Source organism: Myodes glareolus, chromosome 6 (genome assembly GCF_982192425.1).
Source record: "Myodes glareolus chromosome 6, mMyoGla1.1, whole genome shotgun sequence".
NCBI lineage: Eukaryota > Metazoa > Chordata > Mammalia > Rodentia > Cricetidae > Myodes > Myodes glareolus.
In genome coordinates this window covers 14,929,976-15,072,433 of record NC_142031.1, presented here as the reverse complement: position 1 = coordinate 15,072,433, position 142,458 = coordinate 14,929,976, and the positions used below count along the sequence as shown (strand labels likewise).

General features: G+C 50.9%; 2 protein-coding genes and 1 non-coding gene across 3 annotated transcripts; 1 reads left to right on the top strand and 2 right to left on the bottom strand.

Annotated features, from left to right (window-relative positions):
• Nucleotides 1-24,353: 24,353 nt before the first annotated feature.
• Nucleotides 24,354-24,460, top strand: LOC148121650 (U6 spliceosomal RNA). Its single transcript, XR_015738217.1, has one exon. It is a non-coding gene; the product is annotated as a U6 spliceosomal RNA (small nuclear RNA).
• A 9,266-nt stretch (nucleotides 24,461-33,726) lies between these two features.
• Nucleotides 33,727-49,199, bottom strand: LOC148121649 (paired box protein Pax-7-like). The gene is made up of 3 exons (XM_087907539.1): nucleotides 49,123-49,199; nucleotides 45,718-46,100; nucleotides 33,727-37,432 (listed from the first exon to the last, which is right to left on the bottom strand). The coding sequence occupies exons 1-3, from the start codon at nucleotides 49,197-49,199 to the stop codon at nucleotides 37,317-37,319; spliced, it is 576 nt and encodes a 191-aa protein (XP_087763665.1). The 3' UTR covers nucleotides 33,727-37,316.
• An 18,340-nt stretch (nucleotides 49,200-67,539) lies between these two features.
• LOC125395353 (paired box protein Pax-7) lies at nucleotides 67,540-127,982 on the bottom strand. The gene is made up of 9 exons (XM_087907538.1): nucleotides 127,916-127,982; nucleotides 127,577-127,651; nucleotides 126,508-126,743; nucleotides 125,859-125,985; nucleotides 124,953-125,081; nucleotides 78,337-78,536; nucleotides 74,797-74,962; nucleotides 73,390-73,592; nucleotides 67,540-67,713 (listed from the first exon to the last, which is right to left on the bottom strand). Exons 1-9 carry the CDS (start codon nucleotides 127,980-127,982, stop codon nucleotides 67,540-67,542), a joined length of 1,377 nt encoding a protein of 458 aa, XP_087763664.1.
• Nucleotides 127,983-142,458: the final 14,476 nt, after the last annotated feature.

Here is a 142,458-nt window from a genome sequence, read left to right as displayed (position 1 = left end):
TAGAAAGTTCAAAGCCACCTTGAGCTACTTAAGACTGATTAAAAATACAGATAAAATGCACTTAATCTCAATGCTTGGGAGGCAGGGACAGATGGACGGCCGTGAGTTCGAGGCTAGCCTAGTCTACATAGTGAGTTCAAGAACAGCCAGAGCTACATCGTGAGACCCTGTCTGGCGGGCAGGGCAGGACACCAGAAAGAAAGCAAAAAGAGAGGAATATCTGTAAATGACTGGAAGTGTAAACACTTTAAAAATAACCCAACATGCCTTGAACCGATGTTTACAATGGCAGCAATCGATTCTCCCACTGTGGGTGGCTTGCTCACTCAGCTGTCCAACAAGGTATTTATTGCAGATCGTCTTGGCAACGCACGATGGTATTGATGCAGGGAGGCCAAGTCCTAGCTTCTGAGAGGCTGGTGATGGGTAAATGTCCTAGTCAAGGTACAGCCTGAGCTACTGGAATGAGCAACCCCAACAGCACCTTGGCTTACCCGAACTGGAAGGTTTAACTGATTCGTTTCTGTTATCCCCAATTAACCCTTCAGAGATCCAGACCTACTGGAGACAGCTACACGTTTCTGTGTGTGCTTTCTCCCAAGATGGCTGCAGCCGCTCCTGCCATCCCATCTGCAACCAAGCCAACATGACATAATTTCTTTCTGCAGCATTGCTTACAAGAGTTTTGTACGCTTCTGCTCACATTCCACTGACGGGTACTTAGTCATATGAGCACATCTGGCCCCAAGAAGAGCTGAAGCCAAGAAGTGCTAGGTAAGTTACTAAGGGCTTTGGAACTCTTGGTCTGGAGCGCCAGACCCTTTCACCCTGGGTGAGTCAGCCCCACCGTGGGGTGTCTTGGACATTCACAAAGCCCAGACTGGCAAAGTCAGCAGCTACAAAGAACATCTGATTGGCCTGACAAGACTGACTTTGGAGCCATATTTAGACTGAAAAAATTGCCGTTGAAACACGGTAGAGGCAGCTAAGGAGGCCGTCGGGAGGCCCCTGGCCTGTGCCTGTTACCACACCTCACCCAGGCTAGAAAGACCTCAGATCACTGCAGGTCTAGGTCAAGTCCAGTTCTGCAGTTAGCCTTGGGCAGGTCTCTCCGATCCTGAGTCTTTCCCTCTGCAGAAGAAGTTATCTGGGTCAACCTGCTAGTGAGAGGTAGAGACCATATTTTCAAATGCACCTGCGTGCACTCGGGCTCACAAACTAAGACAGGTAGGTGTTGCTCCTTACACAGTTGCCAACATTCCCACTGAGCTCTGAAGGGAACAAAGGACCCAAATTGTTCCTCAGGAGGGCGGATGCTCCTGCAGGGGGAAGGATGGACTTGGTGAAGCAGGTGACCCATCTCGGGGTGGACAGTGGCCCTCCTCCTCCGGTCCCCATGCTCTTCCTTCGCTTGCACTTGTGTACCTCCGGGTTCCCGTTCCCCACGGTGTCCCCGGCCCTCCATGGCCACAGCCACGCTGTAGAATTTCCAATTTTCAGCTAATATGCAGGTCGTGACAGAGGCTCAGAGGCCCTGGTCGGACATAATGGTAGGAGAATTGTAAATGTCGCCCCGGTGAATGGCAATGAGCAGGGCAGGGAGGGGACTGTGCAGCGGCGGTGCGCCTGGGCAGGAACGCATTTTCTCTCGGACTGTGTCGTATTGGATTTCCAGAGGTGCGAGGGCTCCAGGTACATGTCATTAGTAACAGTTTGGGCGGTAATGAATCCTTTTATTTCTTTTCCTCACAGCTCATGAATACATAATGAGGCCCTGCTCAGGCGCATCTGGCCTGGGCCCTGCGCCTCTGCCACCTAATCTAGGTCCCGCTCCAATATCCAGGCAGCCCAGCTGGGGCCTGCCTTAAAGGAACCGCTGCCCTTTCCTGCCCTGAGGCTGCTGGGCTGGCCAAGGGCTGGGCACTCTTGATGCCCAGGATGGTGAGGAAATAGTAACATCAGGGAAAGACAGAGTCGCCAGTTCCTGCCCTGGCATATGGAGTAAGCGCTCAGCAGTACATTCAGCAGGCACTCAACAATGTATCCAGTAAGCCTTTAGCTTGCATCCAGCAGGTACTCAACAGTGTACCCAGCACGAATTGCACAATGTGTCCAGTAGGCACTTACAATGTAGCTAGCACATGACAATGTATCCAGCAGGTACATCCAGGCCAGCCCTGCACACAGCAGGAGGTCAACCAAGAGGGTCTGTGCAAGGTTATACTAACATCTCCTTGAACTTGGCCAGCCACTCCATGTGGAACTCGGGACCGACTTTGCAGCAAGAAACTGAGGCTCGGAAGGGCAGGGCTGGTTACATGCCCACGTTTATGCATATGCATGCACGTGCATGCTCCTGTCCCTCCCTAGCTGGCAGCCATTTGTGGAAGGCTCTTGGAAGTGGCATGTGCCCAGTTACCAGCTCTACATCCTTCCAGTCCACAAATTCCTTCTTTGCCTCCTCAACTCTGTACAGCTCTGTTGCATGATGAACCATGCTTTCTGGAAGGCCACAGAGTTCAGTTTTTTATCGTTGTCTCCTCCCACTTCCCCGGGTGTCTATAATCTTTTAGGACTTTTTGTGGCCTTCACCATGTCCCCTCGCTGTGTTGGGACATCTCTCGTCTCATCCCTCCATGTCATTTCTCACTGGTCCCTGCCTTGGGTTGTGGTACCTTGAGCAGAGACTTTGCAGGTGAATCTCCCATGGCGTGGGCAATGCCTGGTACATAGCAGGTGCTCCACACACACCCAGAGGATACCTATGCCTGATCACAGACTCGCAATGGGAGTGAAGGTGCCTGGAAAGTCACAGCGATGTCTGGAGCTGGAGTGAGCCCGCAGCCTGGCTCCTGGGTTCACTAAGGCTGTTTGGTGGTCTCTGGGCCTGAGGGTGAAGCATTTGGGGCAGTGAAGCTGCTCACTGGTGGGGCATATGAAACTCCTAGAAAGACCACAGGCCCTCACTGGGGCCTGTGTTGTGTGACTCTGACATTGCTACCCTAGCTGGAAGCCTTCACCTATCAGAACCTTATGGTTCTCAGCATGGAAGTCTACTCTGAGGCCAGAGACACAGAGAAACTGAGCCACCTGCCCAGGGACACACAGCAGGAAGCAACAAAAGCAGGCTTTGAACTCGGTCTGTAGGGTTTTGGAGCCAGGTTCTCAAAGTTCAGACCTCTGTTTCCTGGACTATACTGAGATAGAGATGTCCTGGGGTCCTCTGCCCAAAATGTTTCAGCCTGTCTTTCTAGAAATCCATAGAATACAGGGAATTTACCTCAATCGGTACACCACTGAATCGGCAGAGGGATCTGGGAGGTAACTTTAGGGGACAGGCAGGTGGCCCAGAGTCAGGCAGGAACTGCCTGGCGCTGGGTGTGCTTCTGATAGCCATGGGTTCTCAGTGAAGCCACCGGGTGCCTCTGGGTCTCATTACCCTTGTCTGTCATCCAGGGGCACATGGTAGCAAACAGAGCAACTCCTCTGAGATTCAGAACAGTGTACAACAGGGTGTGAGGAAGGGTGTGAGCATAGGTCGTGGGTACAGAGGACACACAAATTGTCAACATTTTTTCCCACAGTTTCTTGTAGCTCAGGTTGGCCTCCAGCTCACTAGTTAGCTGAGGATGGCCTTGGATTTCTGCTTCCACCCTCATGTGTGCACTACCACGCGAGGTTAGTTTATTTTCTGTACTTACTGACCACCCCCGTGGCTCCCATCTCCGCTGGCCTCCTGGCCGCTGTCCCAGCACTGCCTCTATCATTTTGATGCTCATCTCAGCCTGAAAAGCACTGATTGAGAGTCAGACATGAGGACCTGGAGCATCTGGAGCCGTCGGGAGAAGCGAAGAAGCACAGCCGAGGGCCCCACCCCACCACGGGAGGAACACCGACACCACCCCAATCCGCCGGGACACTTCTTCCAGGGAGCTCAGGCCCGACTGGGTCCTCATGGTGCCACCTGGTCACCCAGACTCTGACCTAAGGATCGTGTACTGAATACCTACTATGTGCCAGTCTTGGGACTAAGACCTTTATGACTTCATACAGTGCTCACAGATTCCGGCGAAGACGTCATTTCTGTGTTGTAGACAAAGAAAGTGAGGCTCAGGGAGGGTAAGTTATACGCTTAAGGCCACACAACAGTACCAATGCAGAGCCTGGGTCTCTCCGACTCCAAAGCCTCTGAGCATTCTTTTTAATAGTTTGTTTATAGACATGTCTAGTGTAATATGGGTTCAAAATGTGAGCCATTTTTTTTTTCAGAGAGAGAGAGAGAGTGTTTCTTTGTAACCGTCTTTCTAGCCAGGTGTGCTGGTTTACAGCAGCAATTCGGGCATTCGGGTGGCTGAAGAGGAGGAATCACCACAAGTCTGAGGTCAGCCTGGGCTACATAATGAATTCCAGTCCGACGCAGGCTACAGGGTGAAGCCTTGTCTCAAACAAGCAAAGGGACAAACAAACTGTTGCTTACTTGAGGTTAATTATACCATGCCCTTGCAATACTGCACATGCTCAGAGGGGCCATGGTGCCTTGTAAGCATCAAGACCTGAGGTGCATCCCCAGCACCTACATAAAAAAGCCAGGCGTGATAGCACATACTTGTTAATCCTAGCCCTGGGGAGACTGAGCCTGGAAAATCCTGGGGCTAGCTGACTGGCCTAGTTGGTGAGCTGCAGGTTCCATGAGAGGTCCTGCCTCAAAACATAAGGTGAAGAAGTGATTGAGGAAGACACTAGAGGTTTTCCTCTGTCCTCAGACACAGGAGCACACAGGCGTACCCCCCCACACACACACGCAATCTTGAATATGCAGCATACATGTGAACACATACACATGGCGAGAAAGAGAGAGACACAGAGATAGGGAACACACACACACAGGAGAGAGACAGAGACAGAGAGACACACAGAGAGGACACAGAGAGAGAGAGAGAGAGAGAGAGAGAGAGAGAGAGAGAGAGAGAGAGAAAGAAAGAGAGAGAGAGAGATGGGTGGGTGTGGGGAAGAGCACAAGGCTGGGTCTTTGGAAGTTTCCAACAATAAATACTGTCTGTAATTACAGAACTTAGTCTTCCTTTTCCTTCCCTTCTTACGGCCCTCTCCGTCCAGGGTTCTGTTAGGCTGGCGTCACCACACCGTTTCTGTCTCCATCTCATCTTCAGCCCCTTTTGTGAGGGTCACCTTGGCCATCTTCAGACACCCAATCTGGTCACACCAATGCTGCTCATAAGTCTTAGATGGCTTCAGACTGTCTGTGAGGTGAAGTGGGAGCCATTTATCCTGACATTCAAAGATTATTTCTTCTGAATCCAGACACCACCCAACGAAATCTCCCCTTCCTTGGTGCCCACCCAAGGTATGGGCTGTCTGCCTCATTGGTGCCTCTGCTCCTCTGGGTCCTCAGCTCAGACAGCTCCCTATCCTTTCTCAGCCTGTATGCCAGTCTCCAACAAGCCTCCTCAGCCCCTCCCCCAGACTCCCCGTGCCCGCTTTGTGTAGTATGTATGCTCACAGATATTTTCTGAGCACAGGAGACTGGTCTAATCCCCAAACTCTGTGACTGTCCCCCTCTTTTACCCAGTGTCCTCACAGAGTAAAGACAGAGCCTAGCTGGGTCATGTGAGCTCCCCAATCCTTGCAGGACATTCTGGGTAGCAACCTGAACATGATGAAATCCCCAAATGCCCCCTTGATGAGGACCCCATATACCCTGGTATAGATCCTATCTGCCTACCCCAGAGACACTGGTCTTTGGCTCTCACCTAGCCTGCATGACTGGGTTGGAATGTCTAGCTGAATTTGATTTGTCCTGTTCTGTGGGGTCAGCCCCTAAACCGAACCATATTCCCACTAACCTGAGGTGTCCAATGTCCCCAGGGAGGTGGAGGCCAAGCCAGGCTGGGCCACAGCCTGCGGCCACCTTTACCAGTCCCTGCCCAGCGCGGCCACCTGAACTAATTTCCTAATCCTACTTCAGCCGTCCTGGCCCAGCAGCTCAGGAAGGCCCCATGCTTGCCCTATCCACCTTCCTGCCCGCCAGGATCTGAGGCCCTGGGCCCCTCACCCGCCAGCATCAGGCCGCAGCAGCCGAAGCTCTGAAACTGATTTAAGTCCGCTACTCTGCTGGCTTAGCAACCCCACCCCCCCGACCCCCAGCTAGGCCCCATAAGTGTATCCAGATGTCCTTTCCCCATCCCCAGGGTCCCCTGGATAATCCGTGACAGTCGGGGGGCATAGGGGGCAGGGGAAGTACAGGGGTTGCTGGGATGGGGGACAGACTCAGATGGGAGGAGGCACAGAGTCAGGAGCACTGCCTAAGAAGCCACTGCCTATGCCTCTGGGGGGACCAAGACCAGGTGTACTAGCATGAGGTTTACCTCACCTGCTGAACCAGCTAAGACTTCACACTGTTAATTCTGGTCTAACTGTGAAGGTCTCCTTTGTCATGGGGGCACATAGTAAGTCTTCATTAGGCAGGCTTGGGTGGGTCACCTCAGCCTACTCACCTGTAAAATTTGGGTGCTGAGAACTATTCTCAAGGACTCCAGGGGGAACTGGTCTGCATCCTTATGGGGGAAGGAAGGGCTCCCCCTCCCAGAACTTGCTCTGGCTGAGAGCCCCATCCCTACGGGGCTGTGGAGAGCAGAGACCCAGGTTTAGCCCCCAGACTGCTATTCCTTATCTGGGCCTCAGTTTCTCCACCTGAAAGTCTTTTGAGTCCCAAGTACTCAGAACACAGAAAATGTCACATAATGTTTATTGAGTGGTATTTAGTAAATTCTCCCTTTTACCTACTGCTCCCCATCCCTTCCCCGAACAATCTCCTGTGGCTATGACAGCCAGGATCACTTTCAACAGACAGGGAAGGGGGCCAGGGACTCAGGCTGCAGGCCCTACCTACAGCGAAGGTTTGGGGTTGAAGGAGAATGATCCCCCTGCCCACAGAACACAGGAGAGGGCAGGAGGCAGGGCGAGGGGCCGTTCTTGGGCACAACTCTCCCACCAGTCCATCCCTTTGGTTGTAGTTCTAATCAGACAAGGTGACCCTTTCCTCCCTTGAGGGTGTGTCCCCACGCCTAAGATCAGCTCTCGCATTACTGAGTGGGTCACCCTTGAGCTTGACACTCCGCTGACCCAGCCTCCAAAGCAGCTGGGAAGACAAGCTGGCATCCCCGGGCCCAACTTCTGGTGCATTTTGAAAAACTTACTCCTAAGTTTTTGTTCCATTTATGGAACACTCAGAGCCCAGTGGGGATATGGAGGTAAGTAAGATCCGGATGTTCTCAGGAGCCTGGGTGGCTGGGCTTGCAAGGGCTGGGGCTGAAGGCTGAGGCAGGGGGGTGGGTGCAGGGGTGGGGGTGGAAGGGAAGAATGGGCAGGTGGGAGTTTACAGGTGAAAGGAATCTCTAAACAGGACGGACTGTGGTGGAGGGAACCTGGATGGGTGGACCGAGGAGCCGGGAGTTTGGACCTGTGGCCTGGGCCAGTTCCAAAATAATGACTTATTAATTCTGAAAGCCTTGACCTTCAGCTTATATTTGTTCCCAAATAGCTCTTATAACTTAAATTAACCTGCTTTTTATTAATCTATGTTCTGTCCCGTGGCTTTTTACCTCTCATTCTGTATGTCCAACCGGTTCTGGGTCTCGCTGGGTGGCAAGGGCCCAGAATGCCGCCATTTCCAACATATATTGGGTGTCTGCTCCCAAGCAGTTGTCTTTCTGATAGCCTTGCTAGAAATGGATGCTATCTTAACTTTGTATGTGTATATGTTTATGTGTGTGTATGTGTATGTACAAATGTGTGCATGCCCATATGTGTCTACGTATGGAGGCCAGAGGAAGACCTCACTTGGTTTTCTGTTGTTTGTTTGTTTGTTTTTGCTATTATTATTGTTTTGTTTTTCTTGAGATAGGGTCGCATCATCTAACTCTGGCTGACCTGGAACTGATAGAGAGCCATCTGCCTCTGCTTCTCAAATGATGGGATTAAAGCTATGCTCCACCATGCCTGGCCTTGAATGTGCCTTGAGACAGGGTCGCTCACTGATCTGGAGTTTGCCGAGGAGGTTAGGCTGGCTGGCCAGCGAGCCCCAGGGGCCTGCCCCTCCCCACCTCTCTAGTGCTTGGATTGTAGGTGCCTACCACCACCCCTGGCTTTGTATCCTGACCCCAGAGAATCACATTTAGGTCCTCATGCTTGCAAAGCAAGCACTCACTGAGCTGGGAGTCCAGCACCAAGAAATAAGTATTAACTGTATTTCATTTTAATGATTAGAAACTGAGAAATCGCTTGAAAATTTTACCTGAGGGTCAACGAAATGGCTCAGTGGGTAAAAGGGCTTGCTGCCAAACCTGAGTTCGATTCCTGGAGCTCACATGGTGGAAGGAGAGAACTAACACATGGGCTGTAACACCCATGAACCTCCGATAAATAAATGTAAACACACAGGTATGTACATACAGATACACAGATACACACAGGTGCATGTGCATGCACATACACAGAAGAACACACGGACACCTGTAGTCGGACTTTCTTGTTGGCCGCCATTCCACAAATAAAGACACAGAAGCTTATTATTAATTATGGAAGCTTGGCCTTTAGCTTAGACTTGTCTCCAACTAGCTCTCATAACTTAAATTAACCTGCTTTTGTTAATCTCCGTTCTGCTTTGTGACTTTTGACCTCTCTTCATGCTGTATGTCTGCTTTCCTCCATGTTTTACTGGCATCTCTTGTGTGCCTAGATTCATGAGGTTCTCTCTCTTCCCGGAAGTCCCTCCTATTCTCTCCTACCTAGCTACTGGCCATTCAGCTCTTCATTAAACTAAGCAGAAAGTGCCTTAGGCAGAGACACATCTTCATAGTGTACAAAAAGATTATCTCACAACAGACGTGCACAGACACCCTCCCCCCACATACGTACACTCACGGACAGGCACATACACACACTTAATTGACACACAACTAGCAAATGGAAGAGCCAGGATTCAAACTCAGAAAGTCTGAGTTTTAAGTCACTGCATCTTACGGGTCCACAAAGGGGACATTCTTCTCTTGAAGAGGAGGTAGGTTGTAGCTAGAGTCACAAAGGTGGCCCTGAGGCCCTTGGTACATGCAGCTGGGGCACACAGAAAATAGATCAGGCGTCAACTGGGACTTTGCAGATATAACTGCTGAATTGGGGTGTTTAATGCTGGAGACATCGGGGCGTGTGATGAGACATCTTGGAGGCTCTGGGACCCGTTAAAGGAGTATTTCAGGAAGTGGGGGATAAGAAAGGCCTGGAGTGAGCAGGAGGAGGGAGACGGGGTATAGACTGATTCTTCTTCTTTTCTTCTTTTTTGACACGGTCTCATGTAGCCCAGGCTAGCCTCGAACCTGATGTGTAGCCAAGGGTGACTACAGATTCCTGACCCTCCTGCCTCCGGCCCCCGAGTGCTAGGATCACAGGTGTGTACTGCCACACCTGCTTTGTGTCGTGTTGGGAGTGGAACCCAGTGCATGCTAGGCAGCGCTCTACTGAGTGAGCTGCATCCTGATATATAATTCTTGCCTTTGAGTTGTGTCGAGAGTCACCAGGAGACCTGGAAAGGCAATAGGGGACCTCACAGTCAGAGGGGCATTCAGTAAGGCTGGGGGTGCTGATGATGTGCAATTGTAAGGTAATGCCATAACCACTAGTGGGGGCTGCTCTGAGGGTTGTTGATGGACTAACAGAGGAGCAGGCTCATCAGGAATCAACATGGTGTCTGACCTCCAGGAACCTCAGGATTTGGTAGCCACCATCGTTCTATCTCCGGGCTGAAATGTAAGGCCTGCAGAATCAAATGACTCACTGAGACCCTGTCTCTGTCAGTGTCCCCAAAGCTTTCATTCTCCCAGTCTGGGAGAGTCCCCCTCAGGGCCTTTGCATATGTGGTTACTTTGCCTGCAATGCCTTTCCCGGGCTTAGATAGTTGCTGCTTCTCCATCAATTTGACATGTTAGTTCAGGCTTCTTGGGAACACACAGGAGAACCTTGCTGTCCCTTCTCATGTCTTCTGTTCCTTTTCCTGACTGAGCACGGGCTGCAATGGTTATTTTCAATATGTACTGTTTGGTAGTTTGTTCTCTGAGATGGGGACTGACTGTGTTATTCAGCGTTGTGACTCTGGAATACACAGGACCTGTCACTGGTTTGTTGAGTGAGTACAATCCACATCAAGGCTCTCATCACCTCCTCTGCACCTTCACCACCTGCAATCACTACGTTTGATATTTGCTTTTCAGGGGTGAGTAAGATGGATCAGCAAGTTAAGGAGCTTGCTGCCAAGCCTGGCAGCCTGAGTTCAATCCCTGAACTCAGGATTCAGTCCCATATAGTGAAAGGAGAAAATGATCATTCACACTGTCTGTCTGTCTGCCTGTCTGTCTCTATCTCTTTCTCTCCTTATCTCCCCCCACCTCCCCTGTGGGCTCAGTACTATGCGCTGCATGCATGCTAAGCATGTTCTATCACTAAGTTGCACATCAGTTTCCCCTCAACTGTCCCTTATCTCTCTGTCATCTTGGCTTCCTAAATCAAATTTCGACTGTCAAATGCCCCCAGTATTCCAGGCTCCTCACTAACTTGGGCTTCCTGAAATGACTGTCTGATGGTGGAAATCATCCATTCTCTGACCCTGACAGAGCAGAACGCTGGATCTGAAGCCATGATACCTGAGAACCACGTAGGGAGACAGCTTGCAGCTTGCACAGCTGGCATGCTCCTAGAGGGTTATAGTTCAAAAACGGTTTTAAATGTGTTTTATTTTATGTGTCTGAATGTTTCATTTGCATATATGTGTGTTTGTCCATCCATGTATGCCTATGCCCGTGGAGGTCAGAAGCGGATGTCTGATCCCCTGGAACTGATCTTAGGGATGGTTGTGGGTCACCATGTGGGTGTTGGGGATCAAACCCAGGTCTTCTGCAAGAACAGCCAGTGCTCTAAACTACTGTGCCATCTCTCCAGGGCTGTACCTTCAATGGCTGTACATTGTCTGCCTTTCATAAATGTTTTAAATTTGTAAAATTTCATATATGTTCATGCTTCGAAACTCCCAAGGCCGAGGGCATCTCTAACTGCTGCTTTCATAGCATGGGTCCCAAAATTCTCCTTCCAACCGCTGCACGATGTGTGTGGTATATGTGATGTGGGATTCCCCTCTGTATGCTGTGAATACCATTGCTTAATAAAGAAACTGTCTTGGCCTGATAGGGTAGAACAGAGCTAGGTGGGGGAAACTAAACTGAATGCTGGGAGAAAGGAGAAGGAGAGAAAGAGAGGCCATGTAGCCCTGCCAGAGAGAGATGCCTAAACTTTAGCCAGTAAGTCACAACCACATAGCAATACATAGATTAATGGAGATGGGCTAAATTAAGATATAAGAGTTAGCCAATAAGATGCTAGAGCTAATTGGCCAAGCAGTGATTTCAATGATATAGTTTCTGTGTGATTATTTCGGGACTGAGCAGCTAGGAACAAACAAGCAGCTCCTTACAACAAATTGGCACCCAATATGAGTAACTAAAATCCACATAAAATCTGAGAGGACTTGGAAAGGAATTCTAGACACTAAAAAACAAAGTTTAGCCACATTTTTTTTCCTAAAGGGCTTTGCTTGCTGGCAGCATGCTGTGGCTCCTTTAAGAGAGGTTTTCCTGATTCAGCAATAGCAGAAAACAAGCCATGGTTTTGAAATTTTGAAATACTGGCTTTCTGGGCCATGTGACCAGCATGAACTCTAATTCTTTTGAGAGACCTGGCCAAGCATTTAAATAAGGTTTGTAGCGTTTTCCATCTCCCTCTCAAAGAGGCAGTTTCCGTCTCTCCCTTCTCTCTCTCTCTCTCTCTCTCTCTCTCTCTCTCTCTCTCCTCTCTGTTCTTCTCCTTCTCCTCATTCCCTTCCATAACCCACTAAATAAATATCCAACCTCACTCTGCAAAAAAAATAAAATTAAATTAAAAATAAATTAAAAAATGAAGTTCTAAGCAGCGTGTTACAAACTGCTTAATGGCTAGACATAGACCCACAGAATACTTGGAACTGAGGCAGTGTGAGCATCTCAGAAGCTCCGCCACGCTGGACTGGGTGGGGCAAGAAGGTAGGACCGTATTTCCCCCATCAATGGTGCCACTTAAGTTCATAAGAAGGGATTAGCATTTGAAGAAGCAGTCCTGGTCAGAAAATAATTATAAATACAAAATAAAGACAAATTTAGACAGAAAAGACCTCTAAATGAGTCGCAGTGTTGGATAAATTTATGTAGGCTTAGAAGAGAGAAGAAAATGAGTACAGACAGTCATAGATTAAAAGAGTAAAGATAATAAAATAAATATTAAAAAGTAATAGATTTAAAACCAATAAGCCACATAAAGATGGAGAATACACAGAGAGTCTGGATTATGTTTATTATTGTATTTTCATTGAAATTTTTTATTATAAAGGAGCTAAGTAACCAACATATATACTTGTATCTTGACTTCAGAATTTGAGTCTAAGGATATGTTGCTTTGGAAAAGAGGTTCTTCTTTTGTTTTCACAGAGGATGAAAACCTGTAGATTGCTTCCAGACTAATATGGTTTGATAGACCAAGAGCCCCTGAAAGGTCACCTTGAATACACCTCAAAAAATTACTTTGCCCAATAAACAGCAGAAAGCAGTTAGGAGAAGAATTATGTCCATATTCCCAAATATTGTTTATAGATATTTCTTTACATTTAAAAGGGATATGCTACAGAGATTTGTATTGATATGAATCTTGATTTATTGATACAAATTTAAGGTCAATTTTATACTATATATATATACATATGCTCTTGATTAATGTCTTTGTGCAGGTCATTTAAAAATGTAATGTATAATTAAGAAATATAGGTAAAGAGAGAGTCATCTATAATAGTCAAGCTTGTAGTCTTGTTAGTTAGATTTTCTAGATGGACAGATATGTATTTCAGATGAATAGGCATTCTTCAGACCTTTCAAAGACTACAGAATATGGCATTTAAAATGCCTTAAGAATTTAGGACTTATCATGACACATCTGCTTCTGGCTGCACCAATCTATTTCAAGAAGATGATGAGCATCGAAGAGGCTCCTTATGGAGTTTGCTAGCCATTTGGGCAAGAAACTGCTCTTGCCTGGACTGCTTGATGGTATGCTATGCAAACTGGACATGCAGGACCCACAGAGAAATGACTGCTGAACTTGTTTCATGGTGAGACGACCTTTCGGGGTTCCTACTTCATGAAAGAATCTGCTAGACATTCTGCATGGCACAGAAAAATGTGACTGACAAACTGCCAATATAAGCAAACTGTCTTTGAAGTTTCCTGCTTCATGGAAAAGCCTGCCAGATACTATGGGCCTGTAGACTGAAGATGGATGCCCAACAGTACAAAGAACTTTGGGTCCAGGCAGCAAGATGTCTCTGTCATTTCTAGAGTTTTGGAAGTTGCTTACAATGCACTTCCTGTTTATTTAGGTAATAGTATGTCCTTCTGGAGTCTTTGATGGTGTTGAAGAATAGATAGTAATAATATAGTTTTCCTTAGTTATGATAAAAGTTAAAATAGATATAAATATTGTAACTGTGATTCTTGCTTGATAACTGTTTTATGTAATTTTACTATTAAAGTTAAAACCTTCCTTTTTTATTTAAACAGAAAAGGGATGTGATATGGGATTCCCCTCTGTATGCTGTGAATACCATTGGTTAATAAAGAAACTGTCTTGGCCTGATAGGGTAGAACAGATCTAGGCAGGGATAACTAAACTGAATGCTGGGAGAAAGGAGAATGAGAAAAAGAGAAGCCATGTAGCTCTGCTGGAGACAGATGCCAAAACTTTAGCTAGTATGCCACAGCCACATGGCAATACACAGATTAATGGAGATGGGCTAAATTAAGATATAAGAGTTAGCTAATAAGCTGCTAGAGCTAATCGGCCAAGCAGTGATTTAAATGATATAGTTTCTGTGTGATTATTTTGGGGCTGAGCAGCCAGGAACAAACAACAGGTTGGGGGTGTCACGTGTGCGCAATGCACAGGCAGAAGTCAGAGGACAACCTCAGGCCCTGTCCTCAGCTTTCACATTGCTTGAGGGACAGTCTCTGTGTTGTTTACTCATTGCCTATGCCAGGCTAGCGGTCCACAGTCTCCTGTCTCTGCTTTCCATCTTACCACAGAAACACTAGGATTGCAGAAGGGTGGCATTATGTGGGCTTTGAGGTCCTCATAAAGGTCCTCAACTCATGCCCCCATGCTTGCCAGCCCAGTGCTTTACCCACTGAGCCATTCCTCCCCCCGTCCAGTGCCTAGCTTCTTGTGCTGCTTCCAAAGAGCTTTAAAATTGTATTTATTTATTTATTCATTCATTCATTCATTTTTGTTTTTCTGAGACAGTTTCTATATGTAGTCTTTGCTGTCTTGGAACTTGCTGTGTAGACCAGGATGGCCTTGAACTCACAGAGATCATGAGTACTGGGATTAAAGGAATATACACCACACCTGGGCCATATATATATATATATAGAGAGAGAGAGTTGTGGTCTTACTGTTTAGCACAAGTTGGCCTTGAACTCACAATCCTGCCCCATTGTCTCCAGTGCTGATTTAACAGATGTGTACCACCATGCCCAGTTCAGAGATGCTTCAAACACACACAGCAAGTCCTCAGATTTACTTTTTATGTATGTATGTATGTATATATATATATATATATATATATATATATATATATATATATATGCTTTACACTCATGGATTAACTAACTTGGCTATCTTGGAGGTCATTCAGTGTGTGTGTTTGTGTGTGTGTGTGTGTGTGTGTGTGTGTGTGTGCCACAGCATACGTGTGGAGGTCAGAAGACAACTTGCAGGAGTTGGTTCTCTCCTTTCACCATGTGGGCCCTGGGGATTGAACTCACTCTTGGTGGCAAGTTCCTTTACCTGCTGAGCCGTGTCTCTGGCCCCTTTTCTACATTTTAATATGTGACTCAGTAGATCTTGACTTTGTAGCAGACATGACTCTCACTCAAGAGACCCAAATTCAACATTTGTGCTTCCCAAATCATCCCCAGTACCCAAAGTCCTTTTATCCTTGACCTTCACAGTAGGGTAATGACCTTCTGGGTCATTTAAGCTGCCCAGCGAGGCTGGGCACCATCCCATGATAAAAAGAGAATTGTGCTTTTAGCAGCAGACTGCCCTGGGTTCCAGCCCCTCCCATCTGCTGCCCCATTCTTTACTCTGAGGTCTTGAGCCTGTCTGAGCAGCAGTTATGTTTAAAATGGGCAAGCTCTTCTCCCAGAAGAAGACTGACTTGGTCAGGCAGTGGTGGTGCACTGCCTTGGGAGGCAGAGGCAGGTGAATCTTTGTGAGTTCAACGCCAGATTGGTCTACAGCAACTAGCTCCACAACAGCTAGAACTGTTACACAGAGAAACCCTGCCTTAAAAACCAACAAACAAACAAAAAAGGGTGGTTCATGCTCATTGCCCACTCAGTTAACAGTCTCAGCAAAGGGTATAGGTGGCCTCCCTCAGTCCTGTTTGGGTTCATGTTCTTGATCCCACAGCCCCCTATGTACACACAGGCTCAACAGATGACCAAGCACCCAGCAACCAAAGGTTAAAAAATCCCGTCTCTCTTACCGACTTACTGTGTGACTCAGGCAAGTTGCTAACCCTCCCTAGGGCTTAGTTTTCCTGTCTGTACTTTAGGAACAATGATAGGATCCTGTAAAGATGTTGTGAGGCCTTGTCCCAGCTATATCCCGGCTCAAGTACCAGCAACTGTAGATATTATTAAAACTGTGTCCATTTGCATTGGGGGGCCTCGGGCTTCTGTGCTTCTCATTTTGCCTCTGTTTCAGACAAACCACTTAACTGCATCTAAGTCACAAGTCCAGAGAGTAGGGAGAGAGGTTGAGATGGTGTCTGGGGCTGACATAAAGTTTCTCCTGGTCCCTGGGCAAGGGGATAGCAAGGTGTAGTGCCTTCTTGTCTGTAGCTTTGACCAGGCCCTGGACACAGGGAGACTGAGGATGGAGCAATGAATGAGCCGAAAGGAGCCTATAATCAAATGTGGGAGCCATGTCAGCATCTGAAGGGATTGTGCTGAGTAAAAAGAGCTGTGTCATTTTCTGAGGGGACCATGGCATGGTCTCAGGACTCTAAAATGACTCCATGTGAGACCCCATGGATGTGTCCCCACAGGATGAGCCTGTGTGTGGGAGTGCACATGTATGTGTGTTTGGGTCCACATGTGAGGCCGAGTCTTTCCCTGAACCCAGAGCTCATGGATCCAGCTAGTCTAGCTAAGTCATCTTGCCCCTGGAAACTAGTTTTTGCTTCCTGAGTGCTGGGTTATAAATGACTGCCATGACTGCCTAGCATTTGTGTGGATTCTGGGGTCCAAACTTGAGTCCTTATACTTGGGTGGAAGGTGCTTTACCTGCTGAGCCACCTCCCCAGCCTCTATATACATTTTTAAGATTAAAATGTTTGGACTCTTTGGGCTGGTGTGATGGTTCAGTGGACAAGGCCCTTGTTATGAAACCTGATGTCCTGAGTTCAATCACGGGGCCCCGCATTGTGAAGGAGGGCAACAATGCCTGAGGGGGCTTTCCTCCTGCCTCCAAATGCACACTGTGGCCCATGCATGCCCTTCTCCACAAATAAATATAAACATTAAAAAAAAAAAAACCTGGGCCGTTTGGCTGGAATGGTGGTGATAGAGCTCTTGCCTTGCTTGTACAAGGCTCTGGATTTAGTCCCCAGCAACAAAAACAACTGCTCATTTAAGTAATGTTGGGGATTGCTTGTCTGTCTTTGGTACCTTGGGCATGGATACCCACAGTGACTTTCTCTCATGTTCCCATGGCACTCACGGGAACAGGTGAAAGCTTTGATCTCATTGGTTTAGTCCATGCATCCTGCACCTAGAGATGCAGACATACAACACTAAATGACCAAGCCGTGTCAGGGCTTTGCAGAAGCAGGATAGATGGAGCCTGGCCTCCTGATTATGCTGTTCTCTTCCTACCTCTGCTGCCTCTGCTGTGCCAGGGTTTAAGTCTGGCCAGAATGCCGTGGGCCTTCTGAAGCATGATTAATAAAAGCTCAGAGACAGAAATTGGGGTTCAACCTGAAGACCATAAAAGTAAAACAGCCAACCACTGGCTCTTACCTTAACTTCAGTCCGAAAATGGTAGTCCTGTCTCCAGTAATCTCAGAATGAGACTGAGATTGAGAGCTGTCTCCTCCCATTTTATACTCCCCTCTAGTTCTGGGATTAGGGTGTGCACCACTACCGCCTGGTTTCTATGGCAAACTAGTGTGGCTACTGGGATTAAAAATGTGTGTCATTGCTGCCTGGTCTTCAAGGCTGGTCAGTGTGGCTGTTTTACTTTTCTGATCTTCAGGCAAGCTTTAGTTATTAAAATACAAATGAAATATCACTACAATCTCCCTGTAGCTGACATCAATGAATTCCATTAGGAGGGAAACAGTGTGTGCACTCATTTCATTCCACCTGCTGGCTGCTGACATGTTTGGTCTCCAGGTTTTATCTTATATACCATATCACATCAGGAAGGCAGAGCCATCTGGTCGACCCAGAGTAATTGAATAGAACAGTGTTTTAAGAGTCTGGAAGTGTGAGTTCAAATCCCAGCTCTGCTACTTCCTGTGTGGCCATGAGATGATCACATGACCTCTCTCCGGAACTCCATTTTCCCACTTGTCAAGTGTTGTTGACATTAACTTCATAATGGTGTCTTGTGGCTTAGATGAGATGAAGTCCTTAGTGCAGTGACTGTGGCAGACAGTAGGGTGTGATCCACAGTGCAGTGACCATCTTCTCTTCTTCCTGCTTCCTCTTCCTCCCTTGCCCCTCTTGGGAGGCTCACACAATCATGTTGTTAAGGTTGGTGTCTATTTCAAGCACAAACTCATCCCACGGGTAAATCAGTCTCTAAATGATGACTGCTTGAACACTTCTGAGGAACTGGTAGGTGTGTGTGTGTGTGTGTGTGTGTGTGTGTGTGTGTGTGTGTGAGCATGTATGTGAGTATGTGTGCCTTGATATGTGCACAGTATGTGTTTTGTTTTGTTTTGAGCAGGGCCTCTCTACCCAGCTCTGGTTGTCCTGGAATGCACTCTATAGACCAGGCTGGCCTTGAACTCACAGAGATATGCTTGCCTCTGCCTCCCTAGTGCTAGGCACTACTACTGCCCAGCCCACAGGGATCTTTTTGTTTCTACCTCTGCAGTGCTAGGATCACAGGGGAGCACCATGGCACCTCTTTCTCTCTCTTTTTTTTTAACCACTGTGCTAGGGATTACTAGCACTTTGCCAGGTCCCATTCCTGATTTCTTAAATAGTATTTATTATTGATATCATATATGTGTGTCTGTGAATATGATATGTAAGTAAATATGGACATGTATTGCTACAATGCAGACATGGGCATCAGAGGAAAACTCTCGGCAATCAGCTCAGTTCTCCTTTTTTACTGTGGGTCTCAGGGGTTGAACTCTGGTCATCAGGCTTGCTCAGCAAGTTCTTTTACCTGTTGAGCCACCTGGCCGCGACCTGGATTGTTTAACCACCTCTAAATTCCTTAGCAAACTGGGAGCCAAAGAGCAGGGAGAACAGTGGACACTGCTGAGGACCTGCCTGGCATTGCGGAAATCCTTTCTCCAGCCCTGTGCAGAAGACTCATGACCCCATCTTACAGCTGAGGAAACTGAGGCACAGAGACCAGGAGATTTGGCCAAAGTCACAGGCAGAGAAAGCAACAGAGACTCAGCTCTGAAATTCAGGGGACTTTGGTTTTAAAATATGCTCTGCTCCACCAAGGTGTCTTGTTTTGCTCTCTGAGGCAGTGTGATCCGGGTGTCACTTGGGAAGGACAGGGTGTAGGGAAAGATGGGTCAGGGGATGAGGGTGGTTTAAGCTCACAAGTGCCCACAAAGCACCTTTTAAGCAAGCCACCGGAAGACCTGACGGCCGTGACAATTCTCTAACTCGCTCTAGGATACCTGCTCATTCTCCCCATGAGAGGTTGGATGCTTCTCATATGAGGGACGTCCTCCTTATGGGACACTTGGAAGATGCCGTCTCACTGAAGCAGGTGACAGTAAGCTAAGCTGACTGGAGGGTTTCTGGTGAAGCTGTGTCTCCATTTCCCAGGGAAGCTGGAGAGACCTCAAAGCTGAGGAAGAGGAAACATTGGCCTGTCTGCACCAGCTGAACAGGACCTCCAGGAAGAGCCAAAGGTGCTCTGCAGGCGACCAGGAGGAATGCCAGGGGACCAAGATGGAAACCAAGGCCAGAGGAGACTTATTGGGGAGCTAGGAGTCCTGAAACCCATCACAAAGGTGTGTGTGCTGGGGGCAGGGATGGGGCACCGAGCTCAGATGCAAGAAGCAAAGGAGAGGACTAAGGCCCTTATGTCCTCTGGCCCAAGAAACGTGGTCTAAGCTCAAACCAAGAAGCTGGCCCATTCAAGATGGTGGCCTTACAGACACAGGGATGAGGCAGAGGAGCATAGGGATGACCTTCATCAATGTCACAAGAAACTCCACTCAGGGACAGGGAGCCAAGACCCCTGACTGCCTCTCCCCATCTTTGCCTTCTGAACCCCAAAGATCCATCAGACAGATCAAGTCGTAGGCAACGGGTGTGCTCAATCCTTTCCTCTCTAGCCACAAAGAGACAACTGAGTGGGGAAATAATTAGAAAATAAGAGCGGAGGTGAGGGTGGGGGTGGGAGGAGATGCACGGGGGCCCGAGGAGGAGATTTCCAGAGGGGAGCGAGATGCCGCTCGGAGTGGTTGGCTGCAGATAACCAACAGATGCGATCCCGCAGATAAGCGTAGCAACTTAGATAAATCTCAGGCTTTGGAACTGGTCGCCTGCGTCCCCTCTCCTCCTGTCTGCCTTTTTTCAATTTTATCTCTGAGCCAAGGGAGGGGGAGGAGAGGGCAGGGGGCTCAGAGGGGTGAGGCAGCAGGAGGAGAGGAGGGCAGGGAGGGGGCCAACTTCATCTTCTGGGGGGGACCTCGGCTTTTCTTTTTAATGTGTTTTTCCCAGAAGGTGGGAAAATGCCAGCACACACCCGGAGAGCTAGAAGGCGGCCTATGTTTTTTAAAAAGCGGCGGACAAAAAAATCAAAATATTTGAAAATGTATTTCATGGTAATTATGTCATATTTCATGGGCTGGTGCCACTACTGAAAGAGAGGCTGAATGCCTTAATTTGTATAGAAATTGTAATCATTTGTTCATTTCAAGGTGAAAATTGCATTTTTTAATTTAAATTGTATCCTGCGTGATGGTCTATTATCTAGTAAAATTGTCCCCATGTATGAATGGCGCCTATGCAGCTGCAATGCTTGTCACAAATCCACTATATTCATAAAAAAGCAGGTGGACATCTCGGGGAAATGGAAGCCCTGTATGTGTGTGTGCATGTGGAAGTGTGTGCACGCCATGGCCTCTCTCACTCTTCTCCGGCTCCGGTCTCCTTCACCCTGCCCCCACCTCCACCTTGCACATCTGGAGGTGTTGGTGTGCCGAGCAGAAGACAATTGGTTGTCATAAAGGTCAGATTCCTGCCTTGTACCTGGGTCCAGTTAGAGGGTCTGGCACGTCTCTGGCTCTAGATCCCACTATGTGTTCAGATCTGAGCTTTCTGTACGTGGCTTTCTCTACTGGCCCGTTTGGTCAAGAGCCTGGCTCCAGAGCCTAAGGCTTCTGCTTGGTTTCCTTTGCCACTGGCTAGCTGTGGGATCACACACAATGCCTTTTCTCTGGCTATGTGCTCTGTGTGTACATGTGTGTGCCTGTGACGCACATGTGTACATATCTGTGAAGGACAAGTAGACATCAGTCATCTTTAGCTGCTCTGTACTGTAAGTTTTGATGAACTGTGTGTGTGCCCAAGCGTGTGTGAGCAGGTGTGTGTGTGTGTGTGTGTGTGTGTGTGTGTGTGTGTGTGTATAGGATGTATATGTGATGGGGAACCTTGTTAGCCAATCATCTTCAAGATGTGGATCTTAGTTAAAGTGTGGCTTCGCTGGGACCCAGGGAAAAACGTGTGCACCTCCATGTGTGTGCGCTCTCTCTCTGCCGTTTCCTGCAGGTCATTGCTGTGCTTGGATTTCTCATTTCCTGTTCCGTGAGTTTTCCCCTTATAATAAATAAAGTATAATTGTTTTATCCTTAGCTAAACTGGCTATTTCAACATGTATGTGCACAGGCACGGGTGTGCACGGTGATGTGTGAGTATGTACAGGTGTGTGTAAGTACGCTCATGCTCACACGTGGAACTCTTAGATGCATGTCCTCTTCTGCTGCCTTGTGGGATCTGGGAACTGAACTCAGGCCGTTAGGCATGTCTGCAAGCCTCTACCTGCTGAGCTAGCTCTCTAGCCCGGCATTTTACTTTTTGAGACACAGTCTCTCACTGAATCTGTGGGTAAGCAATTTGGCTGGACTCGTTAGCTAGTGAACTCAGGGATCCTTTACTCTCTGCTGCCCAGAACTGGGATCACAGATGTACACCACCGCATGCGACTGTCACATGGGTGCTGGAGGTCTGAGCTCAGGGTCTTGTGCTTGAGAGAGACTGGGCTGCCTCCCCAAACTTCTTAACTGCTTTATGACTCACTTTCTCTTTCTTTAAAAATGGCATGATAATAACATTTATATATATGCGTCCTCTTGCCACTGCTACACAGCCAGAGAGCATTTTTTTTAACCCCTGGAAAATGAATCACAGCCACATGGTGGCTCACAACTGTTTATCACTCCAGGTCCAGGGGATCCAATGCCCGCTTCTGGTCTCTACAGGCACTGCATTCGTGTGGTGCACAAACCTGCAGATAAAACACTTATACCCACAGAATAAAACAAACGATTAAAAGAAGAAGTATGGCTGGCACACAGCTCGCTCCCGGGCATTTGGCAGCTGCTCTTCTAGAGTGGTGAAGTTGATCATTAGCAACAAGATGGCCTCATCCACAAAACCTACCATATTTGCTCCCTGGCTCCAAGGGGAGAATTTGCCAGCCCTTGAAACAATGCAAGCAAAGGGCTTAGACAAGTACCAGCCCTTCATGTAAAAGGGTTGGGGTGTCAGGACTGAAACTAGCCATGCAGGGTGATGTGGCAGTGGCCACAGGTCAAGTTCATTCCCAGCTGTCCATCACTTATTCGTCAAAGGTACAGAAAATATCTTTAAGGAGTAGGAAGTTCGCTTGCCCCCAGAAGAACTCTACTCAGAATTTTCTCAAAAATTCTCAGACATTTGCTTATTCAAGGATGTCAGAAGGCATTCTGGACCAAGAGGGGCACTCATCTACTCCGGGCTTCAGCTCCCACCTGTAAAATGGGTCCTTTCCTCCAGCATTGAGCAAAAATGTCCCAGTGTGACCAGCGTGTTCTTGGTGGTGGTGAGGATGGAGGGGGTGATGGTGGTGGTGGTGACGGTGTCTTAGTCACTGTTCTGTCATTGTGAAGAGACACCATGACCAAGGCTACTTATAAAAGAAATCCTTTCATTGGGGTCTGGCTTACAGTTAGAGAGGGTGAGTCCATTATCATCATGGTGGGAAGCTTGGCAGAAGGCAGGCAGACATGGTGCTGGAGCAGTAGCTGAGAGCTCACAGCCTGGTTTGCAGGCAGAAGACAGAGAGAGACACTGGGCCTGGTATGGGTTTTTGAAACCTCAAAGACCACCCCCTGTGAGACACCTCCTCCAACAAGGCCACATCCCCTAATCCTCCCCAAACGGTTTCATCAACTGAGACTAAGCATTCAAAGATGAGCCTATGGGCCTGATCTCATCCAGTCCACCACAGGTGGTGGTGATGGTGGTGGATGGTGGTAGTCATAGTGATGATTTCGTGTAAACTTGAAATACTAGCTAAATCCATCACATCCCCTCCTCTCTTCCCGCAGGCTTGTCTCCACATGACAGCCACTCTTTCTCTAACATAAATCAGAGTGCATCCACCTCTGAAGACCTTTGGGACTGTCCCACATTCTTAGAACAAAGTCCACAGTCTCTTCCCAAGTCACCCTTCTAGTCTTTCACCACAAATGAGTGACTGATGGGCGGAGTGGGTGAGGTTGCAGGAAAGGGTCTAGCCTCGGAAGACCTGACTTCATCCCTGGCTAGTCTGAGATCCTGGATAAGTCCTTTATGCTGTTGGGGCCTTTGAACTCAGTATCTTTTGGATGGCCATCATGGTGTCCTGTGATACAGGTCATGGCACAGACATTTTTACAGATGAACAGAAGCCTGGGTGGAGTGAGTCCCAGGCCAGGGCTACCCAGAGTCAAATAAGATAGCCACAGCAGAGCAGTGGTCCAACCTGGGTCCCAAGTCACTCTATTTACTGCTCCTACCCCCAATCCCAGACCTCTTCATTGTCCCAAGATTGGCCCATAGTACATCCACTTGCCAGGACACACCACACCAGATGCCACATTTCCATCAGGCACTTGGACCCTTGCCTAGGTCGACTGCCCAGACTGGAAGAGGACCAGTGTAAGACAGAGCATGCCTGACTGGAACCAGCTATCCCACCACACCCAGCTGTCTCTAGGAAGAATCTGATCAACTCTGGGCATGTGGAGAAAATTCCACCATGTTGATGGGTCTTGACAGAGACATGGCTGATGAGCTCACAGGCCTACTGCCTATGTGATGGAGCAACTTCTTCCTGACCTCCCTCAAAACACAGTCTCAACCTTGGCACTCAGACCTTGGATCAGATAACCCTGGGTTGCAGGGACAATCCTGGATTTTGTAAGCCACTCGTCAATATCCCTGACTTTTATTTGCATTGTGTGTTTTATTTTTGATAGGCAAAATATTAATTCTAGGCAGACTGTAAAAAGTTGCATCTATATATGTAAATTGTACAGATGTAATTTTTCCTTACACTAATTCTTATTTTTTCTTTTCTTTTCTTTCTTTTTTTTCCTTTTTTCTTTTTGGTTTGTTTCTCTGTGTAATAGTTCTAGCTGTCCTGGAACTTGCCCTGAAGACTAGGCTGGTCTCAAACTCACAGAGATCTGCCTGCTTTGCCTCCCAAGTTCTAGAACTAACAGCGTGTGCCACCATGCTCAGCCCTTACACTCATTCTAAAAAATAATTTTAAAAGGGAACAAGTGAATATGAGCAAAGTACAATGAGATCAATGTATGAAACTTTCATAACAAACCTATTCATAATAATAAAAATATATTTTTAAAAATAAGGGTTTGGTGAGATGGCTCATGGTTAAAAGAATTTGTTGTGGTGCTCGCTTTGGCAGCACATATACTAAAATTGGAACGATACAGAGAAGATTAGCATGGCCCCTGCACAAGGATGACACGCAAATTCGTGAAGCGTTCCATATTTTTACTTGAACTTCCCACAGGGCAGGAAACCCTGACTGCTCTAAGGGATGGAGAGGGAGGAGGAGAGGGAGTGGGGGGAGTGGTAGGGTGTTGGGAGGAGGGGCTGAAATGGAAACTTTTATAATTTAATAAAAAAAATAAAGACACCATAGAGAAAAAAAAAAAGAATTTGTTGTGGAAGGCTGGAGACTGTGGTTCAGGCCCCAGAACCCATGCAAAGGTGGAAGCAGAGAATCACATCCACAAAGTTGTCCTCTGACCTCCAGGTGTGTGCTGTGGAGAACATGTTCCCTCAATAATAGTGAAAAACAATAATAACAGCAAAAAAATACTTAGAACTATTTTGCTGGGTGGTGGTGGTTCATGCCTTTATGCCTTTAATCCCAACACTCAGGAGGCAGAGACAGGTGGATCTTTGTGAGTTCAAAGCCAGCCTGGTCTAGATAGTGAGTTCCAAGACAGTCAAAGATGATACACAGAGGAAACCCCCATGAAAGAAAGAAAGAAAGAAAGAAAGAAAGGAAGAAAGAAAGAGAAAAGGTATATTTTAAAGGGTAAAATAAAGCAATAAATGAACTGAAATATATTGAAATATTGAAATAACTTGAAGGCTAGAGCTGTAGCTTAGTGGCTCTTACCTACCATGCATGAGGCCCTGCATTGGACTCCTAGCACCTAACAAAACAAACAAAAGCTATACAACACATAAAACATATAAAACATAAGAACAACCCAAAGTGAGGAAACAAAGATACAAACAAAAGCAAGTTACAGACAGAAAGTGACATGGTGATAGACCTAAATCCAATTCTGTTAGTTATTATATTAAATGTAAAAGGCCTAAACAGACCTTAGAAGGCAGAGATTGTCAGACCTTGACAAAAACTAACATAAGAAATATGTAGAGTTCCACACAATAAAAACAGTAGGACCATTGCCAAACTCTTTTTATGAGGCTAAAATTACCCTGTTACCCAAACCACATAAAGACTTTACTAAGAAAGAGAATTACAGGCAATATCACCCACAAACATTGATGCAAAAATACTAAATAAAAATACTGGCAAATCGAATCCAAGAACACATCAGAACCATCATCCACCATGACCAGGTTGGCTTCATTCTAGAGATGCAGGGATGGTTCAACATATGAAAATCTGTCGACGTAATCCACCATATGAACAAACTGAAAAATAAAAACCACATGATCATCTCATTAGATGCTGAAAAAGCTTTTGACAAAATATAATATCCCTTCATGATAAAGGTCTTGGAGAGAGCAGGGATACAAGGAACATACCTAAGCATAATAAAGGCAATATACAGCAAGCCAACAGCCAACATCAAACTAAATGGAGAGAAACTCCCAGAGACCCCACTAAAATCAGGAACAAGACAACGTTGTCCACTCTCTCCATATTTATTCAATATAGTTCTTGAGGTCCTAGCTAGAGAGATAAGACAACAAAAGGAGATCAAGGGGATACAAATTGGAAAAGAAGTCAAACTTTCACTATTTGCTGATGATATGATAGTTTACATAAGTGATCCCAAAAATTCTACCAAGGAACTTCTACAACTCATAAACACTTTCAGTAATGTAACAGGATATAAGATTAACTAAAAAAAAAAAATCAGTAGTCCTCCTGTACACAGATGATAAATGGGCTGAGAAAGAAATCAGAGAAACATCACCCTTCACAATAGCCACAAATAGCATAAAATATCTCAGAGTAGCTCTAACCAAACAAGTGGAAGACTAGTATTACAAGAACTTTAAATCTTTGAAGAAAGAAATTGAAGAAGACACCAGAAAGTGGAAAGATCTCCCATGCTCGTGGGTAGGTAGAATTAACATAGTAAAATTGGAAATCTTGCCAAAAGCAATCTACAGATTCAATGCAATGCCCAACAAAATCCCAGAAAAATTCTTCACAGACCTTCAAAGAACTCAACTTCATATGGAAAAGCAAACAAAACAAAACAAAACAAAACAGGATAGCCAAAACAATCCTATACAATAAAGGAACTTCTGGAGGCATCACAATCCCTGACTTCAAACTCTACTCAAAGTTACAGTACTGAAAAAAGCCTGGTATTAGCACAAAAACAGACAGGAGGACCAAGAGAACAGAACTGAAGACTCAGATATTAATCTACATGTCTTTGAATACCTGATTTTTGACAAAGAAGCAAGAAATATCAAATGGAAAAAAGAAAGCATATTTAATAAACGGTGCTGGTATAACTGTCTATCAACATGTAGAAGAATGAAAATAGACCCATATCTATCACCATGCACAAAACTCAAGCCCAAATGGATCAAAGACCTCAATATAAAGCCAAGCCACACTGAACCTCATAGAAGAGAAAGTGGGAAGTACACTTGAATGAACTGCACAGGAGACCACTTCCTAAATATAACCCCAGTAACACAGACACCGAGAGAAATAATTAATAAATGGGACCTCCTGAAGCTGAAGCTTGTGTAAAGCAAGGGACACGGTCAACAAGACAAAAATGACAGCCTACAGAATGGGAAAAGACCTTCATGAACCCCACATCAGACAGAGGTCTGATCTCCAAAATACACAAATAACTCAAGAAATTGGTCATCAAAAGAACAAATAATCCAATAAAAAAATGGAGTACAGACCTAAACAGAGAACTCTCAACAGAGGAATCTAAAATGGTTGAAAGACACTTAAGAAAATGTTCAACATCCTTAGTCATCAGAGAAATGCAAATCAAAACAACTCTGAGATTCCATCTTACATCTGTAAGAATGGCCAAGATCAAAAACACTGATGACAACTTATGCTGGAGAGGTTGTGGGGTAAAGGAAACACTCCTGCATTGCTGGTGGGAGTGCAAACTGGTACAGCCCCTGTGGATACCAGTGTGGTGATTTCTCAGAAAATTAGGAAACAGTCTTCCTCAAGACCCAGTAATACCACTTTTGGGTATATATCCAAAGGATGCTCAATCGTGCCACAAGGACATGTGCTCAACTATGTTCACAGCAGCATTGTTTGTCATAGTCAGAACCTGGAAACAACCTAAATGCCCCTTGATTGAAGAAAGGATAAGGGAAATGTGATACATTTACACAATGGAGTACTACACAGCAGAAAAAATAATGGCATCTTGAAATTTTCAGGAAAATGGATGGAGCTAGAAAACATCATATTGAGTGAGGTAACCCAGACCCAGAAAGACAATTATCACATGTACTCACTCATAAGTGGCTTTTAGACATAAAGCAAAGAAAACCAGTCTACAAATCACAATCCCAGAAAACTTAGACAACAATAAGGACTCTAAGAAAGACATACATGGATCTAATCTACATGGGAAGTAGAAAAAGACAAGATCTCCTGAGTAAATTGGGAGCATGGGGACCTTGGGAGAGGGTTGAAGGGGAGGGGAGAAGCAGGGAGGGAAGCAGAGCTTAATAAACATTTAAAAACAAAAGAAAACAAAAAAAAACAAAAAAGAAGAAATCTGTGGAGCAGCTATTTAATTACATTCTAGAAAGTTTCCTAGAGTGTGTACTGTTCAGCTCTTTGCCCTAAAATATCAATCCAGTTTTTAAAGGTTATTTTTTTTAATTTTATGTGTATGAATGTTTGCTTTCATGTATGTATGTGCACCATGTGCATGCATTGCCCACAGAAGCCAGAAGAGTGCACCAGATCTTCTGAAATTGACATACAGACAGTTACAAGCTGCTACATGGATGTTGGAGCTGAACCCTGGCTCCTTGGGGGAGCAGGCATTGCTCTTAAGAGCTGAGCCATCTCTCTAACACCCAATTTTTATGAATTTGTGTTCTGTGTGACTGTCTTGAATGTATTATTTTCCATCTCTGGTGATTCCTAAATAGCCCTCAAAACAAGGGAAACCCTTAAAGAATGCATCTACATCTTATTTTGTTTTCTCTTCTCACTTTCTACTTGGAGATCTTCATGATGAACAAACCCTCACAATACATCTTTAATGACTTCAAAGGTTTATTTTTGAGCTGTCATTTCTTATCATCAAGTAGTCTCTTTTGGAAGATACCGGGAAGAAATTACTTATAATATTGGACCTTTCCTTCACGTCTCGTCTTTTTCCATTGATATCAATAGGGATCTGATTTTTCTATTGGCTGCTGGGAAGTCCCTGGCTCATCCATATATAGTCAGTAAACGTTGCAGTAAAATGTCATGTGATCAGTAAGTCTGTGAAACGTGGCCACAAGGAAATTCTGTGACCTTGTTGAATCCTCCCAACCACCTCGGAGGCCGATGTCATCATTAATCATGTTGGATAGAGAAATAGAGTCCTCAGAGGAAGCTGAACACCTTGCACAAGATCAGTCAGCGGTACTCCCTAGGTTGGGATGTAGGCTGACTTCAGAGTGGCTGCCTGGAAACTTTAGGCAAATAGTGTGTCGAAGGTGCCTGGTACAGCAAGATGTGGTCTTCACAGCGTAGGCGGTTAATATAGGACGTCAGCCCAGCTTCCCAAAGTAGGGATTGTCTAAAGGGTAAGAAGGTGTGGCTCAGTCCAAGGCCTCAGGGAAGTCAGTCTCTCGACCAAGAGCCTTACCTGAGCCCCGTGCCTGGGATATTCCTGGCGACACACTCATGTCTCATGCTCTTCCTGACAATCCAGTAACTTATCCTGACTCAGGTGATCTGACCTTCGGTCCTCACTCCAGGGTTCCGAAGTCCTCCTGAGAGGCCTAGACACCTGCCATGAGCCAGTTTGACAGGACTGGGAAAAGGGGCACCCAGGGTTTCAACCCTCCTGAGAAGTAATTGCTGTCGATGGACTCTTTGTCCGTGGAGTGGAAGACGTCAGGTCAGACATGATGCAGTCTTGCTGTGTTTCCTGAACAATGCGCATCAATTCTTTACTCCTCTGGGATAAAATCAGATGGGCGGGAAGTATATCCCTCACTCTTTGATTTGAGATTGGCTATGAGACTTGCCTTGGTCATGAGATGTCTGGGGAGTGCGAAATGGGAGATAAATTGAATTAAGTGTACCCGCAGTTCCACCGGATTGTTGGTTCTAGGATGATGCTATGCTGCCTAGCTTCATGGCACCTTGACACAAGCTGGAATTATCTGAGGAGAGGAAACCACAGTTGAGAATATGCCTCCACAGAAGGGCCTTTAGGGACTGTCTCAGTGATTGATGTGGGAGGACCCATCCCACAGTGGGTGTGCTGCCCCTACGCAGGTGGTCTTGAGTTGTGTAAGAAAGCAGGCAGAGCAAGCCAGTAAGTAACACTCCTCCATGGCCTCTGTGTAAGTTCCTGCCTCCAGGATCTGTCTTTGAGTTCCTGCCATGACTTCCTTAAATGATGAACTACAAGCTGTAAGACGAAATAATGTCCCAGCACCACACAGACAAGTTGCTTGTGGTCAAGGTGTTTTATCAGAGCAGTAGAAACATTGACTAAGACATAGGCCTTCTTCGCAGACTCCAGAACAAATATAGTCAGACCTGCAGGTTCTAGCATCCCCTGCCTCTCTGTGGGAGTCTCTATCATTACACAAGTTAGGTACTCAGACAGCACTCACTGAACATCTCATAAGGTCTGAGCTCAGCAGAGCAGGGTCCTTGGCTGAGGATCTGGACTGTGGTGGTCAAGTATGGGCATGGGCGCTGGTCTCATATGAAGGTTCCAGAGAGAAGAACCAGTTTTACAAGCTCACTTGGGGGTTGGAGGGGTTCTGTCCCTGTCACTGTGGAGAGAGGTCTTCTTCTCCTTAGTGTTGTCCAAGGTGATTTCCAATTTGTAGAGATAACCATTTCTATCCATGTGACTTATCACTAATATTTCTTTAGAGCTGGTAAGGGACCCTCTCTCCAGCCCACCATGATGGAGAACTACAGGATCTTGAGAGTGACTTTCATTGTGTGTGTTCATGTGTATGCATGCTCTCGTATTTGAGTGTGCATACATGTGCAGTACACATGTGGAGGGCAGAGGCCCACTTTGGTGTCATACTTCAGGCACCATTCACTACTTTTTGAGACAGTCTATCACAAGGACTTGAGACTCACCAAATGTGTATTAATTACTTTTCTGTTACTGCAGTAAAATAGCCTGAGAAGAAACGAGGTGGGAAAGTAAGGGTTTGCTTTGGAGGACTGTTTCAGGTGCCCTCTGAACTGTGAGCCAAAGCTTTTTTACAGTCATTGGGTCACAGTGGCCAGAAGACCAACTGAAGAGCATCTATATCTTTGTAGTGCTTGGAATTGGTGCCAGGCCTTGGCACGTGCTAGACAAATGCTCTACCTTTGGGCACACCCACCTTGGTACACAGCCCATCTCACCATGTTGTTATGAGGCAGGAAGCCCTTTCCAGGCACTGAACAGATGTAGCCTGTATTCTTGGGCTCTCCAGCCTCCAGAGCCATGAGCCAAATCAATGTCCACTCTTTTAACAAATTACTTTTTTTAATTATTGAATGTGTGCATGATGTATGTGTGGGTGTTTATGCTACAGCACAAGTCTGGAGGTCAGAGAACACTTTTGTGGAGCCGGTTCACGCCTTCCTGGACTCTGGGGTCAAATTCAGGTCTCCAGGTGTGACCAGCAGTCACCTTTTCTCGTTAAGCTGTTACGATAGCCACACCCACTCTATAAGGTCCCCATCTTGAGTGTTTTGCTATAGCAACAAAAATAGGACTAAGATTGTAAATAGGGGTTGTGGGCAGTGGCAAGGGTCACCCCCTCACACATGCCCACTGCAAGCTGTTGGTGTTTGAATCCAGCAAACCACGGCATTGTTGCTGTAGTTCTGACAGAGGGACAGACTTTATTCCTGTTTGAAGGATGGGACGGCTAAGGAAAAGTGACTTCCCTCTGGTCACACAGAAGGGACTTGGGCCCGAGAGTGAGTCCTAATCAAAGGAACATAGTTCAATTCTTTGAGGGGAGGCAAGAGGGGTAGCAGAGATTTGAACCCACTCTCCGAAGCCTCCAGGGGAATAAGCCCCACTACCAGCAGCAGTTGTTCATGTGGCTGGGATTCTGAAAGTAAATCTCTGCTCAGAGTAGGTCACATGGCCTGAGAAGGGGACAGAATGGAATACTGGAAACTCTTAGGAAGACTGGGGTGGTAGTCTGAAAGAAAATGGCCCCCAAAGGAAGTGGCACTATTAGAAGGTGTGGTTTTGTTGGAGTAGGTATGACCTTGTTGGAAAAAGTGTGTCACTGTAGGGGTGGGCTTTGAAGTTTCCTATGCTCAAGCTACACCCAGTGCCTGTGGGTCAAGATGTAGGACTCTCAGCTCCTTCATCAGCATCATGGCTGCCTGCATGCCACCCAGTCACACCATGATGACAATGGACTAAACCTCTGCAAATGTAAGCCAACCCAATTAAATGTTTTTTTTTCCTTTATAAGAGTTGCCACGGTCATGGTATCTCTTCACAGCAATGGAAACCCTAAGACAACCAGATATGCAGCAATTGAGATTGGGCTAGTGACTGTCTAGGCATCCTTCCCACCTCAGAGGTTCCATGTGTCTTCTGTCTAAGCAATCTTTTGTCCCTTGTTAGTCAGTTTCAGTCAAGGAATGACTTGGGAATGGACTCACACTGGGGTGAGTGCAGTCAGATCACTATCTTATGTGGCATTATCACTGAAATAGCTGACAGATACAAGTATCTGTCCAATGGCTACCTCTTCCTTTGCTCCATACAAGGAAATCTGACTTTGTGCTGGATGGCAGTGTGTCCTCTTGAAGACCATTCAGTTCAGTTTCCATGGAACACAGACAAAAGTTGTCAGGGAAAGAATGACCACTAGGAAGGCTTCCCAGGAGTGTGTCAGGGAGTTCTCTGGGTCCATGGTTTGCTATCTTATATTTTGGTTCCTTTTCCCATCCCTGAAGATGAACAGCTCGGAACTGTACCAGCATCTTGGAAGCTGCCTTCAAGCCCAGTCTCTGCTCAGAGGATCCCCATGGTAACCTGGAAGGTCCTTAGAAGCCATCTAGTCTACTTTCTAGAACATATGAAGATCCAGTCCAAGGGGGAGGGGAGGGATGGCCTCGGGTCCTACAGTTAGTCTGATGGAGAGCTGAGGGTAGAACTTGGGGAGGCCTTGACTATCCCAAAATCTTCTTAACTGAGAGGTTAAGGGTGTCCATTGGCTGTGTTTGAGAGTACCAGTTACAACATTAAGGATGTGTATGGAACTCAGGACCTTCTCTGTGGAGAAGGTATTAGGCAGCTTCCGTCGGCCTCAGGCCCGGGGCATAGTCAGCTTCCTTCCAAATCCTGCTCTAGAGAGCTTGACCTTGGTTAGATAGATTCAGGTCAACAGGAGTGACTGACCCATGGGCCTTCCCCCATTTCTAACTTCCACACAACTCTTTTTCTGTTTAGAATTTCATCCAAGGAAATCAGTACCTTGGGGTGGCATGGATTTCCCAGTCACTCAGACAAGAGAGTATACTTGTGACATCTGGCATTGCTCTTAGGGAAGCTTCTGAGTTCTCTCCTAGGTGGAGTGAGAGCCACCAAAGGTTCTCAGCTCAGCGTTTGGGGGCTTCTCCCCCAAGCCTACAGAGATGCTTCAGTAGCTACCTCTGTTTATATGTATCCATTTGTGTTTATATTTATTAATACAAAAGAGGCACACACAGCATGCCAACAGCTGTTTGGTACTTGGAGAGGGTCATATGCAGTGGGGGTATGTACCCCACTCCTGGTACCAAAGGAGATATGATTGTATGTCGAGTTGACAAGGGGCAAACTTAAGATGGCTGTTCTTGGTTGTCCACTTGACTATATCTGGAATTAACTAAAACCCAAGTAACTGGGCACACTTCTGAGGGGTTGTTCTTGATTGATTGATTTGAAGCAGAAGGACCCACCTTTAATCTGGGCCATGCCATTTGGTGACAGCCTATATAAAGGACATGAAAACAGGAAGTGTCTGATCTTTGCCTTTTTGCCCTCACTCTCAAAAGCAAGTTCATTCCTTCAATGACAGTAGAGCCTACGTCTTCATGATTCTAGCATACACTGAAGACCAGCTGAGACATCCAGTCTCATGGACTGAAAAACAACTAGATTCTTGGACTTTCTATTGGGAAAGGACTATTAGAATAGTTGGACCACAACCTGTAAACCAGTCTAATAAATCCTCTCTCTCTCTCTCTCTCTCTCTCTCTCTCTGTGTGTGTGTGTGTGTGTGTGTGTGTGTGTATATTTATATTCTATCAGTTCTGTTTCTCTAACAAACCCACCAATACAGAGTACAAGAGAAACATTCTCACGCCAACTCATTGTGCACCCAGACATCCTGGTCCCCAGCCACAAGATGGCAGTCGGTTGAGAATACAGAACCTTCATGTTCTTTTTTTTTTAAATTTCTTTTAATGTATAACAGTTATGCCTGAGTTACAGAGGCAGCGCTTACAAGCAGCAGGTAGTTAAAGCGAATACCAGTTTGTCCTTCTAGTCTACTACTCCATATAGCTGAATAAATTATGGTGTGATTATATTTAGACACCCGCCCACACGCGCACGTCCCACTCACACCCCTCATGCACACACACTCACTTCGCATGGAGGAAAATGGCTGAGTCCAATGCTGAAGCAACAATGTTGGGGTTCCTAGAAGGAAGAAATGCTCTCCAGCAGTGTGGGTATTTTCCCAGTAGGGGACTGCCCGGCTCAGTGGAGACAGAGGCAACATTAAATACACAGGTGTCTCGAAGCATTTCAACATGGCAGCCTGAGTACCCCCATTTGGTCTTGGCTTGGTGCATCTGCAGAAGGTGAGGATGCTTCTGTACCCTAAAAAGTATCCAATAGGGAGAGATAGGTCCAGGAGGCTGGGGAGCACGCCAGCCTCATAGAGGATCTACACGAGGTCATATTGCTGCAAAACTACGCTTCTTTCTTGTCTCCCCAGCCTGTCTCTCCCCTCATTCTTGTCTCCTACTCTCTTGCTTCCCAACTTCTGTTTCCTCTGCTTCTTCCTGGTCCCCCAAAAGAAGGGTAAAGGTAAACTGAGTGCAAAACAAGATAACAGAAGCTTGGTTCTTACCACCATTGCTTTCATCTTCATAGCAAGAGAGAAATACCAAATTGAGGGGATGGTGGCAAAAAAAAAAAAATGAAGGAACCCAAGAAAGGCTTGGAATACATAATCCAAAACACAGGATGAGCGAATCCCTACAGATGGTCCCTGGCACTAGCACAACACACACTGTGGGGGTTTCTCTCCTTCCCCTTTTCTTTAAGTATATAGATTTATATATAAAAAGCCAATGTTCTATAAACGAACAGCACGACACGACGTTTCCAACTAACATACAATGAGTTCAGGGGGGCCTCCACAGAACCAGGAGCTACTGGAGGTGACATGGAGGGTGCCCCTCTTATCTTGCTATTGACTCTATATACAGGGATGAGGGGTGTTTCTGGTCTGGCCTACTAACTGGAAGTCCTAGGCTGCACTCAACCCCAAAGGGATAAAGGCCTGGTGCCTCTCATCTAAACAACATCACCTCTCTGGTGAAGCTGCAAGCTGCCCAAACAGGGCCGAGTTTTACAGACCAGAGTGAACAGATACACAAAAACATGTGACACTGGGGAAATTTGTTGGGGACCAAGGGCCCCTCAGAACACAAGTCCAGTTTTATACCAAAGCTTGGTATAATGTTATACCAAAACTTGGGGAATGTTCAGAGGCATTGAATGGAATGAGAAGTCATTTTGTTTTCTCCCAAGCAGGTCTTGGTTGCCTTTGCCCTAATGGGCGGATCATTGTGATTGGTCCAAGCGTTGGAATGTTGTCTCCTGGGCTGGGGCTGGGCCCTGGGGACGTCACCTGCTTGAGGTTCCTGCTTCTGAATCACAGTGAATGGAAGAAGATTCAGAGGCATCCAGAGTCAGGCCTCCAGGGTGCAAGGAATGTGGAGGAAAATGCATTTGGTCTTCTGTTGGGGGCACTTGCTGCTGTGTGAGCAGCAAACAGGGAAGTTGGGTTTCCAAGGGGCAATGTGGCTTTCCTCTTATCCAGACCTCTCTTGGAACCTGGACAGAGCTGGTGAGCCCCACTTGTTTGGTGCTTGATGCTACCAGAGAGTCCGTGTGTCCCCAGTTATAATAGATGTCTCTAAACCACAGATCCGAGCCACCCTAGTCACGGCCCAGAACAGGCTTCAGATGATGGTTCTCAAGATGAGAAATAGATGCACATCAGTCACGTGTTCGTGTAGACGAGGGTCCCAGTGTCTCGCTAGTCCAGCTCCCCAGGCAGAAGGAAGTCGGCAGCCCCTCTTTCTAGGAATGTCTTGCCGGCTAAGGGCAGGAGGCATGGATTGGGCCAGCAGGTGGCCTCACGTGTACAGGTGGGGACAAGCCATTAGACCCAGTGTCCATGGACTTGGTGCTGTGATATCCTAGCACTGGATGGAGGTGGTCCAAGTGTAGATTATAGTGAGGGATAGGGTAAAGATGGGCACAATTTTGATAAATAGGGGGTGATGAAGAGCTCCAGGGAGGAGAACTGGGGGGCCCGAGCAATCCACTCCCCCAAAGACCCAGCTCTAAAAGAGGGTGGAGTGCAAGGAAGCCCCTAGAGTGCTTAAGGAAGGTGCCTTGTCCTCTTTGCTGGGACTTTCAGCATCTTCCTCTGCCTAGGGTTGGTGACTTAAAAACAGTGCCCCAGGTGCACTGTGTCTGGTGAGGGGACAGAAGCCTCCTGACTGAGAGCAGCCAACACTGAAAAAGTATCACTCTGAAAAGGACATGGACATGGCCTTCCACTGAGATGCCAAGGAGACTGGAGCATCTTTTCAGGAGTGTGGGGGGGCGGGACCAGCAGTTTTGCCTGGTCCGAGAAGGGTCTCTGCATCCAGTGGCTTCAAGAGCCTTACAAGCTGGGAGAGGAGCCCCCCACCTTCTGAGGACCAGCATGTGTGAGGCAGGTTCCCAGTTGCCAGCAAGATGGTGTGCAGAACTCCAGTGGTGTGGACTTGAAGGCGATGGCCCTCAGACCCTCTGAGTCTGCCTTGTGCCTCCTGTCACCTCAAGATCTTCCCCTCTACTACCAATTGAGGAAACCGACAGGTTCTGTGGGCTTCCCTAGGCCCTGATGCAGCAGGCAAGCCTCTGGCAGACTGCAGCTGAGGAGTCCTGAACCTCCTGATGCTGGACCTGGGGCCTGGTGTTCTGGGATAGCCCATGGCTGGCCATCTCTGCTTCCGTGCCCCCTGCCCCCTAGTAGAAGTTCTTCGTGGCCTCCCGATGCCCAGCAGAGGTGTGTGGGGACAGTACCAAAGTCCTCTGGATTCCTGGGTAAAACTGGGATGTTGCCTGCCTTCTCCTGGGAACACCCTGGGGGGCTCATCTCAGTGTCCAGTGAAAGGGGATGCAGTTCTGATGCCAAGCAAGAGATTCACCCCAATGAGCTTCACCTGCCCCTGTGGCACCCAGGGCTCAGAGGCCAAAGATTCCAGGGCCTTGTCTTTGGCACCATTTTCCTCTGATGACTAGGTGCTTGGTTCAGGTTGACCCTCAGTCTCTGTGCCGAGACAGGACCAAGGCCACGACACTGAGAAATGGATGTGAGCTGGAGATCATTGCAGGATGGCTAGGAATCCCTCTGGAGATGGGGGTGGGGAGGGCAGACCCAAGGGACCACTCTAGGTCACTAACCATGGGCATATGACACACTGGTTGTCTCCAGGGGGGCGCCTGTGGGAAGAGAAAGGGTTTCTTCCCTGGCCTTCATTGACCCCAGGGAGGCGAAGAACGGAGGTGAGGAGCTCAGGGGTTGGGAAGGGCTAGGCTGGGCCATTGGCTGGGGCAAGTCGCCCCAGGGGCCCTAGTAGGCCTGGCCCGTTTCCACAGGGAGGAGTCCCAGCACGGCGGAGTGTTCCCCAAGCTTCATGCGGCGCTGTGTGGACAGGCTCACGTTTTTGGCCAGGTAATCAACAGCAGCTGGAAAGAGAGAGAAGCTTCTAGAAATTGAGGTTCTTTTTTCATTTCACCCTTTCTGTCCACCTGTACATCCATCCACCATCCATCTTTCTGTCCTCCCATCCATCTTCTGTCCATCCATTCATCTGTGTACCCATTCATCTTAACGATCTATCCATCCATTCTTATAGTCATTCATTCTTTTGTCTACATGTCTATTCATCCATCCCTCTTTCCAACCATCTATCGTCTGTCCTCCCGTCCGTCCGTCCGTCCGTCCATCCATCCATCCATCCATCCATTTTCTCTCTGTCTGTCTGGTTACCCATCCATTCATCCATTATTCTGTCCACTCATCTGGACACATACCCTTCCATCTATCCATCTCCCGACCTAGCCTTCTGTTCTTCCATCCATACTAGTTATGTATCCATTTTTCTATTTATCCCATCCTCTGGTCCATCTGTCCATCTTTCCCTTATCCTCTGTTGGCTAGTTTTTATTGTCAACTTGGCACAATGTAGAATTACCCGAGAAGCGAGCCTCAGTGGAAGAATTGTCTAGATCAGGTTGGCTTGTGGGCGTGTCTGTGGGGAACTGTCTGGATTGCCAATTGATTATTAATCAACCCAATCCATTGTGGGTGACACATTCCCGGGCAGGGGCCTCAAGCTGTATAAGAAAGAAGAGAGCTAGCCAAAGGCAAGGAAGAAGGTGGTGTGGGTGCCTTTGTTTCTCTCTGCTTTTGACTGTGGGTGTGATGTGACCGACTTCAAATTCATGCCTTAAGTTCCCCATTATCCTGGACTATCACATGTTATTGTAAGTAAAACGAACCCCTTCCTTCCCTAAGTTGCTTTTGGCCAGGGTATTCACCACAGCAACAGAACTAAACCTAAAACCCCTCCAGCCTTCCCCATCCCTCCTTCCTCCATTGATGTCTTCACAGATCTCTGTTCCTCACCTTCTTTCCAGTCGCTCTACAGGTCTTTACTCAAAGCTTATTGTTCTCCCAGCTCTTTCTGACTCTGTGGGCAAGTACAGACACACATCCCAGTGTTCAGTGGAGAATTAAGCTCACTTCCCACAAGCCCTCTGGATAGCCAGGCCACGGGGAGGCTAGTGAGCCCTGCTGAGTGAGTCCAGGTGGCACTGAGGATGAAGGTTCTTGACCTGTGCTGGACCCTGAGTGCAGCTCATGAACGAGGCCAAGCAGCCCCTTGAACAAGAGCCAAGGCGGCTTTGCAAGTGAGCCAAGGGTGCCGTGGGGAGAAAGAGTGGGGGCTGAGACCCACAGCCCATCAGCTCCAGTGAAGATGGGCTGGCATTGGTGGGGATGAGGTGGGAACATGAGTGGTGGTAGGGGAGGTGCCCTGAGACCAGTGGAATGAGAGGGTCTTCACAAGGTAATGCTGAGTATAGCATGATCGTTCATACAGAACAATGCCTATCCATGCCCATTTGAGACACATACACACACACAAGCAAGCATACACAGATGTGTGAACCATGTGCCCTTGTGAGCAGATGCACAAATGGGAACACCCATGCATACGCAGGTCCTATGAACGTTAAGAGGGAGACTTGTCATATGTAGGTGTCTTGTCATATGCAGCTACAACTGCCTGCCTGCATGGAGACCTGTCCTGACTGAAGCCCTAGAAGAAATCCGTCCTGACCAAGGCACTCAACAGGCATGTGGTTAAGCCTCCCAGGGTGCAGGATGCTGCCTTTTAGGCAGGGCCTTGAGACTGTAGCCAGTGTGCCCTATAGGACTGCCATGACCCAGAGGACTCAGGAAAGATGGGAAGCTGTGCATGAAGCATCACAAGGCTCCCTCTGTCACCTGACTTCTGGGCTCCCTGGAGACAGTATCTGTGTTTCCCTAAGCTTGGCACTTTGGGGTGGGGAGGGTAAAACTGAGAGGTGATGGACACAGCCTGATGGTTAGGCCGGGGAGGTCAGAGGGACAATCTCACTAGCTGAGCTATGTCATATGACCTAGATTTAGATTCCATGACTACCAACCTTGAGTGTGATCTGAGGCACACCACCTCAGCCTCAGTTTCCTTGCTGGCATCATGGGACATAGCATCTGGACAAAGAACTGCTGAGAGAGGTAACAGACTCCACACACCCAGCCTCCGAGGGTAGAGCGTGGCACTTGTGAGTGCGGGCCCAGAACAAATGTGGCCTTTAATGGTGGTATGGAGGAGGGGTGGTCAAGGGTGGCCACATTCCTGGCCATGTGACTGTGAGCAAACTGTCTTCCCTCTTAGATCTCTTTATCCATCTGCAAAGGGGTGGCGACAATGTTTGTAAACTGTCACAGAGGGCTCAGGACAAGATCCCAGACTCTAAAGGATGTTCTGGGCTCTCTTTGGATCTCGTCTGTGCCTCAGCTAGTCAGGCTCCTGGTGGGTAAATGGAGGAAGTCCTGTGATGAGTTCCTGGGCTTGAGGGTCTGTGCTGTTACTCACTCAGCCCCAGGCTCCCGGTTGGTAGAGCAGAGGCAGCCGTGAGCAGAGTAGGATTCCCAGCTCTAGCTTTGGGAAGACCCCACAGCTCTGCCCACACAGTCATTTCTCCTCGGGTTCCAGGGTGCAAGGACCAGTAAGCCACCCTCTCAGAGGGGTGACAGGCACAGAAGGGATAGAACCAGACGCTGCAAAGAGCTAACCCTGTGCTGTTCTGCCCCAGCCCTGTACTCGGGATGCTTTTGGGTCTCATTCCAGCTCTACAAACCAGGTAGCATGGCTGTCCCTTTTCCCAGTTTGACAGAGGTAGAGCCAAGGTCCTTGGGGACTGTCACTAAAATCAGATGCTTTCTCTCATATTTTCAAACCCAGGAAGCCTGGTGGCAGCTCCTTAGCCTTGGGCTTCACCAGCAGCCCCTGGAATCGACCCTGAGATAGGAGCATCCCTGGAAATGACCCTCTATGTGCATAGGGCCCTCAGGTCTGGGTACTTTGCTCCCCACTCACATTGTCTCATTTCCTTTTCAGTAAACATCATGAACTTACCAAGGGCACACATCACCTCCGGTGACCTTTCTTTTGTCACAGAAGGCGGTGGCCTACCTTGCCTCAGCCTCTGCCATGCTGGGCTCTGGCATGACCTCATTAGTTACCGCTGTGATGGGCTCTGGGGTCTGTCCCTGGGGAGGGACAGCAGCAAAGGCAGAGTCCACACCTAGTTGGCTCTTACTGTGTACTAGGGGACATGAGTTCTGTGCCTCGGGCAGGACAGTTCCCACTTCATGCACATGGAAACTGAAGCACAGACAGTTGCTAGTCCAGACTAACACTCCACAAGAGGCCTGGAGGAGCCTAAGTTGACAGCCATGGAACTGGGGAGATGGCTCCGTGGACAAAACTGTGCAGACGTGAAAACTGGATCCCTGGAACCCATGCAGAAAAGCTGGACCCCAATGCTGGGGAGACAGGCAACTGGATCCTCAGGGCTTGATGGACAGTCTGCCTGGTGGCCTGCTTGGTAAGTTCCAGGCCATTGAGAGTTGCTGTCTCAAAAACAAAACGGACAATGTCTGAGGATGATGCTTGAGCCTGACCTCTGACCTCTATGAGCACAACTCCACATGCGTGAGCACACACACACGCAAATGCAGGAAAAATAAAGAACTGTTCCTCTGGTACCTCTATCTACTCTACGCCTGCTCCCTGGTTGGCCTCCCCCAGCACACAGTAGGAGCTTTCTCAGCAACTTTCCTGCTGACCTTGGCAATTTCCAGAGCACCCAAGGGGCCAACTGTAGGACTTGCTTGCCTCTTCCTAGGGTAGAGCCAAGGGGCTGGCGAGAAGGCAGGAAGGTGACATTCCTCATTAGGGACTCTGTCAACAGCCTTCGCTGTCCCTCTGTCCCTCCGTGTTTCCCTTCTCCTGCCTCACACCCCGCCTGGGCTCTGAACATCTCCAATTACATTAATCAGGAGTTGGCAGGAGATGGGCCAGCAATGCCAACCCGTAAACAAATCTCAGCCATCAATGCCTCGTCAGCGAGCGGCCCCAGAGGAGGACCCTTCTAGACACAAATTCTTATTAGAGTTGTCAGATCTATTAAAATTCTTTTCACACTCCTGCGTTCTATCAGCGCCATCATTAGTGTGGCCCTGGCCTCTGGGAACACTGGGGCCATATTAATCTACCATGTGCCCCGTCCCTGGCCTCCTGCCCCCACCCACCCCAGGGACGGTGAGAGATGGGCAGATGGATGGACGTGGCCAGAGCTGGAAAAGAAGGTGTGAAGGTGTCCCTGGGAAGGTGAGAGGCCCGAGGAGACGGGGGAGGGTTCTGCTGCACAGGCATTGGGTCAGGTCCATGTTCCAAGGACGCCTGAAAGGGAGGGTTGGGATGCAGGCGAGGCTACCTCACCCACCAAAACCTTAGGCAGGTGATTTCTCTAGATGCCATTTCTGTAGCGAGCAGTGGGAATTACCACACATACAGCTCCGTGTGGCAGTGCAGCTAGGATGTCAACTCCATAGTAGATGCTCAACTAGCAGTCACTTCTCCTTCCTTCCTGCACACACACTTTGCACAGCTATGCCTTGCCTCTGTGCACATGCTTAGTGGCACTCACACAGAGTCTGCACACGGGAGAACAAGTGTGCACCAATCAATACCAAAGGTTTTGCACAAGACTACCTGTGGTGTGAAGCTGAAAAGCTGAGTCACAATCCCCCTGCTGTGGGACCTTGGGAACGCTACTTCCTTCTCTCATCCGACCAAGCTGAGGACCTAGGAACTGTGAATAAGCACACATTTCGCACAGCGCTGCGGGGGCTAAACTCAAGCATGGAGCAAGAGTCAGCAGGTGACAGGTGGGTCAGGACCAATACAGGGAAGTGTGTGCAGGATGCGTGACTTTCCAAGCTGATCAGGGAACCTGGCCTCGTGTGTGCTTGGGGATGTCAGCAGGTAGTTAATGGGAATGTGACATGCTCTTGGGCTGTTCCAGAATGTCAACAGAAAAGGAGATGGCATGACAGGAAACCTCTGAGATGATCTGTCTGCTCCCAGACCCAACCTGCAGATGAGAAAGCTGAGGCTGGATGTGTATCTTGTGCTGGGGCACATGGTGGAAGAGGGGCCTCAGTGAGTGGGGTCTAGGTGGGGCCAGAGAAGATGGCCCAAGAGGAGTCCTTAGGACGCCCTGCAGCAACAGAGGAGCAGGGAAAGGAGGGGAGGGGCAAGGAAGGAGAGGGAGGGCAACTACCTCTCCTTTCTGGCCTCCTGGGCCTCTTCTCTTTTGATCCCCCTCCCCTACCACTCCCATGCCGACTTTGGGGTTAATTTTATTTCCGAATTGGGCAGGCGCCCTGGAGCAGGGCAGGGGCTCCAGGCTCCGGGTGTGACTAACGCCTGCCTGGGGCCGGCCATGCTGCTGCTGTTGCCGCTCTCAAAAGTTTTATCAAGAGCATGTGTGTCACGTGTTGGGCTGGGAACATGTGCTAGGTCAGGAGGTCAACCCAGGACCCATTGGAAGGCTCTGTGCACATGGGTGCATCCTGTTCACAGATGGTCATGTAAATCTGTTTCCCACACGTGGATTCACACTCACATATCCACATATCCCACATATCCACAGTCACACATAAAACTGCATACACAGTCATACTCAGACACAGCATATACACATCCAGACACAAACAGCACAACCATGCAAGCACCCAAGCATGCCTAGTAATAGACACCTTTATGCACATGCACACACCAAAAATACACGACTGCACACAACAATGTTTATCTGCATACTCATTGTACACAAAGGATACAGACACATGTCAACACACACACACATATATAGACACACGAGCCCATAAGAACCCACCTATGAAAATTTAAATGTGTGCATATTGTCAAACACATGCTGTCTGTCATATGTATGTGTGCCCGTGTGTGCTCATACATGCAAAACCATATACAGGTACCAGTGGGTATACAGAATGGTCATTTGTATGTATTTGCATATAGTTAAAGAAAAATGTAAACACTATGTTCATCACAAATTTACACACTTATAGGCAACTCATTTATCTGTAAATATGTGGTCATATATATATTCATATTGCAGCTGCTGAATCATTTAAGTCACATCACTTGTTCATAGCTGTGTACAGACACTTGGACTGTAACATACCTGTGATGCATACACACATGCAAGCATGCACATAGGCACATGGGAGGTAGAGGTCCACACAGCTGGCCCTCATTTAACCGTGGAGGCCAAGGCCATGCGATTGGAGTGGGCTGGGGGCCTCAGGAAGCAGAGGTCAGTGTGGCAGGGCCAGGCGGCAGCTGGAGGAGAGGATGCCCTCTGGCTGGAGGCCTCGCTCTCTCCACACGCTCTCCTGATTAGTTTGACACCAGCAGGTGAGGCCTTTGCTGGGAGGTGGCAGGAGGGCAGCTCTGTGACCTTTGCTCCCCCATCCTATCTGGGCCTGCCCCGCTGCTGGCCCCATCAGGTGGCAGCCAGAGGTTGTGGCCAAGCCCATCTTGCCCAGTTGTTGGCCTGAGGGTCCGCAAGATGCCAAGGGAACAATGGCTGGAATGGGTATGTGAAACCTTGGAGCCTGGGGGATGGGGGAGTCATGCAGAAGACAGAGCTCTACACACAGCCGTTCCCCCATACGTATGGGGAAGAGGGAATCAGATCCCCCACTGTATGGTCCCCACTTCATGCCACCGCCACATGCAGCTAGCTGTCCCGCACTTGACCCTGGTGCAATGTGGAGCAGACTCTCAGATGTCAGTTTTATGTCATTCAAACTCAAAAACTAATCTTTAATTTCATTGTTTCATGGTTGAAAACTTACAAGCCTATTTAGAAGGACTTGGGTGTGCAGTACCACGTCCCCAACAGCCCCTTCATGAACTTTAAGATGAAGGACAGAAATTCAAGTCCCATCTGGGCTGCAGAGTGAGTTCAGGCCAGTGTGGCTGGACATCCTAGGGAGACCTTGTCTCAAAGTAAGAAGTAAATAGAGGACTGGGGATGTAGCCCAGTGGTGGCGCTCTTCTTTAGCTTGGGCAAGGTCCTAGGTTTGGGCCCCAGTGTCACTAACAGAGAACAACAAAGTTTCAAAGGCAGTCTGAACACAAGAAGATAGATTGCTTCCTGGGTGATCAGGTGTTGACTGTGTGAAACAGTGACCTGCTCTGGGTGTATCGGGTTAATTATATAATTAAAATATGTTAATAAAAATGATCCTGCCCCGTTCTACTTATATTTTAAAGTTTGGCCTTTAGAAAATGCAGGGATGTTTGTGGCTCTCGGGACGGAAGTGAGAGTCTCACTCAGAGGTGAGCCGGGTTGGACGGGCAGCTCAGAACATCTTAGGACACCTCTGCTTCCTTTAAGGACTTTGTTTTCCCCGTGAAAGGGACATCTGGGCTGGGCAATGACTCAAAGGGTGAAACACAGCCTTGAGCTTGAGTCCTAGAACCCATGTAAAGGTGGAAAGAGAGAAATAAATCCCCGAATTTGTTCTCTGACCTTCACTCAGGTCCAAGTCCATGCCTCCTCTCACATACATCATCACACACCATCACACACACACACACACACACACACACACACACACACACACACACAATTTAAAAAATTGTAGGGGCTGGAGAGGTGGCTCAGTGGTTAAGAGCACTGACTGCTCTTCCAGGGGACCCTGGTTCAATTCCCAGTAACCACATGGAAGCTCACAATTGTCTCTAACGCCAAGATCCAACACCCTTGCGCAGACATACATACAGGCAAAACACCAATAACATAAAACTAAATTTTAAAAAAAGTTTCGTTTTTGTTGTTGCCTGGTTTTTTTGAGACAGAGTTTCTTTGTGTAACAGTCCTGGCTATCCTGGAACTCACACTGTAGACCAGGTTGGCCTTGAATTCACAGAGATCCACCTGCCTCTGCCCCCCAAGTGCTGGGATTAAAGGAGTGAGCCACCACTGCCTGGCTTATTTTAAGATTTAAATGAGGGCTGGAGAGATGGCTCAGTGGTTAAGAGTACCGACTGCTCTTGCCAAGGCCCTGGGCTCTGTTCCCAGCACCCATGGCATGGCTTACAAACATCTGTCACTCCAATTCTAGGGGATCAGATGCCCTCTTCTGGCCACGGCACACTGCATGCACGTGGTACACAGACACACAGGCAGCCAAAACATTCATGCGCATAAACTAAGATAATTTTAAATATTTTAAAAGAAAGAAACACCCTCCACCCTGGCCACCACCTTGCCCAGGAATAAGCCAGCCCACTGGAGATGGGCAACAAGGGGACACTCACTTTGGCCATACTGGCCATACTGGTAGCCAGCCACAGGGTCCACACTGTAGCCAGTGGTGCTGTACGTAGGTGGGCAGTAGGACTGGGACGTGGGCAAGCTGTCTCCTGGCTTGATGGAGTCGGCCCGCTGGCTGCAGCTGGCTGAGATGGAAGAAGCAGACTCCAGGCCTCCATGGAGCGGAGAGATGGAGAAGTCGGCCTGGGGCTGTGGAGGCACCGCGCTCGGGTTGCTGAGGATGCTCATCACCTGCAGGAGAGACAGGTAGTGCCAGAGGCTGGACTCCAGGGCACCGTCACGAAAGGACCGGACCGAGAGGTCCAGGACAGACCTCAGCAGAGTCACAGCTTGTGTCGGAAATGGGCGCTGGTCTTCAGTGTTCTCCCTGCCCAAATGTGGGCCCAAGGGACGGTTTCCTATCAGGAGCTCCAGGAGCAAGGCAGGCCCTTTGTCACTTCTCTGTCGCTTATGGCCTAGTTCGAGGGGTTTACCCTCTGCCTTCTGCTGAATGAATGAATAAATGATTGCATGCACAAGTAAGTTCACTAACTGGATAATGGGTATCCTGGGCCTATTGGCTGAACGAGTGATGGGTGCTTACTAGACAAGAGGCACTCTGAGCCTATCAGATGAATGAATAAACCAGGGCTAAACGCATGAATAATGTATTAACTTCACAAAGGGGCATCCTGAACCTACCAGCTACAGGAGTGAAGAGATGGATGACCACATAAATGAATGGGTGTATATGTCTATGAACTAACAAACACGCTAACCACACAAGGTTTGTCCATCAGTTGGATGAATGAATGAATGAGTGAGAGAGTGAGTGAATGGGCACTCACTAGACAAAGGGCAGTCTGGGTCAATCAGCTAGATGTATGACTGACTGAATGAATTAAATGGAGGAATGAATGAATGGACACATGCATGAAAGATAAATTTACTAACTAGGTAAAAGGCACCATGGGGCTATCAGCTGAAGGGATGGATGAATGAATGAATGAATGTATGCATGCATGAATGAGCAAATGCACTCACTAGATAATGGACACCCTAGGCCTATCAGCTGAAGGGGTGAATGAATGGTGGAATTGTGCCTGAGTTGATGTGTGCATTCCTTAGAGTTCTAACTAGATGATCATGCCTCTTTCATCAGTCAGAGAGCTTCCCTCTGTTAATTAGTTGATTGTGCCTCCCCCATCAGACTGGGATGCCCATCTTCACACACACTGAAGTGAGGCTGGTCCTCCTGGCTTCATGAGCCCCACACAATTGTCATGCTGACTGTAATGTTCTCAACCTCTCTGGACTTTGGGCTCCTGCCTCTACTACACCAAAGCACAAAGCCCGTGCTTTTAATATTTTACTTGTTCACATCTGTGTGTGTGTATCTGCATGTGTGTGTGTGTTGGGGGTGCATGTCATAGCATGCATGTAGAGATCAGAAGACAACCTAAGGAAATCATTCTCTTCCTCCACCATGTGGGTCCTGGGGATCGAACTCAGGCTTGGCAGCCTTTAACTCACTGACCCATCTCTGCTGTCTCTGGCCTTCATCCATGAGCCTGCTTGTCCTGGTTCAGCAGTAGAACCCCCACCCCCCACCCCAGACCAATCTCTAGGAACTCAGCCTGAAGAATGAATGTTGGAGCACTGGGGTGCTCACTGAGTCATTCAACAGATACTGGTAACAAGCCTAGTCTCATGCCGTAGGTTGAAGGCCATGGAACTTTGGAGTCTTGGCCCCTGCCCACTGAAGCAGAAGAATGGATCCAAACAGTCTGGGCAATAAGCAAAGACCCTCGCAGCACAGAACGTTGAGGGGTTTGATAGAGATAGCTTTGGCGATGACCTCTTCACCTGTCTCTAGGGATAACACTAGCTTCCAGTCCAAGAAAAGTTGAAGCCAGACCCCTCTGAGGACATCTGTCTCCCCATGACTTGTCCTGCACAGGATGAGGCAGAACAGGTCAAGGGCAGACACACAGGTTTTTCAAGCCCTGGATGGAGGCAGGGCTCTCATACTTAACAACTGTGTAACTGAGGGGGTGTAGGCAGCCCGGAAATCCCATGTCTCCTGAAGTCCCATGGAAAGGGATTGTGAGGGTGGCTGAGTCAGAGGGTGGCTGGGAGGCTGAAGAGAACTCTGTCCGGGACATGCTCTGCCTTGAACCTGGCTAAGAGCCCGAGAAACAGGGTCCTGTTCTCACAGGCTTCCTCAGCGGTCCCTCCCTTCACACCTCTTCTTAGTCACTCATCTGCATGACAGTCCCCAATCTGGACCACTGTGGAGACTTGTGGGACAGAGCTGAGAACCCATTTCTCAGGCAAAAGCAGGGGAGTCCACAGAGATCTCACAGCTGGCCAGGGAGCCAGCAGGCTAGGGCCCGGTTCATGGCTCAGATCACCGGCCACAGATTCCCAAGGATCAAGTTGTCCCATCCAAGGCCCTTTGGAGGGCATCACCCCATGGTTACGGAAGTAGTTATCTTGTTTGGGGGAACCAGTAGAAGAGGAGAAGCACCTCTTTTGGTGCCTGGACTTTGTGAACCGGGTACCTGACCCTAAGCAGAGCCAGGAGAAGGGGATAGCAGCTGCCCACAGGCTTTGCTGGTGGGATCTTTAGGCTGGGTGGAACCCTGTGGACCCCTTCAAGATGGCAAAGATATTCTGAGTCTTCAGGGAGGTGTGAAAGGGATGTGTGAAGCTGTGTGGTGGGCACCTGGACCACTCTGAGTTGTCTGCAAAGCTCGCAGGCTCACCCTGCCTCTGACATCTCTGGCAGGGCAGGATCAATAGCAGGGCAGGATCAATAGGGTTTTGGGGATGTGACGACAGCCAAACCCTGACCTGGGTCTGTGGTGTTCAGATCTTCAAGATGGGTGTCCTCAAGGCTGGGAAACCTGCTGTGTGTGGTGGGGGGCGTATAGGGATTCTAGGGTGAACTCAGGACTCTAAAACTGATCCAGGCCTGGGAGACTCCACTCCATTCCCAGCTGTGTTTGATTCCTAATCAAGACCCCATTTCTCCACCTAAATGATGACACTGTCACTCATCCTGTCTCCTACAAACAGAGCTCACTCCCCCTTATAGGGAGCCTGGGCTGCAGGAATAGACTCCGCGGCCCCCTTCCATTCTTTCAGAACACACATCGGGGTGGGAGGGTCCTGGAGGAGGTTGGGGCTCAGCTCGTCTCCAATCCTGCCCTTTACCAAAACTGTCAGCTCAGAAAAGATGTGGGAGAAGTAGAACGGAGAAGGGTGAGTAGGGAAAAGAGGTAGTACTCCACAGACCCCATGCGTGCACATTCTCTATGACAGACACCCACACACATGGTGCCCAGACCTGACGGGGTCACTCAAGAACTAGCCAGGGCTCCAGCAAGGGCTTCTTGTGACCACACCTTTCTCTGCGAGCCCGGTTTCTCAGGCCCCTTTGCGATCCCGCATTATTGTATTCTCCAAAGCCAAGAACGGTCATGTGCTCATTTGTTATTCAACAAATGTGTCGCGGAAGGCTGCAATGGGCACAAAGTACGTGCTCTCAACTGCTTCGCGGCTCCAGCCCGCAGTGAGCTCAGAGGGCTCACTGAATCCACACACCAGGCTCTAATATTTACTGAGCATTTATCATGCACCTGACCCTAAGCCAATCACTAGGACATCCCGAAGGATAATCCCAACTCCCTCTTGGAGCTGTCAGTTTAATGAAGGAAGCTGGCAACAAAGAAGTAGACAGACACAAAGTAGAATCTGGACTACGGGAAAACACTATGGATGAAACCCTGAAGGGCATGGGGTGGCAGAGCGAAGTAGGCAGAGGGGTGGGGGGGAGATGTGTGGGAGGGGGTTTAGGAAAGACCTGTCTCGAGTGTTCATATCCTCCAAGTCCAAAACACCCAGTCATTTCAAGATGTACTCAGCAGAGGGCTTTCCAGATAGGGGAATCTACAAATGCAAAGGCCCCAGGGTGAGAGCACACCCAATAAGCTTAAGAAACAGCCAGAAGGTCAACATGGAGGGGGTCAGAGAGATGGCTGAGTACTCTTGCAGAGGACTCAAATTTGATTCTCAGAACCCACATCAGGCAGCTCACAATCACCTGTAAGTACAGCTGCAGGGACTGTAGCGCCCTCTTCTGGTCTTCTTGGGCACCTGCATGTACATGTTGCACATAGTCTCACAGAGGCACACACATACCCCACACATAAAATGAAAAGTAATGAACTCTGTTTTTTTTTTAAAAAAAATAATTTTTTAAAGAATTTTTTTATGAACTCTGTTTTAAAAATATTTTAAGTGGAGCATGATTCTGGACGCTCAGCACTTGGGTAGCAGAGGTAGGCGGAGCTCTGAGAGTTCGGAGTCAGCCTGGTGTACATAGTGGGTTCCAGGACAGCCAGGGCTACACGGTGAGGAGACCTGGGAGCTATAAGGCCTCCCACAGCCCTTTGTAGGAAGGGGTTTGTGTGGTGCCCAGTGGCTCCGAAGGCCTTGAACCTTGCCGGTTAACAGACAGCTCGGCCCAGGGAGCTTTTCCTATAATGGGATTTGCTCAATGGGATTTGGCCTGGAACATCAAATCAAATCCACATCTGGGGTAGGTGTGAATGGTGGCTCCGAGTCCCTGGAGGCCTGTGGATCAAATGGCTTCCATTTCATCTGCCCGAGAGCCCCTTTCCAGCAAACAGACAGGGCACAACCTAAGAGAACCGGGCAGCTACCATGGAGGAGAGGCTTCAGCCAGGGTGGTATCAAGTCATTGCTGCCAATGGTTTCAGGCAAATGGGTTTTCTACCCCTAATCTGTAAATGGGGAAACTGAGGCACCAGGGAATGGATTTCATGCAACTCGTTAGTGGCCACTCCAGGGTCTCTGCCTGGGTCTCAATCTCTCAGGTGGTGCTCCTGCTAGGTTTTGGGGGTCTTCCCAGCACTGAGGGTGCAGAGCCCTGGGGACCTCTGCAGGAAGTCCCTCTGTCACCGAAGCTGGAAGCATCTTGCCCACAGTGGGGCCCAGCGGAGGTCTGGGCCGGCACACTTTTGAACTTGAGGAAGTACTGGTCTCATGTGGTAATGTACACCCCCTCAGGAATGCCGAGGCCTCTCCCGGGTGGGGTTTGCTTTATCTTGGTGACCTTGCTTTCACTAATGTATTACTTCTTGGTAAGGTACCGTTACTAACTCAAAATCAATACCGACCTCCACATCTGTAAGGTTTTATCTGAAGGCAAATCTCGGGGCTGTCCATCAGCTTGACTGACAGCGTTACCTTCCTCTCTCTTCCTTTCTTCCCCCTTCACCACCAACCCCCCCCCCCACTCCACCGTGCGCGCGCGCACTCCACCCCCACCCCCTTCCCCAAATCAGTCCCAGCCCAGACCTGGCTAAATCAATAAGGGGCCAGCCTCACCCACCCGCTTCCGCCCCTGGGGAGAGGCCTGCTGCTTTCAGGGGTGCCCCTCCTTCCACAGCCTCTGCTCTGCAGTCCCTCCTCCGTGGACGCCCCGACGCGCTCCCCTACTTTAAAAGGGGACGGTAGAATGTAATTAATTCCCTCCGTTCCTGAGCTGGCCCCAGGGCCTGGGACCGAAGAGCCTGAGCTTGGAGCTCTGCACCCTCTGTGATAACCCAGCATGGCTTGGGGAGCAGAGTTGAAATTAGAGGTGTCATAGCTAAACCAGGGCTGTGTGGTAGGTAGGCTCTGGGTGGTGGGGAGAGGGAGGAGGTGGGCTCAGGACTGAGAAGGTAATGGGAGGGTTACCATTAGGTCAAAGAACCCCACTCCACCCCTGTCCCCGTGACCAGCTGCAGGTTGGAGACTGTTACAGTTCTTTCCCCAAGGGCTCTGGACCAGCTAAAGGCAGAAGGGCCGAAAGGCCTGGAGACTGGAAGGTGTCTCACCGTAGCCCAGGCTAGCCTCGAACACTCAACTGTCCTACCAGATCAGTCCAAGGCTGCCCCAGAACTCCTTGTGTAGCTAAAAGTAACCGTGAGTTGCAGAGCACTGGGCCTACTTCGGGAATGAGTGAGTCTTTTAGTTTAGATGGAGACCATGTCACTGAGCCCACTCTGCCCCCACCCTGACCCTCACACTTTCTCCCACCACTACCCCTACTGCAAATTCTTTAATCTACTAGGCCTTGGTCTTCTCATCTCTGTGATGGGAATAACGCTGAACTCAGCTGTCTAGAGCATTAATGTGAAGAGCATCCAGTCAGCCTGGTTGTCCTTCTTCCCTGCTGGTTCTGCTAAAACCTGGGTTAAAGGGGAGGAGCAAGGAGGGACTCTGGGACCCCCTGAGATGGAAATGAACCTTAGAGAGTACAGCCACCTGGGTGGATGTGTCCTTTTCAGCTCTGTCTTTATGCTTCCTCCGGTGGGTCCATCCTACCTAGGAGCGGGCTGCAGTCTCCAAAGGGGAGCGGGGGGGGGGGGCACTTCAGCAAGCCACACCCCCCTCAGGCATGATGGTACTCATCGTTAGAGAGGAGGTGACTGAGAGGATTTGGGACAAGTCTATGAGGTTTCCTAGTCTTAGGTTGCTGGGAAACTCACACTTTGGTACAGGCACGTATAGTCACACAGATGGGGTAACTTTCTTCTGGTCCCCAAGCAGGTTTTCCTGCTTCACCATCAAGAACACCCTTTTACCTCTGCATGCACATTTTAGTAAAGGGCTTACTGCCCATCCCCCACTCCCACTGCCACCGTCAGACTATGTTTGGTCATAAAGGACCCTCTGATGTGGCACACAAAATACCGCTCCTACAGCCTCAGATCTAGCTCCATCCTCTTGCTAAACACATCACTATGACTTCTGAAAGTGGCCAGGCCAGAGTGGGGACATAGAGGTGACAGCCTGTTCCATTGCCATGAATGGAAGACAGGGTTTGTTGGGGCTGTGCAAAAAATGTCTCGAAGGACCAGGAACTAAGCCAGACTTGGATTAGCTAGGAGTAGCCCTGGGTCCAGGTGCACGCCATCAGGGTGGACTGAGCAGGGAAGGGGAACAGAACTACTCTTCAGTCTCCATTCTGCCTCTTCGCTGTTCATTGGTGTCACCTGCCTGGATCCTGGGAACATTGTTTAACATCCCCAGGTGACACCAGCGGGTACCAAACGCCTTCAAGTCATCAGAGTGCTTGTTACACAGGTAGCCTCAAAACATAGCCAGGGCCACTTGGGCAAAGACACGGAGTATACATGATACACACACACACATGCACATGTGCATGCATATATATGCACATACGCAAATATGCACACACACACACACATGTTAGGCCATGAGTCATCCACATACCGCACAGAGGCAAACTGATCCACACTTAACTCTCACACACCACAGCCTCTCACATCCACATTCTCCAGTGCAGATCTATTCATCTATATCCCCCGCCTCCAATCTCAATACACGCAAGCACATAGACACACAGACACACACACACATACACAAACATGCACACACACACACACACACACACACACACACACACACACAAGCATTCCCCCCTGCTGCTCCCCTGCCTCTCTCCAGCTGGGATTAGAGCAATTGAGAAATCCCCCACCCAGGCAGCCAGCTACCACTGCTCCCCTCTCCTTCTCCCGACTCTCAGTTCTCTGCTAAGAGGATCTATGCCCCCCACACCCCCTGTGGACTGCAGTAATGGGCTTCGGGTGCTGACTCGGAACTTCCAAACAAGATTTCTCCCAGGCCTCCCCGGCCCCGGCCCTTTCACCAGCATATAGGGGCTATACCCCATCCCCCACTTCACACGAAAGCCCCACGCTTGTCTCCCTCCAGCCTCCAGTGAGTTCTTCAATTGCTGAAGCACAGCATCCTCCAGTTCCCTGAGCCTGTCCCTGTCAAGCCCATGGCCTACTCTGAGGCAGTTACCCTACTCTGCAGATGAGGAAATGGAGGCTCTGGGGCTTGCCTGGAGTCACCCAAGAGGCAAATAATAGTGAGATCCTGAGTCCTGGCTATGCTCTTTGTGCTGAGGTATGCTCTACCAATCAGCTCAGCAGCTCAGTATGGTGTGTACTCCACGTGTAGGGGTCACATGTGTGCATGGGAGTACTGAGTGCACATTGCTGTTAGGTGTGCATCTGCACGACTGCCGTGTGTATACGTGGGAATACCATATAGAGGATTTTTGTCTGCATGCGGACATGGGTGTGAATATCACATGTGTGTGAGGGCTATGTGTGCACGCACATGTGGATGGAAGGACTGAGTGCATGTTCACATAGCTTAACTGTGTGCATGCATGAGCATCAGATGTGCATGTGTGTGCACAAAGAACTATCGTATTCAAGATGTGTGTGCACAGGGGAGCATTATACATTCCTAGGAGAATCTTTTTGTGTTTGTGTATATTTGTACACATTTGTGCACATGTTACTACTTATCTGTGTGTGCATGGATATATTGTTTGTGCATGTGTGAGTACATGAGCCTGGTGTATGTGTGCAAGGTAAGGGTTACAGGCAAGGTCGCCTGGAGTGAGGAGGAAGGGGAAAGGGCGCTCCCTCTGGGATCATCAGAAGGGATCCAGGGGAGACTTTGGAAGGCCCTCCTGGAATCCCAAGAGACTGGAGAAGGCCTGGCAAGGAGAGCCTGTCGCCTCAATGGCTGGAGCCTCACCTCACAGAGGCAGCCCTCAGCTCTCCTGTATGCCCATACTCTTCCCAGGCTCAGGCTGATGCCGATCCTATGTGCTGCTGTGCATATGACAAACTCACTCACACGCCCACCTCACACACCCATACACACAAACACCTCAACAGCTACACATTCTATCGGGGCAATGCACTGTCGCCCTGGATGGGCAGTAGCTGCTTGGGAACAGACTGGGTGCCTGGCACACAGTAGGTGTCCAACAAACATTGGCTGAACTGAGCAAGTTCAGGAGGAAAACAAGGACTGGAGGTTTTTTCTCTCTAGCCCAGGCCTGGCGTGTATCTGGCTTGCTTAAATGAAAAGCAAAAAGGGGCAGGTTTAGTGGTGTGCTTATGCCCCCCCATCCTAAAGATTATCTAGGGACCCCTCCCTAGCCCACAGAGCTAGGGAGGCAGGACAGGAGGTGTGGATGGAATGACCTCTTGCTGGAGGTCAAGAACATATCTAGACATCTGGTATTTGGTTGACAAAGTGCCACTCTCCCAATATCTGGAGACAGGGTGGAGGTTTTAGCCATCCCTCCCTGGGCAGATCCTTAGGCTGGCCTAGGATGGGGGTGTCCATGTGGGGTGGGGGGTGGGTAAAGGAGGATAAGATGGAAAAGCATCTCTGATAGCTGGATAAACACGGCCAGGGGATTAGAGCGATTGCCAGGAGCAGTGGCAGAGGGGTTGGGAAGGAAGGGACCAGCCGATCGCTGGGAAAGATATGACTATTTAAAGATAATGATTGCATAAATTTAATTAGCAGAGTTTCACGCGGCAAATGGCCGTTTTGTAATTAATGTAGCCGGCCTTACTAAGCATGAAAGATCCCATCGCTCTCCCCTCCCTCGCCTGCTCCCCCTCCTCTGCTGCCCCTAATGAAAGACAGAGAGCAAGTGACAGAAACAGTTTGTCAGCGGCTCCAGGTGTCAGGGGCCTAATTGGTCAAGCTGAGAGGGAGGAGGAGGCAGAGGGGTGAAGGAGAGGGAAGCAGGAGGGGTCCGCAGTTCCCCCTGGTGTGTGTGTGTGTGTGTGTGTGTGTGTGTGTGTGTGGTGTCCCCTTCATAATTGTCAGAGAGGAGACTATAGATTGGTGGTGGCAGGGACTGAGTGGTGGCAGTGAGGCCTCATTAGGATCTGGGCAGACAAGCTGGCATGCATCACAGTGAGTTAGGGACCCACAGCCATGATGGTTCAGGCCTGCTGCTCGCCCAGAGTGCCAGTTCCCCACAGCAGGGTAAAAGGACCCATGTGGGCCTCAGTTTCTTCTATTTGGCCCCTGAAACTGACAGGCCCACATTGCTAGATACCTACTGTGTGCAGGTAGTCACTCTTTCCCACCTACTATGTGTGGGCAGCCATTCTTTTCCACCAATCAGAAAGACACCAGGTCGGGGACATGCACGTCAATCTTTCTGAAGTGGGACTGTCCCCTCCACCCAGCAGACATCTTCGAATGATGCCTTGATGCTAGATGAAGCCTTCTCTGGACACCTCCTTGTCAGCTCGAGGGAGGAGCCAGCATACACCCCACGGCCTTGACCCTGTAAAGTGTGGGCCTAATGAAAAACAGCTGTTTAGGGGCTGGAGCAACAGCTCGGCAGTTAAAAGCACTGGCTATTCAGTTCCCAGCACCTACACCAGGTAGCTCAGAACCACCTGTAAGTCTCACTCCAGGGGATCCAGTGCCCTCTGGCTTTCACAGTACCTATACACACCTGCATGGATGGACTGACGGGGACACACACACACACACACACACACACACACTGAAAGGAAACAGGCTTACCAAGATTAGTATGCTTAGTTACTTGTGGGGCTGGGATTGGGACCCCTAAGGTCCACTGAAAGCCAATCCCATCCCTAACACCTACTGGAGGGAGGCAGTGTGGGGCCAGCCCAGATCCTGTTCCTACTTCACAGTGACTGAGATGCCTCACGGGCTACAGAGCAAACTCTTCTTGTGACATCCCTCCAGCCACCAGTCCCCAGGGCCACTCAGTATTTTTTTCCTTCCCTCTGTGTGTGCACATATGCACTGGAACACATGGGAGTGGAGGCCAGGTGACAACCTTATATGTTCCTCTTCTGTGGCCCCCCCCCACCATGGTTTTTTTTTTTTTTTTTTTTTTTTGAGACAGGGTCTCTCACTGACCTGGAGCTAACCTGACCCTCCTGTCTCTACCTCCCCATACCAGGTGCTCACCACCTTACCAGGCTTTTGATACGGGTTCTGAGGGTCAAACTCAAGTCACTTCCTTTCCCCCTAATGTCTTACAACTTCCCTGTTGCCCCGCCTCCCTCGTCCACTCTTGTCGGCTGACCAGATGGTGAGGCAGAGAAGGAGTGGCCACATCCATCTTAGGCTGTATCTGTGAGACCGAGGCCATGTGCAGCCTGCCTCTCTGACAGTGGCCCTTAAGGTCCTTATCATTCTCTCTGTTGCAAATCTGCTACCCTCAAACCCACGGCCCATGCCCTTTGCAAGCCTGCCCTTGCCCACCAGTTTTGTCTGTGGAAGGCAGGGCAGGGAGGCCCTGGCTGGTAGAACTGTAGCAGGTGGGGAACAACCACCCTCTCCCAGACCAAATTCAATTTCAGACCTTAATGGGCTTGCAGAAGAGCCCAGTGAACTCTCTGACGCAGCTCCTTGCCGGCTGGGTGGTTCTGGGCCGGGCCACCGAGCGCGCGCCGTGGCTAAGCAAGGAGAGCCCTGGGCCCCATCAAGAGTGGCGGGGGCACTGAGGGAATGAAAAATGTCAGAGCAAATTGCTCTTGACAGCGTTAATATCTGCACCTCATAGCAATAATTACATGTAAATAAATAGCAAAATCACACTCAGCTGGAGGCAGCTTGGGAGACTGAGTGGCTAAGGACCAGCTGAGGGCCCGCGGTGCTCTGCTCTTCCTCTCTCAGCACCCCTGCTCCTTACGCCCCTCAGCCAGCACGCACAGAGTAGAGAGCTGAACACCCCAACCACTTACACTAAGGAGGGCCTGGGGGAGGGACCACTGGGGTCCCTCACCCCACTTTCTCAACCAGCCTTCATGGTTTATCTGAGTAAGCATCCTTCTACCTTCTTCCTTCTTGTTTATTTCATCCCCAGGTTTCTGGGACTCCTCTGAGCTCTACCCAGTTCACCCATCCGGCTCTCTCCTGCCTTGACCTCTAAAGAGCTATACCTGATCCAGAACCTTCCCCCATATTCCCTGTTTGTGTCTGTGATTTGTCGTGGTCACCCAGACATCTTTGCTTCCTCTTTCAGACTTGACACCTGGTAGGCTATCATGAGCCATGCAAAGTCACAAACTAAACATGATGGAACTTCCCGGAGACCAAGGGTCAACTTGACATGACGCTAACGTCTCATGGCTCCAACAGTGAGGAGCTAACACATACTTTAAAGGTACACTCTGGGGCCTCTGGGGAGCACTGTCAACTACAACCTGGGGCGACTGGAAGGTACCCTGGGGGTTCCAGATAGCCATTCCTCAGAGATCACCAATGCTAAGGAAGCTCCAGGGAACATTCTAGAGCTTCTGAACAGACCCGTCTCTTGCTTCTGAAGTTCCAGGGCCTGCAAATTTGTTGCTGTGGTTTTGTTCAATTGGATTAGGGAAGTCGGCAAGAGCTGAGCCTGAATCCTCAGTCAAGGAACAATGGAAGAGGCCGAGAAGGCAGAAAGTAGAGGCTGGAGGGGAAGGAGGGAGGAGACAGCCATGAGAGTATTTCCACCCAGGCAGGTGCTCCCATGCTCGGTATGACGAGCCCAGGTGGATCGTGTGCCTGGAAAGAATCCAGAGTTCCCTTCCCACCCCCCAACTCCTAGCTCCTCCCCTTGGCTCCCCGGTTGCTTTCCAGCAAGCAAGTTCTAAGCTGAAACAAGGCGCGCAGATGGCCCTTCTAGCGCCTCAGACACCCTGCACGGGGCAGAGAACGCTGTCTCCATTCTTCCGGAAACAAACCTCCTCTGTGGCGCAGCCCCCACGCCCCCGCACCTCCTTGTTTAGCGCAGAGACTAATCCACTTATCGAGGCTAAGGCGCCTGTGAATCCTCGTTTGATAAAGGCAGCTACAAAATTAGCAAAAAAACGTGCCCACGGCATGGAGGAATCCATAGCAAACAAACAAGAGGCTGGGGACCGCGCTGAGATGTTGTCTGTTCCCATCCTGGGGCGGGAGAGATGCGGTTACAGATAGGGGCTCACTGGCTGGGATGGGGATGCTGACGGCTCAGTTTATATAGTTATACAGGAAAGGGAGGGAAAGGGGGGACACGGGGAGGAACTAGAATGCTATACTAATATTCCCAGCTCCAATCTGAGCCCCCACTCCATGACCCTGGAGTTGGCTGCACTTCTAAATATAGCCATACATAATTGAAATCATTGTCTTCTGACCGCGGACTCAGACCAGGTCCACATAGAATCTTCAGAGTACCCAGCACACTGGCAGCACAGAGAGGTCAAGTTAGCTGCTTAAGATCACATAGCTAGGAAGCACTGCTTTTTATTCAAAGAATGCTCTCTGATTCGACACGATCAGTTTTAACTCTAACTGTTGTCCCCAAATCTGACAGCAACCTTCTAAACTGGTCAAGACCCCCTAACCTTGGCAATACTTCCAGCTATGCAGGGCCCCCTCTCCTGGCATTCTATGTCGAGACTACAGGTCCTCAAAGTTTGGGGTGCAACCTGAAAACTCGGGTTCCCTCCCATATCACTGATAGAGTCCAAGCTGGTCTGTACCCCATGCTCATGAGGGATCCTAGGGAAGGGAGAGACCAGAAGAGGATTCTAAAAGGCCAGGCGGGATTCTCTACTGCCCACCCACAGCCAGCCATGTCTTGGGGAAGAGAAGCTGGTCCCAGGGCTAGGAGGTGGTGACATTAATCACGGGAAGCATCTGTCAGGGTACTATCTGGAACTAAAGGAAAACACTCGGCAAAAGGGCAGGACTTCTCACCTCGGAGTCCGGGAGTTTGGGGACCACCACTGCCATCCAGGGAAGCCAGGACTTCTGAGATTCAAGCCTGGCAACTTTGAAAAAGGTCCCTGCTCCGATGTGTGGGGGGTGGGGGGGCAGAACTACCTGGAAATTGAGCCAATACTAGCTCTAGCAGGTCACCCCATCGGGTTACACAATGTTGCTGCTAATCTGGTGGACAGGGCAGTCCAAGGCTACACAGCTGGGTGCTGGTGGGGCTGGAATTCCAATCTGTGCTCCTCTGGCTACAGAGTAACGCTGGGTGCGTTCCTCACAGAGCCCTCCGACCCCTCTCAGCACCTGCGCTCACCCCCCCCCCCAATGCTCTGGGCCCTCCTTCCCAGACTCCTGATCTCTGCCTCACTGCGGGAGGGCTCTGACCTTCCATCAGCCTTTGCCACAGTGCCCTTGCCTCCCCTCTGCACCTCTGCCCCTGTCACCGAGCCCCAATTGGTCCCTCTGCTCTTAGTCTTCTGTCTCCTCTCTCCCTCCTTCTCTCTCTCTCTCCTCCTCTCTCTTCTTTCCATGACTCTGTATTATCACTCAGACCCACCTTCCTTCTCTCTCCAGTGCCTCACAGTGCAGCTCTCTGGTCCATCTGTCCAAACATATGGACGTTTTCTTCTTTGTTTCCCTCTGTCCATCCCACCCCCAACAGGCCTCCTGGTTGTAGCTGGTCCAGTAGGTGGCCAGGACAGCTCTTATAGACCTCAAGGTTGAGGAGCCCTTGGGCTACCTGCACTCCCTGGGATCTGGGGTCTGGGATCTGGGGGCTCCCTTTCACATGCCCACCTTTCTTCACCCTCCGCTGCCCAGGGTGGTATAATCTAAGCTGGGCTGCTGGGAGAGGAAGATTGGAGAGGCCACCTGGCCAGCACTGCTCACACCTTCAGGGCACAGCTTCTCTGGGAACCCTTTAAAGAACAGCAGCAAAGGTGACAAGAAGCCTGTCCCTCCTACCGAGATGGCCCATCGGAGGACATCTGCCCCAGAGTAGATCTGGGTTTGGAATTCTGACATTGTCCTGGCATGCTGACCTTGGATTTCACATCTGAGTCAGCAAAACAGACAGGCTGATAATCCATCAGACCACCGTCAGTGGGGACAAAGCTGGGTGTGAGGTCACATGCTTGTAAACCCAGCCATTTTGAGGCCAGCCTGCTCTACATGGTGGTTCCAGGCCAGCCTAAGCTACAGGGTAAAAGATTTTCTCAAACAACAACAACACAAAACCACCCTAATCAAAAAACAAAACAAGGCTTGGGATGTAGTCCAGTAGTAACACAATTGCCCAGCACCTACCTACAAGGCGCTGAGTTCTATGCCCAGCAGAATGAAAACCGAAGAGAACCATTACTTCAGCTGCTATATACAGTAATCATATCAGGCTGTGATATGCCGCTCAAAGCAGAGCAAAACCCCTATGGCGGCATCTACTTCACCCCAGAGATGGCAGAGAGAGAATGAAGTTGGCTGGGAGTCCGGTGAGCCCCCTGGGAGCTCAGGGAAGGATGCTGGAGAGTTTCAGGCCGGGAGGGCATGTCTGTGGCTGGAAGGGAAAGGGAGCCCTTTGGGTAAGGATCAGGGACTTCTGCCCCTGGGCACCACATCTCAATTTCAGCCTGGACATGTCCCCTTTATGATAAGACACTTGCCAGGGCCCTCATGGGACCTTAATCCTCTGATGCCTCTGGTCAGACAGCCCTGGTCTGATGAGAGGGTCTCGCTCATTTGGCCTCAGGCCAGCTCTGCTTGGCAGTCCTCTGGGCCTCGGGAGCTGAGGTTTGCGCCACAGCAGGATGGAAGGACAGAGAGAGGGCAGGGTGGGTCTCCTGTCCCCTTGGTCATTACTGTCTTACCCACAAGGCTGCCGCTGTCTCTGTTTTGGACGCATGACTAACCAGGCTCTGGCTCAGCAGTAGAAACAGGCTCAGAGAAGCCTAATAACAAGTCTCTCTGTCAGCCAAGATTCGGGGCCTCTCCAGGTGCCATGTAAGACAGAGACTATTCCAGGGTGTCGCCCAGCTCAGAGATGTCTGGGAACAAAGTGTCAGTGCAGTTCCCAACAGACTCTACTGACAGGCAATTTTGTTTTTCCTTTTTGGAGGGAGTGGCGTATGGTTTTGTGTGTGTGTGTGTGTGTGTGTGTGTGTGTGTGAGAGAGAGAGAGAGAGAGAGAGAGAGAGAGAGAGAGAGAGAGCGCTGGCGTGCGTGCATGCATACATGACCCCACACATTTGCTCACACACATTTGCATGTGTGCTGGTGTGTATTCACATGCCTGAGTATACATGTGAAGACCATAGGTGGGTAAATGGATATCAAGTGTCTTCTTTTTTATGAAATACTTATTTATTGTTATTTTATGTTCATGGGTGTGTCTGTATACCTGTAGTGCCCACAGAGGCCAGAGGGGCCAGAGGGGCCAGAGGGCATCAGATCCTGGAGTAGAGATAGTTATGAACTGCCAGATGGGTGCTGGGAATTGAACCCGGATCCTCTGGAAGAGCAGCAGTGCTCTTAACCACTGAGCCATCTCTGCAGCCCTTGCAAGTATCTTCTTTAATCACTTTTCACCTTATGAGACAAATATTCTCACTGAACCCGTGCTTACTGTTCAGGCTAGACCAACTGTTTGGAGAGCTCAAGAGGTTTTTCTTTATCTGTTTCCCTGGACTGGGGTTACAAGTGTTCCATGTCACACAGAGTTTTAGGTGGGTGTTGGGGACTGAACTTGGGTCCTCCTGCTTTGTGTAGTGAACACTTTACCAACTGAGTCATCTCCCCAGCCTGGGGGAGGGGATTGCCTGCAGCCCAGGCTTGCCTGAGATTTGTAAGTTCCCTCGCCTCCTTCTTCCACACACACAGTGGGACTGCTGGAATGTTCCACTTGCTCTCAGAGTCATATTATAAAGAAAAGGGGGTTAACATGCTGATGCCATTGAGGTATACAGGCGACCCAAGCATATGAAACCAGGGAGGCCTTTGGCAGGGTCTCCAGCCATGCTGGGCAAGATTGCCAATATTAATCCAGTGCTCTAGGGTGCCAGGCTGCCAATGGGCTGCCTCAGGTATGTAGTGCCATCTTGAAAAGCAGGTTCCTTGTGCCCACTGCTGACCTGTCATGACTGTCATGGACCGATCTGGGAGTTGAGTTTTAACAAACTCCCTAGATCCTTCTGATGCCCATCTCTGGAAAACCCTGGTGCTGATCTTATCTCTCTCACCTGTGAAGGATCCTGCTCTGCCTGCTACCATCCCAGCACCCACTGGTGCTTACTAACTCTCTTAACTTCCCCCTCCAGCCCTGGCTGCCAGGACTCCTGAGCTGAATCCAGTTCCTTTGACCCTTGCTTCTGCCACCAGGCACACAGAAAAACTCTCTGTGCCAACACCATGGTGGAAAGTTGTCCGTCATGGGGTCCCTGAAATTTCCTATCAATGGGGCTTTTCTAGACCCTATTGCCAAGGACAGAGAGCCCAGACCAGCCTCCTAGAGACCCGACTGTCATGAAAGAAGGTATGCCCCCGGGTGGGGGTTTCTAGGACCCACAGACCACCCCCTACTTTATATCTCGGGCATGCCTTCCTCTCTGAAGGCTTCTGTCTCAGCGGTGACTTGTTTCTTGGAGGTAGAGCCCAAACAAGGCTGGTCCACTTTCTGTCCTTAGTACTAAGCATTTACCTGGTCCCTGCTACGTGTAAAGCTTTGTGCTGGGGACACAGGACAACAGACAGCCTGGACCGTGCTCTACAGAGGGAACAAGAACTCTCCAGAAAGTTAGAACGGCAAAGCAAGTGCTGCAAGCACAGGAACGAGAGAGGCTGGGGAAAGTGGAGGGTCAAAGAGTGGGCGGCCTTTGCTGGAGGCTGAGAATGTTCCGGAGAAGGGGGAAAGTGCCTTGGTGGGGATGGGACAAGGAGGATTCCCGAAACTGCCAAGAGAAGGGGGCCTAGCCAGTATCACCGGATACACAACCCCCTGTCTTGGGTTCGCCCACTGATGTCGGTACCCGGTACCCGGAGCTGCAGCCCATCCCGGGTCTCGGGACCAGGCTGGTTCTCAAAGCCGCTTCTGCTGCCAGACGACTTGCTGCTGCACGGGATCCCAGGCCGGGCAGCAGGAATTAAGCAGGCTGCGGAGCCCAGTGAGTCCTTATCTCGGGGAGACAGTTGTTGGGAATCACTTTGACTGAGTGGTTTTGTCTCCCCGCATTTTCCACTGTCAGGCGGCCTCAGGCCATGGATCAAAGGCGCGGCAGCCGAAGCAGCAGCAGAGCGGGAGGGGCCTCAGCTGCCCGCCCCGCCCCCGTCCGTGTCCCCATCCCGGTCCTCCTGCTCCCCACCCCCACACAAGGCCTGGGGACCCTGTACCCAGCTCGGCCTCAAATGCAGTATAGGTTAAATGAGCTGCCCAGAGAGATGAGGAATCGTGGCAGAGGTGGAGGAGGGACTGAAGATGAGGAAGAAGAGGCCCTCTGTTGAGCCAGGAAAAGGAGAGGTGCAGAGAAAAATGAGAGATTAGGGCAGACAATAGGGGTGGGGACTGGGACTGCCAGGAAAGAGGGAGGAAGAAAGAAAGAGGGTCTGAACTGAGGAATGGGGAACGTCCTGAAGGAGAAGGGCCTGCACCTGTGTTTAGGTATGCAGAAAAGTAAGATGGGGGGGGGCGGGATCCAAGAGGATGTGGGGGTGGGGCCCATGAATCAAGAGACAGCGTTGCGAGGAAAGGGTGGGGACAGGAGAGGAATGAGCAGAAGCCACAGATACACTCTTAGCAGCTGTGTGCCCGAGAACATTCTGGGCTGGGACTTCAGGAGAGGGAGGTATGGGAAGAGGAAAGGAAAGGCTGCTCACCCTCCCTGGAAAGTGCAGGCAGAGAGAATCCCCACAGCCAAGGTTCATAGGAATGAGAGCCCAGTCTGGCTTGCTCTTTTGAGGGTCTCCAACCACACCTGGGGGAAGTAGCCCAGACCTAGCTATTCCCAGGAGTTTCACACCAGGCAAGAGGCTCCTGTGCCTCTGGCCTTTGCTTTAGCAGAAAGAACTCTGTGGGTGGTCAAACAAAGGAACACCTGTCCCAAATGAGAAGGATGCTAAAGGAAGTGTCCCAGCTGGGGAGAGAGCCAGAGCGGTTAGGGGAGACCCTTGGTTAGAGAGGAGCCTGGAGCGGAGGGAGCAAGATGGAGACCAAGAGCTGCTGAGAGGTGCAGGGAAGGAAAGGGATTCCCCAAAGCACAAGTTTCAGCCTAGACAGACACTGTTTCCCTGCAAGGCACACAGGCTGTGCAGGTGCAATTTGGACACATTGTTCCTCAGATTCGCTTTCCATGGGGGGATGCTGAGGCAGGAGAAAGGCTGCCTGGATCACACAGGTGTGGCCCGACAGTGTTGCCAATACTCTTCCCAAGCTCGGCCCTTTTCTCTCCTCTGCTCTTTGGTTGTCTCTGACCTCTGCTATTCTCCTCTAGAGCAGTCTGTGACCAACTAAGGTCAGAGAGAGCTTTGCAAGATCCTGCCAGAGAGCCAGAGAGGTGGCTCAGAGGGTGAAGGAGCTTGCACCAAACCTGAGAGCTGAGTTTGATCCCTAGGACCCATCAAATTGTCCTCTGGCCTCCATATGCATACGTACACTGCAGTGCTCGTACCATGCATGCATGTGCACATGTATACAGTAAGTAAACAAGTAAATATATATATATATATATATATATATATATATATATATTTAAACATCTCACCCATCTTTATGACATGGCCTGAGGAAGAGCTGTGTGTGGGGCCAGGCCGGCTGAATTCCGGTCCAGGGTCTGCCCTGTGTTAACCTTTTAGACAGATTGCTTAACCTGCTCCAAGCCTCTCCCTGCCTCCACTTGTGCAGCAGAAATGATTCCAGGGCCTCCTCCAAAGGGACGTTTTAAAGATGGACTAAAGTGGCCCACATACTGGGCTCAGCACACATCTGGCCTGGGGTGAGCATGCAAAAGAAAAAAATGTAATCATCATTATTACTACTTAAAAGCACTTGTCTAACAGTACAGGCACTTTCCATATGCTGATAAAAAAAACTGATAAAGCCTGAGGAAGTAAGGCTAGCCCAGTAGGAGGGGGCCCAAGGAACATTTCCCAGGAGGAGAAGTCTAAAAGAGTAACAGGGGCTGGGTTCCAGGGGATGGTGGGGTGGTGGGGGAGGCAGCCCTATAACAAAGGGGCAGCAGGTGCAGGGCCAGGAAGCAGGAAGAGTGTGGCCCTTTGGAGACTTTCAATGTGACCCCCCCCATCTCTCCTTTGTGGGGTCCTTGTGGCTTCCAGAGAGTTCCCGCTTCCACTAGGAAGCCCAAGGACAGTTCTCAAGGCCCCCCAGCCAGCCTGTAATGTTAATGGTTTAACCTCCCTCATTTTCTCTCCCCTGTCTGCCCCGGACCTTCTCTCCCTGAGTCCCTGCATCACCCAGAAAGGAAGAGAAATCGGTCATTTGCAATCTTTCCCACCAAGCCAAGCAGCTCCAGAAAGCTAAACCCTTGGCCTTCTGGGAAGCCCATCAGCCCAAGCTGGTAAACAAGAAGACACCTTGGTAGCAGTTGGCCCACCCCCTTCATGACATGAGGTGGGAAGCCGAGGCCCACAGCAGGGACACATCTCATCAGCCCACAGGGTGAGTCTGAGATAAAGCTCGAAAGGAGTTTAGATCTCTCAGTTTTTCTGACCAGTGACTGCCTGGGTTTGCAGAGGATTGGGTATAGCAAGACTTCTTCACAATAGGATCTCTGCTCAGAGTGGAAGAAGCAGAAAGAACTCAGTTATTAAGTCCCTGCCTTGTACAAGGCGTAGCAAGGACTCTTTCCCTTGAATTGCTTCTTTCTTCTTGCCTTTCTTTAGCTAGGGTCTCATGTATCCTAGGTCGGCCTTTAATCTGACATGTAGCCTAAGCTCAACTTGAACCTCTAATTCTCCTGCCTCTACCTCCTGAGTACTGGGATTACAGGTGTGCACTACCATGCTCTGTTTCTATGGTGCTGGGGATGGACCCCAGCTTCCTGCATGCTAGGCAGACACCCTCCCGACTGAGCTTCGCCTCCAGCCCCTCACATAGTTCTAAGGCTACGGATGAGTGGTGTGAATGAGGAGAGGGAGGCCCAGGAAGTTCAAGTAGGTTGTTTGTGGTCACACAAGTAGAGAGAGGAGCTGGAACAGAAACCCTGACATGCAGACGGACACAGAGTTCACGCTACATCTGTTATTGGCTGTCACAATCTTTGCTATGATGTAGCCCTTCTGTCTTACATAGCTCCTCCACTCTTCCTGCTGAACCAGAAAACCCTCAGAATTGCCCACAATCAATTCTCCAGTGATATTTGTGTGTGTGTGTGTGTGTGTGTGTGTGTGTGTGAGAGAGAGAGAGAGAGAGAGAGAGAGAGAGAGAGAGAGAGAGAGAGAGACATGGTGAGGAGAGGAGAAGGTATCATCCTCCCCAAAATGCACCTCGCTGGAGCACAAGCGTCTTTCCATCCCTTCTTCCCAAGCCTCCCCGTGTACTGTGCCCAGTGAGCTTGACAGGCATCATGAAGAATTCAAGTGCAGACCAGATGAGCAGCTGCTTCCAAGTCCCTGTGGGAGCCGATCTCAGCTATGCCTCATCAAAGTCTGCAGGCCTGGGGTGGACCAACCATTGCTGGTGACCTACTATGTTCTGATGCTGAGAATGATGAGTGTCACCGAGCAACAGTGTGATGAGCGACATGGAGCTCCCTCAGCCCCTGGAGATGTGAAGTCCCACAGAAACCCTTGTCCCTCCTGGTGCCCCGGCCCCACAGAGGAACAGAGAGTGGCTCTGGTCACAGTTCTCCAGGGGTGCACGGGGACACTTAGATAGATGTAGTTATTTCTCTAGTGGGCTAAGATGCAGCTCTTTCAGGTCTCATTCCGAAAAAGGACCAGTAGACTCAGCCATTGTCCTTTCAATCACCAAAGCGTCCCCAGTGTCACCCTGAAAGCCAAGCCACAAGTCATTCACCCTGATAGGCACAGGCACAGTACCCGCTCCTCAGCTAGCTACCCGGAGGTTTCCCGTTCTGTTTTAGGGAGTCAGTTCCCACCCTTGGTCCCCCTTGTTCCCTCCACCCAGGATAAAGGGCAAAAGCAGAGACATAAACAAAGCTCTGTTTTCACTGGAGGCGGCTGCCCAGTCTCTCCCCGGGGACCAGAGCTGTGGCTTCTGATGGATGAAAGCAGGTGGCTGTGTCAGGAGCAGCAGCCAGTGGGAAATAACTCAGCTTTTCCACGGAGGTGGCTGACCTCGGACAAAGGCAGAACGGCTGGATAGCAGGCACTGGCAGGATCTGGGCCCCGGCAACGGAGGCTCAGCATATCCAGGCAGGGACAAAAGCTGGCCACCAAGACCATTGGCTCATACCTCTACAGTGGCTAATTCCTCGCCAGAGCTGGCCAGGCCAAGAATGCTGGTGGGAAGGAGAGATGCGAGGGACCCCTGGAGAGCAGAGCGATGGTGACATGTTCCCCAGCTGCTGCCCCATCTGGCTTTAACTGGGGGCTGGCAGGTGTGGCCTGCATGTCTAAGAGATGGACTATTGCTGGGTATGGGGAAAGCCAGTTGAGGAGGGCAGATGGAAAAAAAATGATCCTGGGCTTTGAATCCAAGAAAGTCCAGCCACAGACTCCTGGTCCGTCTGGAAACTGGTCCCCTGACCCTACACTGGCACTGCCAGTCATGATGAGAAACAGGGCAGGGAAGAGAGGGTGAGAATGATTCCCTTGACTGTCCCCTGACCCTGGGAAGCCACGCAGAGTCTGAGTCATCCCAGCCTTCCCTCTCGGCTTGCCTTCTGGGGAGCACAGTGGGCAGCCTCCTGTGCTTTCTATACAGCAGTGCCGCCTGCACCCCAACATTGCTCTTTCCAGGTTTCCTGAGCACACCAGGCTGTTCTAAGGAAGAAACCAGCACAGCCATTTCCCGGCCAACCAATAGGGCTGAGAGAGAGGACAAGGAAGGGGGAAGGAGGGAGGGACAGTTTGGAGGCTGAGGCATAGAGGTGTAGAGAATGCACATTTAACAAGCACCTACTGTGTACCAGGTCCTTTGCCCAAATCTCCATTCTCCTCTGAGAAGCAGGGAGAATGTCCCTCCTTCCAGGTGAGGCAAATGAAGCCCAGAGAGGTTAAGTAAACTGCTCTGGGGTCACACAGCACCATAATAAACAGTAGAATCAGAACTTGGTGTCTACCTTGAGGTTTCTTCCAACCCAGCCACATTCCACTTGTGGGGCCTGAGTGGAAGGTTCCCTGAGAAAAGGGAAGCATGGAGACCCTGCGCTAAGGCAGAAAGAAGGAAGTTAATGCCAGGAGAGACACCTAAGAAGGGAGGAGAAGGAAGCGCTGGGCGGGAGGGGGGTGCAGAGGAGACTCTGGCTAGGGTTAAAGCCCTGTGTCCCTACAACCTGCTAAGCCCGAGAAATGAATTCCGATCCCTCCAAATCCCAACCTTGGAAGATCTCGTTTCAGGGGAGCGGAAGATCCTTCACGCCTCCTCCTGATGCCCGGGTAATGCCAGGATGCCCCCAATCTGCTTTGAGGAATGGAGGATTAAGAATAATAAAAAATTGCAATAAAATATGTGTGAAGGAGGGGGTAATTGTGGACAAACGCAGCATTCAAATTCATTTTTCAGCTCTTTTACACACCATTTCAATCTTATTTTCTGCTTGTTAATGAGATCTTGTTGCCTGGGCTAGGCAAACCTTCCAGTATCAGGGCATAATTGCACGTAATTTTCTCTCCTACCAATGATTTGCATCAGGTTTTTTAAAATTCTGGGCTATTGAACACCCCATGATCCCCCCTACACCGCCCCTTCTTCCTGCCTCCATGTCTCTTGCTCCCTCCTCCTTCCTCATCCCTGGTCCAGCAAGACTCATTTTAAATGCTTATTAGAAACGCAATGTCACCAATAAAGGGGTGGGGACAAAGAGGAAGTGAGAGGAGAAAGAGGCTGGAAGTCTCTTGTACAGGTGAAATCCGGTCCAAGAGTCAGCGGACTGCCTTGCTTTTGTCTTATCGAAGGTCAGGAGTGGTGCGGTTCAGAGGTCAAGTGGATCTCAGTCAGAACCCCAGTACTACGCTCATGGGCTCTGAGGCCCTTCTGTGAATTTCTTAACCTCTCCCGAAGACTACCTCCCCAACAGGAGGGGTGTTCTGGGGTTTGAATGCCCTCAAATAGGCCAGATGATTACATGAGCTCTGGTGTTAAGCATCTGACCTTGCTGGTCTGTTTCCCCTGGAGGCCTTGGACTGTGATGGAGGGCAGAACTGGGCCCTGCCACTGAGAAGTACTTGGGAGTTGACATTTGTCAATAACCATGCAGATCTGAAGCTCTGTCTCAGGAGGAAGGATGGCGACTTGGAACCCGGATCTGCCCTTAGTGGCCCCTGTGGCCTTGGACCTCAACTTCCTTGTTTGGACCATCACACAAAACTTCTCTTATATGGACCATTGTATCAACCTCATGGGGGCAGATATAACCCAACAGCAAGGTGGACTCTGCAGGCAGGCTGTCCCAATCTTAGCTCTGATGCTTTCTAGAACCTGGGAGAGACTGGCACAACACCTTGGATGGATGGGTAGAGGGATGGATGGATGGATGGATGGATGGATGTATGTATGGATGGATGAATGGGTGGATGAATGAATGGGTGAATAGATGAGTAGATGATTAAATGTATGGACGTTTGAGTGGATGGATAGATAGGTAGATGGAAATGTATATGGAGTGAATGAATGGTTGAATGGAAATATGGCTAAATAAGATGAATAAATAGGTGTGTGGCTAGGGGGATGGATAGGTGGACGGATTGGATAGGATGGTGAATGGATAAATGGGAGGGATTATGGGAGGGTGGATGGGTAGATAGGTAGATAGGTGGATATATGGATAAACTGTATTATGGATGGATTTGTGGATTTGTTGGTGGGTGGATAGGGGATGAGTGGGCAGGTGATTGGATAGGAAGATGAATAAATGAATGAGAAGATAAATGGGTGGAAGGGTAGGCAGATAGATATATAGATATATGGATGGATGTGTAAGTAGACTGATGGAAGGATGGATTGGATGGTAGATATATGAATGGATGGATGGACTTGGTGGGTGAGTGAATGAATGGATATATGGATGAGATGATGGCTAGATGTGAGGCCGGTTGGGTAGGATGATGAATGGATAAATGGGATTGAGGGAGGATGGATGGATGAGTTAGTAGGTAGATGGATGGGTAAATGGGTGACTGGGTGGATGGGTAGATGAATGAATGGGAGCCATCAGGAATGAAGTCCCTGGACAGGCTTCTCTTTCCCGGTACCTCATCAGAAGTACTCAGGGCACAACCAGGGGTCCCTTGTGGAATACTTAATGGCTGGTAGGGGTCTATGATGATGAGGAAGCTTTGTTAACCAATTATCTTCAAGAGGTGAGACCAAGTTAGGGTGTGGCTTTCTGGGACCCAGAGGGGAAAAAAAAAGCATGACCTAGGTGCTCTCTCTCTCTGTGGTTCCTTTGTGGCACAGCTGAGCTTGGACTTCTCATTCCTGTTTGATGAGTTTTTGCCCTTATAACAAATAAAAATATAATTGTTTATCTTTTAGCTAAAATTTTGGTTTATTTCCCAAATGGAGCTAACTTCTACAGGTCTATAAGGTGGGGAGTCTGTGCGGAGCATTAGAGGTTCCGAGCCTCAAGGAAGGCTTCTGATCGACTCTACTCTGCCAGTAGCCTCCAGTCTGAGGTGCCTGGACCTTGTTTTTTTTTTTTTTGTTCTTTCCTCACAACATGACTCAAAGAAACCCTTCTCTCCACCCAGTTGAGAACTCAGGATCTGGGACTCCTGAGATGTGGGTTTGAATCATGACTCATACATGGGTTAAAATACGAATAACAATCATCACAGTGTCTGTCCCAGGACTGCAGGAAGCTCAGTCCTCTTGTCATTGAGTCATTACGCTTAGTTGCTCTGTGGCTACCCAGGGCAGGGTCTCCCCACTTGTCTTTACTGATTTATCTTAAGTGCAGGTGTAGAACCTGATGTATGGCCTGCACTAGGTACATTGGACCTCTGAGGTGCCACCTTCAGAATGGGAACCTTGTTGAACTTCAAGGAACAAAGGGATTTGTTTTTTTTTTAAAAAAAATTTATTTATTTATTATGTCTTATTTATTATATATACAGTGTTCTGTCTCCATGTTTGCCTGCACACCGGAAGAGGGCACCAGGTCTTATTATATATGGTTGTAAGTCATCATGTGGTTGCTGGAAACTGAACCCAGGTGTTCTGGAAGAGCAACCAGTGCTCTTAACCTCTGAGCCATCTCTCCAGCCCACAAAGGAATTTCTTATGAAATCTTGATGGGCCTCTCCAGGGAGTCCCTGACACACACCACCCATTTCCAAGACTGGATGGGGAAAAGAGATCTTAGTCAAAGCACGGAAGAGGTCTGTTTTCCCACAGACAGCCATAAACCACCAGCAAGATAGGCTTGTTGGTCCCATCCCTAAGTTTCCCAGTTTCAGCCACACACAGGACCCCCTTTGGTTTCTGGAAAAGCAAAAATGCTTTCCAACTTGTACGGCTAACACTATCCAGGTGACAGGGACCAGATCTCTGATTCTGGGTAACAGTGTGCTAATCTAGCTCAGCTCAGGTGACACACTCCTAGGGGGCCTAGATGAACCATGGGGGGATTTCCTATTGGGGACAGAGGACAAGGGATGCCAATTTGTACTATGAATTGTCCTCTCTCCCTGCACCAGATCCCTCCCAAGACCCCAGAGCCATGAAGATGAGAGTTCACTCTGAGTTAAGCGGGGACTTCGAAATGTTGAGACTTTTGACTTCCGGACTCCACTCAAGCCTTGCTGTTCAGAGGGTACCCTTGCCACCCTAGGTCAGTTATCATCGTCAGTAGATGGACACACACGCACGTAATCCTCCACACACCACAGCTGGGTTTCTGGTAGGCTATTAGGAGTAGACTCTGTAAACAGGGCAAAACTGAGGTACCCAGATGTACATTGGCCCCAGAGCAGCAGAAGGAGGCTCTCTGCCTCCCCCATAAGACTGCACCTTCTCCCGCACAACACAGCTGTTCAGATCAGTTTGCTCGCCTGGCCAAGCCTGGCGTCTGCGGAAGGGAGGAAGAGGGACACAGCAGGCTGGAGGGAGAGTAAACTTCTTTCCTCAGGGGGGCTTGGGAGCCTGTTACAACTACAGAAGCAAACACAGCAGCTCCTCAAAAAAAATCACTCCGACTCTAAGCGTCAGGTCTGCTCAGCAGACCCACCAATAGCCACTCCAAGCCTTTCGTTATTCTTCCATCTTTCCCCAAAGCCTTGACTCCATTAGGTCATGAGTGACTGAGCTGGCAACCAAGGACACGTCAATGAACCTGAGTTTCTAAGTTCCAATATAGAGTCGAGTTCCTGGCCCAGCACCTTGGCAGCAATTCTCTCCACCAACAGAAGTGATCCCTTTCTCTCAGTGACTGGTCACTTCTGACAACAAACAAGGCATAGAGTGCTGGCTGGATCTAGGAAGAACTCTTGGTTCTGGATTCAAACCCAGAGCCTTGCTTCTTCTGCTCTCTGTAGGAAAGTGCCTGGTATACACCAAGGCACCATGGGTCAGTTATCAAGCTTGGAATGGCTGTTGGGTCAAGAGTGGGTCCTATAATCAGTTGCTGCTGATTTGAGGGAATCTTGGCAGCAAGAGGAAGGTCAGTCCAGAGCCATGACCACAGACAAAGACAAGGGAAAAAAGAAGGAACATTCGTTTCCCATTCAAATTCTCTCAGGGTCCCCAGGCCCAGAGGCTTCCCAAGACCACTGAGTTCTGAGTAACACATTTCCCCTGTAGGAGAGAAACAGCCTGGGTTACCCTGAGCCCTTCTGGTTGGGCCAGCAGGAGTCTGGCAATGAGACTCCCCAAATGGAGCAAAGAGGCCACCTACCTGAGGAGACAGGCCGTTGCTGACAGGGTTCATGTGGTTGGAGGGGGCCCCCGGGTTCATGAAGCTGTCCGAGTAGCTGGAGAAGCTGTGGCGGGCTCCATAAGCAGAGCTGGTGTCAGCTGCTGCAGCGGCTGCTGCCAGTCCACCCTGATGCATGGTTGACGGTGGAAGGGGCTGGGGCCTGTGCACTGTGCTGCCGCCATCTGAGGAGAGACCCAGAGAGAGGTCCTAAGCAAGTGGCAAAGCAGCCTTGGGATCCTCCCACCCAGACATGCCCTCTGGAAGGAAGGGACCAGCTTCTCAAGTGACTTGGATTGAAGCAGGCTGGTTCTCAGACAGTCCTATAGACTGGTCCGGGCTTGACTGCCACCCAGCTGCCATCTAGATGACCTCCGGCGAATTGCACACAGATAGGTGCTGGTGCTTTGAGTTAGGTATACAGTAGATGCTCAATAAATGGATTGCGAGTTGCACCTGGCAAGGACTATTGTCTACCCAGACTTGCCCTGTTAGCATTTTGAGGGTAATGCTGATCTATCGGGTGCCTTCACTCATGCTGGAGAAGGGTACAAAGCAAGAATGAGTCCTAGCTTATGGGGAGAGGGAACAGGGACCTCTGGGGTTCAGTAAGCTTGGGCTAGAGTCAAGGTCAATCAGTGAGTGAACTATGCTTGAATTTTTTTCCTTTTTTAAAAGTTTATTTATTTATGTATTTTATGTACATGAGTGCTCTGTCCTTATGCACACCAGAAAAGGGCACCAGATCTCATTACTTGTGAACACCATGTAGGTACTGGGACTTGAACTCAGGACCTCTGGAAGAACAACCAGTGTTCTTAATCGCTGAGCTAGTCCGTGAACTATGCATGAAATGATTGAACTAAAGTTGGTTTTCCTCGCGACCACTCCACTCCACTATTTGGCTCAGTAGCATCCCTCTGCACAGGGACAGCTGTCGCCAGCACTGGCTTGATTTCTTATTGCAAATCATGAGCAGGGCTGTCTGCCTCCTTAGCCTCTGGAATGTCAGCCTCTAGGCCCTTCAGGAGGCAGCCCTGAGGCTCAGATGTCAAGAGGTTCCTCCTGTGTGCTGGGGTGGGAGCAAGATTCAGGGAGGGGGCATCTAGGAAACTGGGAGGAAATATTTATTTTTGAGGGCTGTTGGGTATCCTGGGCTCTCTCCCTGCCACCTCCCTCCCTCGGCATTCCCTTGCTGGGGTTGTGTGGCGTCTTAGAAGCTACCTGAAGAATTGCACCCAAAGGATCTCCCTTCAGTGGGGGGTCTCAGTGGTCCAGTGAAGCCCTGGAGGGTGGAGGGGTGGGAGCGGCTGGCTCTTTAGCCCTGAATGACTGAAGTTTTAAGGTCAAAATAACTGGACTGTCCACTTTCTAATTGCAGACACTCACCTTGGGAGATGGTGGTGGTGGGGTAGGTAGAGTCCGGCAGCTGGTAGGGTGGCAAGGTGGGCATACCAGTGGGTGGGAAACCTCCGGGCAGAAGGTGGTTGAAGGCAGCCAGCTGGTTAGCTCCTGCCTGCTTGCGCCAGCGGGCACGGCGGTTACTGAACCAGACCTGAAGGGGAGAAGATGTTGAGCCTGAGTCCCTGCGGAGAGCTGAGGCATGGGTGAGGTGGTACCCAGTAGGCAGCTCCCAGCTGGTAAGTGTCTTCTTCCAAGAAGCAGAGGCCACCGTTGAACAGCCCAGGATGGTCTGCAGGGAGCTTCAAAGGCAGGGTCCCCTCACCACTATCCAGGGAGGTCTTTTAGAATGACACCTGTTTTACACTAAGAACTAGAGGGAGTAGGTGACAACCACCGGCCAGGATGACAGGAGGCCTGGAGAAGTCTGTTAGCACTCTTCCCAGGTCTGTGCTCCAGCCCAAAGTCTCCAATCCTTGCTCTAAATCTCCAACCCCTTCAGGAAGCCGTCACACATACAGAATGTCCTGAGTAAGGATGTCTTTGGCACCCAGCTGTGTCAACTGGAGGCTGAGACCCTGCCCTGCTCGCATAGCCTGGGCATTGCTAGAACAGGACATACACAGGTCCACACATACAAGCATGCACACCAACACACACAACACACACAACACACACACATGCACACACACATGGGGGGGGTTCCTTTCCACTTCTAGACTTTACACATGCTGTTCCCTTTCACCAGAGTCTGTTCTTATGTCGGGCTCTGTAGACGGAAAGTCCTCCTTCACCAACACTCTCACGGCTGCATCTAAGTGGGGCAAGTGAGTCCTCTACCCACTCAAGAGAGGCCCTGCTGGGTCCTTCCTCATGTGATTTTCCATTTTTCTGCTCCTGGCTGAGTGGTTCTCAGTCGTCCTTCAGGTTAGGGAAATCCAGGGCAGAGACCCACATCCCTTATGCCCTGCAGGGTGACCATTCCATAGGTGATCAATACCCATTGAATAAATGAATGCTAAATGAAAGAAGAAAGGAACAAGGGTGAAACAAGATCTCTCTATGAGACTGTCCTGGAACTCCCTGTGTAGACCAGGCTGATCTTAAACTCACAGAGATCCCCTTGCCTCTGACTCCTGAGTACTTGGATTAAAGGCGTGGTGCATTACTGCTCTCTCTCTCTCTCTCTCTCTCTCTCTCTCTCTCTCTCTCTCTCTCTCTCTCTCTCTTTCCAGACAAGGTCTCCTGTAGTCTAGTAGTCTAGGCTGGCTTTGAACTTGAAAGGTAGCCAAGGATGATGTTAAACTTCTGCTCTTTCTCCCTCCATTCCCAAGTACTGAGGTTGCCGGTGTGTACCAACCAGTGCATATAGTGCTGGGGATCAAACCAAGGGCCTTGTGCATGCGAGGCAAGCACTCTGCCCACTGAGCTACAACCTCACCGTAGTCCCTGACATCTTGTTGCTCTGCCTTTAATCATGTAGCCCTAGAAGACAGCAGATCCTGCTGCCATGTCTCCATTTTGCAGAAAGGGACACTGGGACAGGGAGGATACATAGGGGCAGATTTCACCCACTCCCATCGCCCACATGCTGAGATGAGATGTCCCAGCGTTGTGAGGCCCCAGGAGCACAGATTCTTCAAAGCAGAGGCTAAGTGGCAAGACACATGGAGCTGGAACATCCCAACATCACCCAGGGCCTTGAGTCCCTGGCCTGCTACCCTCTGCCAGCATTCCATGATGTTTTTGCTGGAACACTTCCATCTACAGTGGTCCTCATCTCCTCACTGGGCATTGCGATGCCAATAAGGCCTCCACCCAAAGGAGTCTTGGTGACCACTGAGCTCCAACTGTGAGCTCCTGAGCTCATTTGGAGGAGGAGGCTGAGCTGCTGAAGGGGGACTCAGCTGCTCAGTGGTGGGGATGGAGGCTTTCCACCTGGGTCCTCTCGCTGCAGATCCTTCTGTGGGACTTGAGTGCATGTCCTGCCAATTCTTGTCCCACCTCCAGGGCCTCTAAGTATCTGGGCACTTCTAGACTCCTCCCTTAGAGCTACATCTTCAGATTTTGGATCAGCCTCTCTAAAATTATGCCTTTGGTTCTTCCTCTCTGCTCTATCCTACCCAAGGGAGCTCACAGCCCCTGAGAGGAGAGAGACCCAGTGAAGCAATGGCTGGTGGCCTGCCCGTGGTTTGTCAAGACTTGGCCTCCTCCATTCCCAGACCTTGAGTGACACCTGTTTCCCTGTCCCTTGGGCCAACGAAAGCACTGTCCTAATGGCCAGGGACTTTTCTGAGAAGCTGCCAGGCTCCGGGTGGTGGGAAGCCACGAGGCTGCCAGACTAGGCCCTGAGAAGGCTGGGAGGAATGTGCCCCGGACAACAGCTGCAGCGAGGCTCAAGCAGAGCCTGACCAGTCTGCAGCTCCAGTGTCACCAGGAGGGGAGGGGAAGGATGAGATGAGCTAGCTGACCACCCTGGCCTGCCCTCTTCCCCTTGAGGGTGGGAAAGTGGAGGAAGGCTCGCCACTTCCTGGAGGGTTTAAGGCCAGTTTCTTCTAGGACTTTCCTTATTGCGTTCTAATTCCATCTTCGGAGTCAGCTTCCTTCTCTTGGGTACAGAAAGAACGGACGCTTCTGTGCCAGCCAGGCCAAGCTGCCAGTCTAGCTCTCTGTCCCATGGGGCACTTCTCTGAGCTCCAGCCTCTGACTTGGGCTGGCGGAGTGGCCATCCCAACCTGAGCCTGAGGCTGAGGCTCCATCCCCTTCAACATTGCGGCTTGCAGCCATGAGGTCGCTGAGGAGCGCCACTTCTCAGGATGGCAGGGTTTGAGGTGGCCCCTCTGTAGAGCCACCTCCTCTGTACATGAAGGCGACAATCCAGGACAAGCCATTCATTAAGTCACCCTGCCCTCCCCCAAACTCCTCCATAGCTTTAGCCCTCTCTGGCAGGTGCAGAGATGAGTCTCCTCTGTGCTCTGCAGAAGCGATCCCCAGTGCTCAGCCTGGAGGATGAGATGGGCGGCCCCTCCCCCTCTGCCTCCCCCACGCAGACCTGAACCTCAGTCTGGGCTCTTTCCTGCTACCAGCCCCACTGATTAGGGACTGTGTTCTTCAGGTGTTTAGGGCCTTGGGTGAACCTACCCAGAACACATCTTGCATTCTTCTAGCAAGGGGAAACTCATTCCCTGCCTGAGGAAGATAGGCCTGCTGGGAAATTGCATTTTTCCCAGGGAGTTTTGGAGACTATGTGCCTGCCCTCTTCTCTGACTGACTGCTCTTTCTCCTCTCCTCCCATTTCTCTTCCCCATTCTCCCTCTTCCTTTTTTTTTTTCTTCTCATCTCCCGCTGTGTCCCTCCTCCCCTTTGGACTCTCCACCTCCCTGTCAATCTGTAAATCAACTGACTTGTGATTCCTGCTGGGCAGGATCCTCCAGGCAAACCCCTGGAGCAAGCACTAGACCCGGGACGTGCCCACAGTATCTTCCCCACCCCACCCTCGGACTCCAGCAAGCACCCAATTCTCCCTACCTGGACGCGTGCCTCCGTGAGCTTGGTCCTCTGCGCCAGCTCCTCTCGGGTATAGATGTCCGGGTAGTGGGTCCTCTCGAAGGCCTTTTCCAGCTCCTCCAGCTGCTCGGCAGTGAATGTGGTCCGGCTGCGACGCTGCTTGCGCTTCAGCGGGAGGTCGGGTTCTGACTCCACATCCGAGCCCTCGTCCAGACGGTTCCCTACAGCCGGGCAACACAGTGGGCATGGGGTCATGCCTATGTCTTTCTCTGAACACTGCCCTGGGGTTCCAGTCTCTCCCAAAGGAAAGAGGTTGCTTACCACATTCGGGCTTAGCAATGAAGGACGGGAGATAACCTCCATGCCCAGCCTGGGAGACTGGGGAAACATCTCCTGCCCAACCCTTCCCCTGCTTTTAAAGCCAGTCCCCTCCAGCTGGGCATTTTGATTATCTTCACCGACATAGATGTCCCTGACATAAGACTGAATGAAATTCATCTCTCAAAACTCAAGGGACAGGCGCCATCGAGATGGCTCTGGAGGTAAAAGGGGCACAAACACAACCCAGAGTTCAAGTCCCTGAAAATCACATGGTGAAGGGAAAGAACACATTCTCGCCAGTATGCACATGCTGTGACATGTGCTCCTCCTCCAAAATAAATAAACTTAAAATAAATTTTGACAATTTCTCAAGGGATGGTACGCTCTGAGGCAGAGCAGGGTTGTGTTTGATGGCGTCGTCAATAAGCCTGTCTTTAAGAAAAGTAGGAAAGCCGAAACCAGGAAGCACGGAGCAACTCCACCTTTGGAGAATGCATGCAAGGTAAAGGCTTTGGTCTCCTGTGCGTGTGTGCATGTGTGTGTGTGCATGTGGAAGGCTGGGGTCAGGCTTATTCATGAAGGGACTAACAGGCAGGCTGAGCTCTAAGTCCAGTTGGGGAGGAGGCTGAAGAAATGGCTTAATCAGCCAGGCAGTGGTGGCTCGCTCCTTTAATTCCAGCACTGGGGAGGCAGAGGCAGGTGGAGCCAGACTGATCTACAGAGTGAGTTTCAGGACAGCCAAAGCTACACAGAGAAAATTTATCTCGAAAAAACACAAAAACAAAACAAAACAACAACAAAAACTGGCTTGCTCAGTTGTCCCAGCAGCTGGGGCTAAGACCTGGGGAACAGAGCTGGTTTTGCATCCCCTCCAGCAGCACTGAGCCTCCTGCCCTTTTCTGGCCTGGTGGAGCTGATGAGAAGCAAGTGAACCAGTCCTGTCTCTCCCTCGTTTTACCCTTCCTTCATCTTTCCCTGAACTTAGCTATGCCATTGGGATTTTCTGTCCATTTGTCTATTCATTCTCTCACTCATTCATTCATTTACAGACCATTTACTGAGCACCTACCATGCTCCTGCAGAGGCCAAGCACACAGGGCGGGGGGGACCTAGACTCTATGCCTAGAGTCCTCAGTCTAGGGCAGGCTAGAGAGACTCGGAGGCCGCCTGCTCACACTCTCAATGGAGAAACAGTCACAGAAAGGCAGGCTGAAGAGTACAAAGTCTCTGGGCAAGTGTCTACACAGCCCAGCAGTCAGTCTACACTCTTCTCTCTGACCTACACACCAGCACACACTCAGATGCTCCCGGGATTGGCTACACAAGAGTCTAGGCCCTTCCTCCCCCTTCCCCATTGAGAACAACAACAACAACAACAACAAAAAAAACCCCAGAAATTTTGAAGTCAGTCTGAGGAAAGAGGGGTGCCAAAGGCCCCATGAATCAAAAGTACAAGAGATCATTTTGCCAAAGGGCCACATCCACGGCCACGTCAGGTGCCACAGGGAGGGGAAGAGTCTTGGCCAATGCCCTGATTTGGGCCGGATTCCTCCCCACCTCTTCCCTCCACCACTTTATCTTGTTCACTGGGGACTCATCTCTGTAATTTAACGACCACTGCCAGGCTGTGTCTAACTGCGACACTATACTCCATGGCCAGAGAGCCAATGGGTAGCCACAAAAAGTCAGAGCCAACCCTTCCCCTGCCCTTTTCTAGACAGCCTGCCAGCTGCCCACCCACCCTAGCTCTGGTGAGAGCATCAAAGGTGGGCACAAATGGCACCCTGGGGCTCCCTTCCCAACCCACACTGGGCTCAGAGCCAGACACACCAGTGGTCTCAGTGTCCTGATGGGGACCAGGAGAGCAGTTAAGTCAGGGGAGCAAACAGGCACGACAAGATCAGGCTCCAGAGAATATCCCTCCACATGACCCTGGATTCAGAACTCGGACACTGGCTAGGTAGATGACAATCAGAACTGTCAGGAACAAAATTGTGGGTAGAGACATCCTGCCAGCTGAGGGCTGAAACCCAAGTTGCTGTACCATGGCCAGACTCTTGCCCCTTCCTCACCCTTTTCTCCCTGCTTTCAGATTGCAGCGTTCTGAACAGACCATCGACTTCCTCCCTGACTCCCTGCCCCTCCCCTCCTTAGTAAGCTAAGACCTGTGGAGCTTTGTGCATCTCGAGGCACCAAATCCAAGCCCAAACTGAGGACAGCAAAGCAGAGCCCACAGGCTCCTGATGTTTGAGAGAACTGGTCCTCTGGGATGAGGCGTTGCCATAACAACCCTGAGGAGAACCTGACTATCCCACTGCCCACAAAGATCCAAAGAGTGCTTAAGAGACCAAGGCTGCAGCCTACTTGTGACTTCAGTTTCCAACTCTCTGGCCCATCCCAGGGGACCTGCAGCCATTCCTGCAGCCTTCTCTATGCAGTTATTCCTGCAGCCATTCCTGCAGCCTTATCTATGCAACCTCATTGGGCAGAGCTGTGAAGCCCACTCTACTAAGTCCTTTAAAAACAGGGCCAAATAAAGTTTGGAGTCACTCGAAGGAGGCCACACAGTCCAAAGTCCAAGTTTCTTCATTCCCATGGAGAGGTGTAGTTGGGAGATAGTTTGGGTGTCTGAGGACTCCTGGGATAACTCCGGTCCAGTTGGGACCCGAGAACTGGACCCAGATCTCTGACATTCTCTTTCATGTGTCTTTGGAGAGTTGCTTCCTCTCTTGGCTTTCTCAATTGGAAAGAGAGGATAAAATAAATTCGTGCATACCCACCCCTACCCCAACGGCGGGCACAGGGAAGAGAAAAAAAGTAGACAGGGAGTGATTTGGGGACAGAAAGTGCACAGGTAGGATTGTCATTATTATGATGATGTAAAGATGGTAGAAAAGGGGGGAGGGGAGGAGCAGAGAGTCTAGAGAAGGGACACGAAGAGCTTCTGTGTCACCCCTCAGTGCCTTGATTCAGTTCCTTGTACCCCACTCTCTCAGTACCCACTTCTTTACCCCTAGAACCCTCACTTTCTGAGTTAGACTAATCAACAAGACTAAGTGTGTTGGTGACCCTGCAGACTGGGTGGGGCTGAGTCCTCTGGGTAGGGAAAGTTGGTAGCCTGGGCATCGGGTCTGGGGAGAGGGATTGTGGGGAAAGCAGACATGGAAAAGCACTCATTAAATAATCGACAGATTTGGGGTGGGCAGGAGGGAGTGGATCCTGGCCAGTTGTTACCCCTACCTTCCTCCTTCCCTGCAGCTGGGGGATGCAACTGAACTAAGCACCAATTTAAAAGAAAAGGGACAGTAAGGAGCCCTCCCTGGGTTCTCTGCTTAGAGGAACAGGAGGCCCATGCCAAGCAAGGAAGAACAGCCTCTAAGTTGGAGCCTCCAATCTTATGGGGAGATGCAGTCTATCTTAGGAAGCTTCCAGTCTGATGAAGGAGGCATCACTCCTGTGCTGAGACTTCCCAGCCCAAGGAGGGAAGCATCGTATCCAGCGAATGTGTGCATGGACAGACAGAAGACAGACATTAAGACTGCGACATGACCTGCAAACGCCAGGGAAATCTGAGGATAGTTCAGGGACCAGAGCTGTTGAGTTTGTCAAAGCCCAGGATAGCCTAGACCAGAATAGCCTAGCTCAGGCTGATGGTGGGAGACAAGGATAGCCTATCACAGAATAGCTTCTCCCAGGATAACCTCATCCACTCTGATGGTGGGAGACAAGGATAGACTATCCCAGGATAGCCTAGCTCCAGCTGACAGTGAAAGACAAATGAAGACTGGAAAGTCACTGGGGTTGGTTACCATAACCTCCCCAGCCACACTGCTTCTGCCTCTGCCTTCTTCAGGTTCTTTTGCTAGAGCTCATCCCATCCCAGGAAGCCATAGGAAGCCATCACCAAGTACTGGGCTATGCCAAGAAGTCTTGGTAAACCAGTGACTCTACTAACCATTTATCATCCGTGTGTCCAGACTCCACACTCCCACGTACAAGGCTCCCAATTATGCTATCACTTATGTAGGGCCACCTCCTGCCTCTCCCTCTAACCATGTCCTTGCTGTGGATGAAGTCTGCTTATCCAGTAAAACCCCTCACAGTGGGTGATCTTCCATCAAGGAGCCAGACCAGGGAGATTTCAGCACCATTTTAAGGGGAGGGGCTCTTAAGTCTCAACCATCAGAAAACAGGGATGAAGGGCTGGAAGATGACTTTGTGGCCAAGTGCTCACTGCACAAGTGTGAGGACGCGAGTTCAATCCCCAGCTGCCACATAAAGAGCCAGAGAGAGGTGTGCACCTGTAATCTCAGCATAGGAGAGGCAGAAACAAATGAACCCCTGGGGGTCACTGGCCAGCTATTCCAGCTCAACTGGTCAGCCCCAGGTCCTAGTGAGATATCCTGCCCCAGTAGACAGCTCCTGGGGAAACAGCACCAAGATCGATGTCTGGACCCTATGTACATCCCATCCTCCAACACACACATACGCAGTCATGTCTTAAGTCTCTGGAGACAATGGCCATCCATGTCTGTGTATGGGTCTTCTGGTCTTGCTAGGCCAGCAGGTCCTTGCCTATGATACAGATGGTGCCTGGCACACAGTGGGCACTCAGGATAGCAGCACCAATGCTCACAGCCTTGCAGAGCGATCATCTCAAGGGCCTTTTGAAGTCTGGCATCCTGCCGCACCCACTGCCATGAAGGGGGCTGCAGACCCTTCACACTGCTAACATGAAATCATTGTTCTGATCAGTTGGAATGCCAGAAAACGAGGTTGGCCCATTTTACAGGTGCCCAGTAGAGCCCTGGAGCAGTGAGGCTGGACCAAAAGCCAAGGAACCTGGCTTCACACCCGGGTTTCTGAGAAGCCCGCCTGTGATCTTGAAATCACAGTGGCTGCTTCGCCATCCCCAACCTTTCCCTCCTCTTTCTGGATAGAGAAGTCCTGTGGGTAGTGATGGTTTCTGAAGCTATACACCTCCCAACGCCTTCTCACCCCCAGGCAGTGTGAGCCAACACTAGCCAAGAGGCACAGGGAGGGTCTCTACTCTGCACCCCAACACAGAAGCCCTTCCAGCCCCGTTCCCTGCACCCTCTCCCACCTCCTCCCATTCCTGTTATTACAGTTTAACATAGGCCCTGGTGTGGAGCTGTGGCCGAGAAACGAATCACATAATAGTTGATATGCGTTTTAATCAAGTAATTCGGGCAGAGCCGAGAGCTGGCGAGTGTGGGCCCAGTGTCCCTGAATACCAAGCAGGCCTGGGCGCAGGCCTCCACAAATGGAAAAGTCATTTACAGCTCAGCTGGGGGCCTCCAGCCTAGTGGTGGCCTGTCCTTTCGTTCCCTCTGTGCAAAGTGCTCAGCCGTAACTGGCTCACCAGGTGTTCACAGGCCAGGCTAGTCTGCAGGAACTGGCCTTCCGTGATTCAGAGACTGGGGGACTCCTGCAAGGAGATGAAGCACCCCAGTCCTGCCCACCTCTTCTACCCCAGCACCCCATTCCTGTCTACCTCTTTATGCACAATTCATGGACATTTGGGGACTCCTGCCCAGAGATGAAGCACCCCAATCCTGTCTACCTCTTCTAACCCAGCACCCCATTCTTGCCCACTTCTATTACCCATATTCGTCTTTGGCACTCAGCCCAGCACCAAACAACTCAGCTTCAGGCCCCAGCCCTCTGTCCTGCCCAAGTCTGCCCTTTCCCTCCCACCCTGGGCTCGTCATGGCCCCTGGCCTGGTTCACTCATGAAGCCTGTGACTAGCTAGCCAGGCCCGGAAAGACTGGAAGTGGGCAAAACAGTCAGATACTAGCTGCTGGCCCACACAGGATTCTTTGGACTCATACTGGGGACCCAACCTTTCCAATGAGTCTGGGGGATGTGCCCATAGCTACAGTCAAGAAGGCAGTGGTGGTGGTGGTGGAGGGGCTCTCCTCTAGGGTCTTCCACAGCCTGAGCCCAGGTTAGCTCAGGAGCTCTGCTAGATCTACTCCATGTCTAGAGAGGTGTGTAAAATGCACCAATCCAGCAGGGCTAGCTCTTGCTTCTCAAGGGGACTCTGGTCTGAAGGACCCCTGTGACCCAGAACCAGACAGCAGACTGTCAGAACCCTTCTTTCCTTAGAGGTTCCTCCAGAGGTGGGGGCACTGGTGAGGGGCAGATGCAAACAGGATCCCGGACCCCCAGTCTTTTGATGTTTTAATCTCCACAACCCAACAAGAGAGAAGAGGTGGCCTCTCTGGGAATGCTGGAGTTGAACTCACATCTACCCACAACTCGACAAAACTCCTTCCCAGGTAGGAAGGTCCCAGTCTCCTTGAGATTGTACTTTCAAATTCTGAGCCTCGGAGGGATCATTTGTTTGTTTGTTTGTTTTCTAGATCTGGTTTCTCTGGGAGGGATCATGTGGGGAAGTTTGAACATGATCCTGTGCTAAGAGCTCAGTACTGTCCTTCGGCATTAGAGGGCGCTGTCTATACATTCCTGACAGGAAGGGGCGGATCCAGGAAGAAGGAAGTGGCACTGCTTGGACACTACTGTGTAATCAGAATTCAGTCATGTTTTCCAAGGTGGATCCAATGTTCTTTCTCCTGCACTGAACTAGGAACCAAGCATATGTCATGTGTGGGAGTCAGGTGTCCAACGTGGGAAACGCCTCTGCCAGGATTGAGTCCGGGTGCAGAGTTCAAAACTATGGTTTATCTGCCTGAAGACAGAAGATTAAGGCTCCTGGGCACCTTTCCACCTCAGTCTCTTTAACCTGCTGTTTGTTTCATGTGGCTAATGTGGTGTCTGGGGAGGGGTGGCAGATGTATGGAAGAATCTGAGCACCTTGGAGACAGGAGCAAACCTGCCCTAACTGAAGCTGAACTCCAAAACTTTCTACTCTAGCCGTGGCTTTAAGAACACTGATTTGCCCTCTTCTCCCTCAGGTTACTTTAGTGTACATCACACTCGGAGGTTCACGTGCTTGCGGGGGAGTGGGTGTGATGAAACGTGGCGGGCATTCCTCAGGCACTTTACACTTTTTGTTTGAGACAGGGTCTCTGATTGGCCTGGAACTCGGCGAGTAGTCCAGGCTGGTTGGTCAGCCAGTTTCTAAGGATGTGACTGTCTCAACCTCCTCAGCGCTGAGATTACAAGCTTGTGCCACAGCGCCTGGCTTTTTAAGTGGTTCCCAGGGAACAAAGTCCTCCTGCCTGCAAGGCAAGTGCTTTCCAGACTAAGCCATCTTCCTGTCCTTTCCTCGGGCTATTCCAATAATTGGCTGACTCCAACTACCTATATTAATAAAAAGTTTTAGAAATTGACACTAGTCGATCTGAGAGAGCAGTGACCAGTGTTGGGTAGAGTGGAGCCCAGGACACCATTTCTTGCCTTCTTAGTTTCGAGAGAGCATGGTCAACACAACCAAAGCTGACAAGGACACTGGGGAAATGAGAGGAACCAGAGTTGGTGGCTCAGGCTGGAGATCTGTCTGCCTCCTTCCAGCCACGGATACTGCTGGACTTGTCATTGATGACAAGGATCACTGATGACGGTGTGAAGGGAAGCTACGCGGAGGGAGACCACTGTGAGGGAATGGAATCCCAGGCTGAGCTCCCAGACCTGTGTGTGACAGAGTTCCAAGGTGACCAGCTCAGCGAGCCACCATCCCAGACCCCTCTTTTCATCTCTCCTGCTAGAGAAGACTGGCAGCCTCAGGTTCTAGCCACAAGAGTGTTATTTGTGCCTTTCAGGATCTCCCACTTCTTGGTACCTGCTGCTGTGGCTCTCCCCCACAGTGCTAATGTGGCTCAAAGTGACCCTCGAGAGGTACAGAGCCATGCCCAGCTCCACAGCACATAGGGAAGTGACTTTATCCCTCTGGGCTGAGGGAGGGACCTTCAGCTGAAGGAAGGTCCCAATCTCTTAGAGTCCTCTTTCCTGATGATAGAGGGGACTATTGTAAGGCAAGGGCTATGGACAGTACCCAGTTCACAGTGAGTACCCAATAACTGTGGTTGCTGCCACCACCAGCGTCCCCGACAAAGATAATTTAGTTTCCCCTGGGTCCCTGAGGCAGGATTTGTCTGACATGAAACACAAAGGCAGGAGCAAATGTACGAATGGATGAATGAATGGCCAAATAAATAAACACTCCTCCCCTGCCCCCGTTCCTATCTCTCACAGACCCAGCCACACGCAGTCATCTCTACTTCGTTTCTTCACAGGAACCTGTCCCAGAAAGCAAATGACACCTGCAGAAGAGCAGGCAGGGATTGCAATCACAGGTCAGTGAGCCAACAAGAGCAGAGCCAGGGTACCAAAGGAGGGGACAGGCCCTCGGGAAGCTGGGTGGGCATGGGGGTTTGGGGTGGGCGGAGTTAGGGGGCTAAGCGGAAGCTTCGAAGTCAGTGGAAGAGAAATAGGACAGCTGTCCCTTCCCACCGGATGGACTGGCTACATGATGCACAAGAGGAAGCCGAGCTCCAGTGCCATGAAGTCAAACCTGCCCTCTCTCTCCCTGCTCCTCAGCCTCCTCAGCGCTGAGCCCAGAGACAGAGGGTGGCAATCATGGGGAGGTTCAGCGTGGAAACTGGCTCTGGGGCTCAGGCTTTGCTTCTTGCTCACGCCTCTCCCCGCTTAGCCATGAAGAAGTCTGAGGTTAAAATACTAGGAGAAAATCCAGGTGTGGTGGTCCACACCTTTAGTCCCGACCCTCAGGAGGCCGAGGTGGGTGGATCCCTGTGAGTTCAGGGCCAGCCTGGGCTACCTAGTGAGTTCAAAGTCAGCCACTGCTATCTAATGAGACCCTGTCTCAAAAATAAAATGGATGAGTCTGCAGCCACCAGCTAAATACAGAAGCCACAGACCTTACCCATTCGAAAAACAAAAACTGACAGAGGAACTTGGGAGCCTGCTAGGTTGGCAAGCCTGAATTTGATCCCTGGAACCCATGTAAGAGCCAGGTCATCCCAACCATGGAGTGACTGAGACAGGAGAAAGTCTGGGACTCATAGGTCAGCAGACTTAGCCTACGTGGGGTATTTGAGGCCACTGGGAGATTCTGTCTCAAAACAGAGGCAGACAGCACCGGAAGAAGGACATCTGAGGTTGTCCTCTGGTTCTCTACACACATGTGCACACGTTTGCATATGCATGGGTGTACACACACGAGAGAGAGAGAGAAAGAGAGAGAGAGAGAGCGCTGATTCAAGCATGCCCAAGTTGCAGCTTCCTCCCTGGGACCCTGCCACCCATTTTCCTTTCCCAACTTTTCCCTTCATCCAATCTCCTCCCATCACCACCCTTCATTTTTATTAAGCAAGCCTTGCAGAAAATTCTGGAACTAGCATTCTGCGCTGGGGAAGGTGTATGGTTCTCTGCGTCTCTGTAGGCTCCCCTGAGTCCCTCCTGCAGGCTGCACAAGCCCACAGAGACCAAGATCAACAGTCCCCATCCCACTTCTAGTGCAGGTTTAGCTTCCCACTGCCATGGTCACAACTTAGCTGACTGCAGGGGTGGGGGAGAAGAGGATACTTGCATAGCCAGGTTTCTCTCCATCCCTAGGGCAAGATGCTCTAGAGCAGGCCATACAATCTGCCCTGGAGACAGAAAGCCTTACCTAGGACACCCACTTACCAGAAATGACTTAAAGTGACAACCCTTGAGGATGCCAGTGCCATCACCGTCTCCTTAGGCTGCCTCCAGGAGCTCCGGGGGGGGGGGGAGAGGTGGGTACTGGCTATTGGGACATGGATGCTGCAGGGGGTGGAGGGAATCACTTCCAATGCTCTAGTGTACGGTGGATCACAATGGTAACAATGAATAATGCAATATCTTAAGATGACCAGGACATAGAAGTGTAAATGTCCCCAGTGCAAAGAAATGGCACATGTCTGAGAAACATGTAGGTCAGTGAACTACATACCCTCTGAAATGTCCTCTGTACCCACAAACATGGGCAACTACACTGTGTCACTGAAAAAACTAAGATGTCTGACTGGAGAGGTGGCTCAACACTTAAGAGCACTGGTTGTTCTTCCAAAGGACCCACTCAATTCCCAGCACCCACACAGTGGCTAACAACTGTCTGTAACTCTAGTTCCTGGGGATCTGATGCTTTTTTCCACAGGCATTGAACACATATGGTGCACATGCACACATGTAGACAAAACTCATGCACATTTAAAAAAAACCTAAAGATGCATTTATAAAACTGTACATAGGGCCAGAGACATAACTCAGGTGGTAGAGCACTTGTCTAGCATATAGGAAGCCCTGGGTTCCATCCCCAGCAATGCGTAAACTAGGTGGGCTGAGACATGCCTCTAATTTAGCACTTGGGGGCCAGCCTGAGCTACATAAGACTATGTCTCAAGTGTTTGTGTGTGAGTGTGAATACATCATTGCAGAAGCCCCACAACTCATCCAGATAAGGGGACTATATAACCTTACCCATGGGAATGTTCACAGAAAGTCTTTGGGCTGATTTAAAACAAAACAAAAACCTTCAGATGGGGACCTTGAAGTTTCACCAACTTACTATGTGACCTTTGTTGAGTCTCAACCACCTCTCTGAGTCCCATTTTCCCATCTTTGAGAAGAAGGGGTTCTCCTGGGTGTCTAAAATCAACCTGAGAAGGGGTCCTGGCTGTTCGGGGGCATATTCATCACTCAGCAAAGGAACAGTGTGCTCAGCACACAGTAGGGCTGGCTGTTGCCCTAGAAAGGACTGCAGATCAGTGGGAGTTGAAGTTCCAGAAGAGGTCTGGATATCAAACTGCGGCGGGTGAGGGGTCAGTCTGGGTCACAGGACACCCTAAAATCATGCTTTCTGCATGGGACAGGAAGGACTTTTCCTCACAAGTTGTCTGGGGCCAGCTTTTGTTTTATCTTTTTCCTAAACCCTCTTCCTCTCAAGAGGATGGAAGGGGAAGGCTCTCCTTCCCCTCCCCTTTTTCCCCTCCCCTCCCTCCTCTCTCCCTCCCTCTCTCTCTCCCTTCCTTCTCTCTCTCTCTCTCTCTCTCTCTCTCTCTCTCTCTCTCTCTCTCTCTCTCTCTCTCTCCTAGAGGGCCCTTGCATCGTGCTGGTGACTGGCCTCTCTTCTCCCAATCTGCCCCCTCCCCTCCTGCCTTCTCTCCAACAACCTCTTCCCATGGTAGAGGTGGAGGTGGGGGTGGAGACAACCCTCCATCAATCCAGGCTGCCCAGCCCTCTCCAGCTGGCCTGGCTGGGCTGTTCCCAGGCAGAGCAGGGCCACAGTGGAAGGTGGTGGAAAAATGTGGACAAATTTCTGATTTGCAACACTCTGGGAAAGAGTTTATTGCCATTGTTTGAGGACGAATGTGTAAATAAAGCAAGGCGAAGATGGCGGGGGAGGCTGACGAGAGGCAGAAAACGAGAAATTTTATGGGCATAAGGAGCGTACTCTAATGGTGATTTCTGAGGCATTGGACCATGCTAGTTACTTAGCCAAATGATTGCGGAGGTGCTGGGCGAGGCGGCTTATTTCTTAATTACAGTTGCGTCTTACAGTCGGCAGCCGCCCCTGCCCTGCAAGGCTTGGTCCAGAGCAGACGCTGGCCTGAAACCAGGTCCTGATACTGTGGTGCTGGTTGGCAGCTGAGAGAGTGGGAGCTGTGTCTTGCCCCCATCAGGGCAAGGGGGACTCAGAACTTCTGTCTGTGCCCCTGACCAGTCTTCTCTCACCCCATCCTGGGAAAGCCATGATGCTTGAAAGAGAAAGATCGACCTAGAACTTGAGCTGAGCTCCCTTGGAGCTGCCTGGCTGTGAGGATCCAAAGGGTGACACCAGGGGACATAGTTAGGAGGTGGGCAGCTGGCTCTGGCACACTGTGCCAAGGTGCAATGCCCCCATGATCCTGCCTCTTCCTGCTAAGAAGGAGCGAGGTTAGACAGCCCCTCTGGGTGCTCACATCCTTGTATGGATCCTAACATCCGACCTCACTGACGCTCTGAGTAGGGGATACTCATTTTTCGAGCTGGGGAAACTGATTTGCTGAAGTGACAGTGTGGGACTGTTGAGCAGCCAGCCGACTGCCCTCCGTGCCTCCTGTCTGTCCCTAATGGCACAACAGAGGGCAGGAGGTGGCTGTTGATTAAGGGCCAACTTTGATCTGAGATGTCCCAGCAGTTCACGAGGCCATTAGAATCTTCAGTCCACGTATGGACAGGGCAATCCGGACTTCTTGGGGGACACTCAGAAAGGCGAGGAGATCTGAGCCGGTGGTAAGATGCAAGGTCTGGGTTAAAAGCTGGGGAAGGCCCCCAGAGCTAAGACTACATCCAGCCAGCAGGCTGTGCAGCAGCAACGCCCCCCAACACCAACCTTCCCATGTGGGGATCGCCTGGTGGGTTTATGGGTGGCGCCTAAGAAGGCGCACATGTAGCCTAGATCCCTCCCCAGTGTCACCTGGGAGGGCTGGTCACCGCCAGCTTTGAGAGCCACTCAGGGACAGAGCTCTGCAGCAACCCACAAGACAAGGCTGTCTGCACTGCAGAGAGGGTAGGGCCATGGAGACTTCCAGCTCTCCTCCCCTCTGTGATGGTGGAGAGGACCAGAGAGCCTGAAAACCACCCTAAGCCTGCTCCTGCCACCGGACGTGACCCCTGCCTGCATCACAGGGCTCTTGGCTGTCCCCGGCTCTCTTGACCACGTCCCACAGACCCCAGCCTACAGGCTGCCCTTTCTGGACACGCCCCCTCCTCTCCATCTAGGCTCTGACCTAAGTCCCCACTCTTCATGCCCACCCCCTACTTCCCCTTTGTGTTCTGCAGTCAGAGGCATCCCTAAGATTCTCCAGGGCAAATAACTGTCACCCAATCAAGAGAGGCTCTAAAAACGCTGAAGCCAGGACTGCACCTGTCCCACACTAACTCTGGGGTTGAACGATCTGGAGGACCCACAGGACTGTATGCTGTCACAGGCTGACGATGTATATTCATTTCCGCTTTTCCATTGCTTTATTCCTGATGCCCAGGAAAGGAGATGGCCTATGGTCATTCATGAATGAATGAATGAATGAATGATCCTCCATGTCCAGATGGGTGCCCTAACTTGCAAGGCCCCAGCAGATGCCCATGGCAGTTTGCTATTTAAGCCAGTGTGATTGTTGGCCAGTCTGTTAGCATCTCCTTGCACAAGAATCTCATTAGAGATTGATTTATGTGGCACCGGCCACCTGCCTGGTCCCTGCTGACTGCTCCAAGAGGGCTGACGACCTAAGCCCTGGGAACCAACATGTACACCATCCATCCAGTCCTCATTTGTACCCAGATGTGCAGTTCTCTCCTGTGCCCCTGCAAACACGGTGTCTTCACCACGATTGCTGAATAGTCCCCTCGACCTAGGCATTCTCACGTCCCCTGAACTCTCAGTAGAGTTAAACAGCTCTGTGAATGGGCTGCTGAGGGACTTAAAGTCCAGTCTGCCCCTGTTGTCTATTCCATTTCTAGGTTGATATGTCTCAGATAATATAGACTGACAGACAGACAGACAGACAGACAAATCTGTTGCTTGTAACCTGTGGCAATTACTATTCTGAGCTCAGGTAGCTAAATCTTGTTCAAATAAGCAATGTGGCCAGCCTTTGTAGGGAAGTGGCATTAAGATACCAGGAGGTGGCAACCTCCAAATACATACAGGTTCTCAGTGGACAAAATCCTTACTTCTGGGTATTTTGAACATGGACAAGATGCTCTCACTGAAGGACTTGCGGGCAGAGGGCGAGAGAGAGCTGGAGGCTCCTATGTGAAGACAAACTGAAACTGGGCGGCCAAGATGCCCCACAGGTATCAAGCTGTGCATCTAAAATTGTGCCCACGTCCCCGTGGGCACCAAGGTCAACCTCATTCTAAGGCTGAGAGTGAGGGAGGGGCTGGAACTTACCCAAGAGCACACAGCTACTAGTGGCTGAGGTGGGACTTAAACCCAGGCCTCTGGTCACTTCGCTCTTTGTGAACTGAGGGTATTGAACAGACCATGGAAACTGCAGAACACACTCAGGCTGATGCAGATGACTCTGTCTCTGTGGACTGAGGCTGCATTTGCTGATAATGGATGAAGCATCCTGGACAAGGACACATATGGTAGTAGATGCTGTGGGTGGCGGGACCAATGGGGACGGCCTCACGGGCACTGCCAGACCTGGGTCAGTCAGGCACAGGTATGTCTACCTGTGTTCTTTGTAACTCTGGGAATGTTTCTTGACTTTCCTTTTTGGGACAAGGTCTCACTCTATACCCACACTGGCCTGAAGCTCACTATGCATCCTGGAGACCTAGCTCAGTTGCTTGAGTGCTTGCCTAGCACTCATGAGGTCCTGGATTCAGTCTTCAGCACCAGTGCAAACTGGAACAGGAGGATCAGGAGTTCAAACTCATTTTTGGTTGCATGGGGAGTTCAAGCTGGCCTAGGAGTCACTGACAAAACAAGATCCAAACACAAGGCGCCTCACTGTGCAACCCAGTCCCAGCCTCAAACTCTTGACAACCCTCCTGTCCCAACCTTCCAAGCTTTGGGGTGGCAGGCATGAACTAGCAAGCCCAACTATTTTCTCTGCTATAGTTTTGGCAAAGTTAAGCTGCTGAATTCACATCCAGGTCCCCGGAACCCTCTGTGGTGCTATGAATGAAAACATTCCTTCACACGGCCCTTCTTCTGAACCAGCCACTGAGGATGCCCAGCCCAACCTTGGCCTCTATCTCTCCCTAGCTTGGCCCCTACCCTCTAATTAGATTCCCCTTGGGAATAAGCGGTTTTGTACAGTTCTGCTAAAGGTAAAGAGGTTTCACAATTGCCTTTCTTTCTCCTCGTTAATAACTTGCTACGTCTCAAGGAGGTTGTACTTATGGCCAGCACACTGGAAAATTATTCTGTCTCTTGCGAGCTTACTTTTCTCTTGAGGGAAATTGAAAGCTGGATTTTCTTCTCCATTTCGGCTCCCTTTCTACCTACTTTGTGCTCAGAATATTCTCACCCTGGTCCACATCCCCTCCACGCCTCCAAAGCCGAATCCTCTGCCTCCTGCCCCCAGCATGGAAAAGCTAGGGGCCCGAGGTTGATCTGGGGGAACAGTGAGGAGTCTTTCAAAAGTTTAGAGAGCCATGGTGAGTGGTTAGGGTGGCCTGAGGTAGGAGCAGAGAAGTCGGCTCCACTTTGAGATGCTTTTTGCCTCTAGAACTGGATGGGCTCCAGCCTTCCTGAGGCTGGGCACTGGGCACGCTGGGAGCCTTTATTGGTCCCATCGGGTTCCCGTTAAGGGTCAGGGAGTAAATCACAAACAAATGGACCACATTTCCATTTCTGAAGGCATCTCCAGCCGGACGGGCCCTCCACGTGAGGGACATCCTCTTAAGTGGGGCCTGATGGGCTCAGGAGCCGGGTGGAGAGTATCCCCACGGGCCAGGGCTTCCGTCTGCACAGCCCAAGGCCTTCCCTGGTCAGCACCACCCTCCAGTCCCCAAAATCTGGCTAGTAAGACTTCCTTCAGATAGGAGAATAGACAAATGATTGGATGCCTGGTGGGAGTGGGGTGGGGTGGGGTGGGGTGGTGGGAGGTGGTGTGGGGGTGGGTAGGTGTTGCCAGGATCGGGATCGTGAGTCCATGGGCTTCAGTAATGAGGGGTGGAGAATTCTGATCCAGGGGATACAAGCGGGTGGAAGGAGAGCTTGTGGAGGAAGCAGACTCTGCTTAGGGGGACCCACAGTCATGGGCTAAAGGGGTGGGGTAGAACACAGGTGGGAGGTAGAGCCTGGGCACCCAGGATGTCCAGGTACTTGAGTAGGGTCACCAAAGGCCGCACGAGTCTATGTGTCACATTCTTGGGCTGCCAAACTCTCCTGCCCTGCTCTCAAGACAGGGTTGGGCAAAGGGAGACAGACTCAACCACACCCATGGAGATAATTGGCTTTGGAATAACTGAGCCTCTTTACCCACCAAGCTCCAGGTACCTAGTATCTCATGTAATCCTTGCAGGTCGACACCATCATGCCCGTGTGAGAGACCAGGCCCATCAGTGGCCGTGAGGGCATGAGGAAGGCAGCTCCCGTGCCCCAGGCGCTGTAGAGGCATTTGCAGAAGAGCCCTTTCTGCTTAGCTCTCACAAAGAGTCAGCTCGCTCAGCTACATTACAGATGAAGCAGCCCAGGGAAGCAAAGCTACCTTCTGTTGTGAGGGAACTTCCGGGATGACTATGGGGCTGAGCCCAAGGCTGCTGTCTGCAGAGGCACTCTGTCTACTTGCTTCGCACCTCCTTCCACATCGAGAGTCCCATTGCCTTACTAGTGAGAAGAATGATCCCGGATAGGGAATGGAACTCACGGGAAGTCACACATCAGGTGACTGAAGGAGCTAAGGACTGGCATCAGGCCCTCCCCCACTCCATTTGTTCCCAGAGAATCTTGGATATGCTCAGAGCGGGGTGAGGGACAGGGTGCCCTAGCAGACAATGAAGGAGTCTAGCGTCCTCTCTGTGGCTACTTTTCACTAAGTCTTAAGTTCACCCATCACTAGCTCTAAAGCATGGTAGCCTGGGGGCCTAGAAGCAAAGCTACCCTACTCCCAGTGAGGGTGTCCTAGACCTGGAAACAAGAGAAAGGGGAAAGGAGAGACTCCGCGCTCCAGTGCCAGGAGCAAAGTGGTGTCTCACCAAACTGGGCTCCCCTGCTCCCTGAGGGACCAGGGGCATCTAGGACAGAAGGGTTAAAGAGAGAAGGGTTTCCAGTCTCTCAGCCCCCAGCCCTTACCGGGGCCTCTTGGGAAAACTGACACAAGAGCTTGCCACATCCTCCTGGGCCCTGACATGTTGGGGAGAAACCTGAGGAAGCTGGGACTAGCCGAGGAAGAGACTTATCTATAGCCAAGTGGCTGAGTCACTGTTTGCTGAAGGTTGCCTAGATATGTCCCAACAGGCACGAGCCCAGGGCCTGCTCCAGCTGCAGACACGCCCCAGCGCCCCAAAGCAGGACAAAGGCAACCCTCCTGGTATGTTATGTGTGGGGTGGTCTGCTCCAGAGAAGAACCTGTGTAAATTCATGCCAAGGGGCGGGCACCTGATTGGTGCTTCAGAAACAGAAGCCATTATGGCTGCTGGACTGTCCCTAGTGTTCCTGTTGAGCCTGGGTGGGCGATTGAAATCACCTGTGAGCCTTTCTCTTTCTTTCTTTCTTTTTCTTTTTCTTTTTCTTTTTTTTTTTTTTTGTGTGTGTGGGGGGAAGTGAGTTAGGTTCTCCTGTAGCCCAGGCTAGAGCCTCAAACTCACTATGTAGCAGAGGATAACCCTGAACTTGTGCTCTCTCTACCTCACCCTCTTGAGGGCTGAGTTTACTGGTGTGCATCACCATGCCCTGTGCCCTGTCTGGTGAAGCATTGGGGACTCTAACTGAGGGCTCTGTACATTTTAGGGGAACACTCCACTGACTCAGCTACATCCCCAGCCTTCCCAGGAAGCTTTTAAACAACTACCTGAGCCCACTCTGGGTTGTTCGGTCTCACTGGGCTGGAGGAAGTTCCACATAGGCACCGAGGACCCCAGCTGAAGGGGACAGTATACCCAAGTCCCTGGGTAGGAACTGGGGCAGTGAGTAGCCCATGCCCCTGTGTGTGGAGTCCGGTCTGAAACCCTCCACTCGCCACCCCTCCTCCACCCACCGCAGCAGAACATGTAGGCACTAAACAGGAAGGGCACGTATCTCTGCGTCTGGCCTCACACCCTGCCTCTGTGTCTCTCAAACCCACAAGATGAAGTTGGGGCTCCTGAGCTCTGGTCTTGAATGGCTTCCCGGGCAAAAGGCATCTTCAATTGGTAGCCTGATTGCTCAGCAGGCAGGACCTGGTGGGTTTGGTGCCCAGCCCCGCTGAACTGGGTGTGATTGTACTCTAGTCCTGGGAGCTGACTGCAAGAGGATTAGAAGTTCAAGGTCATCCTAGGCTACACAGCCAGACTAGAGGCTCTCAGAAGGGCTCAGGTGAAGCCCACCAACACCTTTCCCCTAGCTCTTCCTCTTATCTACAGTGTGTTCCCTGTGACCAGGAACTTCTGATAGGGTCTCTCTGTGTAGCTCTAGCTGTCCTAGAATTCACTATATAGACCAGGCTGGCCTCAAACTCACAGACATCTGCCTGCCTCTGACTCCCAAGTGCTGGGATTCAAGCTGCACACCACCACCACCCAGTCCTTCTAACCCGAGTGTTCTGGCCTCCTCCATTTCACAGTTACAGCAGGAGGTACAGAGATTTGCCTGATGCCACTCACAGCTTTCTGGCTCTCTGTGGAAGGGTCAGGGCTTGGATCTGTCTCCTTAACTCAGCTGTCTTTTCTTTCTTTCTTTCTTTCTTTCTTTTTTTTTTAATCTGAAGGAAAGTCACACCAAAGGAAGAACCAGCCAACCTTGGTAGCTCTAAACCCTGAAGCAGCTGTCAAGAATGGGAATGGGGGCAGGGGGGAGGTCTCAAGAGCATCTCTGAGGCTTCCTCAATAACCATAAAAGGCCCCTACCCCTTAAGCCTCTCAGCCAAGTTCACCGACAGGCAGTGTGAATTTTCCCCAGGTGAGGTGAGGGGAAATTCAATCCTGTTTCCTTAGGTCCCGTACTTGCCAACAATCTGTTTGCTTCCAGCACTCTGAGAGGCCCAACGGGCCTTGGCTGCCTTGCTTCAAATAACTGACTTTCAAAGCCTGTCTTTAGGTGAAGTATTGCCTCACACTACCTAGGTGAGAGGTGGGACCCCAAGGACCTGGCCAAGGATCAGGGAGGTGCCTGGCTTGGGAAATGGCCAGACACTTTCTGCAGTGGCCTCACTGGTCCTGCTACCCCAAGTCTTTCCCACGGTCACAGGTCAGTTGGGCCTTGAGTCACACTGAAGGCTGAGCCAGGAGCAGCAGCAGCAGCAGCAGCAGCAGCAGCAGCAGCAGCAGCAGCAGGAAGAGCCCCTTGGTCCCTGTGGCATTACACCTACAGAGAACTGTGGCACCTGGGGGTGTGTCCACCCATGTGCTGGCCATTCTGGGGTAGAGGCAGAGCATGGGCCAGTCTTCCTCCTGACAACTGCTTTGGGAGCCGGAGGCATGTGAACATTGTGTTGGTCTTGGCTTTCATCCTGGAATACAGAATTATTTTATCTTTTTTTTTAAACTATTTTTTCCTCTTTCTTTCTTCCTTTCTTCCTTTCTTCCTTTCTTCCTTCCTTCCTTCCTTCCTTCCTTCCTTCCTTCCTTCCTTCCTTTCTTTCTTTCTTTCTTTCTTTCTTTCTTTCTTTCTTCCTGGTTTTTTGAGACAGGGTTTCTCTGTGTAGCTTTGGAACCTGTCCTGGAACTCACTCTGCAGACCAGGCTGGCCTCAAACTCACAGAGCTCCACCTGCCCCTGCCTCCCGAGTGCTGGGATTAAAGGCGTGTGCTGCTACCACCTGACCTAACTAATTTCTTTTTAGCTGATGTCATTTTGAGTTTATTTTACCTAATTCTGAGTGTTTGAGAACAGGGTCTCATAGCCACAACTGGTCTCGAACTCTTAATACTCCTGCCTCCACCTCCCAAGTTCTACAATGACAGACACACGCCACCGTGCCTAGTTTATTTTAGATTTTGCTGTGCAGTTGTGAAACAGGTTTATACCATTTGAAACAGGCCAATTTGAAATGTGTCATCCTGCCTCCCATCATGGGTGCTAAGATGTCAGTGCTGAGCCACAGGGCAGGCTGCAGAACAGTTTGAAGTAATCAAGCCATTACTTTGAAGCTGGTCTGACTGTTGTGCTTTGGGGAGAGATTGCCACAGTTCTTGCTCTTCTTCAGAACGGCACCATTTCCACAGCAGGGCCCACGCACACCCCATCTCTCCAGCCCCAGGCACGAGCCTACCTGATCCCACCTTGACCACTTCTGGTCATCCATGGATAAATGGTACAAGTTATGGATATGTGGCCAGTGACCCAAAACTGAGAGCAGAGACGCTGCCAAATCCTCCCCTAGCCAGTCAGCCCGACAGCAGCACTTAGGTCATTACGTGTATTGAGGATCTACTGCCTATAAGAGGTCATCTCCTCTCTCAAGTACTATAAAGAAATGCACACTACACCTAGAAAGATGGAAACACAGAGAAACAGTGCCATTTTCCCCACGGACAAACAACAGATTCAGGTTGGAACTTGAGTTCAGATGACACTAGAGACCGAAAGGGACCACTGTGAATCCTGCCTTGCTCAGAATCACCGATGTCCAGGGATGGCCTCTCTCCTCACTCAGGGCTCGCTGCCCTCTGTCTGGAAGAGGCTTCAGGGCCAGAAGTTCCTTGCCTCCACTCTTTAGTGTCTCACCAACAGGGGGAAGGACTATGGTTTCCAAGTCTTTAGCCCACCCAGACCTGATAGTCCATCACTTACTGTGTGCTCTGAGCAACTGATATCACCCTTGGAGCCTCAGTTTCTCTGATTGTAAAAGAGGGGGCCAAGGTTCCTCCACAGAGGTTATGTGCACTACAGCCTTGAAGAAACTTGATAAACTGTGAAATTGGAAGCCGCAATTGAGCACTGTGATATCTTCAGTCCTGGTTATCCACATGGCTGCCTGACCCTCACCCCAGAACACCCCTGCCCCCCGCCATCGCCAGCCACTGCCACTGGCATCCTCCCTGCCTTCATTTACCTTTCCTATCACAATCACTGCACAGTCTCGGAGGACTGGATTTGCCCTTGGTTTGACACCAGTGAGCTACATCACCTAGGGACAGTCAGGTAACTCTCCGGAGGACACGGCCTCCCCCTGTGAAAAGTGAGACAGTCTGGATGTTTCCATAGCTAACATCTAGAGGGGTCTGATGATTAGGGAGCTTTTCAGGGAAACCCGAAACCATAACGGGATCTGGTGGCTACCGACTGTCATCCAAGCCATTGAGAAGTCGGAGGCAGGAGGATCACACGTTTAAGGCCAGCCTGGACTATAGAGTGAGTTCAAGGCTAGCCTGGGCAAGTTAGTAAGAACCTGTCTCAAAATAAAAAATAAAGAGAGAGCTGAGGGAGGACTGAGATGGCCCAGTGGGTAAAGGCACTTGCTGTCGAGTTTGCTGAGCCGAGTTTGATTCCCGAGACCCACACAGTAGAAAAGAGAGCTGATTCTGATCCTCACAGGTTGTCATCTGACCCACCCCCAACGCTCACACACACACACACACACACACACAAAGGGAGGGGGGAAGGGAGAGAGAGAGAGAGAGAGAGAGAGAGAGAGAGAGAGAGAGAGTCAATCCAAATGCCAGCTACTTCGAGACTAGAAGTCACAATAGTTCCGTGGCACTAGATCCTACCCTCTATGAAAGAGTGATGGCACTGGTTTGCTGGGCCAAAAGGCAACCAGGGGAAATGTTGAAGCCCCGCACCTCAGCTACTCTTGCCCAAATCAACAGCAGCCAAAGGCCACGAGGAAGCCTGGAACTGGAAGCATGTTACAGAAAGAACCTCATGTCCCAAGCTTCCAGCAAACACTGTCCTAGGCACACCGTCATCCAGGTAAGATTCCAACGGGGTCACCGCACTGCCCCATTGTGAGAGGACACATGGCGGAGATTAAGTACACTTCGTCACAGAGAAACATCTAGAATTTCGGACTCTCAAATTACCTGCATCTGAAGTCTAGCAGGCGGTAGCAGGGACAGGCAAACTTTCTATGCGCTTTGACCGATTTCTTTCTACAAGAAGCAAGTGATTCTTCCAATCAGAAAAGTCAATACAATTTTTGTAGACGTTAAGTCCCAGATTTCTTCTGCTCAAATTCCAGGCAGAAGTCTGACCTGAAGCTGCAGTTTTACAGGGTAAAGGAGTGAATGGTGAATTATGCAAATGAATGGCTAATAAGGAATGAGTAATGAACAAATGATGAATACGTGGTGAAAGAATGAATGAATGGAAGGTCAAAGACTGAACAGATGAGTGAGTAATGAATGAATGGATGGATGGATGGATGATGAATGAATGAATGGTGAGCAGAAGGAAGGTGGAAGTTAAACCCTAACCTTCACATAGGCTTGTAATTGAATGCCACCAGTAAGTGTCCCCAGCACATCCCTGGGGTACTGGTACTCTACCCGACTCAAGTCACACACTGTGGAATGCTCATCATGGGCCTAGGGACACCAAAGCTCCCTATTTTCCTAAGCCAACCTTGAAAAGTGGCATCCCTAGCCACGGGCTACCCACAGCTGTCACCCAGCCCCTGAGTAAACCTCAAAGGATGCTGGCACAATCCAAGAACAAGTTGTGTACCAAAAAACCTCAAATCTCCCTCTAGATTCAGGCTGACTACCGCCCCTTTCTAGAAACACTCTTTAATTCCAACATGGGGCTACAGCACAAACCAGCAAAGTGTTCTATACTCCTAAACAAATGGGCAGCTGCTTAAACCCCCCTCGGGTGCCCTCCACCCACCCTTGCCCCTTGAAGGCCAGGCTGAGGGCATGACAGCACCATTGTCCCTGGATGATTAATTGTGGTAATAAAGGGCTGCACTGACCTTCAAAGGCTGTCCAGGCTGTGGGAGCCCAGGCTCTGTGCACAGCCAGGAAGCCCATGTGGGCCCCAGGGCCTCCTGGACACCAGCACTTATATTCTAAGGGTCCACTGTGTGCCAGGTCAGGAACTCAGTGTGTGGCTCCTCCCACTGTGCAGTGGCAAACCCACTCCCACCCACATAGGTGGTGTCTTGCCTGAGGTGGCAGAGCAGAGCAAGGGCTGAGCTAAGATAGGAGTTTGTCCAGTGCCAGCTTCCAAAGAGATCTGGAGGGACAGTGGGGACAGACCCCTACCCTATACCTTTCTACCTGAAGGATGAGGGAGAATGGAGGTTCGATTTAAGAGATACGGCTAGGACAAAGGCAAGACTGGGGCAAGAAGCAGAAGGTGGGAGCAGAGATCAGAATCTCTCTCTCTCTCTCTCTCTCTCTCTCTCTCTCTCTCTCTCGTGTGTGTGTGTGTGTGTGATGTAGACATGTGTGCACACACGTGCAGAGACCACAGGAGGATGACCGTATCTTGTTCTACCAATCTTCATTTCATTCCCTTGAAACAGAGTCTCACTAAATCTGGAGCTAGACCAGAGACCAGTAAGACCCAACAAACCTCCTGCCTCCACTGCACCTCCCTCACAGCACCGGGGTTACAGATGTGCACAGTCATGGACACTTGGGATTTGAACTCAGGTCCTCACGCTTGCATAGCAAGCTCTTACCAGATGAACTCTCCCCCTAGTCCAGAGATCTGAAAGTCTGCAGAGATCCATGGCAAATGCAGCAGGAGAAAATCAGGACAAAAGCAAACAAGATGGTGACTCTCGCCTGTCATCCCAGCACTTGAGAGGCAGAGATAGGAAGACTGGGACCTCTGTACCAGTCTGGATTACAGGGTGAGTCTGAACAGGCAGGAGGCCACAGAATGAGACCATGTCTCAAAATGCCAGCCAGTCAGCCAGACAGACAGACAGACAGACAGAGACAGAGAGACAGAGAAGCCCAGTCATCACCTGTCCAACATGAGACATCTTATATAGGATGAGAGGGGACACATTTGACTGTCTATCACAGCAGGGGTCCCTGGGGACAGGGATGAGTCCACACTGTTCTTGGCTTTTGTACGGGTCTGGCATCGCTAGCGATGATATGCCATGAGCTCACACCCTTGAGTTAATAACTGCAAGCCTCATTGCTGTATCTGCCCCGTCCTCTGTCATGCCTGGGCACAGACCTTTGCATTGTCCCCCTCCAACACAGACAAGTCCTCACTCCTGGCAAGGCCTGTGGTAGCTGCCATCTTCACAGCGTCCATGCATCCTTGCAAAACCCCACAAGGAAGGCAAAGCAACTCCACTTCACAGGTAAATCAACACAGCCAGAGAGAAGAGAGATCTCATGCGGGGGCGGGGGGGGGGGGAGCAGCTGCCCTAACTCTCGCTACCTCCTGCTCACCTTCTAGAAGCCCATTCCTCCATCCCTCCACCTCCCCAGGTTCCCTGTGACTACTCACAGGCTAGGATGGCTCCTCCCAGACCCATCTGGCTTTTCACTCAGGATTCCTGAACTCAGGACCTGGCTTGCTGATGGCCCTGTTCCCTAGGGCTGGCTCAGGGCAGCTCTCTGGGGCTAGGAGGAGCTTTTGAAGGTGCTAAATACAGGTTACAGGGGTCATGGGTCAGAACCCTTCCTCCAGGGAAGTTTGGCTTGAATCATCCGTGAAATAGCTATCTTTCACTGGATTGGGTGGACAGGGGTGAGAGGCAGATTTCTTCAGTTACAATGGCTGTACCATCACCTTCCCCCACCCCTGCCCATAGACACACACATGCATGTGTGCACACGTACATGTACACATGCACATGCATGCACATATGAACGCACACATCTGGATTTCCTTTCTCCTACTCCTATCCTTAAGCCAGAAGACATGGAAGTGGCTGGACAAGCACAGAGACAGGGCTGGCCTGGATGCCTGAACACTGGTCCCAATCTGAACATGTTCTCGGAGCATTTCCTTTCTGCTGGCCACAAAGACTTGGGTCACAGTGACTCAGTTGGCAAGCAGCAGGGACAGGATTTGAACCAGTGCTGGTCCACACCAAAGGTGAGGTGAGGCTGAGGCTGCCCTGCTAGTAGACTAAGCTCATTCACTTGTGCCCTCTGGGTCATCCATAGGCCTAGATGGCCTGGGGCTAGGGGTGGAGGTGGGGTTTCCATTACACAAATAAGAGGAAACTGAGAGAGCCTTTCTCTATCAGAGAGGGGCCATTAGGAGCCAGAGTGGGTCCTTCTCAGGCAGTTGGTCCCAACCCCTTTCACTCCTTCATGCTATCCCTATCCTTGAGGGGAGAAGAGTCAATCCCCCTAGCATTGCCAGGAGAGGACTGTTCAGAAGGGGAAGGCAGTGGTCCCTGAAGTTGGGAAGGAAGAGCTTCGGTCCCTAGGAGCAGCAGCGGTCCCTCCAGATCTCAGGAAGATTCTAAAGGCAAGGAGCATTTTTTGAGCACCTGCCTATCACAGTGTCCTGACCCTGGAGCTACGGGATCCAGACAGAACAAAATGCCGTTCATAGAAAAAATGAAGCTCACTAGGACAGAGATTCGAAGTATGCATACATAGACACAGGCTTGCACGCCCCCACACGCATGTACACTGCCCAGTCCAGCTGAAGAGGGAAGATTTGACCCTTGTTAAGCTTCTCTGTCCAGTGTCCACCCCTGGACATGTCAGCATCCATGAGTCCTCGTTAGACAACTTCTCTTCCCCTCATGTCCCACTCCTATGGATCTCCCACAGCCTCGCCCACCTAGCTTCCTAGGGTCAGGCATCCAGCTGTCCCTGTCCCTTAGAACAGCTTCTCTACTCTCACCACCAACTTGTTGTGCGGGAAACCTACCATTATCTAGGGACTCTTAAACCCAGACACTGAGTTAACCAGGTCTGGGGGATATCCCATACTTCCACTCACCAGCCTGGATTTCCATCCATGCATGGGACAGAGGATTCCCCAACTACAGGGTTGATGATGTAACTAAGTTCCTAGCGCCCATTCCCTGAGGCACAGGAGCATCCATGAGGATGGACCAATGAGACAGAGGCTCCAAGAACCCTGTTCTTTCCTTCTTTTCCAGAAATACCAGGGGTACTCCCAGGACATAGGCAGCAGAGCTGAGTAACATATGCCTCTAGGACAGCTGTGGGGAGGGAGGGGGTGGCTAGGGGAGGGGCAGGTGGGGGCAGGGCAGAGGAGGAGGAGAAGGGTGTATTTAAGAGAAAAGAAAAACCCACACAAAACCAACAGAATTCCAGCCGATTATTCCCGCGGGTGCAGATGCACATTAATGCAGGCGCGAAGTGGGGGACGCAGCTTTGCGCCAGGCAGAGAGAAACGGCTAGCAGTTCCTTTTAACAAGCCGTTGTCTGGCTTGATCTTGTCACTCTGAAGAGGGCCATTGAGAGGTATTCAAGCGTCGGCCCTGGGGGGACAAAAGGGCCCAGTCTATATACTGACTGCTCAGTTGCCTGCAGGCCCGGGGGCTTTTGTCTAACCTCTCTTAATAAACTTTTTGGAAGAGTTCATCAATCCACTTCAATGGCTGATGTTCTCATTTTCAAGGAGAGGGGAAAATAGCAGAAGGCTGGCGTGTCTCTCGCTCTCTCCTTTTTTTTTTTTTTAAAGGGGGTATTCTCAATAAGAGGGGGGAGGGGGAAGGGAAAGAGAAAGAGCCGGAGACTGCAGACACCCCACTTTAAAGGGAAAAAGAACACATCATAGACCCTAAAAGGGGACCCAGACAAAACGGCTATTCATCGGCTGGATGCTGTTTCCCCGGCCGGAGAGCAGACCCAGAGAGGCAGGGAGGCTCTTGCTGGACTCTGCAGTCTCCAAGAGGAGACTCCAGCAGCAGGCTTCTCCCAACTGCTGTTTGTAAACCTCAGTGGTCTGGGTTCCTCTGCAACAGGCAGTGTTAAAAAGCTGGTGCGCATGTGTGTGTGTGGGGGTGATACACAATAATTAGCGTTCCTTTAAAGTCATCTTTTCTACGCCCCCACCCCCGCCACGCTGAGAATCATTTCCTGCACCTAGGCAAGAACTCTGTGACTGAATTATTCCCCCAACCCTGTAACACGGTTTGCCCTTGCTGAATTGTGCTTTCTTATTCGAAGAACCCTTGTGGCCCTCTGTCTTTGGCGTCAGACTCTCTTCTGGAAGCCTCTGCTTTCCCAACTTCAGATTAGGGTCCCTTCCAAACACATGCTTCTCACCCAAGGACTGGGATCTAGACAAAGCCCCCAGGAATTCCACACTGTGTAGCAAGGGACTGAGAGTGGGGGGCAGGTAGACGAGATGGGTGGGGGGGGGCAAAAAAGAAATTCTCTTCCTAATGTCCCTGCGGGACCACAGAGCTCACAGGTTTTACTCCTGTGCCAGCCCACTCCTCACCACAACCTTGCTTCTTCACTGAACTTTGGGGAAACTGAGGCTCAAAGAAAAAGGCTGTCCTGCAAACACGGGCTTGGCAGCAGGAAGCTGAAGTTCCAACTAAGGCTCCTGGAGATCACAGCAGCTACAAAGTCAGGCTCTGAAATGCAGCCACTCAGATTGGGGTTCAGCTTGGTGGCAGAGCACTTGCCCAGCAAGCTAAGTCCCACTGTGATAAACCAGACAGTCACAGGCAAACTCCAATTGAAATTCGACTCTAGAGCTCCTGGGGGCCTCACTCCCAGCGGTTTTTCTGCCTTTGATAACGGGCAGATGCAAGAAAACAAACCGTTGTGACTTCTGGTCCCATGGCCAAGCCTGAGCTGAGTCTCCCAGGGCCTGGCTCAGCTCCGGAGTGCGCGCTCCCAGATGCTCACACACAGCTAACACATACCCTCTCCGAGTTCCCCCAGCGGCTCCAGTTCAATGTTTTACAGGCCTAATGAGTGTTGACAAGTTTAATGAGTTTGTTTTAAAGAGGGGAGGGGGAACCTGGTCAAGTTGAGATTTCCGAGTCAAATGAATTAGCAGAGGCCGCCAGACTTCAGCTGACAGGCCTCAGAACCCTCCTGAAGAAGGCAGCCTGAAGGCATAGACCCTGGCTCCTCTCAATGGGAAGTAGGGTCCCACGCCAGACTCTAGGGGCCTCTGAGTGGCCCTGGGGTGCCTGGGTCTCACTGATACCCGGTTCTCTATCAGCCAGCCCCCTCCTTTGCAGTCCACCCTGGTGGGCCCCCCTTCTGCCTGACTGTCCTCCCCCACTGAGTCCCCAATGAGAAATTTGATTCAAACCCAGTTTGGCACTTGTTTGCATATTGATTGCGTGGTAATTAAGTGGCTTCATCTGCGGAGGGGACTCGCCACCTGCATTTCTAAGCTCTGCAGTCACGGGCTGGGACCTGCCACAGCCCTTGTTTCTGATCCAAGGAGACCCACATCTGGCTACTAGAAGTGGGGGGGGGCATTGTCTTCCACCCAGACAGTGTCTTTATTTCTTTTTGGGTGTGCTATGGGAAGGACCAGAAAGGTATTTGCATGCGGTTAAAAAAGGGTTTACATGCTAAGAAAGAACATAGCTGAATTTGTCAGTAATGCCCAAATTCAAGAAAGACATAGGCGGCTCTGGATTGGGAAAAATCTTCACAGCACTGTAGACGCCAGCCAGGTAAACCAAGCAAAGTCAGTTCTCCCGTTGTTAGATTCTTTCTGACCAGGGCCCCCATCTCACCCGCCCCCCACACACACATACAGGAGGGTGATATCTACCTTTTTATTTTGGTTTAGTTTGGTTTTGGTTTTTGGGACAAGATTTCTCTGTGTAACCCTAGCTTTCCTGGAACTCACTCTGTGGACCAGGCTGGCTGCAAACTTACAGAGATCCACCTGTCTCTGCCTCCTGAGTGCTAGGATTAAAGGCTGAGCACCATGCCCAGCGAGGTATTAGTCTTGAACCCAGAGCCAAGAAAGGCTAGGATCAAATGGCTCTTCTGTCTCTTTCTCGGTCCCTGTGGTCTGGGTCAAGTGTCTAAATCTCTTAGGGGCTGTATTTTGTCATCTGTGAAATGGGATCACAAGCATCTTCTTCTGGGGGCTCTGAGATGGAAGGCTGTGCCTGTTACACGGAAGTCGCCTGCCAAAGAAGGTCTGCACCCAGAAATTCCTCCTAGCCACCGGTCAGCAGACTGCTCACCGGTGCTGGGGCTCCGGGCTGCATGTTCCAGGCCTCCGTGGCTCTCACCCTCACTGCCTTGAAAATCAACGCAGATGACCACCTGGCCTTTCCCGCTTAGGTTTCCTTCCCTCCAGTAGCGCAGGGTGAAGTTTTCAAGTAGCCAGAGCTATTTCAGCTGTCTCCGGAGGGAGGGGTGGAGAGATGGGGAGGAGGAGGGTGGTGGACCCGGCTGGGTTGGTTTTGTCTCTTCCTATCACTGCCCTCCCAGCCCCCAGAATCTTGCTAGTAGCCCAGGCTAGCCATTCTCCCACCTCAGCCTGTTAAGTGTTGGGATTGCCTGCTTGTCTTGTCGTTGTAGAACAGGTTGGGCAGAAGGCCCCAGTTGGGATTCTGACACCAGGCCCCTCCCCAATAGTTGATTATTTCCTGGATGAAAGGGTACTCCCCTTCTTCTCTAACACCCCCTCTCCGCCACCCCCAATCTCTAGAGGAAGGCTTTACTTGTGCAAAGTGGTCTAGTCTGTAGAGTGAGAATTTCTATACAGACTGTTTATGCTTCCAGCCTGCCGCTTGGAGCCGGAGCTGGGGGAAGGGCAGGCGGTCGGGGTCACTTGGAGTCAAGCGGGCAGACCGTGACCCACCCGCCCCACTGGACAGGGCTCTGTGTTCCCCTGTCGATTCCTTCACTTCCTAGGTCTTTCCATTGTTCAAGGCTGCAGCCAGCTGCAGGCGTTAATCTTTGGCGCGTTTGCAATCCCCAGAAAGAAAGGCCCTCGTGTGACGGGGCTGGGCTGGGGGCCCAGGAATGGGCAGGAGCCGAGAGGCCAGAATGAGGAGGGGGCATGCATGTAATCACACACACACACACACACACACACACACACACACACACACACACACACGTTCTCCAGACTCCTTGATGACAGTGGGGCCCCTGCATGCTGCCAGCTCCTTTAAACTTTTTGCTGTCACTTAAATCTTCCCTGGGGAGCCGAGAAGAGAGGCCAGGCTCTGAAGCCAGCCTTGGTGTATAGTCCCCACTTAGCCACTCACGGCTAGATGCTTTCACAAAACTGACTTGGCTCTTCGATCCCGTTTCCTATTTGTGAATGGGGCCGTGGGCAAATCGACAGGCCTACACCCAGCAGAGTGGGCTCCGCAAACTCCGCAAAGTCACATGGCACACACCTCTTTTGTTCTACAGCAATGCCCGTGGCTATACCCCGACGCGTGGCAGCAGCAGTCACACACCTACACGCACGCAGCAGCGGGCACACATCCTAGGTTATTTCACACACATGCACGGAAGACCAGAGACACCTGCTGTGGACTTCCAGACAACCAAGATACAGCTCAGCCCAGGCCAGGTATACACAGGACAGTGACTAGGGTAACAAAGGCCACATCGGAATTGCTGCTTTTACCCATCCAACACACTTTCAGGCCACCGAGGTTTCTTGATTTAGGATTATAGACAGCAAGTTGGCAACACCCCTGCTGGAACTCCATTAGCAAAAGGAGCCAGCCACTACTCTCCAGGAATCTTTCCCTAAAAGGTAAACCCCCTCCCAGCAGGAGACAGGGAAGACAATCTCCAAGGACACTGGACCCCGGGAACTTCTGAAGAACGTTCCAAAGCTGCATGCCTGTGGAAAAGCCAATGCCACAATAGAAAGACGGCGTCTATTAGTTCCTGGCTCTGCCTCTTTCTAGCTGTGTGACACCAAGTGGATGAACGAACCTTTCTGCTTTTATCAGCCGACAGATAATAAGGCTGACTGGTTGAATGAGAATGGTTCGCTCAGCATGGTCCTTCGGGTTAGTTAAAGGCGGGTCCCATGGAACATGGGTGCCCATTAAGAAGGTCCTGCTCCAGTGGGATCACTGTGTCTCAGTTTTTGTATCTATAAAATGGGTTTTGTCATAATTCCTTCTTCCAAGTGTTGTCTGGTGGGCCTGGAGAATTCATTCCTGTTATAGAGTCGGTTGTAGGTTTTTGTTTGTTTTGTGTTCTTAAGACCGGGTCAGGACCTTACTATACGACAGTGCAGGCTGCTCTCCAACCTGTGATCCTCCAGCCTCAGCAGTGTCAGGTCTGGGATTACAGACACTGTCACCTTGCTTGCTTGGTTGGTATCTTCAGTGTATGTCTGCTTCCCTCCTGCTTTGCAGCTCTCAGGTCAGAAGGTCAAACTGCTTCTGCCCCTACAGCCCTCCGGACAAGCATCAGCTAGCTTCACATTCCCTGCACCCCTTCTTTCCATCCTCCAGCCCCATCTCTACCTTTTGCAAGTCTCCCCTAGTTTGTGGACCAGCTCATTGCCAGCTTCCCCAGTGGAAAAACCTGAAGTGGGGTCCTGCCCCTCCATAGCTACGCTCTCAGCCCTGACCCACCCTCGGTACGTATTCTCCACATCTCTAGACAGAATAAAAAGATATCTCTTAACTCTATCTTCTCAAGGTAAAGGGGGGGGGATCGGACAGCTAGGGGGTGTTCTTGCAACACACTCCACTGTGACTCCTAACCCCTCCCAGTATGGTTCCTGGGGTGGCAACCCAGTTGACCCTGCCTTTCTGCTGCCCAGAACTCTCCTGCTACCTGCGGCCTGCTGCCAGGAGGCCAGCACGCCTTGAGGCCTCGATAGGTTTACCTGGGTGTTAATCCCAACAATCTCTTCTGGCCCAACCAGAGCACCAACCTCCATTCTTGTCCTGTGTCTAATTAAGCCCCTAAAATACCACTTCCCCTTTCAGGCCTGACTGCTTTTCTCAAAGACAGGCAGGTAAAGCCCAGCCTGCTGCTTTGAAGCAGAGGAGGCGGAAGCTGGGGCAGGTGCAGAAGGGGGAAGGGAGGGGAGGCATTTAGGTGTGTGTATGGTGGTGGGGGGGGGGGTTGATTTGAGAGGACAAACACCTGCAAATGTTCGGACTTGGATGTTTAACCTGTTAGGGATGCTGAGCTCTGGCCAAGCTAAGGGTACAGCTTGAACATCACAAGTAGCCCAGGGGGACAAAACAAAGAAACAATTCCCTCCCAAGGATGCTCCCTGGGGCAGCAGCATACAGAGATCATTAGGAACTCAACCTGGGGTTCATGGTCCACACCTGTATGGTCCACTTCACACCCTCATCCAGCTCCAGGTCTACATGGGACACTCAGATACATATAAATCCCAGCCACACAGAGAGAAGCCAGTCAGTTCTTCCCTGAGAGGTTACCCATGGATCCGAAGGTGACCCCTTAAACATTAATTTCTATACTTTAAAATATTTTTCGAATTCATTTCTCTTCATTTATGTGCATGAGTGTTTTGCCTCGTGTGTGTGTGTGTGTGTGTGTGTGTGTGTGTGTGTGTGGTGTGTGCCGCCCGTGTGCCTGGTGTCTGTGGAGGTCAGAAGACAGTGTCTGAGTTCTGAGTCCCTAGAGCAGGATTTCCAGATGGTTGTGAGAGCCACTCTGTGGCTTCTGAATCAGGGAGGGGGCGTCCTCTGCAAAAGCAGCATGTGTCCTTAACCACTGAGCCATCTCTCCAGCCCTAGTTAACAGTTTTTATTATTTGAAAATCCATAGGGGCTGGGGATGTAGCTCAGTTAGTAGAGTGTTTGCCCAGCATGCGTGAGGCCCTGGGTTCAGTCACTAGTACTGCATGACCTGAGTGGGGTGATCCTGTAATCTCAGCACTTGGAAGGGGCAGGCAGGAGGATCAGAGACTTAAGACCGTCCTTGACTACACAGTAAGTAAGTTTCTGGCTAATTTGGGATTCACAGACCCTGTCTCAAAAAAAAAAAGAAAGAAAGAATTTCCAGCAGGGTGGGGGGGGCACACCTTAAATCCCAGTACTCAAGAGGCAGAGGCAGGTGGATCCCTGGGACCAGCCTGGTCTGCACAGCACGTTCCAGGACAGCCAGAACTGTTACACACACACACACACACACACACACACACACACACACACACACACACACCTGTCTTGAAAATCCAAAATAAATAAATAAATAAATAAATAATAGGAAAAAATAATAAAAGTAAAAAGTTTTCACAAGCATGAATCACTTTTGCTGTAGATCTTTAAATGCATAAGAGGGGGAATTCTGTTCATGTTTGTTTCAAAGCCCCCAGTGACTGGTATGCACTGGTTTGGGAACCCCTCACTTAGCCGGCCTCCTTCAGCTCCATCCCACACAGACCATCCTCCAGTCTCTCCCTTCATCTTAGCCAGCCCCTTCCCCGCCCCCCCCGCAAAGGCCAGGTGCCTCTTCTGCTCCAGTTCCCTTCCTGTCTGTGTGACTCAGTGGCTGGGTGGGAAAGCCAAGACAGGGAACAGAGAGAATGAAAACCACAGAGCAGGTCAGGGATATACCAGGCTCGAGATGGAGACACACTGCCTAGGAGGCCACCCCATGGACCAAGCTAGAGCAGGGAGCAGCAGGACAGAGCAGAGTGGGGTCCCCAGCTAGAGCAGATTCTCAACAGGGACAAGTGATGTGTAAAGGAAAAGGAACCCATTGACTTTGGAAGAATGCTCCACTGAAGGACCTCGCCTTCTGGAGATGGTGGCTCTGTTCAGGTGCTCTTGATTTGCTCTGTGACAATCACCAAATCAAATCCCTCCCCTTCTCTGGGCCGCTGGTTTTTTGTTTGTTTGTTTGTTTGTTTGTTTGTTTATCTATACACTCATATTTTGCACTAGGCCAGTGACTCTCAACCTTGGTAGACATCAAATGACCTGGGACACACATGTTTGTCTTGCTGGCTGGGGGGGGGGCCTCCATTCTGCACATTCTGCCGCATCCGCCCTTGAGAAAAGTCCTGATGCACCACACTGCCGGCACCCACTCCCTTTCCACCATCACCAGTTAAGCCCAGGGGCGATTTTTTTGCCTTCCTCACACAGCAAGCTGGGCAAACTTGACAGACAAACACCAGGGACCATAAAGCAGCCCTGCCTCAGACTCTCAGCCAGGAGAGAAAGTTCCCTAATCAGGGAACTAGAAAGGGAGAGGATTCACTTGCCACCAGATAAGCATCACCACCTTATCTCTGAGGACCAATAACCACAGCCCCAGGCTCTGATTCCCAGAGAAACAGCTTCCCCTCAGCTCCGCTCCGCCCCCTTCCCCCTGTCGGAGAAGCCTTGGAGAGCAGCCGGGCCTGTCCTCCCTGGGACAAAGTCTAGCCTCACTGGAATGCCCTCCACCAGACCCAGCAAGTCTGCCTTGTGTATCTTCCCCTCCAGTGTACACCTCCGCAGGGTTGGAGCTTCACGTACCCATCCTACACAACTTGAAAACCACCGGGCTGAGCCTTACCACGGTTAGGGCAAAGAGATCCAAGGACCAGAGACTTGGAGGGGCCCACTCTGTCCACTGCCAACTCCTGCCAGTCTGCCACCACCTGGCCTCCCAGCTTCATGTCCCCCATTGTTTACTGGGTTTTTCACAGGGTGACAAAACAGACCTCTCAGAGGCCATGTTTGAGACATCTATCTAGTCTCAGCCCTCATAAGATACTTGGGGATGTTAACATACTAAATGGTTAATAGGGATGCCTATTGGAGCCATAGTGTCCCCTGGGACTGAAGAAGGTCCAGGGCTCATGAAAGACAGGGGAGGGTGGTGGACCTCAGTTGTTCAGCCCAAACAGAGAAGCGGGGCTGGGTTCCCCTCCAGGCCACTGAAAAAAACAAGGACATTAACGTCCAGCTGACACAGAAGAGAGTACTCCTCCCCACCAACCACCTCACTGCCTCAATTTCCCCCTCAGCGGAGTATTCAAGCATGTGCCACCCTCAACACAAAGAGTCTGCAGAGAGGAGAAAGGAGCAGATTTCACCCAGTGCTTTCCGAATGCCCTGTCCTCCGCTTTGTGGCCTGTCTCTCCTCTGTCTCACTCCTGTCACTTTTTCCAACCTTGCTCTGTGAAATGATGAGCTCAGGGATCCGGACAAGTCTGTGTCCACCCAGCCTGAAGAGGAAAACCCCCAGGTGGCAGCTGTTGGCTCCACACCTTGGAGCCTCCAGTGCAGGGAGGACTCAGGGACTGAGCTGCCTCCTCCCTCTCTCCACAGCAGCAGGGAGGTCCCCCACCTCTCTATGCATCTTCTGCTCTCCACTCCCATCGGGTCGGGTCACAGCATCAACCTCCACGCCTTCCAATACATTCCCTGCTCAGTCCATCACTCCGAGGCTCCCCACTGCCCTTAGAATAAGCTCTACGTTGAAGTCTCCAGCTCAGCATTTTGGGAGCCTACAGCTAGGTCCCTGGGGGAGCACCTCCCCAGCACAGTCCACCATGACAAGCTTAGTCTCTTGTGATGAGATGAATGGTTGAAGAGGAACACGTCTGCACATCATGGCTCAGCCATGCAGGGGTCACATGGACCTTGTCTCAAGGGTACAGGGGTACAGGAAAGGATGTTATGGGCAGCAGGCCGAGCGGATTGGGGGAATAGAGGCAGGGAGAAGGGGAGTCCTGCCACTCAGCTTCCCCTGCCTCCTTCACACCTATCTGGAGGGATGTTCACCATTTTTGATTGTCAGTGTTTGACCTCACTCTCTCCACCAAGCTGCCCAGCCTCTACCTGCAGAGGGTCAGAGCTACCAAGGTCTTTGCATTCATCTGCAGTTAGGTGGAACTGTAGGAGCTGGCTCTTTCTCCTTTGGTCCTCTGTAGATGGGCAGCTCCCTGAGTCTATCATGTTTCCTGGTTCAGGTTTGTAGACAGGAAGGATGTGGCCATCTGTCCAGGTCCTGCCTCCCCACTACTCATCTTTGGATGAGGGCTGTAGAGTCACAGCCCGCATGCCAAGGTCACAGAGGAGGGCTTCTGCTTCTTAAAGGAACCCCTGAAGGAGGAAGGATGCTGAGGAAGCTGGGAGTTTGTGCTGGCTTTGTATGGTGTCATCTTTTCCTCCTCCCAGCATCCTGAGACCTGTGCCCACCTGCCATTCGCCAAGAGTACTTGAATTTAATCCCAGCACTTGGGAGACAGAGGCAGAGGCAGGTGGATCTCTAAATTGGAGGCCAGCTTGATCTACAGAGTGAGTTCCAGGACAGCCAGGGCTACACAAAGAAATTTCTTCTTCTAAAAAAAAAAAAAAAAAAAAAAAAAAAAAAAAAAAAAAAAAAAAAAAAAAAAGCACATGGAGTCTCAGAGAAATTTCTCTGAGTTACCAGGATCAGGATCTCTCAGCATCCTCTTCCTCCGTGGACCCTCCTGGGTGTCAATTTCAATCACCTCTCTTTAGCGGCTAAATTGGTAGCCTCCAACAGCCAGGAGGGCACTGCTCAGGTGCTCTGGAGCTTCCTGGACTCACCAAGGAGGGACATTCCAGAGGCAGGGCAGTGTGTGCGGGGCGGGAGGGGGAGGGTAGAGCGGGCATCACCACCCTCCCATCAATCCACAAGCTAAGGTCTAGATTGGTGGGGTTTACTGTCCTAGGCCTTCAGTGGCCAGCCTGGGCAGTCACCCTAAAGCAGCTTAGCAGAAAGATCCCTGCAACGGGGGGGGGGGGGGGATGAGGAGTGGGGTGGGGTGGGTGGGTGTTGGCTGCTCCCGTTTGTTTGGGGGTTTTGTGGGCCTGCCCCCGCCCCTCGAGGCCCCGCGTGTGTGCGACTCTTGACTTCATCTACTAAGTCAATAGACTGGCTCAGAGGCTGCTCCCCCATCTCGCTTCCCCCTCGCCTCCCCTTTCCCGTTTTCTTCTCGGGGATAATGGGGGCTCTTTGTGGCCTAATGAGCCTCCTGAGGGGCCCGGAGGCTGGGAGCTCTTCCCCCGCAGCCACCGGTGGAAATGAAAGCAAGATTAGGCCCGGGTCTGGCCCACACCACAGCAAAGCGCCACCAGGCATTCGCGGCTTCAAAGCCCCTTGGGAGTTTGGTTACTTTATTTCTAAAGTTGTTTGTATTTCTAAAGTGGCCATTGAGGCGGGAGCAGGCCGGCGACTGAGGGGAGGAGGAGCCAGGGCCTCTCCACCGCTAGGGACTCCCTGTCAGGCTCTGGGGAGCTTTCCCCCTACCCGCCCAGACTTCTCGCCTGTCTGTAGCATCTCATCAAAGCAGCTGATCAGACGGGGAAACTGAGGTCATGGCTGGCTAGGAAGTCACTGCTGTTGCAAGGCTCCCTGCCAGGGGCTAGACCTTTTGGGATATGAACCCACCAAACAGCGAGAGAAATGGGCCCTTGGGGCGCAGAGCAAAAGGCTATTTGCAGCCTGGTTAGGGGGCACACTCTGGTGAGACCTCACTGTAGCCCCATCTGGTTATAGAAGGGAAGGTCCCAACTGGAATACATTGAGAGTCTCCCACTTACAATAAAGTTCCACAGTCTCTTTCCTTAGGGTCTTCTTGGAGATCCACTAATAAAGGCGTGGAATACAGGGGCAGTTCACTAGAGGGGTGAGCATTCTGACTCCTGTTCCTTCTGGGTCAGCAGGAGAAAGATGAGAGGAAGGGTACTGGCCCCCAGGTCAGGGGAGGTCCAGAGCTGAAGCCCTAGGTGCCTTCCAGCCGCAGCGCCCCCTCCTCCATTGGAATTCATTGTTTTCTACCGGATTTTTGGGCCCTGGAAAGGGCAAATCCAGGAAGTCCTGTCGAAGAAGGAAATTACAAGGATGGGGGTGGAGTCAGGAGCTTAAGACAGAGCGGAAGGGCTCAGTATACCAAACCTCTTGGTTCTGTGATCACAAGAGAAAGTAGGGGATTGGGGTACTTCTGGAAGCTTCCATTAGGAAGTAAAGATCCAAAACTTTGCTTAAAACTCAGCCCGATCCCTATCAACCTCAAAACTTGCCTAAGAGGCAAACTCCAGCTTTCTTTGATTTTATGTCTACACAGCTCTTATAAACCCAAGGTAGACTTTAAGACCGTTTCCTGAGCTCCAGGAAGCTTGAACCCAGACACCACCACCTCCCCCCATCTCCACACCACACTTCCCAACACCTCCACGCCCATACAGAACACCTCTGAAGGTTGGGCTCCACTTTCTCCAATCTCCTTAAAGACCTGTTGTCTGAAATTAAACTCACATCCGGAGGCGTGGCTGATCACCTGTCATCCCCGCTGGGGCTTCCGGCCTTGGAGAGGAACCCCCAGAAAGATCCCAGCCCACTTGCTGGGGCTTCCCCCAAAGGGACCCCAGAAAAGTTCAGGTTAGAGTTTACTAAGCTACTTCTCTTGTTCCCACCCCTTTTTCTGTCCTGCCGGGATTTCTTTGATCTCAGGTCTTTTGGCCCCTCAGACAAAGAGTTCAGTGACGGAAAGAGACTCGGTCCTCCCTCCGCCATTGCCTTGAACCCTCAATGCAGAAAGCCGGGCAGCGGATGCCTGGAACTCCAAAGGTCAGCTTGGAGGCTGCTTGCTCCACTCAGACACAGCCCCAACACACCCTGCTGTGTGCTCCCAGGCAGACTTGAACACAGGCGCTCACGCACACAGTGTTTATCTTATAGTCTGTTTCCCCCTACCAGGATCAGAATTCAAGAAGGACCTGATATCTGGAGTATAATTTAGGCGCTTAACACTGTCTCTGGTCCGCAAATATGCTTAACAAAAGTCCTAAAGAATGATGAGACTCATATGTATTTACTCCTCAGGGGCAGATTTTTCTCTCCTTCCTTTTTTTTTCCTTTAGTGATGATGGGACGAAAAAGGGACATCGCATATGCACTTATCGACCAGTGAGATGGCTCAACCACTAAGGGGCTTGCCTTCAAGCCTGATGATCTGAGTTTGATCCCGGGACCCACATGATGAAGAGAGAATGGGTTCCTGCCAATTGTCCTCTGACCTCCACATATGCATACTCAATCCCAAACAAACAAACAAACAATAAATAAAAAAAATTATTGCCTGGAAAAAGGCCCTTCCAGTCATGAAGCTGAGAGGCTGCTTTGGAGAAAGACTAATTACACACTATTTGTGTCCCCCAGCATTTGGCTGTTTTGGAAAGAGAGAAGTGTGGCCAGACAGCTGTCTCTCACCCCCTCTCCTTCCCTTTATGGAAATCTTTTCATTCTGGGAAACTGGGGCTCTTTAAGAAATACGGGGTCATCAAAAACTGTGGCGGTGGCATTCTGAGCAGGGTGTGACTTCAGGAAGCAGAGGCATGTCTTTACTCAGTATTTAACATTCTGCCCCTATGGACTCCAGTAAAGGCTTGGTTGGTTTGTTTAGCTTTTACCTGACTGTCAAATGGCTCCAGAATCCCATCCAAATGATAGGGACCTTTGTGTAAATCCCTTGTCCATGGAAAACCCAGGTGCAAAGAGACTCATCGACGTTTTGTAAATTGCAAGACTAGTGTGCTGGGGACTGGGGACTGGTACATTTTGCCCCTCCCTCCCTGGTACTCCAGCCTCGCCCACCGGTAGCTGCTGGGGCCCAGGAGCACAGCCCGGTTGAGGGCCACGAACACCCAGTTGCGGATAAGCGTTGGGTGGAACAGGACCCGGGGCAGCACTCAGCCTTCACTGTGCGCTAGGACGCAGTCTTTCAGTAATCGTTACCCGCCCCCCCCCCCCGCAACCCCATTCCTCTGACTCTGAAACTAAAACCTGGAGCTGATAACTTGGGCGTTGTCGCCGGAACTTTGCAGTGGGACAGTTAAGCGGGAAGGCGAGAGCCGGACCCACGGCTGGAGCTGGGGTGGGGGTGGGGGATCGCTCACCGCGGCACCGCTGGCCGAGGCCCAGCGCTGGGTCACAGCGCGCCGCCCGGGTCCCCGCCCCACCAGCCCGGCGCGCTCGCCTCTAATTAAGCGGCTGGATCCCGGGAAGCCGCCGGGCCGCGCGGTAATACGATGAGCCGCCTTTGTACTGGTGTCACCCAACGCCGAGGATCAAAAGCGCTGCGACCCGCCGCCCGGCCCCGCTAGCTCTATAGCCCGCCGCGCTCGCGGGCCCGGGTTGCCTCTCGGCTACTGCATCCTTTTGTCCTTCCAGCTGCTGTCCTGCGCCCCTCTCTATATATCCTTGGAACTGCTTAGCGTCCCCACACTCCACTCCCAATCGTCTCTCCTGCGTGGGTCTCCACGATAGCGCCCTTTCTGCAGACTGTCTCCGGTCCCCCCGTTCCATCCCGCCGCTGCCTGACTCTCCACTGGGACTCAGGCTTCGCACACTTCCAAGGCCTGGCAACCAAGCCACCGAGCTGACCCTAGACCTCGGGCTCACTAGGCCAATTCTTGGCAGCAGTGGATTTCCAAAGACCTGCGGCGGCCTCCTGCTCCCTGGAAATCCGCCCGAACTCAACTCTCTGCCGCACTAAAGGACCAGACACAAGCTCTGGAGTACTTCGGAATTGGATTTAGGGCACACACAATTTTCCCGCACCCCTCCTGAAACTGCCAGGGTCAGTCGGAGGCTTTCTCTCTCCCCCGGGACTTAAGTTGTTGACCCCGCCTTCACATCTCTCTCCCCACACCCCTTCGTTTGGCCCCCACCTCCCCTTTGCCCTCGACCCCTTCTCTTCCTCCTGCAGGCCCCACCCCTTCGCATGTTGAGTCCCCCCCCCACACACACTCCTTCCCCTAAGCTCTCCCCACTCTTCGCATCCCGGTCTCGCCTCTCCCCAGCCCCACTTTGTTTGAAGTTATGGAGAGATCTAGCTACTAATGGTGCAGCTTCCCCCTTAGGTCGCCGTTCTGCCTTGATTAGATTTGGGAAGGCCAGTTTCCTCCCTCCCCCGGCCTGACCCCAGTGGGGCCAGTCCCAACAGAGCGGGTCAGAAAGTGCTGACCCCATTTCCACCTCCTCCCCACGTTCAGCGGGAGTTAGAGGTAGGGAAAAAGAGAGGGAGGGCCCCGGGTAACAGAAATTTAGGGGGACATCTCAGTCTTCCAATCACCTTGGGTCCCCAACTGGGTTTCCTAATTACCCCATTAGCGGAGTGGGAGGGGATGTAGCTATTTTTCAGGAATTCCCGGAATGCACACCCCCCCACCCTCTTAGTCAGGCCTTCCCGGCCCCAGAGAGAACCTTCCCTTTGGGGTCTCAAGCTCTCCTCACAGGCCGATTGTGCTGAGCTTGTTAGTTTACGGGTTTATATCCTAAGATGCCCTCACCTGGGGTTGAGGGCCGAGTTGGCCTTAACTTTGTTGATGGCCGAGGACGGCACATCGGAACTTTAGGAAGAACCGTCGTTTACTCGGGGCCGCTCTCTCTGTGCTTCGTGTAATATTGATACGTAATGCAATGTGTAACAACTGTTTTCATAAAAAAGGCTCCTAAATAAAAATAAAAGTTCCAAGAATCACCTCTCTGCCTTGTGGCCGTTGCTATGTGTGCTTTAAAAACCCTTCCATGTAAATTCCACTCAAAAATTTGGAAAGCTGAGAAAGGGGAGGGGTGGCGGGCGGGGGAGGTTAATCCGGGTTTAACGCTCTTGCGCTGCAGACTCAGGACCAGGGTTGGCCCGATTGCCTTATCGCCTCCCAACATTTGAGACGCCCATATTTTACCCAGCCAAATAGCTTGGAGAGCAGCGCAGACGGCTGCCGTGGTCGCGCCTCAGGAAAATGTGTTATTAATATCTAAATAACTTCCCAATACTGTCTGGTAAATCTCCCTTCACCGTTCCAAATGATGAATTCGTTTGAAGTCTTCCCCCAGCCTCATATTTTCAATGTGTGTGTGTCTCTCTCTCTCTTCTCTCTTCTTCTTAGCCAGGCTTATTTCAAACTGGTAAATATCTAATTCCTTTAACTGCCACTCTGTGCACACGAATCTTTTAGGTACAGACGCCTTGAAATGGCCGCTGCGCTGCGGGTGCGTGCCCGGAGGTGAACACAGAACCCGCGCGTCCTCACAGCGGGGGAGCCCACTTGCTAGACTCCAGCAACTTCTGTAGGCCCGGGCTTCTTCCTTGAACGCCCGCCCCCCACCCCCATTCCGGGCCCGACTCCTGCACCCCAGCAGCGTCCCCAGAGTCCCTGAGGCAACCCCAGCAACCAGACCCAGCGGCCGGTTGCTGCCCAGCTAGGTTCGCGCTCTAGGCACTCTCTGGTTCTCTTGTTTATAAAGTTTGTTTTCTGACTGTCTTCTATTAGATTACGCTCCTTCCTCGCCCCTCCCCAGCCTTATCTCCTTCTGTCTTTTCTCTCCTGGCCCGTCACACTAGATTTAGGCACCCGTTTATCTGGAGCGCAGTTTGCAGACTTTATTTACCGCGGGATGCGGGGCTGCGAGCGTGCGAACGCGTGTTCGCCTTTGTAACAGTTATCGCCCCATTGTAGTGTCGTTTAGTCTCAGCTCCCTCCTCCTCACTCTTGTCTTGGGTTCAGGGGGATGGGGGGGGGTCTTGTCGGCGCAGTGTGGGCTCACCCCCTCGCTAGGAGATCCCTTCCCCCAGGACCTTCCCGCGTCCCCCTCCCCCACCGGGCCTTGGGGCCTCCAGGGCCCCCTCCCACGCTTGCTCTGTTCCCTCCACATCCGTAGCGGAGCGCTGCCTAAAGCCGAGGAATTGCCTGACACCCCTATCTTCCTCGGAGCCCCCATTATGCGAAGCTGATCCTCCTCTGAACAGACTCAAATCCCGCCTGGACTGTGTTTGATTAGATTGCCAACCCGGGGTAATCCTTTGATTTGCTGGAGTGTCAATTACCTTTCTCTAAACACACATTTACAGAGGAGGGAAGTTGTAGGTTTAAATCAATGCAGATCGTCTCCTGATAAACGGGCCGACCAGGTCCCTTTTCGGCCCAGCCCTCTTCTCCAAGGCCCCTCCCAACCCCCTTCTCACCTATCTTCCCCAAACCGCCACCCTTCCAGGTGTGAAGTCTGGGGGGGGAGGGGAGAAAGAAAGAAAAAAAAAAAAGAAAGAAAAGAAGAAGTGTGGACTGAGAGGAGCCCTGCCCCCCCCTCCCCCATTCATTCGCTCCCCCGGAGCCTAATTAAATTTGGCAGGTCCTTGTACACACAATCAAAACAGCTTCCTCCGGTGCGGCAAACGACCGAAAACCGCATTAGCAGCCATCGCCGCTGCCAAATTAAATTGTTTCCCACCTCCTTTTACAAGTGTCTAAACCCGACACTCCGGGCTCTGCCCTCCTCTCCATCCTTCCCCATCATCTCCCACTCCACACCTGTAAGTTTGCCTTTCTTCAAATAAATGAAGGGGAAAATGCAAAGAAAACAAACCTAAGGCCTGAGTTGTAGCTCAGTGGGAGGAGAGTGAGTGCTTGCCTGGCGTGTGCGAGACTCTGGCTGGAAAAATTTAGCCCTGGTCCCCACCCTCCCCATCTCCCTAGCCTTCTACGGCCTTTCACACTCCGGGACTCCTTTCCCATTGGACCCTGACACCCATAGGTATTCCCGGCCACACGGGAAAACAATTTCTCATCCCCCAGTAACTTTTGAATGTCTCATGTTAATTATAACCTCATTGGGCCTTGTAGCCTAGAGAGCCATCCTATGTCTGAAGTGCTCCTCTGCCGCTCCTGCTTGAGCACTGTGAGCTGCCTGAGGCTTTGGCCGCAGGTTGTGTAGCTATTGTTAATTTACTGTCTATTTCTCTCTCCACCTTGTCTCTCTCCCTCGGTGGCAACAGCCCTTCTTTGCATACCCTTATCAATTTCTTGGGGAAAATTCTTTTCCTTCCTCTGCCTTCTCGGCTCAGATCCCAAGCAAGCCAGCTCTCGGAACTACCTTCCCCCTGACTCTTGGGGAGAGGGACGAAAAGGAGAGTGTCCTTTTCGCATCTAGGGTGCAAACTGTCCCCCACCTTCCCCAGGTAAGCTGAGTGAGACCGCAGCCCCTATCGGCAGCAGTCCTGAGAATTCTCACAAGCAACAATCCTAATAACTCAGTCTTAACTAGGATAAGAGGGAAAGAGGGGGAAAAAAAAAGCCCACAGTCTCATGAATATCAGCCCAAGGGAAGCAGGAGTGAGCTGTTCAGAGATGAAAGTGCGGAGAAATAAAAGCTCAATTTAATCTGCTTTAAAACCCTTCAACTTAACGTTTGTGCTTCAAACTCTGAGAGTGAAGACTGATTGCGGATAAATAGTTTCTTACCATGCCTGGAAGCTATTACACCCCTCTCCAACACAGCTTCCTATTCAGCAGCCTCAGTTTTCATTACCAGCTCTAATAAGTCTTAACGTTATTAAATGCCAAGCGGACGATAGGAAGAAACGGACTCAGGGAGGGATCTCTCTTTAGCGCTTAAAGAGGAGCTCTCTTAAACCCCTCTTTGGTGGCTCCCCGCCACGAGAGGGGCGACCCTGGGAGAAAGCATTTGTCAAAAAAAGCAAGAAGCCAAAACAAAGTTGTGAGTGTGCAGCCCTCCCCTTGCTCTCCCTACGGGAGGGGGTAAACCGGGTGTCTGGGCCCTCTCTGAACTCCCATAACCCGAGCGCCGGATGAAGGGGCTTTAACTCAGCGGGGGAAACTGATGTCTTCAGGGAAAGATGAGCGGTCCCCAAATACCTGCCAGCCAACTGGCCAGGGCTCACACCGGACACCAAGTCTGTCCAGAATAAAAACCGTCTCTCATTTGAACCACCATTGCCTCTCGGTGACTCCTGCCTCTTCAGACTGGAGACATTCGTAGGTAGGCATACAACCACCAGGAGGGAACAAGCACCCACACTGCCATCCAGAGACCCTCAGTGCCACACAACAACTCAAACCCCGCCAGGAGACCTGTCAGGACACCAGCCTCCAGCAAAGCCGATTCACTCTTACTGCGCTCCGCATTCAACTTGTATTCTCAGTTGTCCCCATCTGGAAGGGCCAGCCTGATTTGGGCCAGCCTGATTTCTAAACTCTTGGAGACGTGAAGCGTCCTGGGTCTCTGTCAGGGAAACCCTCTCTCCAGCGAAGCATCTGGCTCACCGGTTTTCGTGAGGCCCATGATTTCTCTGAGTCAGAGGGATTCCCCAAGACACAAGTCCCTTTCTTTCTCTTCCTTTTCTCAGAGGTCAGCGACTTCTTGGCGTTTCGTCACACACTGAACTAGACACATGGCCCTTCATACACACACGTGAGCTATCTCCTAACAAACTCGAATCTCCCAGCTGCTTCCTGGGGCTAGCTCCTAGAGGTGCTTGGTCTGCAGCATGTACCTTGGAAAGATTATTCTGGTTCAGGGCCCACCAGGAGCAAGCAGACTGATTTTTAAAAAGAAAAAAAAAAGTCCAATTTGTCTTTCTGATAAACTGAGATAAACCCTGTGTCAGCAGGAAGGCGTTCCAGGACTCTGGGCAGAATGGCCAATCCAGTGGCTACTTGGTAGTGCAGAGGCTACCTTCAGAGTCTGGCCTCTGGGCCCCTCTGGCAGGCTAGGCACAGCAGGGCACCAGGCTCTGCTCTCTCCCCTTTCTTCCCGACCCTTTTGTCCCTGGAGGGACAGCAGCTCCTCTAGCCCCCGCCCTTCCCCAGAGCGTCAGTAGCCTGTTCTTCGCTTGCAAGAGGCTGCTCAAAAAAAGGGGGCTGCCTCCTCTCAAGCCCCCTGCCCACCTTGAACAAGCTGGTAGGGGTTGATGGGGACTGGTGGGGGTTGGACCTCCGACTCTGGGACTTGTCTTTAGAAGTGGGCTTTTGTCTGTGAAGTTCATCTTCAAGGTTGGGAGGCTCCTGAGAACCAGAGAGAGACCTAGACTGGCGGGGCTGGGAAACCTCTGGAAGAACTCTCGGGGTCACAAGGGGTCCTTGAAAACGTACTCCACTTTTCCCAAAGACTTTGGTCTTTGGGGTTTCTTTGGGGTTCATTCTGCTTCTCTGGCATGTGTGTTCCAGGCGCCCCCCCCCCTTCCAGGGTCAGTCTTTGTGACTCCCGAAGTCTTCCACCCCTATTCCTATCCACTCACACACTTTGGCCCCACTTAAAACAAAGACAAGAAAATTTCTACGGGAGGGGTGACGAGGAAAGAGTTCCCCCGTCCAGAAAACAGAAACACAGTAGGATTCTCCAAATCTGGGTGCATGCACTTGAAAGATAAACTTCAGCTTTAGCAACTGGCGAGAGAAAGCCGAGCGAGGGAGTCGGCGCAGGGAAGCCTAGCTAAGGTTGGGCAGAGAGTGTAGGGCGCCTGACTCTCTGAATCCGTCGACCCTTGGCATCTGGGAACTTGGCCTCCAGCCCCGGCCACAACAGTGCTTGCCAAGAGGAAAGCACTTGAGTGCCCCCGCTCCTCCCTGGTCATGCGGGGCTGAGAGGCGGCCCGCGCGGCCTGCGCTAATTTTTATTGATTGCAGCGGTCAGTCAGCTGTCAGGCGGGGTTTCAAGGGACCGTTTAGAAAGCGTGTGCGGGTCTGGTTAACAAATTCATTTAGGGAGTCCCGGGCGGGCTCCTCCTTCCTCGGCCTCCTCCCTACCCCCCCCCCCCTCCCGGCAAGCTTGCCCAAGTTTTCTATAAATAATTGATCGACGCCAAAACGCCAGCTCTGGAAGATGCAGAGGCTGTGGGCCAGTGGGCAAGAGTGCCAGCTGAGGCGCACGACGGTGCAACCCCGCAGACCCGCTCCCCTGGGCTGGCATGGTGGGGAGGGATATACTACCAGAGCACGGTAAAGCCTTCAAAAGCCCCGACCGGCGCCTGCAACCTGCGACGTCCCAGCTGTGGCAGAGGTTAATCCGCACAAGTCCTCACCACTAGCGCGGGGGGAAAACGTGGTCTCGGCGGCTTCAGGGCCGCGGCAGGTTCTTACCTTTGTCGCCCAGGATGCCGTCGATGCTGTGTTTGGCTTTCTTCTCGCCATCGTCCTCTTTCTTGTCCCCTTCTTCATCGTCCTCTTTCTTCCCGAACTTGATTCTGAGCACTCGGCTAATCGAACTCACTAAACCTCAGAAATTAAAGGCAAAAGGGAGAGTATAAGTTATTGGGACAGAGGACCAGGAGGCAAAGGCCAGAGAGACCCGTTCTCGGCTCTCTGGCACCCAGGCATTTCAGACTTGTTCCAGCGGTGGCTTAGGAAACTTAGGTCACTCCTGGGGCGTGCACGACCAGGTAAGCCCGCAGAGTACCCACCTAGTGCTTCTCAGTACACTCCCTTGCACATTCACCAGGTGCCTGACCCTACCCCGTGCCCTGCAAGCACTCACAACAAGCCCACTGCCTTAGTGCCACCCAGAGCACCCCAGACTTCGGTGTAGCTATGCAGGTGTGTCCTGGCCCTGCATGCTTGCACAAAATTATACAGTCAGAAACAAACTGAGCAGCTTCTTCCCCATCACAGCATAGCCTGAGATTTGAACTTCAAAATAGAGGTGCTAATGGCGGCGGGGGAGGGGGGGCAAGGACACCAACCCTCCTGGAGCAGGTGTCTCTCCAGGTAGCTTTCCCCAAAGCTCAAGGGAACCCTACCTTCGAGGTTCACTTTTTTTCAGTTCCTCTCAGCATCCTCACCTCCCTTCCTCCCTCCCTTCTTACAACCTCCCTTCCTTCTTTGAACCTCTCCTTTTCCCAACTTTCTGCTCCCTTCTTTCTTCTAGTCCTCCTGTAGTATTCGCTTCACTTCTATGCTTAACTATTTTCCTCCCAGGTGTCACCCACCCATCTCCTTCCTCCGTCCACCCTCCAGCGGGTTCTGCCCCCGGCTCAGCTGCCTTCTCACCTGAGGGCACCGTGCTTCGGTCGCAGTGGCCGTCCTTCAGTAGCCGGTCCCGGATTTCCCAGCTGAACATCCCGGGATTTTCTCTCTTGTACTCCTCAATCTTTTTCTCCACATCTGGAGTCGCCACCTGCTTCAGAAGTGGAGGTGGGGTAGTCGGAATGGAGAGATGGGATGGGAGAAGGGAAATACTTTTAGTATCAACCTCCCAAAGGCTCCCACTCCTGTGGCCATACCCTTCCTCCTAAGGAGGGCTTTAGATTTTTCGAGGAAACGGTCCCTGGTTCCCCGGATGGCACTGGGATAAGTAACAAAATAAAAATCAAATCTAATTCATAACCCTGTGTTCCCCCCTCGCTACCCCAGGCAACACCGAAGAGAGATTTCCTCTGGCCAGGGTGCAGGTATGGTGTTGGGGCAGATGTGGGGAAATCCCAGTGAGGATTAAGGGCTTCAAAGTCTTGGACAATCTAGGGCTCACATCCTTGGAATTTTCAGATAATGGGACACTTTCTCAGCGCTAAGGAGGAGTCCCTGCAGTTAGTTCCATTGGAAGCTTTCAGACACCCAGGGCTGCCAAATAGAGAGGTGACAACCCAGGTCCCCACACTAGGGAAGGTCTACTGCCAGCCGCAGAGGCAAAGACACTCACTCTGGGCTTGCTGCCACCGATGGCCCCAGGTCGGATGGACCCAGTCTCCTGGTACCGACACAGAATCTTGGAGACACAGCCATGGGACACACGAAGCTGACGAGAGATGACGCAGGGTCGGATGCCGTGGTGGGCCATTTCCACTATCTTGTGACGGATGTGGTTCGGCAGAGGTCGCCCGTTGATGAAGACCCCACCGAGCTGATTGACCCGGCCTTGACCAAGAGGGGTGGACACTGGAGGAGGGAGGATAGATGACGGGTCAGAGTGACAGAGACAAGTTTAGCCCACGAGAGGGGGAGCTGAGACCCAAGGCTCCCACCAGCCAATCTCCAAGGTCTACAGGGAGCTCCGGGAGGCTCCGAGAAAGAGAAGGGCCCTGGTTTCAGAGCCTTGGTTTGTACGTCCCTCAAAGTCACCCTACACTGCAGGAAATGAAGATACACCGATTGGTGATGCAGATTTTTGAAGGGACAGACTAGAGAACCTAGAGTAACAGTAGCAAATGGTTCTGAAGCCATAGCTTAAGGTCACAGGCCTGTGGCCTCTGGATGAGGCTAGTGGTCAGTTCCACATCCCTGGGAGTCAGGACCCCACTATCAGTAGGCCTCGGGGCTCCCCAACATTAACAGCTCTGACTTGAGCAGCCAAGGTTGTGCAGCCTTAAGCCTTCACAGCTTAAGGATTGGTGACAAGAAGCTACCCCTGCAGCCTTCAGCGAGCCCAGGCCATCCCTTAACGAATTCCCTTTGCTTCCAAGCACCCCCAAAGTTTTCATCTCGTTTGGGGACAAATTGGGGGCACATGCCACAACTACCACAAGTTCCAAAATACCCCTCCTTGGTCTCAAAAATGCAGTAACTGTCCCAGAAGTCTTTGCTGCAATGAAGATGGGTCTCTCTCTCTCTCTCTCTCTCTCTCTCTCTCTCTCTCTCTCTCTCTCTCTGTGTGTGTGTGTGTGTGTGTGTGTGTGTGTGTGTGTGTGTAGGGAAGATAGGCATACCTGGTGTGTTCTGGGGAGGGGAGAACTCAGGCAGGCCTTAATGCAAAGTCTACACAATTTTCTCACAGAAGGTTGGGGGGGCACCCGGTGCACTAATCCGGTCTCGATACCCGCAATTTGGGGACTCGCGGCTGCAGAGATCTGGAAGATTACAACGATTTCACAGCGGCCCAAGCGGAGAAAGCAGATAGAATAATTGGAAAGGAGGAGGCTAGAAAAGGCTCAGGCTGCTGAGCTGTTCCTACCGCCCCCTCCTTACTTTCCTGCTCCCCCCTACCAATTTCTCTTTGTAAAAGTAGGTATCCGAAGCCACCCTCGGATTTAATCAGAAATCGTGCGTCGCCAAGCCAGAGTCACTCGGTCTCCGTGGCGGGATACGCCATTAGCGCTGGAGAGCTCTCAAACGCCCAACTTTATATTCAAGAGCCTCTTTAGCGACCGGCACTCGGCTCTCCTCAGTATTCTGCGTCATGTTGGGCAAATATTGTCCTAATCCTTCGTGCGTCCTCAGCCGCCTGTTTTGCTTCCATTCGTTCCAGGAGAGGGCTCCGGCAAATCCCCGGCTGCCGCGCTCTCCCGCCTGCGTGGCCGCTCGCGCACACTTGATCACGCAGCCCGCTCTCCTCGCCTCTGTCTAATTCGGGGACCCGGCGGCTTCTCGCTGCCCGAGGGGGGTCTCCCTCCCCAGATCGCAAGCTGCCAGACCGCCCCTTCTCGCCTTCTCGCCCCATCCTCCCGCACCCGCAAGTGGGGCCCACACAATGACAAGAGGGGCGACTAAAAAATAAAATTGGCAAGCCATTTCTAACGCTCCTGTGACACCCTGGGCTGCCTGACCCGAGGAAGTCAGATGACCCTTCCGTGACTGGCTGAAAGCCTTCCATCAGTTTAAATAGAAAAGGGAGGGGGGCGCAAAGGGGCCCTTTCTCCTCTCCGGGCCCGGCACCGCCTGCTGGTCCCTTCTACTCCCTCGAGTGGCTGAAGAATTTGGCTGAATTCGTTTCATCACCAAGACAGTCCCCTGGATTGGACATTGCTGTACCCTCTCTCTGTCTCGAGTTTCTCTTCCGGGGACATTTGCAGACTTCAGAAAGACCGAGTAAAAAGTTGTGTTTTGGTTTTTTGTTTTGTTTTGCTGGAAAATATGCTACTGTGTATTATTTCCAATTAGTTTGTTTCCGGGCCGAAAAAAACCCAGCCGGTTTGTAAATTGCTTTGGAGGAAGCGGACAGTTTGGTAGGGTAGGAATTGAGCTTCGCTTGTTGGTATTTCGAAATAAAAGGGGTTGGGACCCTATCCCGAGGCTAGGGGAACCGACTTAAAACTAGGGAAGAAAGCCGGCAACCCTGCGTAGAGACCGGGGAACTTCGCAAAGCGTCAGAAAAAAGTAGGGAAAACTAGAATTTACCGGGACGCCAAACGCAGCTGCTGCAAACTCCCCGGGGAGTTGCACCCTGCGGGGAAAGACCCGCCGCTGCCCGTGACCCGAGTAGCTAGGGCCGCGGGTCAGCGGAACCCACGCACAAACAGGCAAGGGTCGTCTCTAGAAACTTCCCGGGTCGCACGCGTGTCCAGCAGAGCCGGGGAAGACTCACCGCTCGCTCCCCCGGGGTGTGCACCTCCGAGACCCTCAGGGTACTCAGTGAAAGCCTCCTGTGCGCACTTACCTTCCAGCGGGAAGCCGGTGCGCGGGTAGTTCTGCCCCGGGCCGGGTCTCATCATCCTGGGGACCGCGCCAGGCAGTGCCGCCATTCCTGCGCACGCCGGAGACGAATCCAGAGTCGGCTGGAGAAACCTTACTACGGCGTCTCTTCCTTACACCCCTGCTGCGATCCTCCTCTCCGCTCCTCTCCTCTTCTTCCCCGCCCCCCCCCGCCTCTTCCCCCTCCCTTTTGCACCCCCCCCCCGGGCTGCAGAAGCGCCCCTTCCAGAAGCTGGGCAGAGGGGGGTGAGGTGGGGGGGTGGGAGGAAGGTGGCGACAAGGAAGTTCAAACAAACAAACACTCCAACCCCCAAGTCCGCCTTGGCCCGCCAGGCCGGGCCAGAAGTTGAGCCGAGTGACACCGGCAGCCACGGGCCCTGCAGGCCGGGTTCTCGGTCCCCAGCTGCTCCTTGTGGGCCACTGTCTCCCGCGCTCCCGGACGAAGTTCCTGAGCCGAGAGGCTGCAGAGTGGATTTCTTTGGATCTTTATTTATATATTTATTCTCTGACTCGGGCTCCCCCCTCCCCTAAATCCCTCCACTCCACGCCTCTTTCTGTTCTCCCCACACCCTGTCCCCGGGAGGACTGGAGCGGGGATGCGCGCCTGCTCGGGTTTCTGGCTGGAAGGGAGGCTACCCGAGTGACAGGGCTGGGGATGAGAAGAGGAAAAGCGAGGGGGCGCGAGCGATCAGCTGGGTAAGTTGTGCAAAAGTGTTCATCCGTAGGAGAGGGGAGGGAGTAGGCGACAGCCAGAGAGATCTGATAGGTTCGGACTTTTCTTTTATTCATGAGGAGGGAAGGGGGCCAGTTCGAGAGGGTGGAGGGGACCGCTAACGAAAAAGTCGCCAACGATTTTTTTCTCTTCCTTTCTTTCTGATCTCCAACTCGACCTGGTTTCTCTCTCTCTCTCTCTCTCTCTCTCTCTCTCTCTCTCTCTCTCTCTCTCTCCTTCTCTTTCATTTCCCTTCTCCCTTTCTTTCTCTTTGCAGGGGTGGTAGGGGAGGGAGATAATTTGAACCACTGATGAAAATATAGAGGGAGCAGAGCCCAAGCATGGGGTGGGGGCTGGAGGTGCCCAAAGAGAGGGTAGGGACAACTTCTTATAAGTGTGGTCCAGAGACAAACGGTCTGATTTCGTGTTCCCCAGCCCGGGTCCTCAGCTGTCTCCCTGATGTGTAGGAAAGCCGGCCTTGGGCTGGTAGCTTCTCTGTCTTCTCCCGGGGTCTAGGGCCTCCAAAACTGGAGTTCACCGTTCCCACCTTTTCTCTGTTTCACTCGCTAACTCTGAACTTTCCGTGACAGCGACTCCCTCCCTGGAGGAATATACTGTGGTGACTTCTCGGGAAAGATTTTTACATCTCTGGCACGAGGTCAGGGCTTTTCGGCTCCGAGTGCGCCGCGCCTAGGAGCTCGGAGAAGCCCAGCAGGACGTACCTAGCGCGCTGGTGGCAAACCTGGACCTGTCAAAACCTTGAGAACAGCCGCTCTCTCTTTCCAGCTCCGCCTTCTCCGGCTCCTAGGCCGCCACCTAGCACCCTGTACTAGAGAACGGCGTGGTGTTGAGAAGCTACACCGTCAAAACTGTGGGTCTGGGAGGCAGATGGGAGATGAGCGGGAGACGGCTGGGCAGAGCTTGGTACCAAGTCAACTTCCAACTCCTCCACTGGTGGACTGGGGCTGGGGGTGCTCCAATCAGACGGTCCTGAGTGTGTGTGGGTTTGGTCAGAGGTCCCACAATTCTCTGCTCTCCGAAGCCGGAGTAACCAGGTCTCAGCCTCAGGACAGAGATTCCTAGGGGTGAAAACGCCCTCGCAGCAGGGTAGGACGCCACTACTAGAGACCTTTTGTGTCGTCCTCCCGCCCCCCCCCCAACACTCCAGGAAAAGGCCTCGCTGGTCCAGCCCGGGAGGTAAAATACAATAAAATAAATCCACCCCAAACTCGCCCCCTCCCTCTCCTGGTGGCAGAGGGGGTCAGTCTGGTGTTGGCCTGGGGGTGCTCTCTGCCGCCTGGCCCCAATGTGTCCTCTTCCTTTCCCTCCTCCTCACCTGTGACCTTTGCCCCTCTCAGCATGCTACTGACCCTTCCCCCCCACACACACCGTGGGGGAAGCCTCAGACTTTTTTGGGGTGGGGTGGGGGTGGGGGAGGCTTTCCTGGGCTTGGGAGCCCTGTGGAAAAGCTTGTTAAATACCTGCTTGCGGGATTGAATGGGGAGAGGAGAGAGGCCGTTTAGTTTTAAACTCTGTTGCCTGAGCCACAGGCACCTTCACCGGCCACTTGGGGAGACAGAGTTTCTGGCCGGTAGCCTGTTCAGGGAAAAGGGAAACTTGCTGAGACCCTAGGTGTCTTTAATTCTTGAGGTGGATATTCATTGTTATATAAACACGTATATGTCCATATATCTCTCTATAAACATAGAATACACACATTTGATGTGTTTTCATTCAGTCATCTGTCTGTTCATCCATCCACCCCTTGGCATGGCAGGTTTTTAGGTGCCCCTCTATGTATGGTGGCATGGTCCCAGTGTACTCATGAATGACTTTCACTGGCATATTTGGGTTTTTCTATGCAGGTATGGGGTCTGTCCTGGGTCAGTATAAGTAAATTAAATGTGGATTCCTCAATAGGGGTGTTATGCTGTAGATTCCTTGTATGTTTAAGCTCCAAGCAAAGTCTGAGAAAGGGTGGTGGGCTATTTTGATTAGCTCTCCTGGGGGAGTGCCTGCCACCTGGGCTGTTAGACCCAGTCTTTCTGTTATCAATACCGCAACTGGAGCCCCAGAGCTCAGGTGAAGTGAGACAGACCCCCAACTGGTCACCTTGGTGCAGGGAGGATGCTGCTGGGATCCTCAGACCTGTGGTTGGGGTCCACCTTGCCCTTGAGCTGATCTTCCACTCTCTACATGCCAGGGAGAAAGACACAGAGACTCACTGCCCAGGCCCTGCGCTGGCCAGGCTGTCTTCCTGCAGCTGGGGATCCCTTGAGCCCAGGCAGGGTGGGCACGGGGGGGGGGGGGGGGGGGGCGGGGTTGTCTGTCAGAATGAGCGTGGCCGTTCTTGCCTGTTGGAGACCAATTTCACAAATGATTTTTGCAACAATTAAGAAGTGTGGCGGGGTGAAATGGCGATTTCACATCCAGCAGGGGAAAGGGGGGTTCACCTGGGGATGGGTGGCTATAGCTGGGGTGGGGGGAGAAGCTCTCCTGCTCGACTGGTCCCCCTGGTTAGCCCCTGGTCCCAATACACCCCCTCCCAAGTCATCAATCAACTCCCAAGACCTCCAGAGCCTCAGAGGCTCCCAGGACTCCTGCCCCAGCTGTCTCTCTCTCTCTCTCTCTCTCTCTTTCTCTCTCTCTCTCTCTCTCTCTCTCTCTCTCTCTCTCTCTGTGTGTGTGTGTGTGTGTGTGTGTGTGTGTGTGTGTGTGTGCACGCGTGTGCTAGGGCTTGGCCTGCACTTGCCATGCTCGGCTCTCTCTTTAGCCCCTTACCCTCCCTCCTTCTGCCTCAGTTCTCTGCACAATTTTTCTGTCCCAGCCTCTCTTTGCACCCCACCATCTGTCTTCTCCTTTCGTCTGCTTTGTGCTTAGGGTCTCTCTCTCTCTCTCTCTCTCTCTCTCTCTCTCTCTCTCTCTCTGTCTCTCTCCCTCTCCCTCCACCCCCTCTTCCTCCTAGCCTTTCTGACTCCTCCCCAGCGGGTTTCCTCTCCGGACTCTGTGGTCTGGTCCTCCCGCCTCCCCATCTCCATGGTTTCCAGAAGTATGACCGGCTTCCACTGCTCTGTGGGCTGGAACTCAAACCAGAATCCTTTGGTCCAGATGGGGCTGGACCTTGGGGAAGAGACTCTTCCTCCCATTCCTCCCCTTTTCCTCCTCTCTCTCTTCCTCTTCCTCCCATCCTCTCCTTTTCCCTCTTCTCCCTTTTCTTCTCTTCTCTTCTTCCTTCTCCCCTTCTTTTCTTGTCCTCTTCCTCATCTTGTTCCCTTCCTCCCTCTTCCCTCCTCCATCTTTTCTCTTCCCTTCTTCTTTTTGGTCTAAGCTATCTTAGACCATCTTCTTCATCCCCCTAGGAACCACTTCTGTTCCAGCGCTGTCCCCACTTGGGCAGTTGTCCCCTAAGTCCACCTCTCCTAGCCTAGTCTGGAATCTCTGCACACAACCCTCCCCTTTTAAAGGGCTGCAGCAACATCAACAATCTTTCTTTCAAGTTTTAGTGGAGCCCTCCGAGCTGTATTAAGCAAGGGAGAAGGAAATGGAGCCTGTATGAACTGTTTGAAGAGCTGGGAGACCCGTGGCCCTGGCTGCTCAGGTCTGCACATGACCAACAGGATGTGTGAGACTTCAACCAACCCCCCCCCCCCCCCCGCCAGTGTCCACTGTCATACCCTTAGCTCTAGGGAGTAGACACTGTTTATTTCACCTCGGATGCAGAAAGCATTTTTAGAACGTGATTAATCCAATGGCATCTTTCTTTACACGATGCTAAAGACACATTGAAAAATAGGGCTTTTGGTTTGGGATCTTTGACATTTCCTGAGGCTCCTGACACATCTGCTGGGATGGCAGGGGCCAGAGTCACAAACTGGAATGCTGTGGTTGGCTGAGACTGGAGGGTGGGTCTGGGGACTGGGACAGGCACTGAGTAGCCTGGAACAAAGGGTCCTGAGGCTCCTGGATCTCCCAGGTGGGACTCTGGAGCTCCACTGGAAGAGGCTCCTTGGGGGACACAGCTGTGCCTTCTCTTTAAGGGAGAATGCTCTTTGGTGCAGGGTGTGTGTGTGTGTGTGTGTGTGTAGACACCAAAGTGTTCACCTAGGAAGGAATGGGAAAGAGAAGGAAGCCCAATTGTTTTTATATCTCACGTTTTCATTTCCCCCAGAAAAATAAAATCAATTTGCATAGAGATTGCTGCTCTCAAGGCATAGAAGCACATGCTGAGAGCCAGGAGCCTGAGGGTGGGGTTTAGGGGCTCCTTCCTTCGCTGGCTTCCCTCCCACTTCTGTCTCCTCCTCTCTACTCTTCTCTCTTTCCTGCTCTTAGGTCTCTTTCCTTTTCTCTCTTCTTTTCCTCCTCACTTCGGCCCCCTTTTCCTTTCCTTCCCCCCTCTCTCCTCCCCGTTTTTCTTCTGCTTCTTTATCTTCTGCCTTCTCGGGCTGGTCCAGGGAGGCTACACCTCTGAAGTTTCTAGAAATAAAAAGCAGAGCAGATGAAGCTGGTGTGGGTGTGGGTGACCCAGGAAGTGCCTCCTGCTGTCCTTTACATTGAAGATTGCTGGTCCCCTCTCCCTCCTCCTTGTCCTGATGCACCCCTTCCTACCTTTGCGGGGCAGTCACTAGGATCTGTAGCAGCCTTTCCTCATTTCTGTTTCCCCTTGATTCCTGGAGTGTAAGGGTGGGCGCCCCATCCAGCTGAGTGTGCTGGGGGTGCCCTGTGTATGGGAATGTGCGTGTTCACTGCTTGTGGCTAGGAACATGTATGTGCACACACACGTACAAGAGCCTGTGAGCACAGCCTGGGATGGTGCACACGTGCCTCCTCGGGGCTGCCAGCAGTCCAAACAAAAGACCAAGTATTGGATGGCATTGGGCTGCCGGGGCCCTGGCCCCTTTAGATTCCTCCTCCAAGTTCAATTTGCTCCAAGTCTGAGCGTTAATAGGTTGTAGACCTTGCCCTTGGACAATTACCTTATCACAGCCGACATCTATGGCACCCTCAAAGTATTTTCATTAGCCAAATCAAAGCAGGGGTGGAGGGGCAGTGAGCCTGGTGCAGTCTGGCCTGCAGCTCTGAGACTAATCTGCAGCTTGGGACTGTGTACCAGTACAGGGAAAGCCTCAAGCCCAGGAAGACTTTGCCTCAGCACCCCCAGGCTTTTTGGGACACCAGGAAGGATGAGAAGGGAGATGTAAAGATCAAAGGCTACCTGTTCGCCACCTCAGATTGGCCTGTTGCCAAGGGGACGCTGATGGAATTGGGCTCCCTAGGTCCCTGGGGCTCCTGCTTCTTCCTCCGGAGAGGGAGGTGTCTCTTTCCACTCCTGTCAGCTGGAGCAAAGGTCTTGGAATCTCCTGGAAGCTCCACCAGTGGGAGGACACTGTTCTATGCATTGCTGACTCCCACCTGCCCTCCTGGATGCTCGAGGTATTTTCACTGGGCGAATGAGTGATTCTCACATAAGCAGGCTGTCGGGGCTCAAGGAAAAGCTGGAGGACCTTGTCTCAAATCTTGGGGACTCAGTGATTTTCTCTGAACCTTTGAAGTTTTTTTGTGTCCTCTGGAGTCAGGTGGAATACCAGGAGGGTATGTAGCCATCTATGCATGGCGAACCCCAGATACAGCCCTGAGTTTGGTGGCTGGGTTGGGTGAGAACATGGAGCCTGGCACCCTGCCTATAGCTGGCACTCAGTGCATGCTGACTCTTGCTTGCTGCTTCCCCTGGCAGTGGTTGACTTCTGTACCTCTGCTATGCTTGGGCTGAGCTCATGAGGTAAAGTGCAAATGATGCTCAATTGATAGCCAAACTGAATGATTGTGAGTTATCCCAGACCTTTGGGATATGCTTCCTCTGCCTTGGGTACATAGGGCAAGCCTGTGACTATGACCTCTGAGCTGCCCTTTGGGGGTGGGTATCTAAACTCTTGTTCTACAATGAGGAAGCAGCCTAAGTGTTGAGTCAAGGTAGTAGGAAAGGATTTTACCCAAACTTCCTGATCCCATGGCCTCAGTTTCCCCTTGACATCAATACCCAATATCAGGCATGGAGTGGACCCTCAAGAGAGTGAGTGAATGAATGAATGAATGAATGAGGTTGCAGCATCTTGATGGTGACAGGATTTTATACCCTAGAGCATGGTGGGGGTGGGGAAATTGAAGACCAGGTTATTAGAGTTAGGAGGAAGCCTGGGGATGCATGACCTTGTCCAAGGCATTTGCAGTTTCTGGAGCCTGGCTTCCAGGGCTGCTAGGACTTGACTGACAGGCGCATAGCAGAGGAAGGACCTTTGAGGCTGCCTGGTGCCTGGCCTTCATTGGAATGTGTGGGTGGAAGGGATGCATGGCTTATTTGTCTAGGTGAATTAGAAGCACAATCCCAGTCTCCCAGAGGGAGACGTTGGTTCATATTTATACATTTGGTCTTACAGGTGTAAAATAGGGTTCCTTTATGCTTATACCGTAATTTTTCATTTGAATTTCAAGGCTTTATTCCCTTCCTTGGATTCAAGCCTTCCACCCGAACTCGATTCTCTCCATAACCATTAATTCCTTCATCACAGAAATGAATTCTATCTAATTTTCTATAGTGGCAGTTAGAGCAGATCAAAAAGTGCCCTGGCAGAAGCTCCTTCCAACCAAGGTGGCTGCCGGCTCCCCTCACCCCGCCCCCATCAAGGATGAGGTTCGGAAACCAGGGCCTGGAAGCCTGAAAATGGACCTCTCCTCTCTCATTCAAGACCTTCCTGTTTTGTAAGAGCACAGCCGTGCCTGCTGGAGAAAGTGGTCCTCGCTTTTAGAAGGGCCTATCTTACACTTGCAAAGCCAGGCAGTGGGCCACTGCAGCCTTACACAGGAGATGAGGAGACAAAGGCCCAGAGATGTGGGGTGAATTCCATAGGGTCACACAGTTTGGATACTGGAGGCAGCTGGCCCTAATTCTTTTATTTTTAATAGGTATGGGGGGTAGAGATGGTTGGGCAGTTAAGAGTGTGTGCTGCTCTTGAAAAGGGCCTGAGTTTGGCTCCCATCACCTACATTGGGTGACTCATAACCCTCTGTAACTCCAGCTCCAGGGATATGACACCCTCTTCTGGCCTCTGTAGGCATTTCCCCCATGTGGCAGATACACACACATGAAGAAAATTAAAATAAATATTTTTGTATGTATATGATTGTGGACATGTATTTGCAGTGTTCATATACACACATATATGCATGTTGTCTACATGTGTGTGCATGCTAACAATTATGCATTGGTGCAGGCACATGAGAACATGTATGTGTATATTTATGTGCATGCTGCATGCATGTATGTATGACAGGTTCACATGTGTGCCTTAGTGTGAGTTACTTGACCTGGAATGCAATGGATGGATGTCTGTTAAATGAATGGGTGAGTGTGATTATGTATGTGTGTGTGTGTGTGTGTGTGTGTGTGTGTGCATGTGTGGGGCCTGGTGGCATATTCTACTAGGTGAGCACCCAGTTACGTATTGTTAGAATTACCATACGTGTTAATTCTGGGAACTCACCTAAGTTGGTGCCAATATTAATTAAGCTTATTACATGCAGGGGGAGACTGCTTGTTTATTTCCTGGCCAACCAGATCAAAATAATCACCCAGAAACCGTCTTAATTACAACACTGCTTGGTCAATAGCTTAGGCATATCTTTGGCTAACTCCTATATCTTAAATTAATCCATTTTTTTATTAATCTGTGTATTGTTACAAGGTTGTGGCTTATTGGGTAAAGTTTCAGCATCTGTCTCCGTTAGCAGCTACAAGGCATCTGTCTGTCTCCACGTTCTTTCTCCCAGCATTCAGTTTAGTTTTTCTGCCTTGCTCTATTCTGCCCTGTCATAGGGAATCCCACATCAATTATAGTTTATTGAGTTTTTGTGCTTATCTTCTCTCTCTCTCTCTTTCTCTCGTGTGTGTGTTGTGTGTGTGTGTGTGTGTGTGTGTGTGCGTGCGCGCGCGCATGCGTGCGCACCTGCGCGCGCGCACAAGAGGGCGCACTTCCCTCAGAGGCCAGAAGAGGGTATTCCATTCCCTGAAGCTAGATGGTTGTGAACTGCCCAAGGTGGGTGCTGCAAACTAAACTTGGGTTATTTGAAAGAGCAGCCAGTGCTCTTAACACAGCTGAGCCACCTCTCCAGCCTTCTTCATGCTCATCCCTTGACAGTTCTCACTTCCACCCTGTGTGGTGTGAAGACCAACTCTCACGTCAGATGGAGGAAGGCTGGTGGTGGCTCCACAGAGAGGTTCTCTGGTGTCATAAAATAATCAGTCAAGTGTTAAGCATGGAGAAAGGCTTGTGAATGGAGTGGATTTGCTACATGCAACCTTGGTTTCATATCTTGGGAGGGTACCCCAAAGAAAACCACTCAACTCTCATCTCTCCCAAAGAACAAACACAGTAGCCGCAGCATGTGGGAGCCTCTGGCTAGGCAGAGCGTGGCAGGTCTAAGAGCCTGGCTCCATGTGGCTCATCACCTACCCTCAACAGAATGTCACTTTCTGTCTTGCAGTCCTGCGTAGTTACCTACATTCCACCAGCTGCAGAACCAGTCAGCTGGCATCAACTATTATCACCAGGGGGCTAGAGTCATCCTCCTTTGGGGGTCACTGGGGCATGATGACCTGTGATCTGTGACCCCAGCCAGCAGGACTAGGAGCCCAGTGGGTGTGTGGGGGGGTCATTTTGGAATTCTGGAAGAACCTGACAAGCCACTTTCCAACTAGGACTTCTCATTCTGTAGCAAATCAAAGAAATTGCTCCAGGCTAGGGACTGGAGAGGGTCCAGGACTGGTGGGGTGGGCAGGGTACGTGCTGTCTGGTGACCAAGTGGATCTCAAAGGAACAGAGGGACATATGAAGAAGGAAGTCCAGTGAAAATAAGACAGAGATAAGGGGGTGGGGCGCCCGGGGAGCTGGTTCAGTAAGAGTGTTTACTATGCAAGCCTGAGAACCTGAGTTAAAATCTCCAGCACTCAGGGAAAACCGTGTGTGTGTGTGTGTGTGTGTGTGTGTGTGTGTGTGTGTGTGTAAAACCCAGAATTAGAGGACAGAGACAGGCAGATCCCTGGGTCGAGGCAATAAGGCAGAAAGCAATGAAGAAAGACATAACAACCTCCTCTGACCTCTTCATAAATGCTTGTAGGTGTATGCTCACATGCACGTCACACACACACACACACACACACACACAGACCAATTAAAATAAAATATAAACAAAGGACATGACAAGCCAGAGAAGATGCCTTAGGGTCTCTGCTTTAGAGGGCTGATATCTTTGCTATATAAAGAGCTTTTGTAAATCAATAAGAATGATGAACAAGTTCTGGGCCAAGGATACAGACAGGCAGTTTATGAAACGCATACCCGAGTGCTTCAAATGTGTGAAAAATTATCAGTCTCACCCCGTATCCAAGAAAAGGGAAATGAGAGCAGTGAGATGCCACACTCGCCCATCAAAGTGGCAGCCATGAGGGGATGATGGTATCGGGGCTAAAGCCCTGGAAACTTTTAGTAAATTGATACCAGCTTGCTGAGGCTCAGTTTGAAAAGTCTGAGAAACTGTAGCAGTGTTAGCGCCCTCGTTGGCATATCGCTCGTGCGTCTGGGGTTTGTCACGCATGTGTGCCGAGACATACGAACATCCCAACGTTCCCACAAAGGGGACACGGGATAGGACTAAAACTCGTAATGACAGGATACCGACAGATACAGCAGGAAGCATCCATCTTATGGAATGTTCTAGAAGCATCGTGCAGACCGGAAAGATGTGCAATTGTGCTCTGTGAGTTTCTTCCTCTCCATCTTAGCCACCATCTGTGGATTAGCTCGGGCCATTCTCACAACTTGTGGGGTACTAACGGCATTTTAGTTCTGGTGGAGAAGAAAGGGGGGGGGCATGGTGCCTTCTCCTTCAGCCCCTTCCCCCTCCTCGTCTTCTTCATTCTGCCTCTCAGGAGGCAAGAGCCTTGCTGTGATTTGTTCTTCTCCTCCACAAAGGTAACAACCAAAGGAGACACCCTTGATCATTGCTGCGCATGCCCTCTGGGGCTCACAACATGTGTGTGTGTGTGTGTGTGTGTGTGTGTGTGTGTGTGTGTGTGTGTACGCACGTATGTGGAGGTTGATGTCAGGTGTCTTCCTTAAGCACTCTTCATCCTATTTTAGGGAGCACAAGGGTCTCCCTCTGAACTTGGGTTATCTAACTGGGCTAGATTGGCTGGCTGGTGAATCCCAAAGGGTTCTCCTGTCTCTGCCTCCCCACTGCTGGAGTTTCCTGCGTGTGTTGACAGGCCTGTCTTTTCACATGGGTTCTGGGGTTCTGAACTCAGGTCCCCAGGCTTTCACAGAAGGCATTTTTCCGACTGAACCTTCCCCCCAGTGCCTGTTTGACTTTGCATCCCAAGCCCTAAACAATGAACCCTTCTGCTCCAGGTGAATAAAGTTACTCTTTTGCCTGAACAACAGATGTAGCATTTAGGACACCCGCTGATGGACCTTGAATGGGCCACAGACCAGCAGCCTCTCAGTGTCTTCTGCGAGCCTGTGGGGAAATGAAACTTCTCAGATGCCACCCCATCCCCAAAAGACCCCAACCCCAACAGGCCCTGCCCCCACCCCAACAGATCCCACCTAACCCCAATAGACCCACCCTCACCCCAACAGACCTCACCCCCAACAGACCCCACCCTTGCCCCAACAGACCTCACCCCCAACAGACCCTACCCCTTGCCCCCAACAGATCCCACTCCCAACAGACCCCACCCCTGCTCCAACAGCCCTCACCCCCAACAGTCCCCACCGAACCCCAACAGACCCACCCCTCACACCAATAGACCCCACCCTCAACAGACTCCACCCTCAACAAACCCCACCCCTGCCCCAACAGACCCTCACCCTCAACAGACCCCATCCCCAACAGACCATACCCCCTTCCCCCAACAGGCCCCACCCCAACAACCCCCCCACCCCTGCCCCTAACAGACTCCACCCCCAACAGACCCCCGCCCTAGTCCCCAGCAGACCCCACCCCCAATAGACTTGCTGAGTCAGAGTTCTGAAGAGTGGGAAGGCAGGTAGGTGGAGGCAGCAATCTCTGCTTCCACAAGCCTTCTGGAAGATTCCAAGGCGCATGACTAGTGAGTCACTGATGCTGAGGGCCTCATATACACAGGGTTTGGGGTGTCTGAGGAGACTTTTCCCATCTTCTTGAATATTCCCAGAGTGGCCGGCTCTGTTAAACTCATTTCTGAAATTGGGAAGCCAGGCTCTGGTAAATGAGTTAGCGTCTCCACCAGCACACAGACAGTTGATTAATGGGACCAACTCCCCAAAGATCCCTCCACATACATTAAGCCAAGGAAGTCTCTGAGAATACTCTGTGGTGCTGGTGTCTGCAGAAGTTCCCTCCGTGGCTCTCCTCTGGGAAGGGACCATTGTCTATGTCTTTGGGACTTAGTGTCCTCAATTCTTTGTGAATTTATTGTTACTGATTTTTTCTGTGTATGAGTGTTTTGCCTGTGTGGTGCAAGAATACACTAGGTGTTGTATGGTGACCTTGGGCATTAGATCCCCTGGATTTAGAGTTGCAGACAGTTGTGAATTATACAACTGTAGTTGTAAGGATAGTTGTGAGCTGCCATGGGGTGTTGGGAATTGAACTCAGGTCCTCTGCAAGAACAGACAGGGTTCTTAACCACTGAGTCATCTTTCCACCCCTCCTCCTCTTCCTCTTTCTCCTTCTTTATAAATGTGTATATGTTTGAGTGTGAGTGTGTATATACATGGATCATGTGTAGTGGTCAGAGGACAGTGTCTGGTGTGCACTCTAGACTGGCATCTGTCTCACCATAGGCATGCTGGGACTGCAGCGCATGCACCACCACGCCTGGTGTAAGGGGGCTCTAGGCTCTAAACTCAGGTCTGCATGCATAAATTACTAACATGATCTTGTGCTTTTTCCTTCTTTCTTTCTTTCTTTCTTTCTTTCTTTCTCTCTCTCTCTCTCTCTCTTTCTTTCCTTCCTTCCTTCCTTCCCCTTCCTCCATCCCTCCCTCTCTCCCTTCTTCCCTTCTTCCCTTCCTTCCTCTCTCCCTCCACCTTCCTTTCTTTTTTTGACAGGCTCTGTGTAGCTTGGAACTCACTATGTAAACCAGACTGGCCTCACACCCACAGAAATCTGCCTGCCTCTTCCTCCCAAGGGTTGGGAACAAAGCGGTGTGCCACCATGCCCCACAGTAGATTACTTTTCTTTTTAAAGATGTATTTATTTATTAATGTATACAATGTTCTGCCTCCAGGCCAGAAGAGGGCACCAGATCCCATTATAGATGACTGTGACCCACCATGTGGCTGCTGGGAATTGAACTCTGGTCCTCTGGAAGAACAGCCAGTGCTCTTAATCTCTGAGCCATCTCTCAATCCCAGTTGCTTCTTGCCCTGGCCTCCTTGTCCCTTGATTTAACTACAGGGCCGCGGGGGCCGGGGGGCTCCTGATCCTGGATCCATAAAT

Bases quoted from the DNA above. Each gene is read 5' to 3' on its own strand.
- LOC125395353 (XM_087907538.1), bottom strand. From the start codon at position 127,982: ATGACGCAGAATACTGAGGAGAGCCGAGTGCCGGTCGCTAAAGAGGCT. The intron at 127,652-127,915 runs GTTTGAGAGCTC...GTAATCTTCCAG, and splicing joins TCTTGAATATAAAGTTGGGC to ATCTCTGCAGCCGCGAGTCC. The intron at 78,537-124,952 runs GTAAGAACCTGC...GCCCGGCTGTAG, and splicing joins CGGCATCCTGGGCGACAAAG to GGAACCGTCTGGACGAGGGC.
- LOC148121649 (XM_087907539.1), bottom strand. From the start codon at position 49,199: ATGACCGTTCTTGGCTTTGGAGAATACAATAATGCGGGATCGCAAAGG. The intron at 46,101-49,122 runs GTGTGGTCACAA...ACATTTGGGCAG, and splicing joins AACCGGGCTCGCAGAGAAAG to GGAGAACACTGAAGACCAGC. The intron at 37,433-45,717 runs GTGAGTGTCCCC...CTCTCTTTCCAG, and splicing joins GTATGGCCAGTATGGCCAAA to CTGCTGTTGATTACCTGGCC.